Consider the following 144,179-nt stretch of genomic DNA (forward strand, 5'->3'; position numbering starts at 1 on the left):
CTGCAAAGTAACTGCACTGTTGGCAGCTCGTTTAGTAGTAAAATATAGCTTAGCAACATTTAGAATTTGATCATAATCACCAAATACATTAGGTTGAAAAAATCAGCTCGATAATGCCTACAAAGTGCAAAGAAAGGTACTGAGGCATGAAGAGGAAATGCCGCACGTTCTAAGGCGAAAGCATACACTTTACATGATCAAGGTATAAAAAGCAAGCAATCCAGAATACTGTTAGATGCTGTCTGCCTTTTCCACAGGACGAGATCTGATCTTGACAGTGAATGGGGGTTAAACAGTGTGAACAGTTTTAGTAGAAGTATCGTAATGCGTGCAGCCAGGGGAAGTTAACAAAAAAAACGTTGTCCTCATAGGGTATCCACGCCAAAATTGCGTCATATTCTTCCAACATCCTCAGAATTCTAATGGTACCCAGGGTTTGTGAATTCCCCTGAAGGTGACCAAGAAAATAGCCAAAATACAGCTACATTTTGTTGTTTTGGGGAAATATGGGAAACAAGTGCTGCAGAAGGAAGCGTCTGTTTTTTCACCTGCAAATGGTATCAACAAAGGGTTTGTGTTGCTGAAATCACCATCTTCCCAGCTTTCAGGAACAGGCAGATTTTTGTCAGAAAGCCAAGATTTTCTACACAGTTTTGGCATTTTACTGGGACTTAGCCTATTTTTCCTATTTTTTGTGCTTTAACCTCCTTTCAGTTAGTGGTAGAAATGGGTCATTTGTTTAGATCCTTCAAGGTTTTCCTATTGAAAGTAACAGTTGAAATGATAAAATATTGAAATTGAGTGGAAAAAAAACAGCCAATTGTGCTCACATTTTCACCTGTAACTTATTCTAACTATGGCATATTTTTTAAAGCAATACACAGTCTGCTGGACCCTTTTGGTTGCAGGGATCTATCGAGCTTGTAGGTGAAGCACACAATTCCAACCACCCGGCATTTCACCAAGTCTCCCGATATAAATGGTACCTCTCTTGTGTGGGAAGACCTAGTGCCTGCGACACGAAATGGCCCAAAATTGACTGTGGAGACTTCAAATATTGATAACAAAAAGACTTGGGGGCTCATTCATGAGTTCTTGCGTCATTTTTGCGCTGCCGATGCGTGACGTTTTGTGACGCACCATCGGCATGAAAATTGGACCTTGTTGCACCATATTTACAAAGTGACACATCTAGGTAGATGCGTCACTTTGTAAACCCCTGCGCTACATTATGCCTGCGTCAGGTATAATGTATGCAGGGTGGGCGTTACAACGTGAGTAAGCATCGTAGAAGTGATGCAGTGAAATCTATGAGATTTCACTGAGCCACTTCTAGGGTGTAAATGCGTCAATATCTTACACCTGCCTCACAGCAGGCGTAAGACTGACGCCGGCCCTTTCACATGGGGCTTGCCCCATGTGAAAGGACACATTGCTGGAGTTGCGTCACTTTTGTGACACACTCCAGCAATGCGTCATTTTTGCGCCTACAGATACGTCAGAAATATGGACGTATCTGTAACTCCTTGCGACATGATGCGTCATACTGTAAATATGACGCATCATTGGTGTCGCAGGGAGGGCGCAGTGAGAAGTGACGCATCACTGCCTTCACGCAGCGATGTGTCACTTCTCATAAATGAGGCCCTTGGTTTTGCGAGGGAGTCACCTGTGCTTTTGGTCCCGGGATTGGTGGCCATCTATGGAAACCTACCAAACACAGACATTTCTGAAAACTAGATACTCAGGGGAGTCGAGGGAGGTGTGGCTTGCATGGATCCGCCAACGTTTTCTTACCCAGAATCCCCTGCAAACCTCAAATTTTGCTAAAAAGAAATTACATTTTCCTCACATTTCTGTGTGGGAAAGTTGTGGGATCACTGGGCCGACACAAATTCCCTATCATCCAGCGTTCTTCCAGGTCTGCTGATAAACATAGTACCTCACTTGTAGGGGTGGGCCAAATGCCCGCACCAGGGAGGGGCCCAAAACATATTGTGCAGACATCAAAATTATCTATCACAAAAAGACCGGGTTTTAAAAGGAGGGCATCTGCGTTTTTGGTCCCTGGCTCGGCACAATCTAGGTAAACCTACCAAACCCAGACAATTCTGGAAACTAGACATCCGAGGGAGTCGAAGGATGTATGTGTTTATAAATAGGACCACTGCAACTCAAGATTTATGCATTAGCCTAGCAATCTTTTTTGAGGAAAAGATTACCAAATAAATTAATGGTATTGCAGTAGATCAGGAGGACCAGAGTGGTAGTGGATCCAGTGTGGCAATACACTTGCCAGTCCATCAGAAGGAGGAAATGGCAGGCGAGGCCAACTATCAACTTTAGATCATTTTGATACCCCCTCAGTGGAAGATTTTTATTAACTTGCTCTGAGCACTGCATCTGGATTGTCTCTGGACCCCCTCCCTTATAGGCTTTGGAAGGTACAGGTTGAGGAGCTTTTCCCACAGCTCCGCCAGATTTGTTGCCAATCCTTGAGCAGTGGGATAGTCCCGACATGCTGGAAACAGGCAATTGTGTTGCCCCTGTTGAAAAAAGCTTGACCCCCAGTGCCCTAACCACTATCTGCCTATCTTCCTTCTTCCCTACCCTGTGAACATTTTAGAATGCCTGGTTAGCAAAACCCTCTCACAATTTCTGGAAACTAACCATGGCCTGGAAGATGTACAGTTTGGCTTCCGCCCGGGCCACGGCACGGAGACTGCTTTATTGACAGTCTTGGACGAACTTAGAATGCATGCAGACAGTGGCAAGTTGGCGATACTGATCCTACGGGACATGTCTGCGGCGTTCAATACAGTCAACGATATGATTCTCCTTAGACAGCTCGTGGGTATCAGGGTGGAGGGCATGGCACTAAATTGGCATCAATCGTACCTTGAGAATAGGCAGCAAGCAATGGCCCTCCCCCTTTTCTATCTAAATTTAGTCTCATTCAGCATGGTGTACCGCAAGGTTCATCAATCAGTCCGATTCTTTTTAATATCTATATGAGTCCGTTGATTCCGATCATAAAATCGTACAAAATCAATTTGGTGAACTATGCAGATGACACGCAACTCTTTTTTTCTTTAGAGGGATGTCAGTCTATACCACATAATAGTTTCCATGAATGTATGCAAGCAACCGCCAGATGGCTTTCGGACAACTCCCTGCAGTTCAGTGGGGAAAGAAACTGAAATTCTGTACTGCACGGCCAAGAAAGTTCCTCGCCCACTCCCAGCTAATTTTTGGCCACTCCCTTGGACAAGCCCCCTTCACCTTCTGAGGCTGTGCATAATTTGAGAGTTGCTTTTGATGACAAGTCTAGAAAAGAATGTAAATAAAGCGGTTGGTACATGTTTCTCACTCATTAAAGCTCTGCGGAAAATACTTTCTATGTTACCTATGACTGCTAGGGTTCTTGTGGTGAGAAGTTTCATAATGAGTCACCTGGACTACTGTACTGCTTTGTTACTGGGTGCTCCCAAATTTCTGATCATGAAACTACAAAGAATGTAAACAATAGCTGCAAAACTAGCCCTTAAGAAGCCACATGGAGCCTCTGCAGTTTTGTCCCTCAAAGAGCTCCACTGGCTTCTGGTAGCACAGAGAATTCAGTTCAAGTCGCTTTTTATTGTCTGCAAGGCTCTGCATGGACAAGGACCGGCGCCACTGTAGAAAGAATTTGTCAGGTATGCCCCCGCAAGTAGTTTGCTCTCTACTGCAGCTCATCTGGTTAGCACACCTAGAATCAGAACCTCCAGGTTTGGAGATAGAGCTTTTAGCTGTGTGCTGCCCGATCTTGGAAAGATCTCCCACCCAGTGTTAGGCAAATAGAAGAATTCTTACCCTTTAAGAAGAAGCTTAAAACTTGGCTCTTCCCAAGGTTGTAACGGGGTACAGTTATCATCATTGGTAAATACGTGCATACAGGGGAGCTATGATGTACCATCAAAATAAACTAAAGGACTATACTTACCAATAGTCCCAATACCATTACCAAATAATCAGTCAGTTGGCAGTGAAGAAGGTTCAATCGTTTATTAAACAAAACACTCTATAAAGGAGCCTCTCCGACCCTCACCCATCAGGTGCGCCGAGAAGACTGTTGGCTCGTATTCAAACATGAGGTTATATACTTTTCGGTTCAACACACACAATCACTGTAAAAGGAAAACCACCAGTTGGCCCTCGAGCTCCAGGAAAGGACCATATATGGCACACATCAGACCAGTACAATGGCTTGACTATCAATTACTGATGAGGTCAGGAGGGGTGACTCCCTTTTGTCCTGGTGCCTGGGAGTGAAGACACAGCGCCTCCAGGAATGCACTTATCACCCCCAAAGCCAGATGCAACCTTGAGTCTTAGAACAGTCGAGTAAACAGCCTACCTTCAGCTGCTACCAGTAACTCAGATGAACTGGGGCCTGACAACTGCACGTGATCAACCCATGATCACGGCCCGTGCTCGAGCATATGATCAGAAGATGGCATTTGTATGGTTCTCGGCCTACTGTTTTAGCAATAGATATACAGGGAGGAAATAAATGAGTTTCCTCCAAGCAAAAGCATATATATCAAACAGGGAGTGTACGTATAGATGCATCATGCAAACATAATATAGGTCCGAAACTCCTTATATACTGGAAATCTACCTTTTCTGTCCCTCAGAACGGCCCTTTTAGCATGATGTACCTAACTAAAACAGTTTAATCTTCAAATATTCCCTCATCAATCTGCATCAGGTCTTTGAGCTCCTGCTGAACTAGCTGAGCTTTTACCACTGTTGGGGATGGACCAGACACAGAGGAAGTGAGGTTTGTCACGCAATAAGAGCAACATGCAGGTCCACATTGTACACAAACACAACACGTGAATATGATACCGGCTATACATGCCAGCACCATCAAAATTTTCCATCCCCCAAGTAGACAGCAAACCCCAGAACCAACCAGAGAGAGACCATGTACCAGTTTCTACATGTATCTCGGAAGCTAAACGATGTAGCTTCTGTATAGCCAAATGAACGGAGGGGACAGAGTCAGGAATATAAACACAGCAAGAGCTGCCGATCACACGGCATGCTCCTCCTCGATCTGCCAAGATAACGTCCAAAACCATACGGTTTTGAAGCGAAACGAGTCTGGTCGCCTGTTGCTCTACTGTTATATTGGTCAGTATTCCTGCAGTAGTGTTAATAACCCCTTTAACTACTCTAGACAAACATCATACTTCTTGACTAGTAATTATAGGCCCCCCAAAGGGTAACACTCCCTTCATAATGTCAGTGACATGCTGCAGTTGAGTATCGGTTTGATCTATATCAGTGGTATCTATCACTATTTTATTTCTCCTAATAAGCACGCTACGTTTATCTAGTAGGTGATCCTTGTGATAATTAGAAGGGGCAATATAGACTGGAGGGTACAGGAAGGACAGGTAGCAACGTCCAGTCCAACCTCGTGGAAGCCAAGTATAGGCACTTTCTCCACAGACAAAATGTACATTAGGTGGGGTTAACAACGGAGGGCTGCTAAAGGTACGCAACTGATAAGTGTAATTACATCGGCTTTCTCCTATTGATATGTACCCTGCTCCTTGAACACAAAACGTAGAGGTACTGTTTAATACAGGCACTGGAATAACCCTATCTTCAGTAACATTACAGTCCTGAAAGTGTCGATAATATTGAGTGAAATTGAATTCAACAAAGTCCAAAATTTCGTTTTTCAACCAAGTGGTATTTTTGTATGTTATATACATATTCATACAGGCATTCGGATCTAAGGTTCCCTCTCCATTATTCCCATAGGGGTTGAACTCTTGATGAACCTCAATATATGCTAAAATAATTTCATAATCTCTCTCTGTAAACCTTCGAGCGTCCTCAGTGTAATGCATATACATCATAGAAAGCAATTTGAACCAAGCCTCGCAACTTCCCAGATGAGACCAAGGTAGGGATATAAATAAGTCGTGCTTGTGCATAACAGATGGTAAAAGACCACAAACCCAACAATTCGTAGTATTGGTGGCACTGTGTGTTTGATGAAGCATTTCAATAAATGCGTTTTTCACATAGGTCTGACGATGCCTTTCCTTATGAGGGGCTGAAGTATGAAACACATGTTCCGGAGGTGGGGTAGTTGTTCCTAAAACAGTATGCATAGGGTGGCAAAATTCTAAATATATGAATACTCCCAGTAATATAATTAGCAATATTGCTATAGTAGCTATGAATAAAATGTTAACACGATTGGTCCAACTAGAAAAAATAGGCATATATGTAGGAAAATAGCGTGGTACAAAAGTACATTCCTCTTCAGGAACAAAACAAGCAAAGGGATGCATGCTAACTAAAAGTCCGACAATAAGCTAGGGCAATGCAGTCCAACCTGCCAGAGGGTACTTCTTTCCTGTGTCCGTTTAGAGCCTCACATGCAGGCTCCTATCGTTCATCACAGATAATACCAAAACAAACTTCTCACGCTGGAGTTATGTTCTCACACAACCCTTGGAGAAAACACAACCTGGGCCCCTTGGAACATGAAATTGAGTCTTTCTTTCTGAACAGAGCAAACAAATGTTCAAGGCTCTCAGTGCGTTCAGTCCAGTGTCTCGCTTAGTACACCAGAAGCATATCTAACAGACATTCATAGCACAGGTCTGTACCCTATCACTCAAGTCTCTCCCTATCTCCTACCATGTTCACCTGGTGTACCGTGCCGTTTTCTGGGCCGCAGGTTGTATCGAATATGGCCAGGCACTTCTTTATCAGAGAACAAAACAGAGGATGACAAATCCGGTGAAACAGGGGTACTGCGAGCCTCTGGGTTAGCTGTAGGAACAACAGAATCTGGGGCGATCAATTGTGCTGATGACAGAGCCCCTTCCGAGCCTGATGCACCTTCTCCTTGCCCTTCCCCGATTACCTGGGCGTCAGAAACATAATCGAAGAACTCGCTCACTTTCCTGAATCAGAACCCAGTCCTGGATTCGATCATCATATGGAAGCGGGAGGGGTAGCTTTTTCAGATGTGACACATGAATCCAGTGTCGCTTGCCTTTCACTTTTACCACCGTCCGCGTGGCCAACAAGACTTGAAATGGTCCAGCCCAACGCGGATCCAAACTGGATTTTCGCTGATAGTTACCCACTGTCCTGGTTCCAAGCGATGTCCAGGACCCTCCAGCAGGGGCTGCAAAACTGCTGAAACCTGTTGATGAATGGAACGAAGATCTTTAGTCAAAGCATACAAATAGTCTTTCAGCATAGGATACTCTATATCACAAAACGTTCTGGGTCTCGGGACGCCCCAAACATTAGCAGGGCGCCCAAAAATGACCTCATACTGAGACACACCAGAACGAGAATGTGGGGTAACTCGTATTGACATTAATGCCTGCGGCAGAGCATCTGGCCACCTCAATCCAGTACTTTCTTGAATTTTAGCTAATTTGAGCTTTAATATCCCGTTATACTTCTCGACCAACCCAGCGGACTGGGGGGTGTCAAGCCGCATGGAATTTCTGCTTAATCTGTAGTCCATTACACATATGTGTGATGAGTTCTGCATTAAAATGTCTTCCGTTGTCACTCCAGATCACACCAGGAAATCCATAGCGAGGGAAATACTCCATTACCAACGCCTTTGCCGTAGCAGTGTTTTCTTTTGTCAGGTAGGCTTCCACCCATTTACTGAAAGCGCATCCCACGACCGAGACATACACCAAATTGTTAACGCGCTCCAGCTGGATATAATCCATTTGAAGCACCTCGAAAGGTAAAGATGGTGGTGCAAAGTTTCCACTCAGAACAGGCTCCCTGCCCCCTGGATTCTGTCGTAAGCAAACCATGCAATATTGTACTAAATGAGCAGCGGTCCTAGAAATATTGGGATTGTACCATACAGGATCTAATAATGCACAAATACCTTTCACCCCAATATGAGCTGAACCATGTGCCATTGTCACCACCGCATTCACTAATGAATTAGGCAACAGCCACCGATGCTTTTCTGTCAGATCAATCCAACAACCATCTGCATCTAATCTCCCAATTCGCTCTTTTCAGTGTGCCAGTTCAATAGGGGTAGCTTTGTTCTGTATTTCTCGGACACTCTCCATGGTATGATCAAACATCTCTGTTTCACCCACCCACCTAGCAGAGCTAGTCACAAACATTGAGGTTTATTTGGATTTCGCAGTTTCCTTAGCTACTTGATCGGCAAAGGCATTACCCTCCCCACTGCATCAACCACTGCCTTCTGTGCACTACATTTGACTACAGCCACTATTTCTGGTAATGTCAATGCTGTCAATAATCGCAAAAGCAAGGGGCCATACTGGATTCGCTGACCATGAGAAGTAAGAAAACCTCTTTCTGTCCAGAGTCGGCCAAAACTATGAGCCACGCCAAAGGCGTACTGGCTGTCGGTGTAAATATTTACTCTCTGTCCTTCACTTAACTCACAGGCCCGAAATAATGCCACTAATTCATCCACCTGTGCTGACTGATAGGGTACTCGAGAAGCCTCAACGATAGTGTGAAGAGTAGTTATCGCATATGCATCAGTTGTCGTGCCATCTGGTAACTTGAAACAAGAGCCATCGACGTACAACTCCCCTTGAGGGTCAGATAGAGGAGTGTCAGTCAGGTCTACCCGCCCCTTCGTTTTTTCCTCAGTCCGTAATATACAATCATGAACATCATTGTTCATTTCATTCGAAGGGAGGGGTAGTAACGTAGCTGGGTTCAGAGTGGCACATCGTTTAATCGTTTAATGTGTGGAGCAAACAAAGTCAATTCGTATCCGGTAAGACGCGCACTCGTAAGGTGCTGGGTCTTTGTTTTGTTCAATAATGTATCCACAGCGTGCGGTCCATCACTGTGAGGTCAGTGTTCAGAACGAGCCCTTCCGACTCTCGAATAGCCACCACAACCGCAGCAGTAGCTCTTAAACAGCTAGGGAGTGCTCTGGTGACGTTATCCAAAACAGCCGAGAAATAGGCACAAGGTCTCTGCTTACCACCAAATCCTTGTGTTAACACAGAAAGCGAGCAACCATCCACCTTGTGTACGTAAAGCACAAAAGGGTTTCGGTAGTCAGGAGTACCAAGAACAGGTGCAGAACAAAGCACAGATTTCAAAGAGTCAATAGCATCTTGACAAGCATCAGTCCAGGGTAAAGGTTCATGCGCATCTTTAGTGGTTAAGTACAGAAGATGTTTAGTAAGAAGGGAAAATTAGGGATCGATTGGCAACAGTAAGAAGTTATGCCGAGAAATGCACGAACATCACGCTGAGTACGAGGTATAGACATATTAAAAATGGTAGTCACACGCTCAGGGGTTAGTCTCCTCCCCTCCTTTGACAGTAGATGACCGAGATAGGTCACCTCCTGTCGACAATATTGAAATTTAGAATGGATACTTTATTGCCATTAGCAGCCAAATGAGACAAGAATTGAACAGTGGCCTTCTTACAACCTTCCTCGGTATCAGAGGCCACTAATAAATCACCTACGTATTGCAAAAGCACATTACCAGGGGACAAGATCAAATCATCCAACAATGTTTTCAAAGCTTGACTATAAATACTAGGACTCTCTGTGTACCCCTGGGGAGCGCGGCAGAACCGGAAGCTGCGACTAGATAATGAGAAGCCAAAAATATGGCGGCTATCAGGATGAATCAGAATGCTAAAGAAAGCATTTTTTAAATCAATCACAGAGAAATATTTAGCAGTAGGAGGAATCATAGTGAGAATAGTAGTGATGTCTGAAACCACAGGCTATTGGGGCACCACTATTTTATTAATTTCGCGCAAATTAATCACAAAACGATAGGTATCAGCATAGTCAGGATTGCTTCCAACAGGGGCTTTCTTTAAGATAGGCAAAATGGGGCTGTTGCACACATTAGCAGCTGTCTCTTCCACCACACCCCTTTTTACCAAATCTTGTATGATGGAGAGCAAATCCTTATCACCAGCCGGAGAAATTTTGTACTGTGGTATACGAGGAAGCCGAGCATTTTGCTTCAAAGTAATAGAAACAGGCGGAATCTTTAATAATCCTAAATCAACAAATACGCCCTCAAATCTAGTGAAAATATCAGAAACACTTTCATCTTTCTTCTGTTTACATGCGGTCAATTTGTCCCAATCCACCTTAGGAGGCGGAATTAAGGAATGCATGTAAGTGATAATTCGGCCAGGTAATGCCAATAATTCAAGTTTCGGCTTATCTCCAGGTTTACGATCCTTGTCCCACTCTTTTATCTGCTCCCATGTTCCGCCTAATTCTTGAGCATGGTCCTGATCATGCACCTGACGCCATACGTCAACGGGAACTAACAATGCAAAAAATAGCTCTATGTCAGCTAAGATCATGACGGCCGAAGAGGCCGCTTCTGTGAGTTCTTTATAATAAGCCATGGGATTCTTACGGGGGTCGGGTAATTGTGATTTTAGCCAGAGGACTTCACTCCTCTTCCAGGGGGTGTAAACCCATTGCTCCTGCACTCGAGCCTCTACATGAGGTCTAGTCACCACGCCCTGGTCATTCTTTAGTTCCAGTATTTCAGGATGAAAGACAGGATGAACTTCTCGCATAGGATGCTGAGTGTCCCACGAGGGACACGTTTGATGCATCCGTTCTCGATACTTTAATAAAACCTCCACATTTCTATACACTGCATCTGGGCTAAGTTCAGACTTATGAGCCCTGTCCCGGATGTCATACATCACTTGGGGGGCCATCCCTCCTGGAAAACACTGTTCCCAGAGAGTAATAATCCGTGCAGCCATGTATTTCAAGGCATGTTGCTGCATAACAGGCTCATAGTCTCGAAGCATGTTCCATGTATAAGTTATAGTGCAAATAGGCTGTCGCATCCACTGGGATGACTGATTCTCAATCATCTGTTTCTCATTCTGTCCTACAGCTGAACGGGTAAACAACTTCCGTGCATCGAAATCCCCCGGAGCACGAAATGGAGTTGAAACAGCTGGAGATGGAGTTGTGCTCACAGAAAGGGAAGCCCGCACAGGGGTGGGGGGAGAAAAACAGCTGTGGACATAACGGAAGACGGCAGTGTAACAGGCCATAAAGTATCCGTCTCAGACACTGAGGGAGACAAAACAGAGGACGTTCCCGGAGAGACGAGGGAAGAGGAAACAACAGGGGCGGAAGCTGAAGGGGCCTGTACTAGAGTCGGGGAAACAACGGGATATGTACGCTGCGGAGCATAAGGTGGAGGTGGAGGTGGACGAGTATCCAATAATTTCTATATCTCCTGTTCCACTTCAGTCCTAGCCACATAGGTCTTATCCACTTGCAATCTAAATTGGCTGTCTGCACAATCAAGCCCTTGTTCAGTTTGTGCTTTATCATAAGCTATAGCTTTCCGCTTAATCGTCTGATTTCCTTTCATCCTACACACTTTCTCCTCCCGCATACGTCTACGCTTTGCTTCCTTCTGCCACAGGCTTAGGGAGACAAACCTTGACTGTCGACTACATTTAGAAAATAATCGATCCTGCAGAAAATGTATCTTTTTTTCATCAAAAGACCCGGTTAAAGGCCATTGTAATTCCACATTATCTTTAGTATATTTATGCCATAGTGTATTAAACAAGAGAGGTGTAATACCACGCTTTACATACATATCATAACTTGGGCTGCCCTCAGGCGAGGCAGGTTGACTTTCAGCCAAACGCGTATCATTAGGGCAACAACAACATCCAAAACAACTCAATTTGCTAAAACACGGCATGGTTATTGTCGTCACGCTTTCCTCATTCGATCATAAAAATACTTCCAAACATGGCCATGTTCAAACATTCACAAAACATACAACCTCACACTCATTCAAACATACACAAGACAATAATATATATATACATGCAAAGATATTCAAAAATGACGTTTTTTCAAACAAAGAACAGAGCCCGTCGACTCCTGTTCGTGGAGAATCAATCAAATTCAGATTCCAAGACCGACAGATACCAAAACCAAGCAGTCCAAAGACTACCAAGAGACCGTCAGACAGGTATAACCACAGACCGACCTACAGACCATCCCGCAGCCTTCCCGGTTCACTCTTGGGACTATTCTGACTAAGCCCGCTTCATTAGCACCGCTTCAGATATGTTCCCAAGGCTACCCAGGTACCGGCTTTTCCGAGAGCAGTCTGGCCGGGCGCGCACCACACGTGCCACACCGGGCGTCCGATCGGCGACTCTATTATTCACAAAAGGTCCGTGGAGCATCTATACGTGCAGCCACCACAATGCTGCCCCGTCAGACCCCCAAGATTCTCCGTGGTACACTGACCAAATACTTACGCAGTTAACTGCTTCAAAAGCACTGCTCAACAGTGCATGCCAAGAACATCAAAACAATTCCACTCACCTGGTGCACACAGGTATAATAGCGTGTTCTCCACTGCCAACTCCTGAAGACCAACACAGTCAGCTCCTGGGTTACGCCCGTAGGACTCCGGTGAAGGGTCACTAGCAGCTGGGGATACTCTGATTGTGAGAGCGGAGTAAGTACATACCAAAGATGGCTACATTTCAAAGGATCCTTTTTCCGTCCACCCGCTCAACCAGAATTACCCCTTGTCCTTACCACCCGTTTACGGGGAGGACGACCCAGTCACGGAGACCCGGCGGAGTCGCCAACTAATGTACCATAAAAATAAACTAAAGAATTATACCTACCAATAGTCCCAATACAATTACCAAATAATCAGTCAGTTGGCAGTGAAGAAGGTTCAATCGTTTATTCAACAAAATACTCTATAGAGGAGCCTCTCCGACCCTCACACATCAGGTGCGCCGAGAAGACTATTGGCTCGTATTCAAACATGAGGTTATATACTTTTCGGTTCAACATACACAATCACTGTAAAAGGAAAAACACCAGTTGGCCCTCAAGCTCCAGGAAAGGACGATATATGGCACACATCACACCAGTACAAAGGCTTTACTATCTATTACTGATGAGGTCAGGAGGGGTGACTCCCTTTTCTTCTTGGTGCCTGGGAGTGAAGACACGGTGCCTCCAGGAATGCACTTATCACCCCCAAAGACAGATGTGACCTTGAGTCTTAGAACAGTCGAGTAAACAGCCTACCTTTAGCTTTTACCAGTAACTCAGATGAACTGGGGCCTGACAACTGCACGTGATCAACACGTGATCACGGCCCGTGCTCGAGCATATGATCAGAAGATAGCGTCTGTATGGTTCTCGGCCTACTGTTTTAGCAATAGATATACAGGGAGGAAATCAACAAGTTTCCTCCAAGCAAAAGCATATATATCAAACAGGGAGTGTACGTATAAATGCATCATGCTAACATAATATATATCCGATCCTCCTTATATACGGGAAATCTACCTTTTTTGTCCCTCAGCTAACCTCAGTGCCAGGATACCCGTGGGGTGACAGTGCGCTTTATAAATCTGCAATACAATTCAATACAATACAATACAATGTGTGGCTTGGGTGGGTCCCCCATTGTTTTCTTACCCAGAACCCCATGCAAACCTCGAATTTATAGTCTAGGCCATTGCCTCCATCTGCCTCCGAGGGGGCAGAAATACTGTATCTATCTCTTGGTGACGTGGGGGCATTAAAGTGCCCACCCATACATTTACATACAAATGTAATCCCTGGTTCCTAGTGGGCTTTCTGCCTGCCTGGGGGGGGGGGGTGGATCAGGAGTTATTGCCCCCATCCACCCCCTGAGGGGGCAGAAAGACTTTGTTTATTTCTTGGTGGGGGCATCACAATGTCCATTCAGGGCAGCCTCCACCCCTAAATTTACATTAAAAAATCCCTGGTTCCTAGTGGGCTTTCTGCCCCCGGGGGCAGATTGGGGGAGTATTGCCCCATCTGCTCCCCCCAGACAATTAGAGTATGACTATAGGTCCTGCCCTTCCTGTGGGATTCATAGTGCCTCGATGGAAAACTCATTGTAAGCATCTTTACCATCTCACATTGAAACCGATATAATACCGGGCATTTTCACCTTAACGTATATTGCTCAGTACCGTGGACAAGCACCGCATCACATCTTCACGCCATCATTTTCTGCATATTGCCCGGTTTGACAATACCGCAATCAGTCACCTATCACGATGTGCGACAAAAATGATTTAAACTCTCATTCTGGAGTTCCTACATGTTCATGTGTATGTTTGTCCTGGTTTGTCTTTTTTCCTACGGGTTTTAACAAATAGTGGGAGGCATTCTCCCTTTCTTAAATGCGCACCTTATCGTGTGCGACACCGCTCATGGTCCTCTGTAATCTCAATTAACCATCCACCTTAGCATGTATGCACTGCTGCTTAACAACTTGCAGCTTACTATCAACTTTGAAACCAATTCATAGTAAAAATTAACAACTACTCTCTGTACAACAATAATTGACTTTGAACAGACAATGATCAAAACAATACTGAAACTATACCCACACACAGCCATATGAGGCTGCCACTATCACTTCATCTAAAGCATTTGGAAACATCTGTTAAAACCTGCACTAAATGTAGAATATGCAACAGTTTGCTTTTGAAATGCAAACGTTAATAGGTCTGGCATATATATCTCTAACAGCCATAGCTAACAACTACAACATGCTAATAGAAACTTCATTTTACCTAAAACATTAACAATAATTAAGTCCACTAATAGCCTAATTTAAAGACACTTGTGTTGAGAGACTGCACTGCTCTAGACACAAACAGCAATCCAAATTCATTATACATTGATGGAAAGTCGACAACAGCACTATGGCTCAACAAGCCACAGCCAGAAACTCAGGGGAAGGATGCCACAATGTCTACCAAGGCACTTTAAGAAGAACCCAACCAACACTCTACAAATTCAAATCAGCTCTCCAAAAAGAACAAAGCTACCAATAACTAAGGGTAGAACATTCAGTACACCCAAACAAACCTAAAATAACTAAAAAAGCCAGTGAAATGTACAAAATGCCACAATTCAATGCCAGACTATTTGCAAATAACAAAAGAATAGACGACCTAGAAGTGATAGCTAAATCACTACAATAAATCAATTACCTATCAATGTGCTCACAAATAAAATAGAACAAAATCCAACGCAACTAAATTATAAACAATGTAAAATAAATATTAAAATAATTATTTTTATAAATCAGTCTCTAACAAAGATATATTAATAAAGCATAAAATACAGCTATAAATTAAAATGATGCAATATAAAAATAAGGAAAGCAGACCATGTCTTAACCCCTTCGGTGTGCATGACTGCCTGTCATGTGTCACAGTGGGCGTATGCAGAGGACGGCCGGGGGCCGTCCGAACCCCGCCCACTCAATTAATCACCAGCACCGCGGCGAAATTCGCTTCACGGTCAAGGTGTTAAAACACAAATATATAAAAAAACATTTTAATTGCAGTAAAACAAAAATACATCTAGAAATTAAAATATAGCATTTCCAACCAAAACATAAATACAAATATTGGACTTAGAGTTAGGTAGCTGATGCTCTTGAGCTACCTTCTTATCTCAAAAATCCAATACACAAAAAAGTCAAAAATAAAAACTAAGAAACTCCGAACAAATGCAAAAATCAAACATCCTAGTTAAATCCCCCAAAGTAAGGTACAGTACTTTGAAACCATAAAAAAACATGAAATATTCAAACTATAATCTGCTTCAGAAGCCAAGAAACCAAATGAAATTTAGAAAAAATGTTGTTTAAATCAAACCAAATTATTTCCCTCTGAAAAAACGCATCAAAAATAGCTCAAAACATTGCACTTCCACTTTCTAACCTGTAAGAAAACATTTTGTGTGCCCGCCCAGGCAGAAATCAGGAATGCACCATACAAAGTTTAATAGCAGCACATTTATGCCCTCTCCCTTTTATGCAGCGCTGCAGAGCAAGGAGGCTTACTGCATTGCGATGTGTGACATATTGATTAATATTGGCCATTATGTATAAAGATATTTCTCCTCGTTTTACCTCTGGTGGGGAGGCGTATAATTCTGATGCATGCCCAGGACCTTTATAGACTGATCACAATACCCACTTCCGGGACGCTGAGAACACTCTATAGGAGCAGACACGGTACAGGAGACTAATGGACTCACTTGCGTCGACTCTTTGATACTGATTCACAGCAGAAGGCTTCTCACACTACATTTAAGCAAACAATGTCGTTACTCTCAACTGATCGGGTGGGTACTCAACAGGAAATCGAAGAAGAGGACTTGGAATCACTCGGGGACCGTTGAAAGCGTGTGGAAATTATATATCCACTAGCAGTTCATTTATAGTCAATAAAACCCCTCGATGCACATCTCTACTCGATTTCTCATGACCACGTGAAAGTATATTTTTGCCTTGTTGAAGTCACTGCGTGACGAAACACGTGTCGGCTGTTTTCCCTTGCTCTTAATCAACGTTACGATGCACAACCATCGAACTCTAGCGTCTATTTTTTGTGTATTAAGAATCATGTGAATATCTAGCTTTGAAACTACTGTTTAGAACTATTTTTGAGAGTGCTTGGGTATTGCGATCCTATATGTTTACACAGAGGTATGTTACCACTGTGTTTCATGTATCTGTGGTAGTAGGGAACGCCTATACCAATATCGAAACACATAATTACTTTCTGACACCCTCTTACAATTGTTGCACAGGACACTAGATGTGCGGTCATTGAAAACCATTACTACCTGTTCAAAATGATTTGTATAGAATGATAGAATGATTAAGCACATGGATAATAGATTGTCTGAACGTTTTGGAAAAGGGAATGTTAAAATAAACTACAGAGCCCCCTAAAAATGTTTAATTAGATCCTATGGCGGTGTTTATTAAGATTATAATTCGAGGATACCCTGGGGAATTGATGTTCTCTAAGTTCTAATGCGTGTCAACATGTTTCTTGCTTCTAGACGTCCCTCAAGGAATAGTTAAAAATGTGTTGACATACTGTAGGCATCCTGGCACACTAGTGGTCTTGGTATAATAGTGTCCATCAATGGCTTACCACATGCGTCCATGGTGTTATATGATTGTAATACCTGGGCCCTGGAATCTGCATCTGTCCAAGTCAGGCAGTTATACAGGTGAGTACTTTATAAAGGCGAAAACCAAATGTTTGGGAGGAGTGTGTACTTCCTAAAACTGAAAAACAATAGTTTAGAACAAAAAGTTATTTTTGCAGAACAAAACTTACTTCTGGAAAATTGAGTTTGCTGATGTCTGATGAAGACGATAGGCCACATTTCTAAAACAAATTGAAAACTCTCAGATTATTAACTTCTGCTCAGCTCCGGAGATGACACAACTGGTTCATCAACTCATTCAAAGGACAGGTCATATACTGGTCCATGTTCTTGGCAGAGAGATACTGATCACTGTGGAGACTGTGGAAGAGGTCATATGGTCTGACCACAGGCTGATTTATTTCTGCCTGTAGGAGGACGATATCTCTCCCTCCTGGCAATCACCCTTACTTTGTATCAAAAATCTAAGCTTAACATTCAGCCTGATGCTAATATGGCTATATCTATGGAACAGTTCGATTTGTGGATTGAGGGGCACTCGACATAGTATTGCCTATTAAGAAGCAGGACTCCCTGGTATACTCAAGAAATAGCATATGCCAAAAAGAAATGTAAATGATTTGAGAGAATTTGGAGACAGGACAATTCCAAAGCCGGAAGAGAGTCCTATAAAGCAGAAATTAAAACCTCTAAAAGGCTCTGAAAACTTGTAGGGACAATTATTATCATAACAAAATTGTGTAGACGGCTGTAATTAAAAGTACTCATAATTTATTTTAAATCTCACCTTGTCAAAGGTTGAGCTTGGATCTGGCTGATGTTTTCAGACTGTGGGGCCTATTATGACGGCGGGCGGATCGCCACCGCCCGGCCGGCGGTGGTGATCCACCCGCCATCACAATTGCATTTATCCCCCACCATATTGCCATGGCTGGGGGTACCGCGGCGACCGGAATGTCCATCTGCCTCTTTCCCGCCGGTCGGCAATTGTCACGATTGCCGGCTGGGGGGGAAAAGGCACACAATATGGCAGGCTCCGCCATCCATATTATGATGCTTGCGGTGGGCATGCCTTTCCATGGCAGAGACTCCGCCATGGAAAGGCATACAGTAAATCACTTTGGGGGCCCGTGGCGGGCTCCCGGAGGAAGGGGGGTGGATGGCTGCACTTGGGGATACCTCTGGTACCCACTTCATTGCCACACACAAGGTGGCACACACTGCGCAGTGCCTATCACGTTGTGCATGGCAATGCACAACATGCCACTTCAACATTGCGGCGGGTGCTGCTCACAGCACCGCCCGCCGCAATGTTGAAGATGCGGGATGCGACCGCCAGGGTGGCAGTCGCTTCCTAATTGGCCTCGAGGGACCGCCGCACCTCTGGCGATCGGTCCCATTTCCCGTTGTCCGCCCACCATCGCAATGGGGCCCCGAGATTGGTACTTTTCTATCTACATTTGCACCCACAGGGAACCTAAAGGAAGCCTCAGAGCCTGATTCTATTTGGCATTATAATTGGCCTGAGTTCTGTCTTATGATGGAAGAGGAGGTAAGATCTAAAACCTTGTTGCATAGATCCGGTTCTACTCTTACCCATGTCCCACTTTTTTTCTCTCATTGGATGACCATGATGTGCAATAATTCTTTAAAAAGTGGGATTATTCTGGCCTTTTGTAAAACTGCACTAGTAATGCCACTTTTGTAAAAGGAAACACTAGATCCAAATGTTCCTTTTAATTATCATCCTATTTCTAAGCTTACATTTGTTGCTAAAATCTTTTAAAGTTTGGTTAATAAGCTGTTAGCCGTGCATTGCGAGGAAAATGGGGTGTACAATAGGCATCGATCAGGTTTTTGATCTTGCTTTAGCACAGAAACAGTGCTTACAGCTGCAACCAATGATATACAGATGATTATGGATGCAGGCAGCTCAGCGGCTCTGGTGCTTCTTGACTTGTTGGCTGCCTTCAACACTGTTTCACATGCTACTTTATTCAAAGACTCACCACTATTGGTTCGAGAGGTAAGACACTCATATGGTTTGAATCCTTTCTGAAGAAGAGAACACCGGCAGTGCAGATGGCATCCTTTTGTTCAGTCTTCAAAGAAATCACCTGTGGTGTCCCACAGGACTCTTCCCATAGCCCTACACTTTTTAATATAAATGTGGCCCCCTTTGCAGACCTAATTGCCTCTTTCGGATTTCAATTCTATGGGTGCATTGATTATCATAAGTATGGAAAGTGACTTCCCGCAACTCTAGCAGCGATTCAGGAGCTGCATGTTTAAAAGTGGCCATATGGATGCCTTAACAGATTAACAGATGTTTTGATTTTTGGAACTCTCTCCATATGGTCTCATGCGTTGTGGCCTCATTCTTTAGGTGAATGCACATTACCCGCTGACTCGACTAGGAACCTATGAGTTTTATTTGTCATTCGAGTTGCACATTAATAAGTCGAAGTCTACATGCTTCCTGCTTCTGAGAAGATTACTCAGCCGATTTCTCAAGACTCCTGGCAAATGTTTCTGCAAAACCTTGTGCTAAGTAGGCTGGACTGCTGCAATGTCCTATATATTGATCTCCCAGAGTATCTTATTAGGAGGTTACAACTCATACAGAACGCAGCAGCCAGATTGATCTTTTGGAAGAGAACATTTCACAGTTCTTTCCCTCTCCTTAGACAGCTACAGTGGCTATGGATTAAACATAGATGAAAGCTCTCCATCTTACTAGTTGGGGTTCATACATTTATGATATATTTAAGAGATACTGTCCATCTAGACTGCTTCGCTCATCATCTACTGGTCTGATCATAATTCCAAAGCTCCACAGTAGCCCTTCTCCTTGAGCCTGAATTGCTAAAATTTTGTAGAAATTTTGTAAAATTGCTATTTGCGTTGATTTGTAAGACAAACTAATGCAATTCATCACGAAGCACTGCTTTGCATTTCTCTGAGTCAAGGGGATATCCATGGGTGGTAAATGGGTGCTGCCATGCTACCACTCATGTTTTTGATGCAAAAACCTATCTCGTAAAAATAGAAGACTGAGTTTGTGCCAAAAATTAATACCACTTGAAAGCAGGAATTAAAAGTTGGAATGCTTTCATTCCTCCTTTTTTCCAATTTTGCATGTGTGCTGGTCTGTACAGCACTCACACAAAGCACGAAAAGTTGTAAAGTAAGTTTAAGCATAGTATTGTGTACTGGACGGGCACCCTTCCAGTATAAAACCTATGCTAGACTGACAAGGCCACCTCTGCACTATGGTGCAAAGCTGTGTGCGTAGAGCTCTGCAGCATAATTCTGCACAGGCACTAAAGAGAGAGGAGGACAATGCCATATCTCTGTAGATATAGTGCTGTCCTTCTCTCTCGCTCTTACACAGCACAGGACAGCAACTTTGGGTGCTGCACTGCGTTGCATGAGTGTTTTGTAAATATTGGCCTAAGTTTCCATATTCAAAGTATCAGCACATAATTGGCTTCAGCATCAATCAGTAGTTACATACCACTGGGCACATCCTTTGACTATGCCCCAGGTTTTTATGCTAGGGCACAGAATGCAGAGGGCATGGCCACATGCCATGTTATGTATGGACTAAACAGAGGGCAAGGCTGTCATCCAAGCTCTATGCATGGTACCCTTTTGTACATTAACTGCAGATTAGAGTAGTAGAAAAAGGTGGGGCAGAGGGGGGAACTTGTCCGCCAGTTACTGAAGATTTTGGGCCAGATGAGGACTGGCTTCTGATGGCGTATAAGGGCCAGCTAAACTGGTGACTAAGGACCGAGTAGTGGTGTCCAAAAACTGGATGGCATTTTTTAAAAGAAGAGCTTTGATGGTCAACTGAGAATCTCTGTGAGGAAGACACAACACTCCAGTCATAGCCTCCTGGAGATTTCTCTGGGCACGTTGAGGTCTCTCAGGTCTGGCTTAAGAAGGTTGGGGAGAGCTAGATGTGTCTGAAGACTGCACTATTGTCTGTCGAGGGGATGAGGGCATTTCAGCAGTCCCATGGGCCTATGGGGGCATTTAAGCACCAGCTGAAGTTGGGGCAGCCTAAGAGCAGATGAGAATATACTTATTGATTTCTAGGGTTGTCTGTTCTGTGGGTGTCTGATTAACAGATGGTGGCATCTGAGGGCAGGCTAAAGAACGGTTAGTGGTGTTTAAAAACGAAATTTCTGCATCAAAGAGAACAGCTCAGCTTCTTGGGGATGGAAGTTTAGATTAATTGGTCTGCACATAATTATGAGAGCATGAATGTGCAAATCCTCTGTCATCTTCCCAACTGATGATTTCACCATCAGAAAAAAAAAACTATTTATGATGCAGTTTGCATCATTTGCTGTGTCATGAATCTCCATTTTTCAAACATGTTTATCTGTTCATATACTCGATCTCTAGCATCTTCCATCTCACATCTTTTCCTCATATATGTCGTAGTCTCCTCCATTTTACACCAACAATTTGAACCCATCTTTGAGATTATTAGTTCAGAAATTGTATACAAAACAACACAATAATTATAGGATTTAGCATAACCCAAAGCATGCCTCCCCGTAAACCATCAAACCATTGAACAATTTTTCTAAGGGCTGTTTGCATTGTCACAAAACCAAGAACCAACTGATTCCCACAAGCCGCACTCTTCAAACACTTTGACTTCATGAGAAATATTAGTATTAATTTAAAATATGCATTAATAATGCTTAATAATATCTGGGATGAAGGTGCAGCACTCTTGCCTACAAAATCCAACAGAGTCCGCCCTCCTTTGCAAGAACGATATCTAGGGCAAGACTGTTTTGCCTAACCATAGCACGGATAGCGATTAATTCATTATGGATCTTGATTTATGCACCAGCAGTGTTAGAAGAAAGGCGATCTACAAGCGCATATAATCTTAAAATTTTCACTTCATTCATAGCCACTCCAATAGATGAAATGGAATCGTAGCTCCTAACACATCTAACACTATGGACCCGATTTTGATGTCGGCTTGAGTTGCCTCCGACCAACATCATTGCGGAATCGGGGCTGAATTACGATACAAGCGCACATGTTGTGGTCGCATACTCCCATTTCTCAATGCCCGACATGGCAAGCCTGTGGGAAACCGAGCATTGTAATCCCAATGGCAGAAACGCTGTCCATTGGGATTACGTGCTGGTCTCTGACTGGCCAAAGGGCTCCTTGAGTTTCAAAAAGAGAATGGAAATCGAGAGAGAAAATTACTCTCTTTAAAGGATTGCCCTTCCCCTGTAATGCTCGAAAAAAACGGACCGCCTGTGCCAGGGCACAAAACAGAGCCCGATAGAGACCTGTTTCAAGGCCTCCTATAAAAAACTGCAGGTGCTCAGACCCGGTGAGACCAGGCCCACTTAAAGCCCTACCCTGCATCCACCTCTTCCCAGCGCTGCTCATCTCTTCACTGAGCTCCTATTTTTAGGCTGCTCCCATTTTCACTCGGATGCAGTCTGGAATGAGAAGTTTACAAGACACAAAGGAAATCCATTAGCGAGCCTTTTAAAAGCACGCACGCACTCGGTGACGCCATTTGACAGCCGCATACGGAAGGTGGACGAGGTGCTTGGTAGTCAGGTTTCCTCTCCGAGAGCTCGGGCTCCTATCCGGCTAAATCATCTTCTCACTTGACACACCAGCTCGAGTAATGAGGCAGTCAGCAGTTCCTCGTATAGGAGGATGTGCCTTCGCTAATTAGCTGTATGCAAAGGCCGGTTCGGGGAAGGCCCTGGGCCTGGTAATAAAACCTAACCCGCAGTGCGCGGACAGCTCAACCATGAGCTCTGCGGGGCTGGCCAAACTCAGGCTACCTCAGCCAGGCTAGATTGAGAAACGCCAGATTAACGGTTTCAGTGTCAGGGGGCATAGAGTGGGATGGGTGGAAAGAGCATTGATTGACAGCACCGCCTGCTGCACAAGTAATACTGCGCACAGAGGCTCATCTGTGAGCGTGGTCTGCTGCATGGCAGAGTTTTGTAGCCTGCATGCCAACCTCCTCAGGGTACGTTGCCATGCAGAGAGCCCTTGTTCATAGATACAGTCATGAACCTGAAATAAGACACCAATGAGAGGATTAGGAAATGCCGTAGGAGGGTTGGGTCAGGCTAACATGTTATAGGAACGGAGGGTGAAATGCTGACCTTATTGGTGTTTTATGGACTGCACATGCTATGGGAAAGTACCTGCTCTACAGAACTAACATCTACTAAATGCAGGGTGAAATCTGCTGAACGGTTGTGGGAAATGTTTTAATTGGGAGTACATAAGTGCAGGTACTCTCTATTCAGAGAATCTACTTGCTACTGCATCTGCTCCATCGAGGCTGTGGCGCGGACCACGGGCGCGGTGCATTTGTCAACCCTCAGGTGAGATAGACCTCTCCTGACGGCTTTTTTCAAAATGAATGTCCTATCTCCGTCACTCAGTGGTTAGCCATAACAACTCATCACTGGCTTCGGTCTCGAAGTGCGCTGGCCGGGACTTGTCCCAGGTTTCAGGGGCCCCATACCCAGCATATGGGAAGCTCCTAGAAGCACCGGCAATCTGCAGCTGCTCAGCGCGTGCAGAGTCCATTAAGCAGCACAGCTGCCTCATTTAGCCCAAGATGCATCGGTCCTTTTGTGGCGTCTGCCCATCTCATTATTTCAGTCGAGTGCCAAGCAAGCACAAGCCATTTACAAATATATTACTTGGGAAAACAAGCCGGTGTTTTCCGTCCTTGCCTGCAGAGCAGCTGCGTCTCACAAAGTGGGTCTCTCAGCACAGACCCGAAGCTCCACGGCGTTCTCTACCCCGCCTTCTCAGAGCATCCTCCTTCGAGACACGTAGCAACTTCCTTGTGTGGGGCACTTTGGCAGCAGGACACCGACAAACCAATGAGAGAGCTGACTGGCGCATTCTCCAGGCATGAAGCCTTTGTGGTTGCAGGACGCCTGGTGCATGCTCCTTCACGGCTCTCGTGAAGACATTTCTTATCAGCTTGTTAAATAAACAAGCTGATAAGAAATGTCTTCACGACAGACGCAAAGCAGGCGAGCCAGTCCGGCTTGTAGACAAAGGGTGTGAACAGAAAACCCTAATTTTCAATGGCAGGCCACCGTTTACCATAAACGGTGACGCTGGCCAATGGAAATGAGGGGCGGGGCTTAAAGCCCTTTACTGAAAGTCCTCTCCTACAAAATCTTTTGCAGAGGCAGTGCAACGCTTTGCGCTGCAACGCATGCAAGACCTAAAAATGAGGCACTGGACAGTCGCGCAAAGCACATAATGATGTCTGAAATGATGATAACAAGACTGTAGTGAGGACGCTGGAGCCAAGGGAGTGGTAACACGGTTGACAGGTCCATACAGCACTTAGTCCAGCAGTAACTGCCCTGGTCAACAGATCCACACTTGAATCAATACATTCTTAGAACATAACTTCTTCTATGACAACAATAGAACTAAAAGCAGAGAATGCCAAGAATGTAGTTACCAAAACATTCTGCCAGTACTACATATCTTCCATTCTTCTGCAACACAACAAACAAAAGAACATAAAAACAAAAAACAAAAGGAATAAAAGCAAAAACTACAACATTTATATAAACATAATAAACATTATAATTATAATCACTGACAAAACCTCATGGGAGTGACTAAAGCCCTAGAGCTTTTCCTAGGCCTATATATCCTGGGTGAGTCAAACATCTTGTCACCCCTACTAGGACAAGGCAAAATACCAGTGGCGTCCTTGCCATCAACACCATCAACTTTGGTTCTTACCTTGACAATTTTGGACAGATTCTACCAATGTCCCACTTCCACTTGAACATCATTAGCACCAATCTTCACAACCCTAGTAGGTGCACTGTATTTACTCCTCCCTTTCTTTACACTAATGGGAGACTTGACACGAACAAGATCCCCACTTCCAGAGGAACAATTTAGCACCTTTCTTCCTATTTCATACCAACGTCTTTGTTAATTTTAAGTCTGTAACATTTTTTCCTTCACAATGTCCATATGTTTCACCACATTTGATTCTGATTTAAGCCATCTACTCATCCATCCAGGTCTAAAACTAGTGTTCACATTACTTCCTCTTAAAAGATCAAAAGGTGAGACTTTGGTGGCAGAATGTGGTGTCGCCCTATAAAACCACACATGCTGTCCAAAGACTTGACAACATCATGGGCTCTATTTGATGCACTCCCCCACCACACGATTCATCCTTTCCACAAATCCATTTGTTTGAGGGTGATATAAATAACTCTTGAAGTGCTTTACACTAAATGAAACTAGAAATGATTCCATCTTATTGCTTACAAACTGAGTTCCATTGTCCGAGACAAGAACCTCTGGAAACACTTCTCTCATGCAAACTTCCCTCAAAAACACCACCACACTCACAGTATTGGTGCTGGAGCGGGTTTAATTTAGTAAATTTCTATACCCACTCTATTTTGCATGTTTACATTAAAAAAAAAATTGATTAATAGTAATTGAACTAATGGTTTGCTGTGTAGTACTTACCAATCTTATTAACATAAGAGAATACATGTGGGAATTGCTATTGCATGGCTAATTAATACGCAAACTAAACCGTGTACGCATACTGATCATAGGTAATTAGAATATTGCATGGTATATGTTGCTTAAGTGATGTATCTGTGATTTATGCTTTATAAATGAGAGAACAACCTGCATTTAAGTGTCGCAATTGCTAGATAAATACACACACATGGGAACTAGTAGTGGGATAACATTTAATTAGTCATTTTCATGTATTAATTATGTTTTTGCGTTATTTTGCTTAAGTTGACCATACGGTGTGGCCACAAAATGGCCGACATATAAACCAAACTCCATTCCGAAACTCCCTGATTGAAGTGCGCCTTTGCAAGCATCAGTAGCGGTGGCCTTTACATGACCTGTGCCAAACTGTGCCCATCAAGGCCGTCCTGGGCAGAAGGCCAGCTTCCCTGAATAAAGAACAAGTTACAAACCCGGCACCAGAAATAAAGAATTACATCTAATAGAAACATCGAATGTATGGGAATCATCTGAAGTATGAATTAACGGTCCAATCACAGACTTCCTAAAACATTGTTAATACTTTTGGAATGCAATTTTATTAGATAAACGCCTAGATTAGAGAGATTAGGCGCGCTCTTCCTGATTTTCCTGATGTTATGCTGACGGAGAGGACGGTGACACTGCTGTTATCCAGAATATTTGACGGACTAAAGATATTGAATGACTCAAAGACTGATTCTGACTTAGAAGACGACATTTAGTCAGAATAGGTAAATATAATGGTCAACGATTTGATTAATAATGATTCTTTTTGAATAATTTTAGATAACGTATCAATGGATTAATTCAGGACCTATGTATTTAATGTAAAGTATATATATATATATATATATATTACCTACTGGCGGTCGCCAGTAGGTAGTTATAGTTAGGACCCCTTTTCCATAGGAAAACCTCAACATTCTATTTTGAATAACTTTGGCGCCGGTCGATGAATCCTCGCGAATTTCTCAAAATAGGTGGGGCGCTACGCTCCGCTCCTACCCTGAAAGTCTCGGGGGGATTCGTCAAGCGGGGGCTGAGATAAAAGGGGGGTCCCAAAACGCGTTTTTCCCATGCATTTTTCCATAGGACCTTTAGAACGAGCTACAGCCCGAACGGCTGAACAGAATTACTAGAAATTTGGCAGAGAGGTAGTCCCTAGGTCAAGGAAGTGCCTTTTGTAGGTTTGGTGTAAATCTGTTCAGTGGATTCTGAGAAAATAGCCTTTAAATCAATATATATATCTGAGCCCGCTTACGGTACGCTTACCGTACGCTTACCGTAAGCGTACGGTGGCGTGCGCGAGCGCGATTCTGATTGGCTCTTAGATCTTAGTAAACATTCGAATCGGCCGAAACCAGGAAGCGGCGTCCGCCATTTTGTCTCTCGCACTGAGTGTTGTTTATCAAACATGATGGCCAAAAACATGTTACGGGGCTGTTTTGACAACTCCCTCCCACATAGTCATGTTGAGGGAGTCCCCAAACATCCCCCAAGAGCAAAAACGGTTTTATTTTTTTTTCGGCAATTTCGCTGAGTACGCTTTCCGTACGCTTACCGTAAGCGTACGGTAAAAAAGAAAAAAAAAAAAAAAAACACTATCCACACTTACCCCACCCCCTGTGCTTTCGGTGGCCGAAGGCCACCAAATGTACAGCGCTTATTAATAGGTAAAATAAACTAAATTTTGGCAACATGAAATTATAAAATCGAAATAAAAAAACACTATCCACATTGACCCCACCCCCTGTGCTTTTGGTGGCCGAAGGCCACCAAATGTACAGGGCTTATTAAAGTTGATAAAAACCGTGCACGGAACGAACTGCGTTAAGTGGGCGCGCACGCCTCGAATGGCGTAAAGTAACTTAGCATTTAAAAAACCGTACAAATTCACTGAAAAAACCATAGGTTTCACACACGTTATAGTTAGGAATTAGCATTTAAAAAACCTTGCAAATTCACTGAAAAAACCATAGGTTTCACACATGTTATAGTTAGCGGAAATTTTACTGATAAAAAACCAGTGAAATTGCCCCGTTATAGTTAGTGCAGGCAACTATAACTCACGCGACCATGTACGAAAGCGGGTCACTGTACCGCGCTTTGAATTATGGACTGTCTTTTTTCTTTCAGTGTGAAGCAACTGCACGAATACGAGGACCCTTGGTTTAAAAGAAAGGTTTAAAAGAAAGGGGCTAGTACCTACTAGGTGGAACTTTCCCTGTCCCCTTTCTACTGCTACAATCCTCAGCCAATGGGAATCCTCGTAAAGACTGTATAATAAAGCCCCGCGAAAACCTACCTTTTGAATTTTCAGCCCGAACTCCCGGCATTGAAAAAGGCATCCGCCGAAACGCGTCTGCTAGGAGCTGATGGCATGGACATCGCGTTGATTCTTTTTGTGCATCCTGGAGGCAATAAATTTTGTTGACCAGCCCAAGCATGTGTCAGACCCGGTTTTTCTGGTAAAGCGGGATTGGAGGTATATATATATATATATATATATATATATATATATATATATATATATATATATATATATTCATCCAAAACGCCCCAGCGGAGAGAAGCCACAACACTCAGATAAGTCCAAACTAGATTTATTTGGCAGTTTGCAGACCGGATTCAACAGGACATGCACAGCGCAGTGTCAGCCATACGCGTTTCAGGATTCATATTCCCTTCCTCAGTGGCTTGTGATGCGAGTGAAAAGAACAGATTGCCTGCGCTCTCTTTAAACCTGGAACCTGCCTCAGTGGGCGTGGCCAGTCACCTGGCCTTCTGGGTCCTGTAGTGCACGGCATATTGACTACAGTGAGTCCGTTCCTTCAATGCAAATAAAAAACAATGTCTGTTCCCAAGTGGGTCTGGGCATGTGTCTGCCAAATTACCAGTCTCTGCTTTGTGCTGCCAAACGGAACGGTGTTTCCTTCCAGAGCGCCAGCATGGATAGATGCTAGCGCAGGATCCGCTTCATATGCGGCGGGCCCCTCTCCTAAGCGGCTGGGCAACAACCGCTAATTAAATTCATCCAAAACGCCCCAGCGGAGAGAAGCCAGAACACTCAGATAAGTCCAAACTAGATTTATTTGGCAGTTTGCAGACCGGATTCAACAGGACATGCACAGCGCAGTGTCAGCCATACGCGTTTCAGGATTCATATTCCCTTCCTCAGTGGCTTGTGATGCGAGTGAAAAGAACAGATTCAAGTGCAGAAAGAAAAAAGACAGTCCATAATTCAAAGCGCGGTACAGTGACCCGCTTTCGTACATGATAATACGTATTGGTGCCGCCAATCTCCAGTACAAATGTGGGAAGCTCCGTCCTGGAAGACTCCATCATTGCCGCTCAGCCCACTAGCAGTCAATCTGCTCCCTCTCCCCGATACCTCTGCCAAATCCAGGTCGGGGGGGCGCCGCGTTGTGCAGACCATGCACATAAAGTCCAAAGGTTTGCCGGTTCACGCGGAGCACCAGACCGAGGGGCGTGCCAGATAAGCGGAGCCGGCCTCCGCTATAACTATACCTCCAATCCCGCTTTACCAGAAAAACCGGGTCTGACACATGCTTGGGCTGGTCAACAAAAATGTATTGCCTCCAGGATGCACAAAAAGAATCAACGCGATGTCCATGCCATCAGCTCCTGGCAGACGCGTTTCGGCGGATGCCTTTTTCAATGCCGGGCGTTCTGGCTGAAAATTCAAAAGGTAGGTTTTCGCGGGGCGTTTTGGATGAATTTAATTAGCGGTTGTTGCCCAGCCGCTTAGGAGAGGGGCCCGCCGCATATGAAGCGGATCCTGCGCTAGCATCTATCCATGCTGGCGCTCTGGAAGGAAACACCGTTCCGTTTGGCAGCACAAAGCAGAGACTGGTAATTTGGCAGACACATGCCCAGACCCACTTGGGAACAGACATTGTTTTTTATTTGCATTGAAGGAACGGACTCACTGTAGTCAATATGCCGTGCACTACAGGACCCAGAAGGCCAGGTGACTGGCCACGCCCACTGAGGCAGGTTCCAGGTTTAAAGAGAGTGCAGGCAATCTGTTCTTTTCACTCGCATCACAAGCCACTGAGGAAGGGAATATGAATCCTGAAACGCGTATGGCTGACACTGCGCTGTGCATGTCCTGTTGAATCCGGTCTGCAAACTGCCAAATAAATCTATTCTCTCCGCTGGGGCGTTTTGGATGAATATATATATATATATATATATATATATTATATATATATATTACCTACTGGCGGTCGCCAGTAGGTAGTTATAGTTAGGACCCCTTTTCCATAGGAAATCCGCAACATTCTATTTTGAATAACTTTGGCGCCGGTCGACGAATCCTCGCAAATTTTTCAAAATAGGTGGGGCGCTATGCTCCGCTCCTACCCTAAAAGACTTGGGGGGATTCGTCAAGCGGGGGCTGAGATAAAAGGGGGGTCCCAAAGCGCGTTTTTCCCATGCATTTTTCCATAGGACCTTTAGACAGGGCTACAGCCCGAACGGCTGAACAGATTTACTTGAAATTTGGCAGAGAGGTAGTCCTCAGGTCAAGGAAGTGCCTTTTGTAGGTTTGGTGTAAATCTGTTTGGTAGATTCTGAGAAAATAGCCTTTAAATCAATATATATATCTGAGCCAGCTTACGGTGCGCTTACGGTACGCTTACCGTACGCGTACGGTGACGTGCGCGAGCGCAATTCTGATTGGCTCTTAGATCTTAGTAAACATTCGAATCGGGTGAAACCAGGAAGCGGCGTCCGCCATTTTGTCTCTCGCACTGAGAGTGATTTTTAAAATATAAAGCCCAAAAACATGTAAAGGGGCTGTGTAGACAACTCACACACACATAGCCATGTTGAGGGAGTCCCCAAAGATACCCCTAGGCCAAAAACGGAATTTTTATTTTTTCGGTAATTTCGCCGATTACGCTTACGGTACGCGTACGGTTAAAAAATGGAAATAAAACAAACACTATCCACAATCACCCCAGCCCCTATGCTTTTGGTGTCCGAAGGCCACCAAATGTACAGGGCTTATTAGAGGTGACAAAAACTACATATTGTAAACAAAAATAATAAAAGAAAAAATTATCCACACTCTCTCCACCCCGTGTGCAAATGGTGCCCGAAGGGCACCATTTGTGCATGGCTTATAAAACTTACGAAAAATTAAAATATTACCGTGCACGGAACGAACTGCGTTAAGTGGGCGCACACGCCACGAATAACGTAAAGTAACTTAGCATTTAAAAAACCGTACAAATTCACTGAAAAAACCATAGGTTTCACACACGTTATAGTTAGGAATTAGCATTTAAAAAACCTTGCAAATTCACTGAAAAAACCATAGGTTTCACACATGTTATAGTTAGCGCAAATTTTACTGATAAAAAACCAATTAAATTCCCCCGTTATAGTTAGTGCAGGCAACTATAACTCACGCGACCGCAATCTTTTGCTGATGACATATGTGTCTTTATGAAAAAAAAATATTTGTAATATATGTATAGCTAAAATTTAATGGAAGAAGACATGGGCAAATAAGTGTCTAAATACAGTATTAGCATCAGCAGAGGATTGCAGTCGCGTGAGTTATAGTTGCCTGCACTAACTATAACGGGGGAATTTCATTGGTTTTTTACAGCTAAGTATAACATGTGTGAAACCTATGGTTTTTTCAGGGAATATATATATATATATATATATATGTATATATATGTTATTCCTACCACTTTTTGTAGTAATATGAAATTAGTGTGGAGAGATACCACCTAGTCTGTTTTCCAAAATCAAGTATGTGTAAAAATGTCGCAGTCTATTCTCTATGTCTATCAATCATGTGACACTGGGTTTGAAAGAGAAAAAAACATTTAAATTGGAGTTTTCCCGCTATGGCGTTGTTATGTGAACAAGGCCGACGGTACGGCCGAAACGCGTCATGACCAAGAGCAGTGAGAACCGAAAATAAATTTCGTTTTGCCACCTAAGAGGAGTTCGTGTCATTTCCTGATGGAGTGATTGTTGCAACGTTTCTACGTAAGGGAAGTGGGTCTGCTTCCTGTTTGCGAACCCCCTCTTCACAAGCCGGCAGCCGCTTTCAGCCACACGAGCGAGTTAATCCAGGAGGATACGTTTGGCGGCAGCCCCCTGTGCAGCCTTGAGAAAACGGAGCAGCTGAGGAGAAAACACAGTACGGGTCGGAGGACGCGTGTGCGATTTTCCCTTTTCCAGCGGCGTGGTATTATTCTCTGGCAGAAGTGCACAGGTGAGGAGGTGTTTGTGGCATTTAGAGTTTCCCAGACGACATATTAAGTCTATACGGGGGTTCTCAAGAAATACTGCTATGTCAAGGGACGCTGTACGGGAGCGCGAGGCAGCAGCTGATGAACTGTTTAACAATGCGCCCAGTACGTTGTGTGACACTACTACCATACAAGGAAATGATACCCAAACGGATGTTAAATCTCTATTAAGAAAAATGGAAAAATGTATAAAAAATGAAATCACTAAGTGGTGGGAGTATAAATCACTGCAGAAATATGAGGAAGCGGGACGGGTGCCTCGGGGACTCCGTATTTTGCTGGCGCCATCGTTTGAAAATCCCAATCCGGAAATGCTCAAGGAATGGGCTTCCAACAATCTGGCAGCATCAATGAACCTGGTTCGAATTCTTATAAAGTATGCACAAGTAGATCGGGACCAGTTACTGAAAGAAATTGACGATATTGAAGGCCAGCTCAACAAAATGGAACAAACAGATTTTATTGTAAAATTCAAAAAAGATATCGATGTAAGGATGAAGAAGCATGAAGAAAAAATCAAAATACGCAAGGCTTTTAAATATGCACGAGACAAGGCAGACTATGAGATGGGTCAAGTTTTTACTTTCTCTCGCAAATATGATCAAGCTAGGAGAAACCGTTCAGGCAAGGCAATACAAAATGCCACTACTCATGAAAAGGAAAAAGAAACCACGGCAAGTGGACCTACGACTGAAGCGTCAGGCTCTGATACAGGTTCGCTAACCAGCGACAATGAATCTGAAGATGGGATTCCAAGAACTAGTAACCCGGATCTGACTAATGTACTCAGTCCCTCAGAAGAGCTCACTTTTTTAGTAACAGATCGTCTGCAGACCCTAAGACCACGGATCGGGAATGCAGCGAAAACACCCGGCAGAGACGAAATCGGCGCCGGAGAGAAAGGCGCAAACTCAGGAAGAGGGAGAGCAAAAAAACAACAATGGCGCAGGAGATAAAAAATGACCCAAAAACTATTGTTAATCTATCTGACGTAGTCCTTAATGAGGCAGAAACCCAACTACTAGCCCTAGGACTATCCTATTGTCCTGAAAGCAACTTTAACTACGGTAAAACCCGAGTGGATATCTATAAATACATCAGGAAGTTAAAGTTGAAGAAATTCTTCAGGATAAAAAACAGTACTAAAACGACGGATAACACTAGCACTGAAATGACCAGTATGCCAAACCTTTCTGCATCCGATGGCACTACATTGCTTGCTCTACATGAATTGAATGATGAAAATGTTTTATCTGAAGCAGGTCTAAATGTTCATTCATCTACTCAAGAAAAACTGACAGCTCTCAACCTTGTGCAAGCCAGTGCTGGTATCAGCCCTTTCAAAACCAAATCATCATTTTTTCCAATGATGCCTAAGGATGCAATCGACATATTCCACGAAAGAACTGTTGATGAAATCAAAAAACTTTATTACAATACAAACCACAGCAAAACGAGACTTAAATATAGAGATATTGAATACGAGAACCTCATCAAAAAATTAAGAAACAACAAGGATATTATCATCAATAAATCCGACAAGGGCGGAAATGTAGTCATCTGGCCGCGCAAAGAATATATAGAGGAGGCTCATAAGCAATTATCTGACTCGGAATGCTATAGTATCAGTAATATTGGGGAATATAACAAGGCGAAGGAAAATCTGAAAAAAGATTTAATGAATTGGAAGAGAAATGGTCTGATATCAAACCAAGAATTCAAATTCATGATGAACGAATATCCAATAATTCCTACACTATACCTAATCCCGAAAATCCATAAGGGAACTTATGGATTACTTTTTACAGATACATGTGCAGACTCTCCCATCGTATATCAAGGACACTAGTGACTTCCTTGAAAAAATCACAAATATAATATGGGATGAGAGCTTTTCGCTCATTACATTGGACATTGAATCATTGTATACGAGTATTAATCATGAAAGTGGTTTGAATGCTACCAAACATTTTCTTGACACCAGACCTCTCATTTTTCACAACCATAATGAGATGCTTATTCAAATGATTAGATGGTGCCTCTACAACAACTTTTTCTTGTTTGAGAACAAATTGTACTGTCAAAAGCGAGGCGTGGCTATGGGAGCCTGCTTCTCTCCCAGCTACGCGTGTTTACACGTGGGCTGGTGGGAGGAGCAGGTTCTCAGGGGCTCATTGGGTTCCAAATATGAGAACAACATAGTGTATTGGCTAAGATTTATTGATGATGTGTTCCTGGTATGGAGGGGGGACACCGATAGTGCTGTATTATTCATCAATGAGATTAACATCAACAAACTCAATTTGAAATTTACATCTCACATTAGTCAAACACAGGTCTCTTTCCTGGATACTACTATCTATGTATCAGGCAACAAATTGGAATCCACACTATACAGAAAATCTACCGCAGGTAACTCCACCTTACATGCAACTAGCTCCCATCCTGGCCACCTCATTAGGAGTATCCCCTATGGGGAACTATTAAGGCTCAAAAGAATCTGCAGTACAGAAAATGAATTCACAAAATGTAAGGTAGAGGCACTGGCAAGATTTAGAGCTAGAGGCTACAGTGAGTCTGTTCTCAAACAAGCGAGTGATAAAGCAGCACTAAAAGCTAGAGAAGAACTACTAGGTACAAATGCTAGGCCATGTACTATGAGAGAGATTGGAGATGAGGAGAATGCTCCACGTCTCATAATGACTTTCAACAGACAACATAGACAGTTGAGGGCAATTATTAACAAAAATTGGCCCATCTTAAAAACCGATGGTGTACTGGTGCCTTTCTTGTCAGACAAACTGTCTATTACATATAGACGTGCTACATCCATGAGAAGCCAGCTGGTTAAAAGCAGCCCAGAGAATGTATCCAACAGTACCTGGCTACAACCACAGAAAGGTTTTTACAAGTGTACATCCTGTAGAGCTTGTAAATTTGGGACTAACCGTACTACATATAAAACTCCTTTTAGTCCCAAGGAAACACCAATAAAAGGGCATTTTAATTGCCGTACAGAATATGCTGTCTATGTTCTTACTTGTACCTGTGACCTATCGTATATTGGTAGTACCAAACTTCAAGTGCATACTCGTATCCTGCAGCATTTGAGAGCCATTGTTAATAATGACAGCACTTATCCAGTGGCTCGTCATTTCAAAGACAAACACAACAATGACTTAAAATGCCTTAGTTACTATGTAATTGACGCCATCCCTAAATTGCGCCGAGGAGGTAATAGGGAAAGGCTACTAAGGCAATTAGAGACCCGCCTAATACTGGAAATGGATACGAAGGCCCCTTATGGGTTAAACACTACTGAAGATATGCACACCTACCTTTAAATCTGCTTAGAAGTCTGCTTGGAATAACCTCACAACGAGCCTCTTCAACAGGAGCACTCGGGAACTAGTCTCCTTCCATATTGATTGCAATGATGTTGATATTTGCCCACATTACACACTTAGGAAGCAATACTAGTATTAATAGGACATTTCAAATTAAGTTGATCCACTTACTTAGAATGAACATACATCAAGTTTGGGATTTTTATGCCCCTCTGAAGTTTCCATTGATTCAATTTATCTATGGACACTTCTCACTTTAATTTTCTTTTTTATCTTTACACTAGTTGTGATAACAAATAGGTATTTTATTGTACAGTTTTCTAAGTATTCTATTACATGCACTAATATGTACTTGCCAAACATTGACTGTGCATTAAATTAAATTCCTATTAGAAGATCTGCATTAAGCACTTTTCGCAACTTTGCACATTTGAGGGGTCAATCTAATGTTTTTCACACTTTTCCTTATTTTATGGGTGATTTTGATTATGGAATAGAGTCTGTCTTCTGTGACAACTTCATCTCTTTTCACATACACATAGATGAGTTTTGATGTAAATTAAGATCAGGTGGACAACCACTCATCTAAGACTCACTACATTACGCATTTATGCCATTATTTTAAGAAAACGATTTTAACATATAGTGTACTATATTGTATTTATACTGAAATGTATTTATGTATTTATTTATTTATTTATACGTAAATGTGTATTTAAAGGTGTATATATATGTTATTCCTACCACTTTTTGTAGTAATATGAAATTAGTGTGGAGAGATACCACCTAGTCTGTTTTCCAAAATCAAGTATGTGTAAAAATGTCGCAGTCTATTCTCTATGTCTATCAATCATGTGACACTGGGTTTGAAAGAGAAAAAAACATTTAAATTGGAGTTTTCCCGCTATGGCGTTGTTATGTGAACAAGGCCGACGGTACGGCCGAAACGCGTCATGACCAAGAGCAGTGAGAACCGAAAATAAATTTCGTTTTGCCACCTAAGAGGAGTTCGTGTCATTTCCTGATGGAGTGATTGTTGCAACATATATATATATATATATATATATATATATATATATATATATATATATATATATATATATACATATATATATATATATATATATTCACAGAAAAAACCATAGGTTTCAGGCACGTTATAGTTAGGAATTAGCATTTAAAAAACCTCAGAAATTCACTGAAAAAACCATAGGTTTCAGGGGTGTTATAGTTAGCTGGACTTTTCACTTGTACAAAACCATTGAAATTCCCCCGTTATAGTTAGTTCAGCTAACTATAACTCGCGCGCCCGCAATGCACTGCTGATGACGTCACATATTACATCACTCATGACATGGTCAGTGACATCACTCATGACATCACTGATGACATCTCAAATGACATCACTGATGACATCACTGATGACATCATCCAGTGAATGTGTGTTTTTCTGAAAATTAAATATGTTTTATATATGTATATCTCAAGGTCGATGGAAGAATAAATGGGTATATAAGTGTCTAAATGGATGATTTGTTTTTGAAAAATTGATTGTGTAACTGACTGATTAAGTGTATCATAGTGAATACATGGCTTAGTGAGTAATGTTTAAATATGTAAATATCTGTATCAGTCTCTCACTTTGTGTATAAGTAGCTGCATGGGTTGGTGAGTAGCTACATGGGTGTCTATATAGGTTATTAGTTGGTTTTTTGAGTATCAGTCTGAGTGTCTGCATGGTTCGGTGGGGGGTATTACGTAGTGCATAGGTGCATGAATGAGTGACTCACTGTTTGTATGTGTTGAACACAGCATGTGTGCAGGACTGTATGGGTGGATGAGTGCATGTATGGGTGTGTTAGTGAGTGAATGACTGTCTCAATAGTGTCTTTATGAGTAACTACATATGTTTTAAACTAGTATATGTGACTATTGGTGTATATATGTGAGTATATGTGAGAGTGAGAGATTGAAAGAGTTCCTGTATGAATAAGTATGTGTTTCTATAAGTGATTGTTTAAAAGACTAAGTATGTGTAAGTTTCCGTAGAAGTAAGTATGGTGGTGTGTGTATAACTGTATATGCAAGTAAATGTATGTTTGATTCTTTATTAGCATGAGTGACTATGTGTGTGAGTAACTCTATGGATGAGTGGCATTGTGTAACAGGATGTATAGGTGTATGAGTACATATGATGAGTGAGTACATGTATGAGTGACTGTTTAGGACTGTTGGTGAATGAGTGGATGTGTATGTGGATCTTAGAATTACTGAAGAGGTTGTTGTAACTGGTATTGGTATGTCCATTGTTTTGAAAATTGTAGTCTCTATTTTTGAATGTGTGTATCAAAGGTTATATTAGGGTGAGAGGAGGTCTGCCACTCTATCACAAGGATGATGTCAGCAGTGATGTCATCAGTGATGTCATTTGAGATGTCATCAGTGATGTCATGAGTGATGTCACTGACCATGTCATGAGTGATGTAATATGTGACGTCATCAGCAGTGCATTGCGGGCGCGCGAGTTATAGTTAGCTGAACTAACTATAACGGGGGAATTTCAATGGTTTTGTACAAGTGAAAAGTCCAGCTAACTATAACACCCCTGAAACCTATGGTTTTTTCAGTGAATTTCTGAGGTTTTTTAAATGCTAATTCCTAACTATAACGTGCCTGAAACCTATGGTTTTTTCTGTGAATTTCAAAGGTTTTTTAAATGCTAATTTCTAACTATGCCTACAGAGATAGGACATGTGAAGAAAGAAGAAAAAATGCACAGAAAGAAACAAAAGAAGTGCAGAAAGAAGCAACAGAAGTCCTCAAATACGAAGATAAGTGCAGGAAGAAGGATAACGTGCAGAAAGAACAAAAAGAAGAGCAGAAAGAAGCCTTGTTGCAAAATCATCCTGTACCCTCAACTTTTTCAGACGGATACTGGTGGTAACTGAGTCTGACTAACCAGTCCTAGAGCCAGTGCTATGTTAAAAGACACTTAGAATACAGTGAAAACACCTACATACACTAGGGAACATTATGCGTTGGGGTCTCCCTGTGATTAGCATGACCTCCTCTGTAAGCCCCTAGTGTATAATAGGGCATGGGGATTAAAACTACCTCTTAAAACAGGCCACAGGGCGTTTTTGCACACGTTAACTCAGGCCCCGTCCCCTCCCTTCACCACTGTGTAAACACGCCCTGTGTCCATTTTTAGTTGGGAGATTAAGTTCATTTGAATCCTGAGGGTCCCTAGGGTCCAACTAGCCCACTAGGTACCTCCAGTAAGTGCCACAGAGCTGCGTTGCAGGGAGGTGTAAAAAGTGGCACGGCCTGGACCACCTCTCTGCAATGCAGCTCAGTGGCGCTTACTGGAAGCACTTGGTGGGCTAGTTAGCCCCCAGGGGCCCTCAGTATTGAAGGGAAATTATATCCCCAATTTAAAACGTGCCATAGTGCGTGTTTGCACACGTCACCTCAGGCCCCGTGCCCTCCCTTCACCACTGTGTAAACGCGCCCTGTGGCTGTTCTAAGTTGAGAGATTAAGTCCCCCTGAATCCTAAGGGTCCCTAGGGTCAAACTAGACCACTAGGTACCTCCAGTAAGCGCCACAGAGCTGCGTTGCAGAGAGGTGTAAAAAGGGGCTTGGCCTCAGAACACCTGGCTGCAGCGCAGCTCCCTGGCGCATACTGGAGATGCCTGTTGGGGGCGCGTTTGCAGAGTGCTGCACGGAGGGGGCATGGCCTCCGGCACGATGCCAGTCTTTTATTTATTTTAGTTTTTTAAGAAGGGGGGCTGTTTGGTTCCCCTTCTTATTCTAATTTATTGGCCCTGATGACCCCATCCCCCAGGGCCAGTCTCCTAATTATATTTTTTTGACCCCAATCCCCAGGGCCGGCCACTGTTTTTTATTATTTTTAAAAACTATATATTTATAGACACACCTAGGACATGCTGGACAAACCGTACGTACCTATCACCATGACGATTTGCGTGATATTCATTAAAAGGCGACTATGCATGCAATGAATCCACGTGGAATGTATTTACACCACTAGTGAAGCTCTGACATGTCTGATGCCCTACCGTGCCTAATCCTGGTAGACACCCTTGTCGTTTATTTATACAAACATGGGTAGCTATTGACGGGCACATTTAATACACATGCACACCAAGCCATTCAAAGGGGATTCGACAAAAATTCGACCAAAACTATGCAAGAAACCCCCCTCACGGTTAATAAAGCACACATCCACTGCCGGATGTGTAATTCTTTTTATTTTACTCTCTGGAAAGGGGACGAACATCACTTGAGAGTCACAGCGTGCTCCTGACAGAGCCCAATGCTGTGTTACACCCACCATTGCCTGCCGAGTGCCACACACCTCTGTGTTGTATTCCACTAGCTAGTGCATATGCTATGACACTCTCTAGCCCATGTGCACTGTAACACCACCCCGTGAATATGTCATGCCACACTTGTCTTCGCACGGGTTATATTGCCCCATCTAACGTGCCTTTCTCGATGCCTATGTTATAACGCACAGTGCTATGCCATACATATTACAATCTGGAATCCATATCTTTGTCACAGTGCATATGCAACGTTACACTCCCCAGCACATATTTTATATTACAACTTTAGAGACTAGTTAGGTTACACAACACTGCCCTGTGCATATTACACTCCAAGGCGCATATCGCATAGCACGCGCTAGTGCCTGTGCTATCTCGCGCTCTCCAATGAATCTGTCATTGCGCACAATGTATTGCATATTATATTTCACGCCCGGTTCATCTTATATCACACTTTTTGGTGCATAGTTTATACCATACACTATATCTAGTTTTCATTTTCAATCGTGCTCTCAGGACTATGTTCTATATAACACTGTGTTCACCTACCCTTTTCACGGGCATTACATTTTGCGATAGGGGGTGGAGGGTCAGGGGGTGTTTCTGCCAAGTGAGCCCGGAGTCACAGTCACAAACGTCCTCTTCTTCCTGAATAAAAGTGAGATTATGCTGCATACTTGTTCATATTTTAAGTAGTTCGCACAGACACAATGTTTTAAAAACAATAAAGTTCCTAATACCCGCCTTCTCTGAACAGTTAGCTTGCTGCCCCATCCCCTTCCTCCCTATCCTCTGTTGTGTGAATCCATGGGCTAGCCTCCTCCCTCCTGCCATGCATGGTCTGATGTGCTGCCACTGCCCTCAATTTAGTATGATGTACCAGTCCACTCCTCCTGCCCTCCATTGCCCAATTCTATGCCCCATCATTGACCTCCTGCTTAAACTCTGTGCTTAGCTTGCTGCCCCTATTCTCCTTCCCCCTGCCCTCCGATGTCTTTGTGCATGCCCCTGCTCCATCCTTTTTGCCCACCATGTCCCATGGACCTGCCACTCCTATCTACTCTGAGTGTTCTGTTGAGCTGCCACTCCCCTCCTACCTGCCTAGCATTGTCAGATGACTGTAACATGTCCCTGCCACCTCCACCCTGCCTGTCCACATGCCATGCCCCTATCCTCTTCCTCCTGTCCTACATGGTCCATTGTACTGCCACACCCTTCTGCCCTCCCTGGTCTGTTGTGCTGCAACTGCTCCTCCTGCCTGCCCCGTGTGGTCTGTTGTGAGGTCCCTTCCCCTGAACTTTCTTGTCACAGGTCCTGACCCTTCCTTCTATCCTCCATCGTCCTTTGTGCATGCCCCTCCACCCTCCTTCTTGCCCATCATAGCCATTGTGCTGCCACTAACCCTCCCACTTGCCATGCATGGTCTTCTGTGCTGCCATGGCCCCTCCCACCTTCCCTGTGTGGTCAGTTAGCTGCCCCTGACCCCCTCCCACCTTCCCTCCATGGTCTGTGTGTATGCCATCACAGTCTCACTGTTGCTCTTCATGGTGTGTCTTGCTTCTAGTGCCCATCCTGCCTGACCTCCATGGCTATCTTGCTGCTCCTGCCCTGCCCCCTTGCCCCCAGCCCTCCTCCCTCCCTCCTGGCTTGTCTGTTCCATTGTAATGCCCCTGATCCGTCCCTCCTGCCCTTTATGGTCTGTTATACTGCAGCTTTCTCTCCTGTCTGTCCATTATGGTCAGCTAGCTACCATTGCCTCTTGCCCCTCTGTTCTCTGTTGTCCATGTGCATGGTCCTGTCCCCTCCCTCTTGCTTTCTATGGATTGTTGTGCTGCACTCCCGTCCTGCATGCCCTGTGTGGTGTATTGTGCTGCTGCAAACCCTGATGCCTGCCCTGCAGGGTCAGTTTGGTGCACCTCTCCATGTCCCTCCTGTCCTCTGTTATCCAAGTCCATGTCCCTATCCCATTTCCTTCCATGATCCAATGTACCATACTTGCGAACATTTTGAACTTGGTAAGAGGGAGATTTTGAAAAAAAACTGGGGTATTGATTTTCCCCTTTGAGTTACATTGAAAAAGAGGATATTGTGGACAGGAGACAGATCAAATAAAGCCAATTTGAGCTTAAAAACATTGGACGTTTCCTGGCTGAATTGGGTCTGTTGGCATGTATGGTTGTACTACCATTGCCTCTTCCTTCTGCCCACAATGGTCTATTACATTGCCACAGCCTTGAAGGAGGGTAGATTTTGTATCACAGGGGGCCCCTGGCCCGTTCTGTCCACACCTGAAGTATGAGACCCTTGTCCTTGCCCTGCCAGCTGCATTTGTAGGCCGTATTAAATTGACCAGCGGGTCCTGTGTTGCTATATAATTATCCTGAGACATCCTTACCACTCAGCCAGCATAAAACCCCTGTGTAGGCCCTTCTGTTCAATATGTAGGCCTCTTTGTTAAATTGACCATAGCTCTGCAATTTTAGTGTATAGCAGTCTGAAGGCAGGTCTGCGAGGCCTTCTGATCCAAACTAGTAGCCCCCACCCTACCAGAGTGCTCCGTGCTCGGTATCAAAGTTCAACATCCCCCTGAAGCTGTCGACATACAGTAGGCTGCATCCTGGACTGGTACTTGCTTCCTGGGCAGGTTTCCCGCTTTTAAGGAAGTGGCAACCGCAGAGCGTCAAGTTAGGAGAACTGAGGAGATTTTATACATGAATATATTGAATTCCCGTACAATACCCATTATTTTCTGCTTGCTCTATGGAACTTACGATAAGCGATTGGCCTGAGAGACTGACCTTTTCACCCAGTCCATTGTCAGCATTAAGTGGGTAAATGACGAAATGTCTGGTAAAATCTGCAGACGAAGCTTTTGGGTAGCATACGTAGGTAGATGTAGCGTGCAAAGGAGCCCACAAAATGATATAAAAAGGGAGCACCCACTGATGAATACAAGCCCCAGCTAGGCCTGCAAGAGACAAGGGTTCGCTCTTCTGTAACGAAATCTATAAGGAAGTTGGCACGGAAACTGCAAAGTACAAAGACAACGTTTATTAACCCTTAAGGGTGGTCCTACAATCCACACAACACTCTTCAGTATTGCAAGGAGTAGCACAAAGAACTTACATACACAGTCCCCTTATATACACAACAGAGGGGCTCATGAGTGGGTGGATAGCACATGGAGTCAAAGAACATTACCATGTAAGGTCATTCCCAATTCTAAATCGATACATGGGCGGAGCTAACACGCTCCTTGAGCCCGCAAAAACACATGGTCAAGCAGAACTAATTATAACAGACGTGGTCAGTTCTGGGCATGCGCCAGATGGACAAGAGGGTTATTAATAGACTGTTGCTAGGCAGATTCCAAGAGCAACTAACACAGAGGTCGGACTCTCCTCATGGCGAACACGTGGCAGCATGTCAATACAAAATGGAGTCCAGACTTTGGCCAACACACTGGAGAGAACACGACAAAGGGAAACATGAATGTTTTCAGTAAATGCTTAACCACGATCTGCTTTAATTTACAACAGACGACCCTTTCAGCATTTACTGAAGACATCTGGCTTCCAGGAGTAATCATCATATATATCAATTATCATCATCCCTTTAACCTCTTTAGCTAGACCCTTCTGGCGAGCAACCTCAGCAATAGCTTTCTTATCTGGAATGCAGAATGAAATGCATACAGAACAGCATAATGGTCCACATTGGATACACATACAGAGAAAAAACAAAATTGCTATGATGATACAGAGGCCAGTTAAAACCTTCCAACCCCAGGCAGTAACCAACGCCCAAAACCATCCAGAAAAGGACCATGTGCCGTTTTCTGTGTGGATTTCGGCAGCTATCTTATGCAACTTATTGATGGCACTATAAACAGATGGCGTATGATCAGGGATAAACACACAGCAGCTACTTCCGATAATTTTACAAGCTCCTCCTCGATCAGCTAACATCACATCTAGCACCATACGATTCTGCAAGGCAACTATTCTAGTGATTTGCAGTTCTTCTGTAAGATTCCCAAGAGCAGCAGCAGTCTGATTAGTCACAGCTTCTACTACTCTCGTTAATCTTCGGATTTTCCTACTGTTCAAAGCAGCTCCAACAAAGAAGAACAGTCCCAAGTTGAAATCAATATACTGTTGCAAGCTAGTGTCTGTCTGATCTACTTCATTAATCGATAAAGTGCGCTTATATCTATTTATCGTCACATTATTCAGCAATTTCAGATCTTTGTGATACGATGCAGGTGCTAGGAATACAGGGGGTAATAGGAATGATACATAGCATACCCCAGACCACCCAGCTGGCAAACGGTAATAACCTTTATTCCCGCACACAAAGTAGGTATTATGGGATGCTAGAAAGGTGCTGTTGTTCAGCCCATCAATGTTCAACACTTTTATACAATCACTGACACCAACAGGAATAAAACCCACACTCTGGACACACAGGTCCGCTTGGGCTTGTGCTACTTGGATCACAAACTTGTCCATTCCCACAGTGTCTCTTGTGTTTGTGAAGATGTAGGGAATGGATTCATTGTCCGGTCTGTACTCTTCCCATTCCCAAATTGTTCCATTTGCTTGTGGGTATCCATTTCTGTCCTGATGACATTCTTTATTAAGTCTGAACAGCAATCGTCCCACTGTCGGCTTCCGAGTAGCAAACAACAAAGTGTACCATGCCCTACAAGAGCCATTGTGAGAGAAAGGAAGTGGAATGAATGGCGTACCTCCTTTCTTCTGATGAGCTGGCATCATCCCACATATCCAACAGTTCGTAGCGTTCGTAGCAACGTGGGTATGATGCAGCATCTGGATAAAAGTGTTATTTAAATAGGACTGCCGATGCTTCAATTCTTGATACGGCAATGTATAGAAGTAGTGCTCCGCAGGCACTGGAGTTGTCAGCACAAGCGTGTTCCGAGCAGGGGTGACCTCCTCCACAAACCATGTTGTTATGCCAACAATAGCTATTGTTAGCATGAACCCCAACGCACAAAAGATTTTCTTCTTCTCCATGTCAAAAAGGAACAGTACCCTGATGTCTTCCTGAAACTAAAAAGTCTGTCAGAACTCTTTCCCCTTGGGCAGCGGTTGATTTCTTCACCAACGGGCCAAGACGGGTGTCACTACACTAATGCAGGGCTGATCCCCCCCCCTTGCCACAGCGGCTCTCCGTTTCACTAACCCAAGGGCCGTTCTGACAGTATGTCCCGGTACTGGAAATCTCACTTTCTTGGTCGCAGATGATATCGCCTTCCTCCAGACGTCGTGTGGTCCGAAAAGAGCTCCTCAGTGTCGTTTGGCTTTGCAGCACGGCCTGTCTCTGCTGCTAGGACTTCTCGTTGATCGGTCAGCACGGCAGACTCCACCAATCCGGACGGCACCTTCCGACAGTGCAGGGAATGGATCCAGTTCTTCCTGTTCGAGACTCGCACTGCCGTCCTCGTCGCAAGAAGGACTTGCTCAGGGCCGGTCCATCGGGGCTCCAGACTGTTCGACCTGTCGAAGACCTTGACCATCACCTGGTCTCCGGGCCGCAGACCATGTCCTTCGCCAGTAGACCGATCAGGGAGCGCCTCTCGGACCTGTTGATGAATAGAAACCAAGTTATCCGTTAGCTGTGCCAGATAATCACTCATCATCACACAGGGTACATCATACACAGCCTTAGGCCTTGGCGGACCCCAAATGTTCATTGGGCGTCCGAAAACAATTTCGTACGGCGTAAGGCCGGTTCGGGAGTGTGGCACTGATCTAATTGATAATAACGCCAGTGGCAAGGCGTCTGGCCAAGTCAAAGATGTCGAAGCTTGGATTTTAGCAATTTTAAGCTTCAGTGTACCATTGTACTTCTCGACTAGTCCTGCAGACTGGGGGTGGAACACAGCGTGGAACTTCTGGGTGATGCCTAGGCCCTTCAAGACATACTTTATAACATCTGCTACAAAGTGAGGGCCATTATCACTCCACAGAAGTCTACAAACGCCATATCGAGGGAAAAACTCTTTCAGTAATAGCTTCGCTGTAGTCATCGCAGTATTGTCTTTCGCAGGGTACGCCTCAACCCACTTACTAAAGGCGCATACTACTACTAGAACATACTTCAAATTATTACAGCGCTCGAGCTGGATGTAATCCATCTGCAGAACCTCAAAGGGTGCAGTGGGTGTCGCAAATCCTCCTGCTGGAGTTCGTGTGCCTTTCCCTGGATTATACCTCAGGCAGATCATACAGGTCTGCACCACCCTCTTTGCTGTGCTAGCAATCTCTGGATGCTCCCAGACTTGCGTAAGCAATTTCACAATTGCGGAAGCTCCAACATGTGCTAGCCCATGTGCCATTTGAACCATAGGTTGTACGAAAGCCGTGGGTAACTTCCATCTATCCATCTGTTTATTTCTCCAGCAACCCTCGTCATCCAACTCTCCCTCACTAGCCCATTGCTCCCGCTCCTTTTCAGAAGCGGTCCTTTGTATTTCTCGCACTTCTTCCTTTGCATCACGCCATCTCTCCATCTGCGATTTCACTACATACATGGCAGTAGCACCAGGCTGCATCGCAGTCTCCCGTGCCACTCGGTCCGCTAACGCATTCCCTTCTCCAACTTTGTCAACTACTTTCCTATGGGCGCTACATTTAACAATAGCAATTTTCTTTGGGTACGTCAATGCAGTTAAAAGATTGTGAACTAACTCTCCATGCATTATCTGAACCCCATGTGACGTTAGAAACCCTCTCTCCTTCCAGAGTAGACCGAAGTCATGTGCTACTCCGAAGGCATAGCGGCTATCTGTGTACACATTCACACACAATCCTGTACTGAGCTCACATGCTCGTGTTAGCGCGATTAGTTCTGCTGCTTGAGCTGACTTCTGTGGTATGCGTGCTGTCTCCACTACCGTCTGTAACGTAGTAATTGCATACGCTGCTGAAGTCGTACCATCTGGTAGCTTCAGACATGACCCATCTACCCATAGTTCTCCATCTACCTCTGAAAAGGGCGTATCCTGGAGATCGATACAACCCTTTGTCTGTTCCTCAGTCACAAGAATACAATCATGCGCTTTCTGTGCCTCCGGCCGGGTCTCGGGGTATGGCAACAATGTGGCCGGGTTTAATGTCACGCACCTTTTCAACGTAATATGAGGAGCCAAAAGCGTCAACTCATATCCCGTTAAACGGGCACTGGTCAAATGTTGCGTCTTTGTTTGGTTAAGCAGGGCATCAACAGCATGGGGAACTAACACCAACAGTTTATGGGACAACACAATTCCCTCACTCTGCCGTATTGACACAGCTGTCGCCGCAACCGAGCGAAAACACCCCGGCAATGCTCGGGCGACAGGATCAAGTACAGCCGAAAAGTATGCACAAGGGCGTTGCTTATCACCATGCATCTGTACTAAAACTGACAATGCACATCCATCTTTCTCATGCACATACAATGAAAAGGGTTTTGCATAATCAGGGGTCCCTAACACTGGTGCTGAACAAAGGGCCTGTCGTAATTGCTAGAAAGCAGCATCACACTCATCTGACCAAGGGATTGGGATGGGCGTATCTTTTGTCAGGAGAGCTAGTAATGGCTTAGCCGTGTGTGAAAACCCCAATATCCATTGTCTACAAAAAGAAACAAGACCCAAAAATGCACGCACATCCTTCTGCGTGGATGGTCTCGGTGTGTCCAAGATCACTTGGATACGGTCTGGTGTGAGTGCACGCCCCTCCTTAGACAAAAGGTGACCTAAATAAGTCACCTTTGGTCTACAGAATTGCAATTTCTTCCTAGAGACCTTATGATTGTGGGAGGCTAAAAAGGAAAGTAAGGATAGTGTGCTTTTCTCGCACAACTCTAGGGTGTCAGCCGCCAGCAAGATGTCATCGACATATTGAATGAGGGCGACCCCCTCGAGTAAAGCAAAGGAATCCAACTGTCGCTTCAAAGCCTGACTGTAAATACTAGGGCTTTCTGTGTAGCCCTGGGGAATTCTACAAAAGCGATAAGATCTATTGTTTAATGTGAACCCAAAAAGAAATCGGCTATCAGGGTGAATGGGAATAGAAAAGAAGGCATTTTTCAAATCAATCACTGAGAACACGGTCGCCGTAGGCGGGACCAGGGTGAGCAACGTCGTGATATCGGAGACCACCGGGTACTGAGGTATCACGATCTTGTTCACTTCTCTCAAATCAATTATAAACCGATAGACCTTTGCATCCGTGTCCTTTTTTAGAATAGGGAGAATCGGACTGTTACAGATATTATAGGGAACTTCTTCCACTACTCCTACTGCGATCAAATCTTGCACAATCTGTATGAGAGCTTCCTCGCCCTCCTGGGAAATGCGATACTGTGGGAGGCGTGGTAGCACCGCCCCCTCCTGGACACTAATGTGGACCGGAGGAATCACCATTTGTCCCACATCCGTGTCTGAAGTCGCCCATAAAGCGCGGGGGAGGGTAGCCAACAAAGCCTCCTCTGAGATCGTACACATCCGCTCAGATCGGGGGTAATTGTCATTCAGAATCACTCTCACACCCTCAGGGGAACAACGAATCGTAGCCCTGAAGTGTTTCAACATGTCAAGGCCCATAATGTTATCCGGGGTGTACGGGGCAAGCAGGAACGGACAGGGCGCCGAAAAACAATCAACCTTAAATGAAAGGGGCTGTGAAAGAGGGCTTCGAGAGAGTGTACCGTCAAACCCTACTGATGTAACCATTGAGCCGGATGGGGGAGCCCCTGGAGCCAAGTACCTAGACAATGCACTACGTGTCGCTCCTGTATCCACTAGGAACTGATCAGTAGAACCTAAAACCTCAGCCGATACATAAGGACCCGTCTGATCGACCGGCACCTCAACTGCTTCAGACCCCCATCCAACGCGTTCCTATGCATGCTGAGAATCATGATACCCCGAATGATCGGCGTCTGATACATGATACTGGTGCTGACGATCGAACACATTTGAGCTATCCCGCTGCTGCCCCGCAGTGTCGAAGCGGACATTATCATTAGAATTCCCTCTAAAGTTCGAGAAGCCTCCTCTACCTCTCTGGCCACCCGGAGTGTGCCCCTGCCGTGAAGCACGCAACGCTGGGCACTCCCGGGCCCAATGGCCCAACTGCTTACAGTACGCACATTGGTTTCTATTCAAATCCGAGCGGCCCGAAGGGGGACCATAAGATCCGCCCCTGCCCCTATTATTAGTATTACCCCGGCGGGGCGGGCCATATACTTGTGCTAGCATGACCTTTGTTTTAAGATCTTTCGATTTCTTCTCCTCCTGGCCCTTCGCCTCCTGCTCCTGACGCTCATAATACTGGGCGATGGTCAGAAGGGCCGTCGGTGTCGCGGAGGACCAAGAACTCTCACTCGCTTTTAGCCGTGCCGCAACTGCCGGCAGCATATTAGCCACATATTTGTCCGCGAAAAGGTGGCGGCCTGTGTCGTCGGTAAGCGACTGACCACTAAAATCATGAAACGTTTCTTCAAAGCGCGTGAAGAAATCTGCCACTGACTCATCGACCTTTTGCTTACATGCTGCCAACATATTCCAATCAATCTTTTTAGGAGGGATTATTGTTTTTAATTTAGCGACAATAGCAGCCGGAAGATCTAGAATATTCTGGGGTGGCTTCTGTGCGGGCTTCCGCTCCCTATCCTCATCCTCAAGGTCAGACCACCGGGCCTTAAAAGCAACTATATCATCCACTTTTCGGACAGAGCGCCACGTGTCTGGTGGTAGAATAAGGCCAAAGAACAGATCTATATCCGCTAGGGTCATAACGCAAGAATTCAAGGCCCCCTCAACTTCTTCATAGAAGGCCGCTGGATTCTTGCGAGGGTCAGGCAATGCATTTTTTAACGCCATAACATCGGCCCTATGCCACGGGGTATAAACCCAGTTATACACAAAATATCCCTTAGCATCGGCGGAGTTAATATCGGAACTAGTCCCCGCTCCTTTAGGAGGAACGTACAAGGGCGCTGCTTCTCGCATTGGTTTAACATGCACTACAACATCCTTATCTGACTGGGAGGTGGACGAGTGGCCCTCTGCTGCAACCGAATCCGACTGCTTCTCTTCCTCCACTCGTTGGCGTGCCTTCTCTCGAAGGGTCAGCACCTCGTCCCGCAAGGCGAACAGCCGCCGAGCCGCATCCAGAGCCTTAGAGGGAGAAAAAGCACCATTACGTATTGCCCTGTAATCCAAAGCCACGTCGTCAGGCTCTAGAACATCAGAATACTTTCGATAAGCCGAAATCACTTCATCCGCGAGATGTCCCAGAAAATACACTCTATCTCTCTCCTGCCACGGCCCCCAAGTGTGAACTAGGTCCTCCAGAGATACCTTGCCCTTCAGCGCGCGGAAAGAAAGTTTGCGAAGCTCAGCCATTTGCTCGGCCGACAGCATGGACCGTGTGTCTACTTTACCCGAAGCTGGGTCAGAATCCTGCGGCCGTGGAGCAGACGCACCGACATAAGGGGGCGGAGGGCGATCTAGTAAATAAAAATCATCATCAGGATTATTAAGGACAGGATAAAGCGGCTGGCGAACGACATATTGACCCGAAACTTGGAGTCTACGCTCTTTCTCCTGTTTCTCCATCTGCTCTTTGTCCTCCCGACTCTTCGCTTCTTCTGCTCGCACATGATCATTCTTTCGTTGCTCTTTATCAAACAACGCTTTCTCACGTTTCTCTCGCTCACGCACTTCCTTCACCCATAACCGCACACACTCAAACATATCCTGACGAGCACGTCGCTTACACAGACACTGTTCCACATACTCAATTTTACGCATATCAAACGATCCATACAACGGCCATCGCAACTCAGGATCCTTCTTAGTATATTTCCTCCACAATGTGCTGTACATTATGGAAGAAAGACCATGCTTCACATACATATCCCTATTAGGAGTCCCCTCTGGGGGAGCTGGAGCAGATTCCTCGAGGTTCAACCGGTTTCCCAAACAGCAGCACCACTTACGGAGTGCGCTAAAAGCAGGCATGCTAAAAATAGTGCAAAATATGCAATATTATCAAATAAAATGGCACTTAATCGTTGCGCCGTTCCAAGTTTACACAGCTCCGGAGAAATGTCTCCACATTACCTGCCTATATGTGTTGCAACGCATATATTTCACAAAGACAAATTCAAAATATGACTAGTCATCACAAATCAAACTCAAATAGCCAACCCAGGCTTCAAAAACTCGGAGCAAGTACCGTACAACGGTTCTTACCAATCAAGAGTCCAGGTTCCAACTGCCAAGCTCCACAATCGCCCAAACGGCTCTCACGGCAAAACCGACAGAAGAGATCTCAGTCGATGACCGGCGCCACCCAGACGGTCAGCTCGGAAGGGAAGGAAGAAAAACCTCGGGATGCCAGGGCTAAGACGCCGCTGGCAGTGATCACGTCCCCGGCCAAACTCCTCACCTTCGTCGCGACCAGTCCTTCGAGCATCCGAGTCGCCGATGAGCCCCACGTTGGGCGCCAATTGATGAATACAAGCCCCAGCTAGGCCTGCAAGAGACAAGGGTTCGCTCTTCTGTAACGAAATCTATAAGGAAGTTGGCACGGAAACTGCAAAGTACAAAGACAACGTTTATTAACCCTTAAGGGTGGTCCTACAATCCACACAACACTCTTCAGTATTGCAAGGAGTAGCACAAAGAACTTACATACACAGTCCCCTTATATACACAACAGAGGGGCTCATGAGTGGGTGGATAGCACATGGAGTCAAAGAACATTACCATGTAAGGTCATTCCCAATTCTAAATCGATACATGGGCGGAGCTAACACGCTCCTTGAGCCCGCAAAAACACATGGTCAAGCAGAACTAATTATAACAGACGTGGTCAGTTCTGGGCATGCGCCAGATGGACAAGAGGGTTATTAATAGACTGTTGCTAGGCAGATTCCAAGAGCAACTAACACAGAGGTCGGACTCTCCTCATGGCGAACACGTGGCAGCATGTCAATACAAAATGGAGTCCAGACTTTGGCCAACACACTGGAGAGAACACGACAAAGGGAAACATGAATGTTTTCAGTAAATGCTTAACCACGATCTGCTTTAATTTACAACACCACAGATATCGACGGACTACCTCGCCGTCTGTATGTAGGTTAACAGGCAGTGCAGGTTTTCCCCAAGAGCTGGGAGCTCTTGTCTTCCTTTGCTTAAAATGTCTTGCTCTGCTTTGCTTGAAGTATCTTATTCTATTTTACCTATATGAAATGTCATGTTATGTTTAACCATTGTTCTCTTTACTTTTGCATTTAAAAGATTTTGTATTGTAATTGCAGGAATGCTTGCTCTAAGAGTAAACGTGAGTGTTCCTAGGTAACATTTTCCTTGGTGTAACTTGTTTCTCATGATGCATTTATAGATGTGTTTTCTCTCTCTCTCTGTCAGTACATTAATTGAGATACAGAGAATATTATGACAGCTGTATGATTATCTGGATTCTGTATTTTGTACTTTATGTCTCTATTCTGCGGTTTCTTTGAAGTTGCATCTTCTCATTAAACTGCCATTGTATTCTGCCTCCAATTCCATGTCTCATATGTCTGTTTTCTTCATTTTTGGAGCAAGCGTTCCTAGGCACCCCGGCTCAAATTAAGGTGCCCCTTTTGTCCCTGACTCACTCTCCTGCTCAGTTCTGTGGTGGCTCCCGGGGATCTGGGGACCGCCCCTAGCTTCCTTGACCCGTAATAGATCTTCCCTCCAACAGCCTCTCTTGCAAGTCCTGTATTGTTGGTTTGTTGCCCCTGCCCCCCTTTCCACTGCCCTCCATAGTCTGTTGTGCTTGCACGGCCCTTCCTGCCTGCTCAGTGTGGTTGAAGTGTTGCCTTTGCACCCTCCTACCTGCCTTCAATTTTCAGAGTCCCTGCCCCTGGCCTCTGCCTCTCAACAGTATCCTAATGAACAACTAGATTGCTAACATTCTATATTTATTACAAAAGTGTGGAACGCCTGACATCATCTTGATGTAATCAAAACTGTAATACCTAGAGCATTTCCTTTAGAAATTACATATATGAGAGGGTCTTATTGGCATCAAAATTATGGTTAGTGCTCTAAAAGACTAAAATAAGGACATATTTTCTGAGTTTTCAAATAGCGACAAAGCACTTTTAAATTATTTGTTATCTTTATGTTTTTTTATCCAGTTGACCACTTGATTAAATGTTGCACTTAGGGGAGAGGATGTGGTGTTACTTCCAGAACTGCAGACTTTGCAACTGGGGAACCAGGTTGAAGTTTCTGCTTCAGCTCGACATTCTGTGATTCTGGTCAAATCACTTAGTCTCCCCATGTCTACAACCAAAATGAATTTGTTCTTGTGTGATGTAACCAATGCTCATGTAAAGCACTCCAATACCTGACAAGTCTGCACTATATAACACTGCAAAAACACAAAATAATAAGTGTTTTGCACACTTCTGTCATTGGGCTATATTTGGGCTACATCTGGGTGATTTTGGGCTACATTTGGGCTCTTTTGTCTCCGGTGGCCATCTTGGGAGATTTATTTGTTATGAAGTTTCCTAATTTCCTCATGTACTGCAGTCTCCTCAGTAGGAAATGCTTTCAGTTTTTTACTTTGATTCCATCATGAAGGTATTCAGATATGTCACACATTTGCCATAAATTCTGAATGTTAGCACTCTAGTTGCTCATTAGATCACTGTAGTAAAACTACTGCACCATGGAAGTCTGCTCCTGGTATTAAAAGTGCATGTTTCAGTCTGCATGTCAGAATTTTTTAATGAAATAGAAGAGGATTTGAGAAGTCACTCAAAATGTGCCCTCATTTTCTTTCTTCAGCATTAATCATAATTTCTATGGCAAAATGAACCTCCTCATTGTGTTCCTTTTTAAATAAAATGTTTTAAGTGTTACCAGTTTATTCCAATCAAGATGGCTTCAGGTGTGCCTTACTTTTGTCATAATGAAGACAGTAAGCGCTCTAGTTGTTTTTAAGAACATTCTGGGACATTCTGTCATTGGGCTATACTTGGGCTACATCTGGGTGATATTTGGGCTACATTTGGGCTCTTTTGTCTCTGGTGGCCATCTTGGGAGACTTATTTGTTATGAAGTTTCCTAATTTCCTCATTTACTGCAGTCTCCTCAGTAGGAAATACTTTCAGTTTTTTACTTTGATTCCATCAAGAAGGCATTCAGATGTGTCACACATTTGCCATAAATTCAGAATGTTAGCACTCTTTTTGCTCATTAGATCACTGTAGTAAACCTACTGCTCACCAGGGAAAACTGCTGCTGGTATTGAAAGTGCATGTTTCAGTCTGCATGTCAGAATTTTTTAATGAAATAGAAGAGGATTTGAGAAGTCACTCAAAATGTGCCCTAATTTTTCTTTCTGCAGCACTAATCATACTTTTTATGGAAAAATGAACCCCCTCATTTTGTTCCTTTTTAAATTAAATGTTTTAAGAGTTACCACTTTAATCCAAGCAAGATGGCTTCAGGTGTGCCATACGTTTATCATAAGTAGGACTGTTAGCGCTCTAGTAGTTCTTTGGAACACTCTGGGAAGCTGCAGTAGAACACAAAGGAATCAACTGACAGTCTCTGCCCTTGTTGGATGTACATGTTTTACTGAGAATGTCAGACTTCATTCTCACATGACTGAGAAAGATAATGTGAATTTACAGAAAATAAGCTCTCAGTTTAGCCTATAGATCACCTTCCAAACCTCTGTGGTAAAAGCATGAGAAAATATTTTTCTCTCAATCATGATATCCCAGCAGAAGGCTTTTTCACATGGTGAAATCACCTTAGAACATACCACAATTCCTAAAATGAGTATGGTACCATCAACAAATGATTTATAATGTAACTAAAGTCTTAAAACCTTCTATTAACTGCAATGCTTTTTAATGAGGTGCTATCATGTATATTGGTCCCAAGATGGCTGCCAACACTTCTTGGATGAAGTGCTGACAGCCAATCAGATCTCAGGATGAGATGTGTGGTTAGGCTCCGCCCACATATATATATGCTTTTAAATGCTATTTTCTCAGGAAATACTGAACAGATTTACACCAGACCTGCAAAAGGCACTTCCTTGACCTTATGGCTACCTCTCTGCCAAATTTCAAGTAATTCTGTTCAGCCGTTCGGGCTGTAGCTGTGTCTAAAGGTCCTATGGAAAAATGCATGGGGAAAACGCGTTTTGGGACCCCCCTTTTTTCTCGGCCCCTGCTTGACGAATCCCCCCGAGACTTTCAGGGTAGGAGCGGAGCGTAGCGCCCCACCTATTTTGAAAATTTCGCGAGGATTCGTCGACCGGCGCCAAAGTTATTCCAAATAGAATGTTGCGGATTTCCTATGGAAACAGGGTCCTAACTATAACTACCTACTGGCGACCGCCAGTAGGTAATATATATATATATATATAAAGAATTAAAATCACAACCCAGCAGCTAGCAGATCCATGGCCTATCCATGGGAGAAGTATTAAGAGGTAAAAGAGTAGGCCTTAATGAATAGAGGAGGGTAGACAAATGTAATGTTCATTGGGAATCAGAAGGTACTTCTTCCATTACAGCGAATGGGACAATCTCCTCCTAGAAAATAGGTCAATAGAGAATGAGTGTTGGTGTTATGGGCCCCACCAGTGGATGTAGTGAATGAGTGTGTCTGCGTGATCTATGATCTGTGACGAAGGGAGAGAGTTTGGGTTCCGCGCTGCAACATTGGCTTCCCTGACCTTCTTAATTTCCGGCCATTTATATGCATAGTCCATGAGAACTAAACTATACCCACACCCACCCAGCAGAGACTCGAAAGGGCCCATCACATCAATCTCTAACTTGACCCATGGCCCGGAGGGACACTCGATGGGTAATAAGGGAGGTGTCACCACCTTAAAGCTCTTTATGTCAGCTCCACATACACAATTCTCTGCCATTTCATTAATTTGCGCATCCATACTAGGCCATAAAAAGGTTCTCGAATACGAAATTTCATGAGCGCTGCTCCAAAATGCTCATCATGAGCTTTCCTGATGATAATTCGTCTGACTGAATGATGAGGAATACCTTTATCAGAATGTAGTAACATACCATCCTCCAGAGAAATTTAAAACTCAACCTTGCAATATGGTTGCAAAAGAGGAGACAACACCTTCTCCCTTGGACAGCCCTTCCTGACCAGCTCACACACTTGTTGCAGAAGAGTATCCTCAAAGCACTCATTCGGTCTTCCTCAGAACCTACAATAAGTTCAGGCATATCCAAAGCAGCTACAAAACAATCCTCAACATCCTCATCACACAGCTCCTTGAAATCTATCTCTTCACTTTCATTTTTACCCTATAATAAATGGGAAATCAATGGGACACATCAAACTTGTACTGCAACAACCTGCTAACCATCCTCCTACTCCTAGGAGTGCAACACTTGCTGGCACCAGAACCAAGAATAGCAACTAAAGGCTTGTGATCAGTAAAAAGTTTGAAACGCTGTTCCCAAACATATGGACGATACTTCTCTATTGCACCCCAAAAAGCCACAATTGCTTCTCGATAACCAAGTACTGGTGTTTAGCACTCCTGAGCACCCTTGACGCAAATGCCACAGTGTATTCATTATCACTACAACCGTGCGTGAGAATAGCTCCCAATCCCACATGACTAGCATCAACAACGATACATCCAGGCAAGTCCGATGAAAAGATTTAAGCGCCTTGCTGCTACTCAAACTGAACTTGACTAGATCAAAAGCAGTACCACATTCCTCAATCCACTCAAACTTGATACCCTTCTTGAGTACGTTGCTGATGGGGTGCACAATAGTGGCAAAATCAGGAATGAATCTCTAGTAATACTCACATAAACCAAGCAAGGTTTTAACCCCAATTTTGTCTTCTGGGTTAGAAGCATTTACTCTAGCCTCGATAAGACCATGTCTAGGTCTAATTCGTTCTTGTGATATCAAATGGCTGAGATATTCTACTTTTCCACACATAATTTGCACTTCTCAGCCTTGAGAGCCACCCCATGTTTCTCAAATATTCTTAGCACCGTTCGAAGAACAACATCATGAGATTGGGTATCTTTGGCCTGAATTAACACATAATCCTAAAACAACAAAACACCTTCAACCCCACTCAAAAGATTCTGCATCACTCTCTGAAATACAAAGGCACCAGTCGCCAAACCAAACGGTATTTGAATGTCCTGAAAAGAGAAACTAAAGCAGTAAGAGGGTGTGAGTCTGGGAGCAACTCTATCTGGTGATAGGCACTAGCCAAATCAAGTTTGGAGAATACTCAAGCACCTTTGATACAAGCAAATAAGTCATTAATTTTGGGCAATGGGTGTGAGTCAACCCAAATTTCCCTATTGATCGACCTCAAGTTCACACACACACGCACAATTGCCCACACCTCTTATGAGCAACAACTAAGGGAGACAACCACAAAGAAGACTCAGTGGGTTTGAAGGACTGGGTTATTCTTAAGACCCAGCGGTGCCAGGGGACAACACCTGAAACCTTCGTGGGTTACCTGTTCTGGCGTACCAAACACAGAGACACGGGACACTTCCAGCGACGTCAGAGATCAGCGTTTAATTACTGCAGGGATACAGAGGTCACAAGAAGTACACAACGTGTAGGTTCTCGGAGACTGCTTCAAATTCGTAGAAGTGGGTCGCTCCTTTTATACACGTTTTTGCCATAGCACAGTATGGCGAACAAAGGTTACAACTCAGTTCCCACAATAAACTTCAAAAGGGTCGCGTTCATGTTTCAGGAGGCCGGAACATAATTACAACAACCTTGCCAGTTCCCAACTGTAAAAACATATTCCCTCCGCAATAAACACATTTCCTCTCAACCATAAACACATTAAGGAAGGACGAAAAACAGAATGCAAGGGAAGGATGAGGATGCACAACAGGTTAGAAAAGAGTGTTTGGGGCAATAAAGGAAACTCGATAGAGGGTTCAAAGACCTCGTGTCTAATGTATGCGTGACTGAAACAATAGACCGGAGCGGCAAGATGAGCCTTGAGCGGGGCCATCTGCCTCACTCGTGTCATTCCCCTCATCGTAAAAGTCACCTCAAAGAAACACGTGTCCTTCGTACTAGCTTGAAAGTCCCAGGGTCAAGAAGCGGACAAAAAGCCCGTTCGCTGGCTACTTGAGGGCAAGAAACAAAATGGACGCTGTATCTAAAATGGAACCCAAGGGTTCGGATGAACGAACCCAAAAATGAGGCGAACCATACGTGGCTGTATTGCGAAACTTCGTACACCCACTGTACTCGTCATTTGCGGTTCATAGATACCAAACTCGTCCATATTCGTCACCACTCAAAAAGTGCCGTCCCGTCTCACACGGAACCTCAGACGCTCCTTTTGCCCTCATGTAGGCAAGCACTAGTCAAGATCGGAATCTATATCGATATTCATCAGATCGTTCAGATGCTGCTGGAACATCATTCTATTCATCAATGTCTCCTTGGTAACAGATGGCCGCCTTATACACGTCGCAGCACATAGGCCACATAAGGCAGGACCACACTGTACACAAAGACAACACGTGAACAGAAACGCTACAACAGCCCCTACAATCATCAGAATCCTCCAACCCCAAGTTGACATCAGGCCCCAAAACCATCCTAGGAGCGTCCAATTACCTTCGTCCACGTGTATGGACTCGGAAATCTTGTGCAACTTCGAGATGGCTTGATAAACAGTTGGAGCATTATCAGGAATGAAAATGCAACAACTCGAATGGATAATTTTACACACAACCCCTCTATCTGCAAGAACAACGTCTAGAACCATACGGTTCTGCAACGTCATGAGTCTATCCGCCTGTAGTTCCGCTGTTAGATTACCAAGGGCAGTTGCAGTAACACACAAAATAGGTGCCCTTGGCAGTCAGAAAAACAGGGGAGGAGAGCATAGGTAGGACATACGTTTCAGTGCAAGCACTGTTCCCAAGTTGTGCTCTCGGATTTCGACCCAAACCTTGCAAGCAGAAATTTCCAAGGTGCGGCACAATCCATATCGGGGACGAGCTCTTCAACTGTCTGTCTCCCACTGACGTACCATACTCAGCCTCACTCAGATCCTTATAAGCCTGCACTTCTTCATCTGGAATGAGTGATGCATCGAAAACATCTCTGTCCAGATCTGCTATGGCTATCGCCAAAGGCTTGTGGTACGGCCCAGGACCGGATTTGACAGATCTTGGCTCTCGACTGGGGTAGGAGTCTAGTGCACTGCGAAACATAGTTTGGAATGCTCGAGCTGAACCCTGGGAGCTATATGGAAGGACCAAGTACGGGATACCCCTATCCATCGTGTGTGGCATTAACCCACATACCCAACAATTGGTAGTATTCACCACCAACTGATGCTGATGTAGGAGTTGGACAAAGGAATTATTCATTAATTCCGCACGTCTAACCTGCTCGTGTTGAGGCAAAGGATGAAAGGAATGTGGGGAGACAGTAGTGAGGGAACTTAGGTTAGGAGAAAAGGTAGGTGAAACAGAAGGCAAGAATTGCGATACCCCAAAATACACTCCACCCACCAATAACATGGATACAGTTAGGAACAATAGAAACACCTGAAACAGAAAACATTTTGTCCGTACGACCCTCCATAATTCTGATCTCTGTGCCAACACCCTTTCTTCTTCCACCAGCTTAGAGAATGCCATCCTCTACAAACCGTCCGTGACGTACTTGACGCACTTCGTTCTGAGTAGCGATTATCAATCCCCAGGAGTTCCCAGGAATCGACAAAAGTAACCAACCTAGCGTCAGAAACCTGCTAAACAGAAAGAAGTACCCGCACGGCCCTACGGTAACCCGGATGGAGAGGTTTAAATTTATTACAAGTCGCTTAGCAGTGGAAAACACGAAAACTCAAAAAGAAAGGATGTAATTGTCCATAATATTCGTAACGTCAAAACCACTATACTATCAATTTTTATTAGTCCTTGAAGTCCTTGAACGAAGAAAGTATCGACTTCTTCCAGGTCGAGTTTGCTCTACGAACAATTGTTCAGATGGCGCAACAGTGTTCGATGAAGCAGATGACGAGTCGGACCTTGGGTTTCCTGCTACTGATGACTCCACTTGTGGATCTGGCAATAACGAATCCTCCACAAGTTGAGCGTCGCTGAATGGCACAAAACGCGAAGGAGTCTCAGTCTCTTCGGCCGAAATCCCAGTTCTCACCCAACCGTCAGTTGGTAAGGGGATCGGTACCTTCTTTGTGTGACTGGCATGGACCCAATTCTTCCGGCCCTCCAGTCGAACCGCGGTCCTCGTCGTCAACAAGACTAGATGGGGTCCACCGAATCTTGGCTCCAAATTACGCTTCCGACCGAAGTTTCGGGTGACAACCCAGTCACCTGGCCGGAGCTGATGTCCAGGACCCTCTGTCTGCGCTGGTAGAGCTTCAAAGACCTGTTGATGAATTAATCGTAGTTTAGTGGTCAAATCATACAAGTAATCGATCAACATTGGATATTCAAGACTATCAAAAGCCCTAGGTCTCGGGACTCCCCAAATATTTGCAGGGCGACCGAACACAATCTCATATGGGCTAAGCCCTACTCGAGAGTGTACCGTCGCTCTGGTCGATAGGAGAGCCAGAGGCAAGGCATCAGGCCATGACAGGCCAGTCGTAGCTTGAATCTTAGCGAGTTTCAGCTTCAGGGTACCATTGTACCCTTCAACCAAACCCGCTGCCTGAGGATGGTTGGCACTGTGGAATTTCTGTTTTATTCCAAGGCCCTTACACACACTCTGCATTACACTTCCCACAAACTCACTTCCATTATCTGACCACACAATCCGCGGCATCCCGTACCTGGGAAAGTATTCCTTCAGTAAGATTTTTGCTGTGGACAGGGCAGTATTATCCTTGAGAGGATAGGCCTCAATCCATCTGGAGAACGCGCAAACCACAACCAAAACATACTTCAGGTTATTGCATCTCTCCATATGGATGAAGTCTAGCTGGATAACCTCAAAGGGACAGGTAGGAGGAGCGAAATGACCAGGTGGAGTGGGGGTGCCTTTTCCGGGATTGTGCATCAAACACACCATACAATTCTTAACCACTCTTTCAGCACACTTAGCGATACCATCATTCCTCCACACAGGAGACAAGAACTTGCATATTCCTTTCGCACTAATATGTGACAACCCATGAGCCATCGTCACAACAGCTAACACATATGCATCTGGTAACATCCATCTCTGACATTCCGTCAGATCAACCCAACATCCATGCATATCCAATTTCCCTGTACTTTCTTTCCACTTGGTCTTTTCAGCTTCAGTAGCTCCATTCTGAATTTCTTTCACACTTTCGACAGTATTTTCACACATACCAGTCTCCTCCGGCCATCTCACTGAACTCGTAACATACATTCGTGTCGCAAGGTTCTTAGCCGTTTCTTTAGCAATCTCATCCGCAAATGCATTACCACGACCAACATCATCCGTCACTTTCCGGTGCGCACTACATTTCACGATCGCCACTTGTTTAGGCAATGTAAGTGCATCCAAAAGATCATTCACAAGATGCCCGTGTTGAATCTTCGTACCATGCGATGTCATAAATCCTCTTTCTCTCCACAATCTTCCAAAGTTGTGCGCAACACCAAATGCATACTGACTATCGGTAAACACATTCACACGCTTTCCTTTCGACAGAACACACGCTCTCGTTAATGCAATTAATTCTGCCGCTTGTGCTGAATTCTGGTTCAATCTCGCAGTTTCCACAACCGTGCTCAATGTCACCACAGCATACGCAGTCGTCACATCGCCATTCGGCAATTTAAAGCAAGAGCCATCCACATACAAAGTACCATCGGGATCTGACAAGGGAGTGTTTTTCAGGTCCACACGACCTTTTGTTTCTTCCTCAGTCCGTAAATAACAATCATGGGGCAGCACATTATCTGATTCCATATTAATCGGCAACAATGTCGCCGGATTCAGTACATTACAACGCTTAATCTGTATATGACTTGCCAAAAGGGTCAGCTCATACCCAGACAACCGTGCACTCGTTAGATGTTGAGTCTTTGTCCGATTCAAGAGCGTATCAACTGCATGCGGAACCATTACTATGAGCATATTGTCCATGACCAAACCTGCGGACTGCCGAATAGACGCCGCAGCTGCCGCCGTCGCCCTCAAGCAACTTGGCAACGCTCTAGCTACCGGGTCTAAGGTCGAGGAAAAATATGCACACGGACGCTGCTTATCACCAAATTGTTGCGTTAGAACACTCAACGCACAACCGTCCCTCTCATGGACGTATAATGTGAAAGGCTTACTGTAATCAGGAGTGCCTAACACAGGAGCCGAACACAGAGCGTCACGTAGTTCAGAAAAACTTTTCTGACATTCCTCCGTCCAAGGCAAAGGAGTCGAAACGTCCTTGCACGTGAGAGCTACCAATGGTTTCGCTAACAGTGAAAAGTTCGGGATCCACTGTCTGCAGTACGATGTGATACCTAAAAAGGCACGCACATCTCTCTGAGTTGCCGGCACAGTCATTCGAGCAATTGCTGCAATTCTTTCAGGGGTCAACCTTCTTCCCGCCTTTGACAATAAGTGACCGAGGTAGGTTACTTCTTGACAACAATATTGTAGTTTGGAAGGTGACACTTTATGATGTAAGTCGCAAAGGTGCTGTAACAAAGACACTGTAGCAGATTTACAAAGCTGTTCAGTGTCAGCAGCAATTAACAGATCATCAACGTACTGAATCAAGGCTGCACCAGCCGGTAACACGAATGCATCAAGCTGACTTTTAAGAGCTTGACTGTAGATTGATGGACTCTCACAGTAGCCCTGTGGAGCGCGTTTGAACCTGAAACTACGACCACCTAATGAGAAACCGAACAAGTCTCTGCTTTCCACAGCAATCGGAATACTGAAGAACGCATTCTTCAGATCGATGACCGAGAACCATGATGCAGTAGCTGGAATCAGAGTCAGTAAAGCTGTAATGTCTGGCACCACAGGAAACTGCGGCACAACAACTTTGTTTACCTCCCGTAAGTCGATAACTAGGCGATACACGGGAGGCTTGGAGGGATCCGTTCGTTTCAGAATAGGCAACACGGGACTATTGCACACATTACCTCGTGTCTCCTCAATAACATCTTTGCCGATCAGATCGTAAATGATCGCTAACAGTGCCCTTTCACCATCAAGGGAAATACGGTACGAAGGTATACGTGGCAAACGCGCACCCACTTTTAGTTGGACAACATAAGGTGGTATATCCAACAGGCCCACGTCATTGGGACCCGTCGCCCACAAGGAATCTGGAAGAGACCTCAATTCCGATGGGAGCTTGTCGATCGATAAATACATAGGGGAAATCACGCTCTTACCCAACGTAAGCTCCACACCCGTAGGGGAACAGTACAAAGTCGCATGTAACCTTTTCAACAAATCTAAGCCCAAAAGATTCTCACCACAACCAGTAGTCAAAATCAAAGGAGCTTCCAGCTCATGAGACCCAATTGTAAGGGGCAAAGGGCTAGAGACCGGATTGCTAACGGGGGCGCCAGAAAATCCAACGGAAACATTCGTTAAGCCAGACAAAGGCGCGCCAGGGAGTTTCGAATGCATGATGGAACTTTTTGCTGCACCAGTGTCCAACAGAAAAGGCTCAACAACGCCCAAAGTGGCTACTGCAACATAAGGCCCTCTCTGATCAACCGGAACTGTTACTTCTCCCTTCCTTTGTCTATGGCTGTCCTAGTAGATACCATCCGCATCGACATTACATTCAACATAACAATCATCCACATGATACTGTGTAGACCGACCGGACGATGGTTCGCGTCGATCGAAACAATTTTGCGAATCCGAAGACGTCGCAAAGCGTTCGGTCTGATTCTGGGTAACTCCGCGACCTCTACCACGAGAAGCCTGTTGAGGACCACTACGTCCTCCCCGAGCCGACACACCATTGGCCCTATCACGGAGAACCGGACAATCGAACTTCAAATGGCCTTCCCCACGACAATATGCGCACTGATTATATCCCAGCACAAAGCGAGGCGCAGGCGAAGCATTGCGCGACTGTGGTCTAGAGAACTGTGGCTGCGATCTGTTTGGCTGCTGCGTATCACTGTAATTCGAACGCGGTGGATAAGCTTGCTGCAACAAAACCTTAGTTTTGAGATCCTTCGTTTTCTTTTCTGCCCGCTCACTTTCCTCTTTTTCTCTATTCTCGTAATATTGGGCCGTAGCCAATATTTGGGCAGTGGTAGAAACAGCCCACGCACTCTCAGAATTCTTCAACTTGTTGCTCAAGTCGGGCAACAAATTCGATACAAATTTATCAACGAACAACCGCTGACCACCCTCGGAACCCATGTCCTGACCGCTATGATCAAGGAACGCTTCCTCAAATCTCGTAAAGAAGTCAGACACACTTTCATCCCTCTTTTGCCTGCATGCTGATAATTTGTCCCAATTGACGCGCATCGCTGGCATAAGCGTCTTCATGAGGGTAATTATCCTCTGGGGCAAAGCCACAATAACCTGTTCAGGTTTAGCCCCACCGACCTGCCGGGCATCTGCCGCTGTAAGGGCAGCCCAGTCACCGCCTAACTCGGCTATATGATTCTCATGACGGATTTTCGCCCAAACCGGCTGAGGCACAACATTACCGAACAACATATCAATATCGGCTAGGTTCATAACAGTAGCATCCACCAATTGGGACAGCTCCTTATAATAACCCGCAGGATTCTTACGAGGATCGGGTAAGGATTGCTTCACTTGCAAAACTTCCGATCGCTTCCAAGGGAGGTGTATCCACACTCTCTGGAAATGGCCTGGGACAACGGGGACAGCAGTAGGATCACCTGGCATCCACACTGGGGGAACTTCTCGCATTGGATATTGACCAGGTTGTGCCATCCATTCCGCGGTCGCGTCTTTGAACAGTGCACGTGGTTGCACTGTACATCGAAAGGATAACAAGCGTTCTAGAGCCTCTCGAACTTTATCACCTACAATGACACCCGTGGAAAACCGAAGCTGTAGCTCGGAAACCTCAGGTGGTATATCATCAGCTATATCATCGTCCCACTCCTCTTTTAATGACTTACACAATTCTTCGAACACAAATCGTTGCGTGGGCACATTGAACTGAGAAAACGTTTCGAACACTACACGTGGGGTGTATCTAACAGGGTTGCGAATCCATCTGCGCGTCATCTTCACCAACGATTCACGTTCCCTATCATCAGGAAGCTGACTGCGTCTTTGAGCAACATCCGAAAGAGTCGAGCCAAGTATCGGCCCAAAGAACGGAGAATAAAGAGAAGCAACAGCAGTCAAGAGACGACTACGAACAGAAGGAGAAGAGGAAGAGGACGAAGGTGTAGCAGCCATAGGGGCAGAAACGGTAGAGGTAGACGCAGCAGCAGGAGTAGCAGGAACAACAGACTGAGGAGGGACTTGGAAAGGCGCAATAGGGGGAGGAACCGGACCAAGGGGATGTACGATCTGTGGCCCAAGGGGATTCGGGAGTACGGGAGGAACGGCGGGCTGACCAGCAGCCGCCAAAACAGCGGGTTGAGGATGAGGTGGATGAACGGGACCCATAACATCAGGAGCATAAGGAGGTGGCGATTTCATCAGATAAGACAAAAGCGAATCTTCCACCGATTCTTCTCCTGTCTTATCGATCGTAGAAGGTAGCGTCGGATAACATTTGTCCACCGCCATATGGTGAAGCCGAGCACTAACTTCTTGCTCCTTCTCATTTTCGTCTAACTGATACTGTTCTGCATTGCACATCACCGTAATGACACCTTCTCGTTTATTTTTCTTGTTCTGTTTGATTTCTTTCTGCTTGGCCTCTTTCCGCCATAACCGGAAGGAATCAAACATGGCCGGCCTAGCTTTCTTTTTAAATAATTTTGCTTCCAAGTTATCTAAAATGGCAGTCTCAAAACTACCATGAGGTGGCCAACTAAGGACGCCATCCTTTTTAGTATAACGAACCCAATATTCATTATATACGATAGGACCCACGCCATGGCGACTATAGAGCTCGTAAAGCGGAGTTCCAGCCGGAGGTATCGGGCATGAATCCTCCAGCCGGGAATCCATGCTGCAACATTTGAGAAACCCAAACAAAGTACTACGGCCAGGCATCGTGCACACTAGCCAAGTATACAAACTTCAAGGGCTATCGAATTACGATGTCCTCGCAAAAGTGCAAGACCCTCGGTTTTTGGCAATTGCAATCGTCAAATAAAACCCAACAACTAAGAACCACGAATGCTATGGAACCATGCAAACAACAAAGCAACACTGGGAGCGACCCACAAATACTTAACTGAGAGAACAATGGCGTCACCAGGAAGGCCCGTTGATCGTCTCGCCGTACAAAGGACTACGCCAGGCGCCAAACAGGTCGACAGTCAGGGCATCGGTCCGTCGCAGCCGTCAGGAGGCGGGGATCTTCGCGGGAAAAGACGTCGGGCCACTTATTTCGACAACTGGATCGATGAAGCGGGGTGCACCTTCCCTCGGAGATTTCACACGAAGTTCCTCACGATCGTCGGGCTTTGGACCGGTACCGCTGATGTCGCCCTACGTTGGGCGCCAACTGAAGGACTGGGTTATTCTTAAGACCCAGCGGTGCCAGGGGACAACACCTGAAACCTTCGTGGGTTACCTGTTCTGGCGTACCAAACACAGAGACACGGGACACTTCCAGCGACGTCAGAGATCAGCGTTTAATTACTGCAGGGATACAGAGGTCACAAGAAGTACACAACGTGTAGGTTCTCGGAGACTGCTTCAAATTCGTAGAAGTGGGTCGCTCCTTTTATACACGTTTTTGCCATAGCACAGTATGGCGAACAAAGGTTACAACTCAGTTCCCACAATAAACTTCAAAAGGGTCGCGTTCATGTTTCAGGAGGCCGGAACATAATTACAACAACCTTGCCAGTTCCCAACTGTAAAAACATATTCCCTCCGCAATAAACACATTTCCTCTCAACCATAAACACATTAAGGAAGGACGAAAAACAGAATGCAAGGGAAGGATGAGGATGCACAACAGGTTAGAAAAGAGTGTTTGGGGCAATAAAGGAAACTCGATAGAGGGTTCAAAGACCTCGTGTCTAATGTATGCGTGACTGAAACAATAGACCGGAGCGGCAAGATGAGCCTTGAGCGGGGCCATCTGCCTCACTCGTGTCATTCCCCTCATCGTAAAAGTCACCTCAAAGAAACACGTGTCCTTCGTACTAGCTTGAAAGTCCCAGGGTCACGAAGCGGACAAAAAGCCCGTTCGCTGGCTACTTGAGGGCAAGAAACAAAATGGACGCTGTATCTAAAATGGAACCCAAGGGTTCGGATGAACGAACCCAAAAATGAGGCGAACCATACGTGGCTGTATTGCGAAACTTCGTACACCCACTGTACTCGTCATTTGCGGTTCATAGATACCAAACTCGTCCCTATTCGTCACCACTCAAAAAGTGCCGTCCCGTCTCACACGGAACCTCAGGTTCTATAATCCCTTTGTCACCCAGACTCATGAGTTCCTTGTTGAGATCTTTCCTCACACTGAAAGGAACCAACCTAAGTTTGTGCTTAACAGGAACAGGACCTTCCTTCACTAAAAGCTTATATTTGAAACCACACATCTTACCTAGAATATTACCAAAGACAGAAGGAAAACTCTCTTTCCATTTGAACCCCTCCTCCTCACAAGCAACTAACAGAACTTGCTCTCTGGCACCCGGTGTTAGTACCATACCAAATAAACCTTGATGGAACTATCCAAGGATGTTTAGACCCTTGACTGCAATATAAATCTTGCCTTTGATTTTCCTCCCTTTGAACATCAGTACATCCTCAATGAAACCAAGAAGTTCTATCCTGCGCCCTTCGTTAGAGACTGAAGAACGGTCAGGGGGGCATCAATTCTCTGTCACTACACGCCTCTTCAAACAATTTCTGAGTAATCATGGTGATCCTAGCACCAGAATCAACTAACAGTCTGAGAACCTCGTCCCAAACAGTCACCTCAACAATGAGATCAACACAACGAGAAGGATCCCCCACAACAGGTTCATTCACAATGCTTTGGGAGGTAATTTGCTCAACTTGATCATGGAAATAACTTCAGTGTCAGACTCATCTTCTGACTCCACCACATACGTGATGGTTCTTTTCAGATTTTTTTTCAGACAAACTTTAGCAAAATGTCCTTTCTTTTGCAATGTTTGTATGTGACGTTTGCCACAGGACATTTACTCCCCTTGGGTGTGGAGCATTACCACATCGGAAACACATACTATTGTTGTTGGGACTACTATTGTCAACCTTATTCTTGATAGCTGTGAAACTGCTGTTGCGGACAAACTTTTGTTTAGACCTACTTGCCTCTCACCAGGCTTGTTATCCAATTCTTTCAAAGAAACTTGTGAAATCTCAATGCTCTTGGCTAATTTGATGGTCTTGTCTAAAGGCAGGTTCCCCAACTAAGAAGTTACTGTCTTATTTGCTTATGCTTGCATTGACAAACAAACTGGCCTCTGATAAGCTGATCAGTAAAATTTTCAAATACACAAACAGAGGCTAACCTATGTAAAACTGATATAAACGCATCTACATTTTTTCCATCAGCCTATTTCCTCTTGAAGAACTTGTGTCTTAACACCATAAGACTGGGATGTTTGCTGAACCTGATTTTAAGCTTTACATACCATTTTTTGATATTCATGGATATTCTCAGCATCATCATGTGGTGTGTCAGACAAATGTTTTAAAATGGACCTGCCCTCAAAACCTAAAGAATGAAGCAGTAAACATTACTTCCTTTCCGTGCCAAATCTTAGAGCACCAATTCCCCCAAGATAGGTTTCAAATGCATTAACATATAGTTTACCAGGAGAATCACTGATAGAATATCGACAACACAAATGTCAACCTACAAAAATATTGTGACAAAAATATAGTTGTCAAAAATATCGACATCCTATCTTTATAATGGTAAGTTCTAAAATATCGAAATAATATATAGTCAAAAATATCGTTGTTAAAAATATCTTTTTTTCAAATGTATATAAAATAATGTAAAATAAATTAAATAATACATAAGCGATGGCGGTGTACGCACCGTACCTAGCAATGGCGGTGTATGCACCGTACATAAGCGATGGCGGTGTACGCACCGTACATAAGCGATGGCGGTGTAAGCACTGTACATAAGCGATGGCGGTGTACGCACCGTACCTAGCAATGGCGGTGTACGCACCATACATAAGCGATGGCGGTGTACGCACCATACCTAGCAATGGCGGTGTACGCACCGAACATAGCAATGGCGCTGTACGCACCGTACATAGCAATGGCGGTGTAAGCACCGTACATAAGCGATGGCGGTGTAAGCACCGTACATAAGTGATGGCGGTGTACGCACCGCACCTAGAAATGGTGGTGTACGCACCGTACATAGCAATGGCGGTGTAAGCAGCACCGTACATAAGCGATGGCGGTGTACGCACCGTACATACACACCGCATGGGGGTGTGTGCCTGTACGACTTATACCCCTGTACCGTACTGAACCACGGACACTGTAAAACAGCACAAGGAGGGTCTATTCGACTCGCACAACACCACAGAACACGTCCACTCTACTAAAAATATAGAGGACTGACCTGGACTCATCCAAACAGGCAAACAGAGGGGCAAACTCACAACCACCCCTTATAACACACCCGCCAAAAATTCAAACTGAGCCCCACCCGCAAATTGACCAATAAAAAGGGACCACACACACAAACCATGAGCCTTTGCAACAGACTCACTGCAGCTAGAGAGCACACACCAACAACTGCACCCATCCACCTTAACATATACACCTTCACAAAACTTCCTTCACACATACCCCCTCTTCACATTCAGACCCACACCGTAACATTCGGACCCACACACCCACAACCATCCACACCCTCACCCCACACCATGCCCACAGACAAGAATCCAAAGTTCACAAGGGAGGAGCTGGAGATCCTTGTCAATGAAGTCATCAGAGTCGAGCCACAGCTGTTTGGAACATTGGTCAGACAGACCAGCATAGCTGAAAAATCACGCCTGTGGCAGAGGATCGTCGATAGGGTGAATGCTGTTGCACCCATCAGAAGGACCAGGACCGAATGCCAAACAAGGTGGTACGATCTGCGGAGGGCGGTCAAGAGAAAAATGACTGAGGACTACGCCCAGAGCAATATCACTGGAGGTGGTGCGCCCCGCAGACCAGTACATTACCATCCCTAGGAGGAGAAGGTGATGGGCATGCTTCCGCCGGTGGGAGTACATGGACTCAAATGAGTTCCAGAGCCTGGTGAGTACACAAACAACTTAAGTAACATGGGGGTAATGGCATTCACACCACAACTACACCAAATGCACGCAACTACCCCAAGCCATCACCGGCCAGAACCACAGTCAATAACAACGCTAATGCCAATAACATGTGTATGCCCCATTGAGAAAGCAAGGCCATGATATGTCCCATGCTACACGAAGCACCAACCCAAGAATGGATGTCGGGTATGCTGGGAGGGTGGGTGTCACAAAACGCTTTTTTGAATTCCAAATCAGACACAATTGCCCTCATCCCATATGGCCCAGCTACATACCCATGCACCATGCGCAAAGCACAGGGATTGGGAAAGTACTGACAAGATAGCGCATACTTAGCACTGGTGTAGGCAGCACAAGGCCCTCCTGTGACCAGTGCAAACACAAACACCAAGACAACAAGGTCAGATATCTAGGACAGGAACTTACACTCACTGTCATGGCAGCATGCTCCATGGGGGGACAGCTACATCACCTGGAAGCCCCAGTGCCAAATCACACTACACCCACTAGCAGGCCCTGTCACACACACCCCTTACACAAGCAGACACCACCAGGACAGGCAATGGATTTACCCACTGTCACAATGGACATGCAACACAACAAGACCAATACATAGCCGAAGAAGCACCCAAGCCGCAATTCGACAAGTCAAAGACTCAGGAGAACATATCAATCTGACCCCCGCAAGATACCCATCCACAAGTGAACATTGAGGATAATGCTAGGCACCTGGAGGAACAGTGCCAACTTGAATGTGTATGAAACATGGATGTTGCATGAAACAGCATTAACATTGTCTGTCTCTCACACACAGGGCAACATGATGAATATCCCCCCAACAATGGGGGTGAAGAATCACAGTCACAGGCTCGGGAGGAACCTGATCCCACCGGCAGTGACGCCTCTCAACACTCCGCGGATGACACCGACCGACCTGGACCCTCTGCTGTCCAAGCCCCTGCAGCACCTGGTTCAGGGACATCTGTGCCATCCACCACCCCCATGACTGCCACATCCCAGGAGACCCCGAGGAGCCCTGCCCACACTGAACAACTGAGCCTGTCTGACCAGGAGGGACAAGGTGCAACGGGCACCCAGGTGGAGGCAGACAACACCGCCACTGCCATCCCTCAGGGGTCCCGTAGACCCGATGTTCCCACAACGGCAGCCCAGGCTTGTGTGGGCAGGGGTGGTGGGAGTGGAGGACGGCGGAGGCGAGAACCTAACCAGCCAGCTGAAGGGACCGGTATGTCACACATACAGGACATCATGGACGCATACCGGCGGGACAGCAGGGAGTTGAGCCAGGTAGTGGTGACCCTCACAGAGATTAAGAACCAGCAGGCCAAGCTATACGCCAGTCAACAGGAACACAAAGGACGGATGGAGGCAAGACAGGCTGAGCTCCTGGCGGTGCAAAGGGACATTAGCCATTCACTCCGTCGGATTGCCGACAACATGGGCAACCCTCCCTGTGCCACCAGGCGAAGACCAGCACCAGCCACAGGGAGGGAGGAGGAGGAGGATTCGTCTGACGGAGCGTCCCCTGCATCGTTAAGGCCTGAATATGAGGGTCCCACAAGAAAAGGTGGGTCGTCCACGGAAAAGACCATGAGAGGCATCCGCCCATTGACATCTCCCAGGTCACCTGGCCTGGCACCTGGCCTTCATGTGCGACAGCATCACCTCATTGACTGACATCATCTGCCACATGGACTTGCTGGTCACAGTCTGAACAATGATGCCAAACACTGTGGCCTGGACTCTGATGACTTCAATTGCCAAGGATCCCATTTCCCCCTGTGAACTTTGGACTCTGTGGTCCCTGTATTGCACTTTTATGTTTCCGTCATTTAGCATGAGTCCACAACATACGTGTGGGGATATGTCAAAGTATGCCTGATTGCGGAACTAACTCCAGCCCTCCATACACTGGGATCTGAGTCCGGTCGAGGACACACATGGGTCACAATGTAACAGCAAATACAGACATGGAGCCCAATACTCACCAGTGATGGCCCCAAGCTGCTGAGGGGGGGCTTGCAATACTGAGTATCATGAAGGTGACGGGGTCATGGGTCATGTTGAGGTGCCCGGGGATGGAGTCCCAGGTCTGTTTGGCGAGTTGGGACGGTGCCGCAGGTGAGGCAGCAGCAGGTGGAAGGGGTGAGAAATTACGCAAGAAGTAGCACACAAAGACAAGGAGGTCAGAAAGGCACAATGCAACAGGTGTATGTAAAGGAAGGAGTGTCAGGTAACTCATGGATAATGACGAGAAAATGTATGAACAATCACCAAAAATTAAGGCCACAGGATCAGGCAACAGAATGCGGAGCTGTGCACAGGAGACACACCATCATCATGCATTCACGTCCCGTTGTGGGGAGCAACCTGCAGAAATACATACACAACCAGGTACTACATGCACAATAGAGATCATTAGCCATGAAGCACTGCATGCATGTTGCCGAAGTACACATACACACAGACGCTCATTCTTTGACAATTATGCCATAGATGACGCATTCAAACTGGCAAAACAGCTGCAGTGACAGAGATGAGGCACTTTGGATTGTGCTGAACACCTTTATTCCACATACACACACAAAGGGATATGCATCCATATGAACAGACTCACAGGTCAGTTGACAGAACATGTGGGACATACGCTGGACACCACCTTCACAACACGGATGATGTAATCCCAATGAACTGGCACACGAGTTAAGGGGATGACCCAAACATATCCTGCTGCACACAGAGCGGATGCAATTCCCCATAGAGCCTGTTGTTGTGAGGTCCCACACTATGTCCACCCGTAGCATCCCCAATGTTTCAGAGGCAAGGTTTACACACATTGATGCCTTCATCAGACGCCACACTCCACTACAGATGACTGTCAAGAAGGGTGACTATCATGTCATGGGAGTGATGCTACATGTGATTTGCTCCATGTTAAGAATACATGTATGCATGGTACCACAACATGCACAGAAGCAGGCCCACACATTCCCAACCCGTACCACTACCAAAAAGCCTTGCTGCAATCCTTACCCAAACTGACATTTCCACATGTCCGTGCATGGAACGCTGATTCAGCACACGTTGAAATACTCAAGAGGAATAGCAGGAGGACAACGATGACACGAGCAGACAACAGGCGCAAAACCCTGTGAATGACAGACACACAAGAAGTCACCTAAAACAATTCTCGCCGCACACATGGACATTTATAAAACATGAACAATGTTGGACACATGTAACGTTTAAAGAAAGTCTGTCTGCAAAACTGTGTGGCATGACATCATCACTCGAGTGACACATCTGAACACACATCAAAGTCAATTTGCATTCAGTCAGCGGGACACACACATTGCAACACATGCCACTCAATGCTACAAGCTTACACACCCATACCCAGTCACCCACCATCATGAGAAGAAGTTGCGTATGAGCTGACTCCGGATATCATCCTCCTCCTCCTCATCACTAGCCTCGTGACCAAGCCCTTGATCCTCCACGGGTGGATGTTCCTGCTTATATGGATCGAGGATGAGTGGCACTGCCTTGTCAATTGCCATGTTGTGCAGCATGCAGCACACGAGAAAGATTTGGCAGACCTTCTCGGGGCATAAGGGAGGGACCCGCCTGTCTTGTCCAGGCACCGGAATCGGCTCTTCAGGAGTCCAAACGTCCTCTCAATCACACCCCTGGTCTGCCCTTGTGCATTGTTGTACCGGTGATCTGCAGCTGTTCTTGGGTTGCGGAGAGGTGTCATCAGCCATGGCATGTTGGGATAGCCTGAGTCTCCTACATGGAAACATCATGTAAAGAAGCGGGTCATGAGATGCCGTAAGAGACAAAGATACCACAACACACAGTACAAAAAGAATATACCCACCAACAAGACATGCTCGTTCGTTGTGCAGCCGCAGCATCATTTGTGGCACCCTGCTACGCCTCATGATGTAGGCATTTTGTGCTGATCCTGGAAAACGTGCAGACATGGGAAATCAGCATGTTAGCAAGACACACCACAAGGGCATTTATTGAGTGGTAATGTTTGTGGTTTCAATAGGCTTGCTCCTGTGCCTGTGGTGGTATTAAACGGTGCAAAAGGGGGTGGTGATGGACGGAGTATCAGAACCAATCAAACACTCACACCCAGTCAACAGATCTGGGTTTGATCCATCACCGTTCTTTAGCCCACTCTGCCACCCCAGTTCAGACATGGCCATATGCAAATCAGTCTGACCCTGTGCCTCATGGGAACAGTCCAGCCCGAACTGCCAAGCCATGCCTTTCCTGGACCGGAAACAAGCTTCCTAGGACCGGTTTCTGGCATTTCAGCCGTCTTCAGCCAGGCTTGCTTGAATCCAGTGGCAAAGTGAGCAAGGGACTCACGTCTGAGCATACCCTGCCAACTTATGGCGAACAAAGCGGTACAAAAGGGGGTGGTGATGGACGGAGTATCAGAACCAATCAAACACTCACACCCAGTCAACAGATCTGGGTGTGATCCATCACCGTTCTTTAGCCCACTCTGCCACCCCAGTTCAGACATGGCCATATGCAAATCAGTCTGACCCTGTGCCTCATGGGAACAGTCCAGCCCGAACTGCCAAGCCATGCCTTTCCTGGACCGGAAACAAGCTTCCTAGGACCGGTTTCTGGCATTTCAGCCGTCTTCAGCCAGGCTTGCTTGAATCCAGTGGCAAAGTGAGCAAGGGACTCACGTCTGAGCATACCCTGCCAACTTATGGCGAACAAAGCGGTACAAAAGGGGGTGGTGATGGACGGAGTATCAGAACCAATCAAACACTCACACCCAGTCAACAGATCTGGGTTTGATCCATCACCGTTCTTTAGCCCACTCTGCCACCCCAGTTCAGACATGGCCATATGCAAATCAGTCTGACCCTGTGCCTCATGGGAACAGTCCAGCCCGAACTGCCAAGCCATGCCTTTCCTGGACCGGAAACAAGCTTCCTAGGACCGGTTTCTGGCATTTCAGCCGTCTTCAGCCAGGCTTGCTTGAATCCAGTGGCAAAGTGAGCAAGGGACTCACGTCTGAGCATACCCTGCCAACTTATGGCGAACAAAGCGGTACAAAAGGGGGTGGTGATGGACGGAGTATCAGAACCAATCAAACACTCACACCCAGTCAACAGATCTGGGTTTGATCCATCACCGTTCTTTAGCCCACTCTGCCACCCCAGTTCAGACATGGCCATATGCAAATCAGTCTGACCCTGTGCCTCATGGGAACAGTCCAGCCCGAACTGCCAAGCCATGCCTTTCCTGGACCGGAAACAAGCTTCCTAGGACCGGTTTCTGGCATTTCAGCCGTCTTCAGCCAGGCTTGCTTGAATCCAGTGGCAAAGTGAGCAAGGGACTCACGTCTGAGCATACCCTGCCAACTTATGGCGAACAAAGCGGTACAAAAGGGGGTGGTGATGGACGGAGTATCAGAACCAATCAAACACTCACACCCAGTCAACAGATCTGGGTTTGATCCATCACCGTTCTTTAGCCCACTCTGCCACCCCAGTTCAGACATGGCCATATGCAAATCAGTCTGACCCTGTGCCTCATGGGAACAGTCCAGCCCGAACTGCCAAGCCATGCCTTTCCTGGACCGGAAACAAGCTTCCTAGGACCGGTTTCTGGCATTTCAGCCGTCTTCAGCCAGGCTTGCTTGAATCCAGTGGCAAAGTGAGCAAGGGACTCACGTCTGAGCATACCCTGCCAACTTATGGCGAACAAAGCGGTACAAAAGGGGGTGGTGATGGACGGAGTATCAGAACCAATCAAACACTCACACCCAGTCAACAGATCTGGGTTTGATCCATCACCGTTCTTTAGCCCACTCTGCCACCCCAGTTCAGACATGGCCATATGCAAATCAGTCTGACCCTGTGCCTCATGGGAACAGTCCAGCCCGAACTGCCAAGCCATGCCTTTCCTGGACCGGAAACAAGCTTCCTAGGACCGGTTTCTGGCATTTCAGCCGTCTTCAGCCAGGCTTGCTTGAATCCAGTGGCAAAGTGAGCAAGGGACTCACGTCTGAGCATACCCTGCCAACTTATGGCGAACAAAGCGGTACAAAAGGGGGTGGTGATGGACGGAGTATCAGAACCAATCAAACACTCACACCCAGTCAACAGATCTGGGTTTGATCCATCACCGTTCTTTAGCCCACTCTGCCACCCCAGTTCAGACATGGCCATATGCAAATCAGTCTGACCCTGTGCCTCATGGGAACAGTCCAGCCCGAACTGCCAAGCCATGCCTTTCCTGGACCGGAAACAAGCTTCCTAGGACCGGTTTCTGGCATTTCAGCCGTCTTCAGCCAGGCTTGCTTGAATCCAGTGGCAAAGTGAGCAAGGGACTCACGTCTGAGCATACCCTGCCAACTTATGGCGAACAAAGCGGTACAAAAGGGGGTGGTGATGGACGGAGTATCAGAACCAATCAAACACTCACACCCAGTCAACAGATCTGGGTTTGATCCATCACCGTTCTTTAGCCCACTCTGCCACCCCAGTTCAGACATGGCCATATGCAAATCAGTCTGACCCTGTGCCTCATGGGAACAGTCCAGCCCGAACTGCCAAGCCATGCCTTTCCTGGACCGGAAACAAGCTTCCTAGGACCGGTTTCTGGCATTTCAGCCGTCTTCAGCCAGGCTTGCTTGAATCCAGTGGCAAAGTGAGCCACTGGATTCAAGCAAGCCTGGCTGAAGCTTGTTTCCGGTCCAGGGAAGGCATGGCTTGGCAGTTCGGGCTGGACTGTTCCCATGAGGCACAGGGTCAGACTGATTTGCATATGGCCATGTCTGAACTGGGGTGGCAGAGTGGGCTAAAGAACGGTGATGGATCAAACCCAGATCTGTTGACTGGGTGTGAGTGTTTGATTGGTTCTGATGCTCCGTCCATCACCACTTCCTTTTGTACCGCTTTGTTCACCATAAGTTGGCAGGGTATGCTCAGACGTGAGTCCCTTGCTCACTTTGCCACTGGATTCAAGCAAGCCTGGCTGAAGACGGCTGACATGCCAGAAACCGGTCCTAGGAAGCTTGTTTCCGGTCCAGGGAAGGCATGGCTTGGCAGTTCGGGCTGGACTGTTCCCATGAGGCACAGGGTCAGACTGATTTGCATATGGCCATGTCTGAACTGGGGTGGCAGAGTGGGCTAAAGAACGGTGATGGATCAAACCCAGATCTGTTGACTGGGTGTGAGTGTTTGATTGGTTCTGATGCTCCGTCCATCACCACTTCCTTTTGTACCGCTTTGTTCACCATAAGTTGGCAGGGTATGCTCAGACGTGAGTCCCTTGCTCACTTTGCCACTGGATTCAAGCAAGCCTGGCTGAAGACGGCTGAAATGCCAGAAACCGGTCCTAGGAAGCTTGTTTCCGGTCCAGGGAAGGCATGGCTTGGCAGTTCGGGCTGGACTGTTCCCATGAGGCACAGGGTCAGACTGATTTGCATATGGCCATGTCTGAACTGGGGTGGCAGAGTGGGCTAAAGAACGGTGATGGATCAAACCCAGATCTGTTGACTGGGTGTGAGTGTTTGATTGGTTCTGATGCTCCGTCCATCACCACTTCCTTTTGTACCGCTGTGGTGGTACTAAAGCCACATATGTGTACCATCAATGGACCCAATTACATGGGGCATCCCTCCCAGGGCATAGAAATCACCCTTGACATCTGTCAACTCCTCTGGAGTAGGACATTTGATGAATTCATCAAGGTGTCCCAACATGGCTGCTAAAACATCACGCAGGACATGGCTGAACATGGTCTGTGACATCCCACCCACATCACCTATGGTCAATTGAAACGTACCTGTGGCAAAAAAATGCAAGGATGCCATCACCTTCATCTTGGGGGTCAGCGCAGTAGGATACCTGTGTCGCGGTTGGAGGTCTGGTGCCAGCTTGTCTGTCAAGTCCTCAATCAACTGCCGAGTGAATCTGTAACGGCGTATGCAGGCACGTTCCCTCGTGGTACCCTAGTCTGGCATTGGTCTTGGGACAGGTGGTGCCCTGCAAAACATTTTTTTGAAGAAGGAAGATTGAGAGTCGGGAAACGTCAATGTCAATGAACATAGCACATGCTACACGGCTAATACACATCAGGTAACTATGGAGTCGGGTGGGTGCAATACATACAGGACACATATGCCAGCTTGCTGGCACCCCTACAAAAACCAAGATACACCTGTTGATTGTCAAGTCTACATGACATGCCTTGAAATGAGCTGGGGGCCAGTCTGAGTGAAAAGCCACAGTTATCACCGGAGTGACACACAACCACATAGCTGCATTGGAAGGATGTCATCTCATCCAGACAGCTGATTGCAAGGCACACGCACAGGTCACATGGATTGTCAAATGTACATATCAAACACATTGCGATGAAGGGGAACACATGACAACACAAACACACAGCCATTGAGACAACAAAGACATGTATGCCTGGGAAAATACGATGTCTGATGCACACTGACACTACAGCCGTGGGAATCCACATGTGGCATGGTGTGAGTAGATGTGTTCCATGCCCATATCCACACAGTGAGGTTCTGTAGCGATCCGAACCCGTGAATTCGGTATCATAGTACTGACACGATTTTGGTACCAATGAACCGCAAATGATCCATTGTATACGTGACAGTGTTTTCGCTGCGCAACTAGCATGAATTCACTGGAAAATAGGGCATTCTCTCGTAAACGTCACGGCATCCATTTTAGTTACGGCATCCATCTTGTTTCTTGCCCTCACATAGTCAATGAACGGACGATGACCCCGGCAAGATCACCTTGTTAAGGACACGTAAGCTCGAGCCCGAGAAAGGCTGACGCTGCATGACTCGGCAGAATCAAGCTGCCTCCCTTGCCTGAGGCCAGTCCTGCTATACTGGTTCTCGTGTCCGTTGTCCTGACTGAAAGGCCGAAGACGATTGCCCTGCCCGTTTATGATCCATAAACACCTCTTATCCTACATTTCAATCCTTTGCACCTGGCACTGCTCCTTTCCTTCTGGGCTTTTACAATGGGGAGGTTACGATTTTTATGATGGGGAGGATCGGGCGAAGAATGAAAAACTGTCGAGAGGACCTGATTGAATACCGAAAAACCCACAACTAATCATTGTTTGATATTTATTTATTATCTGTTTGGGATACCGGGTTGGGCATGAGAAATATTCGTGTAATGTTGCCCCGAGACATTTTTCTTGTATTTAAGAAGCGACCCACTTAATGCAATTTGAACAGTCTCCTAGATTCTGCCTCTGTGTGGTTCCTATGATTTCTGTGTCCCTGCAGTAATAAACTTTGGTTTTTGACGCCGCCATCGAGAAGCCCGTGTCTCTGTTTATTTGTGCACCGAGACAGGAGGAACTCAGGGGTCTTCGGGTGTTGTTTCCCTGACACCTCTGGACTCTTAAAAGTCCAGAACCTCAAATTGGCGCCCAACTTGGGGCGACGTCATCCGGTACCGGTCCAAAGCCTGAAAAGTTCGAGAAGTTTCGTGTGAAGATTCCGGAGGGAGGTACCCCGCTTCATCGATCCCTGCATGTCGTAAAAGTGGCCCGACGATCTCTTCCACGAGGGTTCCCGTTCCCAGACGGCTACAGAGGACCACTGCCTTGACTGTCGCCCTGTCTTGGACCCGAGGTGCAGACCTTAGTACGGCGAGACGCAGACGGGTTCTCCTTGGTGATGTCTTCCACATTTCAGTTAAGTATTAAGTGGGTCGTGCTCAGTCTGGTTATTTGGATACGTTTGTTTTGGATTTGTAGATTATCATTGGTTGCTCTTGTTAAGATAATCTTTGTATTTGGTATTGGTTCATTTTGGTAGGCCTAAGTCCTCTGCGCATTTTTGGTTGGAATTTGTCTTTGTAGTCATGATTAAGGGTAAAAATTGTTTCTTGTCCTTATTACGTTGCAACGGGGATTCCCGGTTGGAGGATTCGTGTTCGGTTCCTCCGATTGGAACTCCTACATATGAGCTCTATTGTAAACATGGTGTGGGTCCTATTACGTATAATGAAGTATGGGTCCGTTATACCAAGAAAGATGGTGTCCTTAGTTGGCCACCGCATGGTAGTTTCGAAAGTGAAATCCTAGACAATCTAGAAATTAAGTTGTTCAAGAAAAAAGCCCGGCCGGCAATGTTTGATTCTTTTCGCATATGGCGCAAAGAAGCCAAACAGAGAGAAATTAGGAAAACGAAGAAAGAACAGAAAGAGAAAGGGTTGACCTTAATGGAGTCTGCTAGGCAGCTGCACGTCAACGAGACCGAGAAAGCAATGGAGATAGCGAATAGAAAACATAATTTGGCGATCGATAAATGCTACCCTGTCTTGCCATCTTGTCCTGCTAAGCCGATAGAGGACCCTGAAAAGGATCCTCTGTTGTCTTACCTCTTGAGTTCACCTCCACCATATGCACAGGGTATTACAGCACCACAGTTACTACCTGTTGTACAGCCAGCTGCTGGTCAGCATGGAATAGGTGCTCCACTTCCTTTGAATCCAGCTCCTGTCTTTCCCGTGATCAATGATCCTACGGCACCCCCTCTCCCTGGGTCGCCTGTTCCGCCTTTGCCTGTCGTTTCGCAAACTGCTTTACCTGCTACACCCACCCTCACTATATCATCTGCTCCAGCTGCTCTGTTCCCGAACCCTGTAAACATTCTGACTCCGCTTTCCGTTCGTCGGAAGATAACCGACTCTGTAACTAATATCTTAACTCCTCTCTACAGGTCTTTAATTGGGACCCCCGTTTCTGACTCTATACAGAGACGTAGCCAGCTTCCTGGTCCCGAGGAACGAGACACGTTAGATTCGACAGCTCTTAGGTGGATGTCGAAAGCTGCGAAGTATGATGCACGAAGAGTGTTAGACACATTTATGCAGTGGAATGAACCAACTCAACGTTATGTTTTTGACGTGATGTGTACTCTTGTGCGTGAAGAATGGGAAGATGATGACTTAGATACAGTCCCCTCTGATTTAATCAATATTCAGCAGAAATTCGCCGCAGGAATGGTGATAGGTTCAGAAGTAGGGAGAGCGATAGAATTGATTTTAGCTTATAGGGATGAGTCCCCTTTTCGGGCAACAAGAGACCCTGATGGTACACCGGTAACTAGAAAAATACGAGGTCAGTATCCAATGAGGGAAGTTCCGCCCATATGGCGCGAAGCAGTTGCCGCTGATGGGGCTAATAATATTGTAGCTGCTCCAGCACAATTCCAGAGAGTGTGGATACACATCCCTTGGAAGCGAGCTGAAGTACTAGCGGTAAAACAAGCATTGCCAGACCCGCATAAAAATCCTGCTGGTTATTACAAAGAATTAACGCAGACAGTCCAAGCATGTATCATGAATTTGGCAGACATTGAAATGCTATTTGGTAATGTAGTGCCACAGCCTATATGGGCCAAGATTCGGCAAGAGAACCACCCAGTCGCCTTAGGAGGTGATTGGCCAGCTATCGTAGCGGCAGACGCACAGCAGGTTGGCGGAGCTAAACCTGAACCTCTGATTGCTGACTTACCTGGCAGAATAATTAATCTGATGAAAACGCTGATGCCAGCGTTGCGAGTAAATTGGGATAAACTATCAGCATGCAAGCAAAAGAAGGACGAAAGCGTCTCTGACTTCTTCACTAGATTTGAAGAGACTTTCGTAGACCACAGTGGGCAAGATATGAGTTCCGAGGGAGGTCAGAGGTTGTTTGTTGATAAGTTCGTGTTTAATTTATTACCTGAGCTTAGTAACAAGTTAAAGGATTCAGAAAGTGCATGGGCAGTGTCGACGACAGCACAGATACTTGCAACTGCACAGTACTACGAGAATAGAGAGAAAGAAGAGAAGGAAAAATCAGAAAAGAAAACGAAAGATTTAAAAACCAAAGTTCTTTTGCAACAAGCATATCCGCCTCGTTCGAATCAGTCAGATTCACAGCAGCGACTCCAGTTTCAACAGCAACCACAATTCCAGCAAGGGACGACCCAAAGATTTAATTATAATTTTCCCCGACAACAGTTAGCATGGAATCAGTGTGCCTATTGTAAAAAGGAGGGTCATTATAAGAATGAGTGTCCAGTACTACACCCACAAACTAGTGGTATCCCACCTCAGAGAGGTGATGTTGGGTTTACGCAAGCTACTAGAGGTAGAGGGCGTGGTACGATGACACCACAGGCTGATCGCCAATCGAATTATTTCGACCAGCGAAATATACAACCTACGCAACCAGGTAGATCTCCACAGTATCATGTTGAAGATTACTACGATCATAATGAAGAGATCCATAGAAGCGAGCAATAGGGCAGCCGCAGGCAGAGAGAGGGAGTAGAATCAGTTCCAGTTGATCAGAGTGGACCTTATGTCGCAGTAGTTACCTCAGGCGTGGTCGAACCGTTTCTGCTGGATACTGGTGCGGCAAAAAGTTCAATCATGCGTGCAAAACTCCCTGGCGCACCTTTGTCCGGCTTAACGAACACTTCAGTAGGTTTCTCAGGCGCCCCTGTTCACAATCCTGTGTCTAGTCCTTTATCTATCTCTGTTGGGCCATGCGAGCTAGAAGCACCCCTTATCCTAACAACCGGTTGTAATGAGAATCTGCTTGGTTTAGACCTGTTGAAACGGCTGCATGCAACACTGTACTGTTCTCCTTCGGGAGTACAGCTCACATTAGGCAAAAGAGTCATCTCTCCGATGTACATGTCGATGGATAAGCTCCCACCGGAGCTGCGTTCTCTCCCTGATACTCTTTGGGCGACTGGTCCTAACGATGTAGGTCTCTTGGAAATTCCCCCTTACGTGGTAAGTCTAAAAGCGAATGTTAAATTTCCACGAATCCCACAGTATCGGATTTCAAATGAAGGTGAACAAGCACTTTTACTGATTGTAAAAGACTTGATACAAAAGGATGTGATAGAAGAAACGAGAGGAAATGTCTGCAATAGTCCTGTCCTGCCGATTTTGAAACGCACTGATCATTCCAAACCTCCAATCTACAGATTTGTGATTGACCTCAGAGAGGTTAACAAAAATGTGATTCCACAGTTTCCAGTGGTACCAGATATCACTGCATTACTGACGTTGATTCCTGCATCGGCATCATGGTTCACGGTGATCGACTTGAAAAATGCATTTTTCAGCATTCCGATAGCAGAAGAAAGTAGAGACATTTTTGGTTTCTCCTTAGGAGGACGCAGTTTCAGATTCAAACGCGCTCCACAAGGTTATTGTGAAAGCCCTTCAATTTACAGCCAAGCATTAAAAAGTCAATTAGATGCCCTTGTACTTCCTCATGGTGTTGCTCTGATCCAATACGTAGATGATTTTTTTTTGCTAGCCGCTGACGACAAGGAAACTTGCAAAGCAGCTACTATTTCTTTATTACGTCATTTGTCCGACTTACATCACAAGGTGTCACCTTCTAAACTGCAATATTGTTGCCAAGAAGTGACCTACTTAGGTCATCTTTTGTCAAAGGAGGGAAGAAGGTTGACCCCAGAGAGAATCAAAGCAATCTCGCAGATGACTGTACCAAGCACACAGAGAGAAGTGCGTGCGTTTTTGGGTATTACGTCATACTGCAGGCAATGGATTCCAAATTTTTCTCTCATGGCGAAACCATTGGTAGCCCTGACTGGAAAAGGTGTTCCGAGCCCTTTGCCATGGTCTGATGAATGTCAACAGAGTTTCTCTGACTTACGTGATGCGCTGTGTTCAGCTCCTGTGTTGGGTACTCCTGACTACAGTAAGCCGTTTACACTATATGTCCATGAAAGAGAAGGTTGTGCATTGAGCGTATTAACGCAACAATTTGGCGACAAACAGCGGCCTTGTGCATATTTTTCATCCACGTTAGATCCGGTAGCCAGAGCATTGCCAAGTTGTTTGAGAGCCACGGCAGCAGCCGCAATGTCTATTCGACAGTCTGCTGGACTAGTCATGAACAACATGCTAGTAGTCATGGTTCCACATGCTGTGGATACACTCATGAATCGAACGAAAACTCAGCACCTCACCAGTGCTAGACTATCAGGCTATGAGCTGACACTTTTGGCAAGTCACATTCAGATCAAGCGATGCAACATATTGAATCCAGCAACGCTGTTGCCGACTGCTCAGGAGTCGAGTGATTCAGAGCCCCATGATTGTTGTTTCAGAACTGAGGAAGAGACAAAAGGTAGAATTGATTTAAAAGATACTCCGTTATGAGACCCAGACGGCACGTTATATGTCGATGGGTCCTGCTTTAAACTCCAGAATGGTGATGTGACGGCCGCGTATGCAGTTACGACTTTGAGTACGATTGTTGAGGCTGCAAGAGTGAGTCAGAATTCTGCCCAAGCAGCAGAATTAATTGCATTGACAAGAGCGTGTGTTTTAGCTGAGGGAAAGAGAGTGAATGTGTTTACTGACAGCCAGTACGCCTTTGGCGTTGCACATAGTTTTGGACGTCTCTGGAAAGAAAGAGGTTTTCTCACGTCCCATGGAACTAAGATCCAACATGGACAGCTAGTCAGCAATCTATTAGAATCCCTGACCCTACCGAATGAAGTTGCGATTGTGAAGTGCAGTGCACATCGAAAAATCACGGATGATGTTGGCCGAGGGAATGCATTTGCTGATGAGGTCGCCAAAGAGACGGCCAAGAACATGACGAGCCGAATGTACGTTGCAACGTCTGCAAGATGGATTGCTGAATCAGGAATGTGTGAGAATACGATTGACAGTGTGAAAGCAATCCAAAATGAGGCAACTGAAAATGAGAAGAATGAATGGAAGGAGAAAACGGGTAAAATAGATTCGAGTGGATGTTGGATTGATCTGTCTGAGCAGCAACGTTGGATGTTATCCAATGCGTATGTACTTGCAGTAGTCACGATGGCGCATGGAGCGGCGAACATCAGTTCGAAAGGGATCTGTAAAATGTTAGCTCCAGTATGGAAGAATGATGGAATTACTAAGTGTGCGGAGAGAGTGGTGAAAAACTGCATGGTATGCCTGATGCATAATCCTGGCAAGGGAACCCCAACCCCAATTGGTCATTTTGCTCCCCCTTCTTGTCCCTTTGAAGTGATTCAGTTGGATTATATCCACATGGACAGGTGTAACAATCTTAAGTATGTCCTAGTGGTAGTATGTGCCTTTTCGAGATGGATTGAGGCATACCCATTAAAGGATAACACTGCCATGTCCACTGCCAAAATCCTCCTCAAAGAATACTTCCCTAGGTATGGTATGCCACGGATTGTTTGGTCAGAAAACGGAAGTGAGTTTGTAGGGAAAGTTATGAAGAGTGTGTGTGCAGGCCTAGGAATTGTACAAAAATTCCACAGTGCGAATCATCCACAGTCAGCAGGTTTGGTGGAAGGGTACAATGGCACCCTGAAGCTGAAACTTGCGAAAATTCAAGCTTCCACTGGTCTCTCTTGGCCAGACGCACTGCCTCTAGCTTTACTGTCCACCAGAGCGACTGTACACTCTCGAGTAGGGCTTAGCCCATATGAGATTGTGTTCGGCCGCCCTGCTAATGTTTGGGGAGTCCCTAGGCCAAAGGAATTCAAACAAATAGAATACCCAATGTTGATTGATTACCTTCATGATCTGACTGCTAAATTGAGCCTTATTCATCAACAGGTATTCGAATCTTTGCCTAAACTGCCGGAGAGTCCAGGCCATACGTTGAAACCCGGTGACCAGGTAGTGGTGCGGAACTTTGAACGCACCCGAAACCTTCAGCCAAGATTCATGGGCCCGTTCCAGGTCCTCCTTGTAACCAGAACTGCAGTACGCCTGGCTGGCAGGAAAAATTGGGTGCATGCCAGCCACACAAAGCGTGTCCCTCTTCCACTTCCCTATGACAACTGGGTTAGACGAGGAATTGGTGTACCCGAGACAGAACCTGTTCCTAGGCACATCCCTTTCAGTGATGCAGAGTACCTAACGGACCATCCACGAACTGAAACGCAGAACTTTGACACCTCAGCAGAAACTGTTCCTTTGAATCCTGAACCAAGTATTGCACAAAGTGAACACTTGTCACCTGTGGAGTCGAACATTTCTACACCTGTGGACCAGCTATTTCAAGACCAAACAAGACCTGGAAAGTACAGATACAATCTACGTTCTCATGTGATGAACTGATGACATTGCATTATTACATTTTTTGTTTGAAAACTGTAAAACTGTTTTGATCGCATTGCATCCCGTACAGTCAGGAAGTTTGCTTTTATTTTTACTATCCTCTTACCTTGCCGTCTGGGTTACCGTAGGGTCGTAACGTGTGCCTTGTTTTAATTTACAGGGAATCAGACATTAGGTCGGTTTCTTCTGTTTGTCTTGGGAACTCCCAGGATAGACAGAGGTAAGTTTCTAACAGGTACAAACCATCCGTTGCGAACGGTTGTAGAAGATGGAGCTTCCTGAATTACGACGGGTTAAAGTCATAAATGTGCACAAGACAAAATTATATGACATATTGTACAGTAAATGTTTCCTAATGCAATGTGCTCTGACACTTCTGATTGTTTTTATAACTTTAGTAGGCGGAATTATTTTTGGTATTCAATTGATCTTTGCACCTGTTACGTCTACAGTATCTCCTCCTATTTCTGTTTCCCCAACTATTGGTACTATTCACTCTTTCCACCCTTTTCCTGCTCACGAGCAAGCTCGACGCTCTGAGTTTATAAATAACACTTTCATTCAGCTCTTGCACCAACATCAACTAGTGGTTAACACAACAAACTGCTGGGTATGTGGCTTGATACCACATACCATGGACAAGGGCATCCCTTATTTGGTTCTGCCTTTCAGTTATAATGGATCATTCTGGGCATTTCAGACCATGTTCGCCTATGCTCTAGAGACCTACCCTCCACGACCTCCGCGTTCCACCCGGTATAACTCTGCTAATAGAGCCTTGGTAAAAGGAATCACTGACATGGTGAGAGATGTCAATAATACTCCGTACATTCCCAAGGATGAGTTGCGAATTTACATGGGGTGGAACATTACAGAATATGGCATTACTCTGGGCGAGAACAAACGTAAGAGCTCAACTCCGATCTGGGTCGTACCCCACCAAGGTCAGGTCTGTTTGCAAGGGAATGGGAGGAGTCCGAAAGCTCGACTGGGGAAGAGTGACTGTATTGAAACATACGTGTTCCCGTCACAATCTTCCCCTGCATTCTTAGCCGCTAAGGGTACCTATTTTGTTTGTCAAGACAGAGCATATACATGGCTGCCCGCTGACTTCTCAGGCTCATGTTATATCGCTCGACTGTTACCTCCGACATACACTGCTGCACCGGACTATCACAAAACGAGAGTTGTGAGAGGTGTATTCAGTAAAGAAGATACTGCTGGCCAAGAAGCAGGAGACTTTTTCAAAGGTTACCTTCCGTTCTGGGGGCCTATGGTCAACAGTAGAAACCTGCGTCAACTAACACGAGTAGTTGAATCCACCATTACCGAAACTGCGGGTGCCCTTAGTAACCTAACGGCTGAGCTTCAAGCGGATCGCCTCATGACGTTACAGAACCGTATGGTTCTTGACGTGTTACTTGCAGATCGAGGTGGGGTATGCAAAATGATCCAATCAAGTTGCTGCGTTTTTATCCCAGATAATGCGCCAACAGTATACAAGGCCATCTCTAAGTTACACAAAATCTCCGACTCCATTCATGTAGAGGAAGGTGACTGGTCACTTATGGGATGGTTCTGGAATCTGTTATCTGCATGGGGGTGGAAGGTTCTAATGGTCATTGGTGTTACGTTAGTATTTTTATTCTCGTGCTGTCTTATTATTCAGTGTGGCCCTGCCTTATGTAGCGTTTGTGTTTCATCATGCGTAAGAAGACCACCTGTTTTCAGAGATACGCCACGGGATAGAGTAATGCTACAACAACATATCAGTGACCTGATGAACATAGAACTGGACTCTGACATAGAGTGAGTTATTGCCTATGTAAGGGCAAAAGGACGGTCTGAGGTTCTGTAGCGATCCGAACCCGTGAATTCGGTATCATAGTACTGACACGATTTTGGTACCAATGAGCCGCAAATGATCCATTGTATACGTGACAGTGTTTTCGCTGCGCAACTAGCATGAATTCACTGGAAAATAGGGCATTCTCTCGTAAACGTCACGGCATCCATTTTAGTTACGGCATCCATCTTGTTTCTTGCCCTCACATAGTCAATGAACGGACGATGACCCCGGCAAGATCACCTTGTTAAGGACACGTAAGCTCGAGCCCGAGAAAGGCTGACGCTGCATGACTCGGCAGAATCAAGCTGCCTCCCTTGCCTGAGGCCAGTCCTGCTATACTGGTTCTCGTGTCCGTTGTCCTGACTGAAAGGCCGAAGACGATTGCCCTGCCCGTTTATGATCCATAAACACCTCTTATCCTACATTTCAATCCTTTGCACCTGGCACTGCTCCTTTCCTTCTGGGCTTTTACAATGGGGAGGTTACGATTTTTATGATGGGGAGGATCGGGCGAAGAATGAAAAACTGTCGAGAGGACCTGATTGAATACCGAAAAACCCACAACTAATCATTGTTTGATATTTATTTATTATCTGTTTGGGATACCGGGTTGGGCATGAGAAATATTCGTGTAATGTTGCCCCGAGACATTTTTCTTGTATTTAAGAAGCGACCCACTTAATGCAATTTGAACAGTCTCCTAGATTCTGCCTCTGTGTGGTTCCTATGATTTCTGTGTCCCTGCAGTAATAAACCTTGGTTTTTGACGCCGCCATCGAGAAGCCCGTGTCTCTGTTTATTTGTGCACCGAGACAGGAGGAACTCAGGGGTCTTTGGGTGTTGTTTCCCTGACACCTCTGGACTCTTAAAAGTCCAGAACCTCAACAGACCCATGTTGGACGCACCAACAGCAGATGCAGTTGACGGAACACTGACAGCAAGCTCATGGGAACACATGACACACACCTGATCGTGACATGTCAGTTGTTAGAGTGTCCCTGTCCCTGGCATCAGGAGACAGGTGCGGGTGTTGATGACTATGCCATCCCACTGCTGCTGTGCATGACACAGTTGGACTACAGACACACATGTGGCAAGTGTCAAGGTGATGTGTGCCACATATTGCACCATCACACATGGCATGTGTCCACAGGTCATCACACATCAATTGTGCAACTAGATGAGTTGACCTGTGCAATATCACTGGCTAACACACCTAGGGCCTGCACATGAATGTATGCAATGACAAGTACTTGATGGACATCTGTGTGTGACTCATAGCCCTCCATTCCTGGCATGTTACGCCTGTATTACCATTGTAAGCGTGTGAAATGCATACCCGTATGTGTACTACTAGTGCATACACATACATGTACTACTAGTGCGATCCCCTTACATGTACGCACTAGTAGTACACGTACGTGTACTACTAGTGCGTACACATACGTGTACTACTAGTGCGTACACATACGTGTACTACTAGTGCGTACACGTATGGGTACTACTAGTGCGTAGACGTAAGGGGGTTGCACTAGTAGTACACGTACGTGTACGCACTAGTAGTACCCGTACAAATACTACTAGTGCGTACACGTACGTGTACTACTAGTGCGATCCCCTTACGTCTACACACTAGTAGTACCCATACGTGTACTACTAGTGCGTACCCGTAAGGGGATCGCACTAGTAGTACAAGTACGTGTACTACTAGTGCGATCCCCTTACGTGTACGCACTAGTAGTACACGTACGTGTACTACTAGTGCGTACATGTAAGGGGATCGCACTAGTAGTACACGTACGTATACGCACTAGTAGTACACCTACGTGTACTACTAGTGCGATCCGCTTACGTCTATGCACTAGTAGTACCCGTACGTGTACTACTAGTGCGTACATGTGCGTGTACTACTAGTGCGTACATGTATGTGTACTACTAGTGTGTACACGTAAGGGGATCGCACTAGTAGTACATGTATGCACTAGTAGTACCCGTACGGGTACTACTAGTGCGTACACGTAAGGGGATCAAACTTGTAGTACACATACGTGTATGCACTAGTAGTACACGTACGTGTACTACTAGTGCGATCCCCTTACATTTATGCACTAGTAGTACACATACGTGTACGCACTAGTAGTAGCATGAAGTAGTTCCTGTGTGCACTCCTCACTTGCATAGTGCTGACAGTGACTTTCACTGCATTGTGCATGACATATTCAGCCTGGCAAATCCTTGGTGTTTTTTTTCCTGTTGTCCTGAGGTGATTCAGTGGTCCCCCCAGTGTGACAGGTGACTGTACCCACAGATGTGTATGAGTTGAATGGACCTGTGGTGAGAGTGTCCAAATGATGTGTACGACCTCATGGACATTGATGTGTGTGAATGTTCCTTGTCATGTGGGTGAGTGTCTATGTGAAGTGTTGCACCACAGCTGCATGGTGGAGGCAACAGATCTACCAATCTGATGTGACAAGTGAGCCGTGCTTTGTGTCTGACTTGCAGAGCTAGCACGACACCTGTGACTCCCCACTGGCAAATGGCACATGTGCAGAGTGAGGGTTGTATCCGCTGTTGTCAATGACAGGTGAGTGATCTGTGCCTGGGTGTGTCTGTCTAGTCTGCTGAGGGTGCGTCAGTGGAGTGGGACATGTGAGTGCTTGGCACGTGCTGGCCATCAGCCTGCTGTTGCATGTGCTGCACAGTGTGTGGCATGATCAGTGAGTGCGTAGCACCCCTCATGCCACCTGTTGTCTTTCTATGCCATGCAGTGCATTGGCGCTTGCACACAGTCCAATTTCTTGTTGTGAATGAGGCTATTCATGTCAGCATCCTATGCCCTGTTCAACATTTCAAAGATGTTCTAATGTGTGTCTCTGGGACATGGAGCAGGTGAATTGATGTTGTGTCACTTTGTCATCCTGACAGGTAACTGCCTATGAGAAGGGGGTGATATGGAACAATTTCATCAGGGCCGTGAGAACTGCGGGGGAGCGTAGTCAGCAGATGCCACAGGTCCGCAAGAGGTGGCAGGACATCCGGTGCTGGACCCGGCGGATCGCCCGGGTCCAGCTGGGGCTCGACCCTCCTCGCCCCCACGGCAGCCGCTGACGCCTGACCCCCCACATGAAATGTGTCCTGGCGGTGGTCTTCCCAGACCTCGATAGGCAGTTACAGGAGAGACTGCAGCAAGGAGGGTGTAGGTACATAGCTTTTTGTCGTGTTATGTGTTGCCAGCTTTAGGAAGTGCTAGTTAGCATAAATACAGTCCCAGAGTTTATATGTGTAGTGCATTTTCTGTTCCCCAATGTCACCTGGTGCTCTTTTTCATCCCTTCCCCACCTTGACATGTGTCCCCTGGTCTGTGTGTAATCACATTTGCACATGTTCATCTAGGGTGCCAGTAAATCTCAGGGCACATAGCTTTCTGCATCATGTGGGAGGGTGGTCTGTGACTTGTGTTGGTACCTTGCCTGTGCCATGACCTGTTCAGTATGTTGGGGGTCCATATTTGTTGTCACTGATGATGATTCTCAACATAGGAGTGTGAGCTTTCAACTGAACACCCTTGCAGCATGCATGACCAATGTTGTGGCCTCAGACATAATATGCATGAGTGGGAGATATGCATAGTGCCATGACGGTTGAACATGGTACAGTCAGCTCATTGCAGGGCCACGGAGCAGTGTGCCCACTACAGTCCCCTGAGACACCCTGGCCTCATAATCATGTGTGTCATCCAACACTGTGCACATTCACTGTGGGTTCAGCATAGTTCTGCCTCTGTGACATTGTTCCCTGGCCTAGTTTGTATTTTTCAAATGTGTGCTACATGTGTCCACTGGACAGGGATACACCATTTTGCTTGTGCATACTCACACTGGGCAGTGCCTGTGTGGCTATTCACAACAATCGGTACATGGTTGTTTGTCACAAATATGTGTTTCCAGACCCACGAGGTGATGTTCTGTAAATGAAGCAAGTTTTGAAGCACAGTTATTGTAACCCTGAATAAGAGGTGTCACTTCTTGATCGGTATCAGTCACATTGACTCAGGTATGGGGGGGGGGGTGTGCGGGAGGGGCATACATGTGCAACCCTGAATTTTCATTGCCAGGTCTGACTTGTGTGTGAGAATTCGCTGTATAGGAAATCACCGTGCAGTGCCCCCGTAATGGTGGCCAGTGCTTAAAGTTCGTGCTTTGCAGCCTGTGTCAGTTTTTTAAACACATGATTCCTGCTCATACATTTTTTGCACCTGTGTGTGGTTCAGATGCTACACAGTTTGGACTTTGTGTGCTGACATCTGTGTTTACATTCTGGCTTGCCATGAGGGTGTCCCCACAGTACAGCTAGGCTTTTTTTCACAGCAATTGCAGGCCCATTAGTTTATGCATTGTCCTGGGTGTGGACATGTGTGCCACTCCAGATGACAGGTATTAGGTCATATGTGTAGGCAACTGTGTAATCAGGTGACGGATAGCCATGTGACAAATGACATTATTCAAGTTGTTACTCCAAGAAATTGTACCTTGGCACTCACAACACTTGTCAACAGTTCTTCATGTTTTAAATGTGGTAATTTGATGATTTGTGTTTAGTACACTAATGTGCCTGCATGGAAGATATCTCCAAAGGAAGTGCACCCCAAACATCATTTCCACTTTCATTGAACACACTGGCACCTTTTCAAAGGAGCCACTGTTCGAATTAATTGGTGTTGCAGATTCTCCATATTCATGTTATCACAGTGGTCTTGATTTTGTGAGACTCCTTTGTTGTTGGTGATACAAACTAAACAGTCTCAAGACATCAAGACTTCCGTGGGCACATGTATATGTACTGTCTGCTACACCATTTGTTTCTAACTGTGGCTTCTTAGAAAAGGTACCAGCTTCTTCAATGGCAGGGTAAATGTACTTTTGTGTGCACTGCCTTGTGCGACATATTTCATCCAGGCAAATGAGTGTTCTTTTCACAAGATGGCAAATTGGCACATTCAAAACATGTCGATTGAGTAAAGTATTGTGAGTCCCAAGGTAGCAACATTTTTTGGTTTTGTGTTCCAAAGTACTTACAGGTGTCTGAGTGTGGTGACACCTTGAGTATTGAGGTGTGTTAGTTTACCTTGGCTGCACCACTACGTTTACTTTCAGGGTAAACAAGAGGTGGCATGACTTCATTGTATTGCTGTGCTCACCGGTTCACAGCCACTAGCTTCTCAGTGTATTTCTCATCCAAGTTGTGGCCTGGTGTGTTATTTCTTTCCTGATGTCCAAGTGGCATAGTGGGTCTACCAACTGGGCAGTACAGGGCTTACACATGTGCGGAGTGATCTAGCTGTTACTCATGATGCATTGCCGGATATGCGCTGTGACCAATTGTTTTGTGCTCATGTGTCAGATGTATACAGGTGACTGATGCATTTTGGTGTCTTCTCCTTACCCACAGCATCATCACCCGAAACCGAGGGAGACACCTGCATGGACCCGGAGGAGGGACCCAGCGACAGTGCCGCCAGTGTCGTTGAGTCAGCAGGAGCCAGTGGCACGGAGGGCAAGGGGAGTCAGTTTGAGGACCTGTCTGGAGGCGAGAGTAACTAAGACGCCGACGGGTCTGAGTCTGAACTCCCTGAGGAGGCAGAGGCTGCAACACCAACCGGCAGCATCCCCACATCTGTCCCTACCTCCTCCATTCCCATCTCCGCCCTCCCAGTTGCTCCCGTCCCTCCTGTCCATGCAGCGTCCCACCATGTCTCCTTCGTCCCAGGCACCGCACCCCCTGCCCCTGTCACCCCTGGTGCCCTCAGTGAAGAGTCTGTGGACATACTGTGGCAGTTGCAGGTTGGGCAAGCATTGGTGCTGAATGTCCTCCATGACCACACTAGACTGCTGACACAGGTGGTGTCGTTCATGGAGGGCATGTCAGCAACGATGTCTGACCTGTGCAGGATTCTGCGGTCCGTGTACTCTTCACTGATGGCAACAGTTACTGTCCTGCAGCGCTCTGTCCCCCCCATCCCGGACCCATCCACAATGCCCTCTCCCATGCCTGCCCAACGCACAACCAGACAGTCACGGGCACGCACCCCAACAGACACATCCAGCACACCCCCAAGTAAGGCACAGCGCACACATCCTGGCACGCACACTCAGGGGGATGTAGGCACACCCACAGGGTCTGGGGGAAAACGACAAACACGCAGCCACAGTCAGAGTCCGCAGTCCTCACAACCCAGTTCCTCCAAAACCACGCCCCTTAGCTCCCCTGCCAAACTGTCACCCAAAGAGGTCTACATGGCTGATCTGGCCCTCAACTCCACTGTCACACTACCCCACAAGCGGCCAAGGAAGTCACCGGGCAGGGGAGTTGAGTCCCCCCATGTCCACCCCCTCCCCCAAGAGCGTTGCATCCCATCCCTCGACCACCACATCCTCCGTTGGCCCTGGGGTATCTCCAGGTGCAGGGGTTACTCTGGATGCTCTGGCAGCAGTGTGCAGTGACATGCTCACATCCACCTTTGACGCTGACCCACCCTCTGTGGTGGAGACAACCAGCCCTGCACCCACCACACCTACCCAACCCCCTCCTGTCCCTGCGGTGCCTGTTACTCCCACAGATGATGCCCCCCCTGGTCGACAAACCTTGAGGTTACTTTGTGCAGGCAAGGTAGGGGTGGACGCGGTCCCCTACGTCCACCCTTGGACTTCAGAAAAGGACTGGCCATTGGCCTTTGTACATAGTGTCTTATTAATTTATTAATTTTGTGTGCTGAATAAAGCCTTTTCTTTTACTTTGAACACTATTGCATTCCAGGTACTTGATATTGGTGATGAGGCTCATGAAGTTGGTGTTCTGGTAATGTGTTAGGCTAATGAGATATGTTTTTGTATGAAGGTCATGAGGTGGACCTTGGTATCTGTGTGCCATCACAATGTCTGTGCAAAGAATCATTGTTAGTGTGTGTTAATTTTCTTTTGAGACATTGTCCCAAGGAGTGTTCCTTCCTCTGTGGCACCTGACATCGTCCCTGCAAACAGTTGCACAATTGTTGTGCTGACCTGTGTCAACATATCCTTTGTTGGTGACGGATCCCTTCAACAATGGCCATGCCTGCTCATCGATGTCTCCTGCTGAATCGTCTGTGCCATCCTTGCTAGTCACTGTACTTGGGTTTTGGGTATGTAGGAATGCCTTCAGGGACCAATTACCCCTTTTCAGCACTATGCATGTGTGTAATCACGGCCTACCACACAAATGGTAATTGTTATGCAGGGTATTTGGGCACCTGACTCACAATTGTGAGCATTGAATCTAGCGGCATTGAACCCTATTCCTTCCATGAGAGATGTTAGAAAAGGTAGACGGACCGGGAGGGTCGGCCGGGGTCAGGAGGAGAGGTCTCCGGGGAGAGCCGTCTCCAGCGATCGTACAGACAAGTAACTTCCCCCCCACAGACAGATACCACACACGGATAAGGTTCAGTGTTCTTTATAAGCACTTATTTAAGGTACGGTTGAATGGTACAAGGAGGTCTGGACTCAGGGGTCCCCTCGATTAGAGTCTCGCAAGGTAGGGAAGGGGGTAGCGGGACAGTCTCTTTACCAATCAGGTAGTTCGGATGAGATGATGATGAGCTCACAATCCTCGAGCTTGGTGGTTAGGTGGTACGGGCCGCGGCAGCGCCAGCAGGTCCCAGAAAGATGGACGATGTACGGTCCGCGGCAGCGCCAGCAGGTCCCGGTGAGGATGGTCGGTACAACGGGCCGCGGCAGCGCCAGCAGGTCCCAGGAAGATGTACGGTCCGCGGCAGCGCCAGCAGGTCCCGGTGAGGATGGTCGTTACAACGGGCCGCGGCAGCGCCAGCAGGTCCCAGGAAGGTGGTCGATGTTCGGTCCGCGGCAGCGCCAGCAGGTCCCGGTGAGGATGAAGGTTGCAGAAGGCCGCGGCAGCGCCAGCAGGCAGGACGATGGTTCACAAGAGCGGGCTACGGCAGCGCCAGTAGACCGTCAAGGTTGAGTTCACTCGGTGTCTCTCGACTCCAGGATACAACTGCCTTCCTGCTCCGGAGCTGCCCCAGTTATAGGGCTGGTGCCCTTTGATGTCCGGACCCTCGCACTTGGAGGTCGGAGGGTCCGGGATGAAGGTGTCCAGACACCCAGCAGGGGGTGGAGCCAGTGCCTGGGGGAGCTGGGGGCGATCGGCACCTGGCGGGGGAGAGCCCTTGACACTTCGTTCTCCCATTGACCTGCCAAGTGGTCCGCTCACCTCCTGGGTGGATGGTGGTGCCGGGATGTCGGGGCCGGCCAGGCCCGGGGTTAGGGTCGAGGTGAGGCCACGCGGCCGCGTGGTGCAGGGCCCAAGATGGCGGCTTGACCCGGCCGGGGAAGCCGGTGGGGCTGGACCCCGTGAGGAGTAGAGGTCCGAGGGCAGAAGATCCGTCGGGAGACGGGGTACAGGTGCTTGTCGCGGGGATATGCCAGGTGGGCCGGAGCTCGGGCCCTGTCGTGCGGGGAGGGAGCAAGCCGTCTGTGTGGCCTGTCCAACATGTGTCCCCCCCAGCTGAAGGCGGGGAGAGTCACCCATCTCCTTGGGGACTCTCTTCGTCGAGGCGGAAAAAGCGGGACAGGCCGTCCGCGTTGGCGTGGTCTTGGCCTGGTCGGTGCTCCACGGTGAAGTCCATTCCCTGCAGGGAAATGGACCAGCGCAAGAGTTTTGGGTTCTCCCCCCGCATCTGCATCAGCCATTGCAGGGGTCGATGGTCGGTTTGTACCCGGAAGTGGGTACCGAAGAGATAGGGTCGGAGCTTTTTGAGGGCCCACACTACTGCAAATGCCTCCCTCTCGATGGTGCTCCAACGCTGTTCTCGGGCCAGGAGACGTCGACTGATGAAGGCCACCAGCTGGTCATGACCTTCGGGGTTCAACTGAGAGAGGACGGCTCCGATGCCGTGGTCGGAGGCGTCGGTCTGCACCACAAATTCCCGACTGTAATCGGGGGCCTGGAGCACAGGGGCGGTGCACAGGGCGGCCTTCAGCTTCTCGAAGGCCGCTTGACAATCAGGAGTCCAGTTGATCCGCTTCGGTTGGTTCTTGGACGTGAGACCCGTGAGGGGCCCCACGATGCTGCCGTAGTCCTTCACGAACCGCCGGTAGTAGCCGGTGAGCCCCAAGAAGGCTCGGACCTCGGTCTGGGTGACGGGGGGCTGCCAGGACTGGATGGCAGCAATCTTAAGTTGTAGTGGGGCCACCAGCCCGCTTCCCACTTGGTGCCCAAGGTAGGTCACAGACCCTTGGCCAATTTGGCATTTGCCGGCCTTAATGGTGAGGCCGGCCCGCTGGAGGGCTTGTAGGACCTCTTGGAGGTGACGGAGGTGGTCGGACCAGTGGCGGCTGTATACAGCGATATCGTCCAGGTAGGCAGCGCTGAACTCTTCGAGCCCCGCCAAGACCTGGTTCACAAGGCGTTGGAACGCGGCGGGGGCATTCTTCATGCCAAAGGGCATGACCTTGAATTGATAGTGGCCATCGGGGGTAGAGAAGGCTGACCGTTCCTGAGCCCTGGGTGTGAGGCCGATCTGCCAGTAGCCCGCCTTTAGGTCGACGATACTAAGGTAGCGGGCGGCCCCCAGCCGGTCGATCGGCTCGTCTGCTCGGGGGATGGGATGAGCGTCGGTCCGGGTGACAGCGTTCAAGCCCCGGTAGTCGACGCAGAATCTCAGTTCAGGTGCGGTGCCGGGGGCAGCGGCCTTGGGAACTAATACAACCGGACTGGCCCAGGGACTGTCCGAGGGCTCGATGACCCCGATCGTGAGCATCTTGGCCACTTCCTCCTGTATGCAGGCCTGTACCCGATCTGGTACGCGGTAGGCCCGGTGCCGGACAGGGGGACTGTCCCCGGTGTCTACGTCGTGCAAACACCAAGGGGTGACCCCGGGGGTGAGGGAGAACAGGGCAGGGAACTGCAGCAGGAGGTTCCGGCAGTCCTGGCGTTGCTCCGAAGTGAGGGCGTCAGAGAGCCGGACCCCGTCCACGGAGCCGTCCTTCTCCTGAGTCTTCAGGAGATCCGGGAGGGGCTCGGAGTCTTCTTCTGCACCACTGTCCGTAGCCATCAAGAGGCTAAGTTCTGAGCGCACAAAGTGTGGTTTGAGCCGGTTGGTGTGGAGGACCCGAAGGGGGTTCCGGGAGGACCCCATGTCGATGAGGTAAGTGACGGGGCTTTTGCGCTCGACCACTTTGAAGGGCCCCGTCCACTTATCTTGCAGGGCACATGGTTCGGTGGGGGACATCACCCATACTTGCTGCCCAGGCTCGAATTCAACGGAGGAGGCATTGTGATCATACCACCTCTTCATGTCCTCCTGGCTGGCCTCGAGGTTCGCCTTGGCCATCTCCCTGAAGCGCCGGGTCTGGTTTCGTAAGGCCAGGATGTATTTGAAGACGTCTGGAGGGGTCGTTAGGGGGGCCATCTCCCAACCTTCCTTGACTAGGCTGAGGGGCCCTCGCACAGGGTGCCCGTACAGGAGTTCGAAGGGGCTAAAGCCGAGGGACTTCTGGGGAACTTCCCGGTAGGCGAAGAGGAGGCACGGGAGTAGTACATCCCACTGGCGACGGAGAGGCTCTTCCAATCCCCCAATCATCCCCTTGAGAGTGCGGTTAAAACGCTCCACTAGTCCGTTCCCTTGGGGGTGATAGGGGGTTGTGAATCTGTAGGTGACCCCGCATTGTTGCCAGAGGGACTTCATGTATTTGGATATGAAATTCGTGCCTCGGTCGCTGACGACTTCTCGGGGGAAGCCTACCCGGGAGAAGATCCCCATCAGGGCCCGGCCAACCACCGGAGCTGTCACTGTCCGTAGGGGCACCGCCTCGGGGTAGCGGGTGGCATGGTCCACTAGTACCAATATGAACCTGTGTCCTTGTGCCGTGCGGGGGTCCAGAGGCCCCACAATGTCTATCCCCACCCTCTCGAACGGGGTGGTGACCACAGGGAAGGGTTGCAGAGGGGCCTTCAGCTTCCGACCACTCTTCCCGCTGGCTTGGCATGTGGGGCAAGATCGGCAGTGGTTCAGGACGTCATTCCTCATTTTTGGCCAGAAAAAGTGGGTCACCAGGCGACTGTACGTTTTGTCCTGACCCAGGTGTCCAGCCAGGGGGACATCGTGGGCCAGGTTGAGCAGAAAGTCTCGGAAGCGGAGCGGTACCACCAGAACTCGACCGGCCCCCAGCTCGGCGATTCTTTGCTCGCTGTAGAGCAGGTCGTTATCCCAGTAGACCCAGTGAGTTCCGGTGGTGTCCCCTGCGTTTTGGGTGCTGGCTTGTTGGCGGAGTCCCTCGAGGGAGGGACAGGTCTTTTGTTCCTGGCGGAACTGTTCTTGGGTGGGCCCCCCTTCTTGACGCCACTGAGCCAGATCCGGAAGGTCCTGGTGTTGCGCGTCCTCTTCGGTAGTCGGGTCCGGGAGGTCGGCCTCGCCGTTGTCCTCTACGGGGGCAACCGGGGGCGGAGGTGCTGGCCATTCGGGTTCTTCTGATCGGGGGGCGGCACGGGCGGCCATGGACCGGGTGGTTATGCAGGCCCAGTCCGGGAGGCCCAGCATCCCCAGGTGCTCTCTTCTCTCGACGGTGGCCCACGGGGAACTCTCGAGGTCATTCCCCAGGAGGCAGTCCACGGGGGCATCGTCCCGGACCGTCACCTTCAGCAGGCCGGAGACCCCTCCCCATTCAAACGGGACGCAGGCCATCTTACACATACTCTCAGAGTTATCTGCCGAGCGGACGGGGCAGAGAATGTTCGGCAGGATCTGCTCGGGCTTCACCAGGTGACAGCGGACGGCCGTCACGCTGGCGCCGGTGTCACGCAAGGCCTCGGCTCTCTGTCCATTAATGGTCACCCACTGACCGTATTTTCTGGTGTTGGCGGGTAGGGGAGCCCGCGGGACCATGTCTCTTCCCCCTAAGCACGCCAGGACCATGGCGGCCGGTTCCCACCCTTGCTGGGCCGGCTCATACTCTTCGGGTTCCTCCGATGATTGCTCTTCCCCTAGGGCAGCGGCAGCTACCTGGCGGGGCTTGGGTGTTTGGTTTAGCGGGCAGCTCGGGTCATTGGCGTAGTGGCCTAGTCGCTGGCACCGGTGGCACGTGACGTTGGCTCGGTACCCAGGCCGCAACGGGGGGTTGCCCCGGCCGGCCGGAGGCGGGGTGCTGGCCATGGGTGTTGCTGGCAAGGCGTCTCTCCCACGCCCCTGGCCCCCTCCTCCTCCCCGAGGACGGTGCTGGCCTTGGTTGCTTCTATTCTGGTCGTGTGGCCCTTTCCGGCCCACTCGGGTGCTTTCCCACCGGTCAGCTTCGGCGGCGAGCTGCCGGGGGTCAGTCAGCTTACTGTCGAGGAGGTGCTGCCTGAGCTCGACGAAAGAGTTGTTTGACAGGTGCTCCCATACCACAAGGTTGAAGAGTTGTTCGTAGGTGGTGACCTGACTTCCCTTGATCCAACCCTCGAAGGCCCGGCTGAAATAGTTCACGTATTCTACCCAAGTTGTACCTGGGATCCGGGTGCAATCTCTGAACCTCTGGCGGTACATCTCGGGCGTGAGGCCGTAGCGGGTGAGGAGGGCAACCTTCATGTGGTCGTAGGACGACATTTGGTGATCGGGGAGCTGCAGCAGGGCATCGCGACCCTCGTTGATAAATCTCCCCCAAAGTCCGGCTCCCCAATCACTCCGGTCGATCCGGTGGGAGGTCATTGCGATCTCATAGGCTTTAAACCACTGTTGTATGTCGTCTTCTCGGACATACTCGCGGACAACATCCTTGGGGATATGAACTTTTTTCTCAATTGGCCCCGGGGTTTGTGGTCGCTCAGGCACCCCCAGTTCCTTATTCTGTTTGCGCAGTTCTATTTCCGCTAGTCGGCGCTCGTGCTCGAGCGTTATTTTTTTCTCTTCCAGCTCTCTCTGTCTCTGCTTTTCTTCTCGTTCCTCTCGAAGCCGCATATGCTCGAGGTTGAGTTTCTGTTCAGCTAACTTGAGTTCCCCATCCATCTTGAGTCGTGCCATCTCCAACTCGTGTAATCTGACTCTGTCTCTTTCTTGGATCTCCTCCTGCGAGAGGCCCGTTCCCCGCTCCTCGGGAGCCGTGGCGTTCCCCTCTGGTGTGATGCTGTTTTGGTCTGGTGTGACGCTGCTTTGGTCGGAGGGTCCTGCGACCCCAGTTTCTGTCCATGACTCAAGAGCGCGCTTTAGATCATCCTTGGTACTCAGGCCGGAGGTAGCAATGCCAAGTTCTATGCAAAATTGTCTCAGTTCGCGGTGGTTGTATTCTTCTAATTTCTCCATTTGGAATTTCTCGGTGGGGCTGCTATCTTTGGTCGACATCGTGCTTATGTCGTGGGGTGAGCTACTCTCTGTACGATTACGCGTTGATTCGGATCGCGCCGCTGGCCACCAATGTTAGAAAAGGTAGACGGACCGGGAGGGTCGGCCGGGGTCAGGAGGAGAGGTCTCCGGGGAGAGCCGTCTCCAGCGATCGTACAGACAAGTAACTTCCCCCCCACAGACAGATACCACACACGGATAAGGTTCAGTGTTCTTTATAAGCACTTATTTAAGGTACGGTTGAATGGTACAAGGAGGTCTGGACTCAGGGGTCCCCTCGATTAGAGTCTCGCAAGGTAGGGAAGGGAGTAGCGGGACAGTCTCTTTACCAATCAGGTAGTTCGGATGAGATGATGATGAGCTCACAATCCTCGAGCTTGGTGGTTAGGTGGTACGGGCCGCGGCAGCGCCAGCAGGTCCCAGAAAGATGGACGATGTACGGTCCGCGGCAGCGCCAGCAGGTCCCGGTGAGGATGGTCGGTACAACGGGCCGCGGCAGCGCCAGCAGGTCCCAGGAAGATGTACGGTCTGCGGCAGCGCCAGCAGGTCCCGGTGAGGATGGTCGTTACAACGGGCCGCGGCAGCGCCAGCAGGTCCCAGGAAGGTGGTCGATGTTCGGTCCGCGGCAGCGCCAGCAGGTCCCGGTGAGGATGAAGGTTGCAGAAGGCCGCGGCAGCGCCAGCAGGCAGGACGATGGTTCACAAGAGCGGGCTACGGCAGCGCCAGTAGACCGTCAAGGTTGAGTTCACTCGGTGTCTCTCGACTCCAGGATACAACTGCCTTCCTGCTCCGGAGCTGCCCCAGTTATAGGGCTGGTGCCCTTTGATGTCCGGACCCTCGCACTTGGAGGTCGGAGGGTCCGGGATGAAGGTGTCCAGACACCCAGCAGGGGGTGGAGCCAGTGCCTGGGGGAGCTGGGGGCGATCGGCACCTGGCGGGGGAGAGCCCTTGACACTTCGTTCTCCCATTGACCTGCCAAGTGGTCCGCTCACCTCCTGGGTGGATGGTGGTGCCGGGATGTCGGGGCCGGCCAGGCCCGGGGTTAGGGTCGAGGTGAGGCCACGCGGCCGCGTGGTGCAGGGCCCAAGATGGCGGCTTGACCCGGCCGGGGAAGCCGGTGGGGCTGGACCCCGTGAGGAGTAGAGGTCCGAGGGCAGAAGATCCGTCGGGAGACGGGGTACAGGTGCATGTTGCGGGGATATGCCAGGTGGGCCGGAGCTCGGGCCCTGTCGTGCGGGGAGGGAGCAAGCCGTCTGTGTGGCCTGTCCAACAAGAGACAACATCTTGGTGGCTGGACCAGCACCTGGACATTCCTATCACTCATGGGATGTGCGTGACAGTGTGTGTTCCCTTTGGCTATCTTAGTTTTGTAGGCAGTTACATGACTATCGAGTCTGTTGGCATGACATCAGGGTGTGTATTGTGCTGTATCCGCCATGGGTGGGTATGCATGTGTTATATGCCCTCACACCCACATGTGGTGTGTCGTGCAGTGTTTGTCATACATCCATCCTCCTGGGAGTGGGACACTGCTGGGAGTCCTCTGCACCCACCCCTCATATGCCTGGACACTGCTGGGGGTCCTCTGCACCCACCCCTCATATGTCTGGACACTGCTGGTAGTGATGTGCACCCACCCCTCATATGCCTGGACACTGCTGGGGGTCCTCTGCACCCACCCTTCATATGCCTGGACACTGCTGGGAGTCCTCTGCACCCACCTCTCATATGCCTGGACACTGCTGGGAGTCCTCTGTACCCACCCCTCATATGCCTGAACACTGCTGGGAGTCCTCTGCACCCACCCCTCATATGTCTGGACACTGCTGGTAGTGAGGTGCACCCACCCCTCATATGCTTGGACACTGCTGGGAGTCCTCTGCACCCACCCCTCAAATGCCTGGACACTGGTGGGAGTCCTCTGCACCCACCCCTCATATGCCTGGACACTGCTGGGAGTCCTCTGCACCCACCCCTCATATGCCTGGACACTGCTGGGAGTCCTCTGAACCCACACCTCATATGTCTGGACACTGCTGGTACTGATGTGCACCCACCCCTCATATGCTGGACACTGCTGGAAGTCCTCTGCACCCTCCCCTCATATGCCTGTCCACTGCTGGGAGTCCTCTGCACCCACCCCTCATATGCCTGGACACTGCTGGGAGTCCTCTGCGCCCACCCCTAATATGCCTGGACACTGCTGGGAGTCCTCTGCACCCACCCCTCATGTGCCTGGACACTGCTGGTAGTGATGTGCACCCACCCCTCATATGCCTGGACACTGCTGGGGGTCCTCTACACCCATCCCTCATATGTCTGGACACTGCTGGTAGTGATGTGCACCCACCCCTCATATGCCTGGACACTGCTGGGAGTCCTCTGCACCCACCCCTCATATGCCTGGACACTGCTGGGAGTCCTCTGCACCCCCCCATATGTCTGGACACTGCTGGGAGTCCTCTGCACCCACCCCTCAGATACCTGGACACTGCTGGGAGTCCTCTGCACCCACCCCTCATATGCCTGGACACTGCTGGTAGTGATGTGCACCCACCCCTCATATGCCTGGACACTGCTGGGAGTCCTCTGCACCCACCCCTCGTATGCCTGGACACTGCTGGGAGTCCTCTGCACCCACTCCTCATATGCCTGGACACTGCTGGGAGTCCTCTGCACCCACACCTCATATGCCTGGACACTGCTGGGAGTGATGTGCACCCATCCCTCATATGCCTGGACACTGCTGAGAGTCCTCTGCACCCACCCCTCATATGTCTGGACACTGCTGCGAGTCCTCTGCACCCACCGCTCATATGTCTGGACACTGCTCGGAGTCCCCTGCACCCACCCCTCATATGCCTGGACACTGCTGGGAGTCCTCTGCGCCCACCCCTCATATGCCTGGACACTGCTGGGAGTCCTCTGCAGTCACCCCTCATATGCCTGGACACTGCTGGAAGTGATGTGCACCCACCCCTCATATGCCTGGACACTGCTGGGAGTCCTCTGCACCCACCCCTCATATGCCTGGACACTGGTAGTGATGTGCACCCACCCCTCATATGCCTGGACACTGCTGGTAGTGATGTGCACCCACCCCTCATATGCCTGGACACTGCTGGGGGTCCTCTGCACCCACCCCTCATATGTCTGGACACTGCTGGTAGTGATGTGCACCCACCCCTCATATGCCTGGACACTGCTGGGAGTCCTCTGCACCCACCCCTCATATGCCTGGACACTGCTGAGAGTCCTCTGCACCCACCCCTCATATGCCTGGACACTGCTGGGAGTCCTCTGCACCCACCTCTCATATGTCTGGACACTGCTGGTAGTGATGTGCACCCACCCCTCATATGCCTGGACACTGCTGGGAGTCCTCTGCACCCACACCTCATATGCCTGGACACTGCTGGGAGTCCTCTGCACCCACCCCTCATATGCCTGGACACTGCTGGGAGTCCTCTGCACCCACCCCTCATATGCCTGGACACTGCTGGTAGTGATGTGCACCCACCCCTCATATGCCTGGACACTGCTGGGAGTCCTCTGCACCCACCCCTCATATGCCTGGACACTGCTGAGAGTCCTCTGCACCCACCCCTCATATGCCTGGACACTGCTGGGAGTCCTCTGCACCCACCCCTCATATGTCTGGACACTGCTGGTAGTGATGTGCACCCACCCCTCATATGCCTGGACACTGCTGGGAGTCCTCTGCACCCACACCTCATATGCCTGGACACTGCTGGGAGTCCTCTGCACCCACCCCTCATATGCCTGGACACTGCTGGGAGTCCTCTGCACCCACCCCTCATATGCCTGGACACTGCTGGGGGTGATGTGCACCCACCCCTCATATGCCTGGACACTGCTGGGAGTCCTCTGCACCCACCCCTCATATGCCTGGACACTGCTGGGAGTCCTCTACACCCACCCCTCATATGCCTGGCAACTGCTGGGAGTCCTCTGCACCCACCCCTCATATGTCTGGACACTGCTGGGAGTCCGCTGCACCCACCCCTCATATGCCTGGACATTGCTGGGAGTCCTCTGCACCCACCCCTCATATGCCTGGACACTGCTGGTAGTGATGTGCACCCACCCCTCATATGCCTGGACACTGCTGGGAGTCCTCTGCACCCACCCCTCCTATGCCTGGACACTGCTGGGAGTCCTCTGCACCCACCCCTCACATGTCTGGACACTGCTCGGAGTCCTATGCACCCAGCCCTCATATGTCTGGACACTGCTGGGAGTCCTCTGCACCCAGCCCTCATATGCCTGGACACTGCTGGGAGTCCTCTGCACCCACCCCTCATATGCCTGGACACTGCTGGGAGTCCTCTGCACCCACCCCTCATATGCCTGGACACTGCTGATAGTGATGTGCACCCACCCCTCATATGCCTGGACACTGCTGGGGGTCCTCTGTACCCACCCCTCATATGTCTGGACACTGCTGGTAGTGATGTGCACCCACCCCTCATATGCCTGGACACTGCTGGGAGTCCTCTGCACCCACACCTCATATGCCTGGACACTGCTGGGAGTCCTCTTCACCCACCCGTCATATGCCTGGACACTGCTGGGAGTCCTCTGCACCCACCCCTCATATGTCTGGACACTGCTGGGAGTCTTCTGAACCAACCCCTCATATAACTGGGCACTGCTGGGAGTCCTCTGCACCCAACCCTCATATGCCTGGACACTACTGGGAGTCCTCTGCTCCCACCCCTCGTATGCCTGGACACTGCTGAGAGTCCTCTGCACCCACCCCTCATATGCATGGACACTGCTGTTAGTGATGTGCATCCACCCCTCATATGCCTGGACACTGCTGGGAGTCCTCTGCACCCACCCCTCATATGCCTGGACACTGCTGGTAGTGATGTGCACCCATCCCTCATATGCCTGGAAACTGCTGGTACTGATGTGCACCCACCCCTTATATGCCTGGACACTGCTGGGGGTCCTCTGCACCCACCCCTCATATGTCTGGACACTGCTGGTAGTGATGTGCACCCACCCCTCATATGCCTGGACACTGCTGGGAGTCCTCTGCACCCACCCGTCATATGCCTGGACACTGCTGGGAGTCCTCTGCACCCACCCCTCATATGTCTGGACACTGCTGGTAGTGATGCGCACCCACCCCTCATATCCCTGGACACCGCTGGTAGTGATTTGCACCCACCCCTCATATGCCTGGACACTGCTGGGAGTCCTCTGTACCCACACCTCATATGCCTGGACACTGCTGGGAGTCCTCTGCACCCACCCCTCATATGCCTGGGCACTGCTGGGAGTGATGTGCACCCACCCCTCATATGCCTGGACACTACTGGGAGTCCTCTGCATCCACCCCTCATATGCCTGGACACTGCTCGTAGTGATGTGCACCCACCCCTTATATGCCTGGACACTGCTGGGGTCCTCTGCACCCACCCCTCATATGCCTGGACACTGCTGGGGGTCCTCTGCACCCACCCCTCATATGCCTGGACACTGCTGGGAGTCATATGCACCCACCTACACACCCCCTTGGAGCTGTACACTGCTGGCCAGGACCTACACACACACCAATATGAAGGTAACATGCTGGGCCAGTCCTCTACGCCCATATTCATGGCGTGTGTACGCCTCGTATCCAAAATTTACTGCTGCCGTAACGGGGTACTTGTGCTACGCACCGCAGCCACGCATTCATGCGTGGGTACGGTGCGTACTTAAGTTGTCATTGTGCCGTTCGTGTACGCACCATACCCACGTGGGTACCGCGCGTACCCCTATGGCACCATGTCAACTTAGGTACCACCGTACCCACGATGCGTGGGTACGGTGCGTACCCCTACGGCACCATGTCAACTTAGGTACGCACCATACCCAGACATGTATGCGTGGGTACGGTGCGTACCTGAGTTGTCATGGTGCCGTAGGGGTATGCACCGTACCCACGCATGAATGCGTGGGTTCTGTGCGTACCTGAGTTGTCATGGTGCCGTAGGGGTACGTGTGGTGCGCACCGTACAAGTCCACTTCCGTTGTTGCGGTACGCAGGGGTTGCTGGACATGCCCCCCAAGTGACCAGTCCCAGGTGGTAATGTATGGCCTCCGTATTATAGGTTTGGGTTTGAGTATGGGGTATGTTTCCTTCCCCTCACCCCACCCTGGCCCCTGGGTGTTGTTCTCACCTTCTGCAGTGTGTGCGTCGGGTGCGGTGCACCAGATCGTAGGCCAAGAGGACCGGGATGACACGTATTGATGGGGTTCATGGATGTATGTCACGTACCGGGGTTCCGTGGCATAGGGTTCTGCTTTCCCGGCAGTTTTTCGCTCCTGTAATCAAAGCGTGGTACGTAGTGACGTCGGGACGAATCGTACTTGCTGGGCCAGAAAACGCTGCTCAAATACATGCAGACGTCGCGTACAAGCAGTTCCGGATCAGAATCGTTTGTATTTTTTAGCTGTATGGTATTTTGTACGATTCGTACAGAAAAAGGCTTTCTGTACGAATCGTACTTCCTAGGTTGTAAGATGAGTTTACCTGGTACGAGTTGTACGGAGAAACGCTCCATACGACAATTCGTACTGCCTTTTTACAGGATCTGAATCGGCCCCATAATGTAAAAATAAATTAAACATACATATAAAAAATATAAGATACATATTTACTAATAAATAATTATTTTAAAAAATAGAAAATCTTAGAAACATATTAAAAATTATAAATACATATATATATATACACCTGTAACGTAAAAATTAAAATAAAATATATATGTAATAAATTAAAATACAAAAACATTTTTTTTAACTACATTTTACACTACATTAACTGCAACAGTAGGGAAAATGTTGGATAGCGGAGGGCATAAAATTACTATTCCCACTCCAGGGAGTGCAACAGTAGGGAAAGTGTTGGATAGCAGAGGGGAATAATTTATTATTCACACTCCAACGAGTGCAACAGTAGGGAAAGTGTTGGATAGCAGAGGGGAATAATTTACTATTCCCACACTAGCAAGTACAACAGCAGGGAAAGTGTTGGGTAGCGGAAGGTAATAATTTACTATTCCCACTCCAGAGAGTGCAACAGTAGAAAAACTGTTGGATAGGGTAGGGGTATAAATTACTATTCCCACTCTAAGGATAGCAACAGTAGGTAAAGTGTTGGATAGGGAAGGGGAATAATTTACTATTCCTATTCCAGCAAGTGCAACAGTAGGGAAACTGTCGGATAGCGGAGAGGATAAAATTACTATTTACACTCCAAGTAGTACAACAGTAGGGAAAGTGTTGGGTAGCGGAGGGATAACAATTACTATACCCACTCAAGCAAGTGCAACAGTAGGGAAAGGAGGGGATAAAATTACTATTGCACCCCAGCGAGTGCAACAGTAGGGAAAGTGTTGGATAGCGGAGAGAATAAAATTACTATTCCCACTCCAGCGAGTGCAACAGTAGGGAAACTGTCGGATAGCGGAGAGGATAAAATTACTATTTACACTCCAAGTAGTACAACAGTAGGGAAAGTGTTGGGTAGCGGAGGGATAACAATTACTATACCCACTCAAGCAAGTGCAACAGTAGGATAAGTGTTGCATGGCTGAGGGGATAAAATTACTATGCCCACTCTAGCGAGTGTAACAGTAGGGAAAGTGTTGGATAGCGGAGGGGATAAAATTACAATTCCCACTCCAGATAGTGAAACAGTCGGGAAAGTGTTGGATAGAAGGGGGGTAAAAATTACTATTTCCACTCCAGCAAGTGCAACAGTAGAGAAAGTGTTTATAGCAACGGGGAATAATTTACTATTCCCACTCCAGTAAAATAATTAACATTATGGTACCGATTCCGATCCTGTAAAACTCGGGTACGAATGGTCGTATGGAGCGTATTCTCCGTACGACTCGTACCCGGGAAATCCACCTTACAAACCAGCAAGTACGAATCGTACAGAAATTCCATTTCCGTACGATTCATAAAACTCTACATGCGGCTAAAAAATACCCACAATTCCGACCTGGGACATCGCGTATGTGACATTCGGACGGAGTCAGGCAGGGTTTTACGGACCAGCAAGTACGATTCGTGCCTACGTCACTCCGCACAGCTCATTTTTTACGGCAGCCAAAAACGGTAAATTGAGGATGACGCGAAGATGGAGCACCAGTACGCGACGGACAGCCATGGACCCCATCCTACGTGTCATCCCGGCCCTCCTAGCCTACGACCTGGTGCACCGAAACCGCCACGCCCGCCGTAGAAGGTTAGAACAACACCCAGGGGCAAAGGGGGGGTGAGGGGCAGGAAACATAACCTCTACCTAATTTTAAGAATACCATATACTGTACATACATTACCTCCAGGGTCTGGTCACTTCGGGGGGGGGGTGTGTCCAGCAATCGCTGCGTCCCGCTACAACGGCAGTGGGCGTGTACGCGTTCCCGTCACCACTACAATGGTGGTACGGGCCGTACACACGCTCTGAGGGCGTGGGTATGGCACGTACCCCTACTTCACTACTACAATGTTGGTACGGGCCGTACCCACGCTCTGAGGGCGTGGGTACGGCCCGTACCCCTACATCACCACTACAATGGTGGTACGGGCCGTACCCACGCTCTGAGGGCGTGGGTACGGCACGTACCCCTACATCACCACTACAATGGTGGTACGGGCTGTACCCACGCTCTGAGGGCGTGGGTACGGCACGTACACCTACATCACCACTACAATGGTGGTACAGGCCGTACCCAACCTATAAATGCGGGGGTACGGACCGCATCACCCGTACCCCTAGGGCACAAGTACATGTGTGATACAAGGCATACACACGCCACAAATGTTGGCTTAGGGCCTGGTGCAGCATATAACCAGTATATTGGGGTGTGTTCATGGCCAGGATAGCAGTGTACTGCACCAAGGATGCGGGTGGGTGGGTGGGTGTCTGCCTGGGACTCCCAGCAGTGGACAGGGACATGTGAGGGGTGGGTGCCTATCACTACCAGCAGTGGACAGAGACATGGGGGTGGGTGCCTATCACTCCCAGCAGTGAACAGAGACATGTGCGGGGTGGGTGCCTAACACTCCCAGCAGTGGACAGAGACACGGGGTGGGTGCCTATCACTCCCAGCAGTGGACAGAGACATGTGCCGGGTGTGTGCCTAACACTCCCAGCAGTGGACAGAGACATGGGGGTGGGTGCCTATCACTCTCAGCAGTGGACAGAGACATGTGAGGGGTGGGTGCCTAACACTCCCAGCAGTGGACAGAGACATGGGGGTGGGTGCCAATCACTCCCAGCAGTGGACAGAGACATGTGAGGGGTGGGTGCCTATCACTCCCAGCAGTGGACAGAGACATGGGGGTGGGTGCCTATCACTCCCAGCAGTGGACAGAGACATGTGAGCGGTGGGTGCCTACCACTCCCAGCAGTGGACAGAGACATGTGAGGGGTGGGTGCCTATCACTCCCAGCAGTGGACAGAGACATGGGGGTGGGTGCATATCACTCCCACCAGTGGACAGAGACATGGGGTGGGTGGCTATCACTCCCAGCACTGGACAGAGACATGGGGGTGGGTGCCTATCACTCCCAGCAGTGGACAGAGACATGGGGGTGTTTACATCATTATCAGATGACCCCAACCCCATGGGTGTATGCACGCATCCCTAATTTTCGACTAAGTTGATAGTGCCATAACAACACATCACTGACAGCAGTGTCCCGCTCCCATGAGGATGGATATCTTTCTCCCACTGCATGACACACCACATGTGGGTGTGAGGACAAATGACACATGTATACCCACCCCTGGCGGATGCAGCACAATACACACACAGAGATCATGCCACAAGACTGTATAGTCATGTCAATGCCTACTAAACTAAGAGAGCCAAAGGGAACACACACTGTCACGCACATCCCAGGACTGATAGGAATGTACAGGTGCTGGGACACCCACAAAGATGTTGTCTCTCATGGAAGGAATAGGGTGGAGTTCCCACAGATACAATGCCCACAATTGTGAGTCAGGTGCCCAAATACCCTGCAGAACAAGTACCACATGTGTGCTAGGGTGGGATTACACACATGCATAGTGCGGAAAAGGGACAGTTTCTCCATGAATGCATGGCAACATACTCAATACACAAGTACAGTGACTAGCAAGGATGGCACAGACGATGCAGCCGGAGACATTGCTGAGCAGGCATGGCCATAGTTGAAGGGATCCGTCAACAACAAAGGGAATGTAGACACAGGTCAGCACAACAATTGGGCAACTCCCTGCAGGGAAGATGTCATGTGCCACAGAGGAAGGAACACTGCTTGGGACAATATCTCCAAACACCAATAGCACACACAACCAAAGATTCTTTGCAGAGACCTTGTGATGGTACGCAGATACCATGGTCCACCCCATGAGCATCAGACTACAAATTTCCCTGAAACCTAACACATTACCTCAACCCCAACTCCTGGAGCATCAGCACCCACATCAATACCTGAAATGCAACCGTGTTCAAAGGAAAAAGAAAATGCTTTATTTAGCATTAAAATAAAAGAAATTAAAGGACACTATTTACAAAGGCCAATGGCCAGTCCGGATCATAAGTCCATGGGGGGGGGCACATGGCCACGCGTCGCCCCTAGCTTGCCTGCACATCAGAACCCTCAGGTTCGTCGACTGGGGAGGGGGCATCATGTGGGGAAGGACCAGGCACCGCAGGGACAGGAGGTGTAAGGGTAGGTGTGGTGGGTGCAGGGACGGACGCCTCCACCACAGGGGGTGGGGCAGCGCCAAAGGTGGAGATTAGCTCGGCGCTGCACACATCCACCAGGTCGTCCAGCGTATCCCCTGCACCCGAAGAACCCACAGGCTCAAAGGAGGGGGGGTCGGAGGGATGGGGTGCAGCGCTACTGGGGGAGGGGGTGGACAGGGGGGTGGACTTAACTCCCCTACCCGTGGAGTGTCGTGCCCGTTTGCGGGCTGGTGAGACAGTGGGGCTGAGGCCCAGCACATTCAAGTAGCCCTCCTTGTCAGATTGTGTGGCAGGGGAGCTGAGGGGAGTGCCATTGGAGGGACTGGGTAGTGAGGCATGCAGACTCGGACTGTGGCTGCGTGTATGCCTGTGTGCCCCAGACCCAGTGGGTGTGCCTTCCTCCCCCTGAGTGTGCATGCGAGGAGGTGTGCACTTGCCCTTACGTGTTGGTGTGCTGCCTGTGTCTGGTGGGGTGCGTGCGTGGGAATGTCTGGGTGTGCTTGGGACAGGCATGGGAGTGGGAAGTGTGGATGGCGCAGGGGTAGGGGGGAGACGAAGCGCTGCAGGAGACTCACTACTGCTGTCAGTGAAGAGTCCATGGACCTCAGCAACATCCGTTGGTCAGACATCACTGCTGACATGTCCTCCATGAAAGACACCATCTGTGTCAGCAGTCTGGTGTGGCCATGGAGGACATTCAGCATCGATGTCTGGCCAACCTGCAACTGCCGCTGAATGTCCACAGACTCTGCAGTGAGGGCAGCAGGGGGGACAGGGGCAGGGGGTGCCGTGCCTGGCACGAAGGAGACATGGTGGTGCCCTGCACGGACAGAAGGGACCGGAGCAACTGGGAGGGCGGTGATGGGAATGGAGGGGCGGTGACAGATGTAGTGCTGCTGCCAGGTGTCGTAGCAGCCTCCGCCCCCTAGAGGAGTTCAGCCTCGGAGCAGTCAGCGTCGTAGTCAGTGTTGCCACTAGACAGGTCCTCCGCCTGACTCCCCTCGCCCTCCGTGTCACTTGCTCCCGCAGACTCACCAGCAGTGGTGGCACCGGTGCTGGAAACCTCCTCCAGGTCCGTGCAGGTGTCTCCCTCAGTGTCCTCCGATGATGCTGTGGGCAAGGTGAAGATACAGAAAATAATCAGTCACCTGTATACATCTGACACATGAGTTCAAAATAAATATGTCACAGAGCATATCAGGGAATGCATCATGAGTAACAGCTAGAATACTCCGCACATATGTAACCCTGCACTCCCCAGTTGGTTGACCCACCATGCCACTTGGAAACAATGGAGATTAGGACACAACAGCAAATAACTTGATATCGAATTATACTGAGAAGCTAGTGTCTGGGAACAGTTGTGCGCAGCAAGACTATGAAGGCATGCCACCTCTTGTTCACTGTGAACGAAACAGTATTGGTGCACACAAGGCAAAATAACAGACCTCAATGCTGAAGGTGTCCCCACACTCAGAGATCTGTGAGTACTTAGGAAACCCAAATGTAAAACATTGTGATCCCTTGGAAATCACAACACTTTACACAATCTACATGTTTATAACGTGTGAATGTGTAACTTTGTGAACAGAACACACATGTGCCTGTATAACAGAAGTCACACAAGGAGGTGCACTCAAAACTACTTTTCCACAGTCATTGTATGAGCTGCCAGCCCAATTCAAATAAGCCACTGTTAGGAAGAAATGGGGTATCATTAAGTACATATACATGGCACCACGGTGGTCTGGGTGACTTGACACACGTGAGTTGGTATCAGCAACAACCAAGGACTTACCCAAATGCAAACACACTGTGGGAACATGGATATGTATAATCTGAAAACAAGTGTTAATCGAACTGTGCCTTACTTTAAAATGTGCCAGCGTGTCCCCGGAAAGTGTAAAGGTACTTTCTTTTGCACTTTTTTGGGAGACATCTGTCATGCAGGCACATTATTGTCCGTCACAACAAAACATCAAAGTCAAGCATATAAGCAATTAAGACATGTTGACAAGTGTAGTGAGTGTCAAGGTACAAGACTTCTTCACTAACAACTTGAATCATGCCACCTGTCACATGGCCATCCGTAACATGATGACACAGTTGGCAACACATCTGACCTGCTGCCTGTCATGTGGAGTGGCACACATGTCCAAACACAGGACAATGCATTAGCTAATGGTCCTGCAATTGTGTCGGGATAAGGAGCACCTGCACTGAGGAGACACCCTCATGGGAAACAAGAATGTCCACACAGATGTCAGCACACACAGACCAAACTACGTAGCATCTCTACCACACACTGGTGGCAAAAAAGGATGAGAATGAACAATGTATTTTTACTTTGGACACATGCTGAAAAGCACAAACATTGAACCCTGCACAACATGACTGGGTCATTGCATGTTGAGTGTCTGTCCAGAAAATTATCACACACAGGTCACACCTGGCAAGGAGACATAAGGATTGGACATGTAGGCCTCGCCCGCACAAACCCCCCATACCTGAGGCAATGTGATTGAGACAGATCAAGAAGTTACACCTCTTAATCTGGGTTTACTAAAATGTGCATCAAGAATTCCTAAATTTACTTCACATCACCTCTAGAGGCTGCCAACAAATTAGTGACCAACAACCATCAACAGATAGTTGTACATAGACACACAGGCACTGCCCAGTGTGAGGATGCACAAGCCAAATGGAGTCCGCCTGTACAATGGGCACATGTAGCACACTTCACATAAATACAAATTAGGGCAGGGAACAATGCCACAGAGGCCAACCTATGCTGAACACACAGAGAATGGGCACAGTGTTGGATGACACACATGATTACGAGGCAAGGGTGTCTTAGGGGAATGTAGTGGGCACACTGCTCCATGTTCCTGGAATGATCTGACTGTAACATGAGCAACCGTCCCGGCACCATGCATATCTCCCACTCATGCACATCATGTCTGAGGTCACAACCTCGGTCATGCATGCTGCAAGTCTGTTCTTTGCAAACCTCACACTCCTATGTTGAGACTCAGCATCAGTGCCAACATATATGGACCCCCAAATGACTGAACAGGACAGGGCACAGGCAAGCTGACAACACATGTCTCAGACCCCCCCACATGATGCAGAAAGCAATGTGCACTTGGATTAACTGGCAGGCTAAATGACCATGTGCAATAGTGATTACACACAGACCAGGGAACACATGTCAAGGAGGGGAAGGGAGGAAGAACAGCACCGGTTGACTTGGGGGAACAGGATATGCACTGCACATATGAACCCTGGCAGTGTATCCAGGTGACTGAAAACTTCAAAAAGCTGGTGACACACAACCAACACACATGTACCTACCCCCTCATTGCTGCTGTCCCTCCTGTAACCGCCTATCCATTTCAAGGAAGACCACCGCCAGGACACGCTTCATCTGGTGGGTCAGTCGTCGGCGCCCGCCGTGCTTGCGTGGAGGTGAGTCCCTCAGCATGACCCGGGCATTTCTCCAGGTCCAGCACCGGATATCCTGCCAGCGCTTCCTCACTTGGGCTAGGCACCGACTGCGACCCTTCACCGATATCACAGCCCTGACGGCCCGCTTCCATATCTTCCCCTTCTCGTAGGCAGTTACCTGTGAGGATGACAAAGTGAGACAACATCACTACATCTGCTCCATGTCACAGAGACACACATTTGAACATTTTGATATGTTGAACAGGGCATAGGATGCTGGCAACGAATAGCACCTTTGTCATAGGAACAATAGCCTCTGTGGAAGCCCCAATGCACTACATGGCATTGGAAGTCCACAGGTGGCATGAGGGGTGCCACACACTCCCTGATCATGGCACACACTGTGCATCACAAGCAACACCAGGCTGATGGACAGCACCTCCAAGCAGTCACATGCCCCAGGCCACTGACGCAACCTCAGCAGAGTACACAGACACAAACAGGCACAGATCACTCACCTGCCATTGGCAACAGCAGATACAAACCTCACTCTGCACATGTGCCACTTGCCTGTGGGGTGTCACAAGTGTGGGGCTAGCTCAGCAAGTCAGACACACAGCACGGCTTACTTCTCACATCAGATGGGTGGAGCTGTTGCCTCCTCCATGCAGCTGTGGTGCAACACTCCACATAGACACTCACCCATATGACATGGAACATTCACACACATCATTGTCCAGGGGGCGTACACATCACTTGGACACTCTCACCACTCTCACCATAGCTCCTCTCAACTCACACACATCTGTGGGTACAGTCATCTGTCACACGGGGGGGGGGCATTGAATCACCTCAGGACTATAGAACATAAATGGCAGAAAGGATTGGCCATGCTGAATGTGCCATGCACTATGCAGTGAATGTCACAGTAAGCACAATGCAAGTGAGGAGTGCACACATGAACTACATCATGCTCTGCATGAGAGACAGAAGCCATGCCCACCCCTGGGACCCACTGTAAACAACATTGCATGTCTGTCACACCTGGACACAATGCCAGAAGTGACAGTCACAAAAAAGGCGCACAGTCAAAGGTAGTGGAGTCAGCACTCACCTGCTCCCCTGGTCTCCCATACAGGCTGGGGTATTGTGGGAGGATGACATCTAGCAATGCCTCATTCTCCTCTTGTGTGAAAGGCTGGGCCCTCTCCACAGACCTTGACATGGTGCCAGAGGAAGTACAGACAGCAGCAGTGGTGTCGACTTAAAGGTTGTGCAGGCAAGTGCCCTCTCATGGGTTCTGGCTGACTTATATCTGCCTTGCTGGGCTGTTTCATTTACTGGACTACAGAGTGATTGGTCAGACTCATTTGCATCCTACGTTTCCTCCAATCCCTTCAAACATACACCAGTGAGTGCCTTTGCATGGTTCAAAATTAGAGCATCATGTCAAGTCAACAACCAGTTTGCAACATTGTATTTTGTTGCCAACTGACTTTTCCAGGCCACCTGATGGAAACATTTGAACTGGAAACTCGGTATCCATGACAGCCAGCATGCATTTAGGCCATAATACTTGTCCCTCATGTGTCCCTATGTAATTTTGAAATACGCACACAGGTATGGTGCGTTTCAAACGTACTCCTACGGCACCAGTTGCACAGTGCGTTTGACACGTACGTGTACGACCAGTGTCTTCACGTACATGTACTACGGTAGTACACGTACGTGTACGACCAGTGTGTAGACGTACGTGTAGACACTGGTGGTACACGTACGTGTACTACCGTAGTACACGAACATGTACACACTGGTCGTACACATACGTGTAGGCACTGGTGGTACACTACCGTAGTACACGAACGTGTGGACACTGGTCGTACACGTACTTGTACGACCAGTGTGTACACGTTTGTGTACTACGGTAGTACACGTACATGTACCACCGGTGCCTACACGTACGTGTATGACCAGTGTCTACACGTTTGTTTACTACGGTAGTACATGTAGTACGTGTACCACCAGTGTCTACACGTACGTGTACGACCAGTGTGTAGACGTACGTGTTTGACCAGTGCCTACACGTACGTGTACTACGGTAGTACACGTATGTGTACGACAAGTGTGTAGACGTACGTGTACGACCAGTGCCTACACGTATGTGTACTACGGTAGTACACGTATGTGTGCAACCAGTGTGTAGACACTGATCGTACATGTACGTGTACTACCGTAGTACACATACGTGTAGGCACTGGTCATACACGTATGTCTACACACTGGTCGTACACGTACGTGCAGACACTGGTGGTACACGTACGTGTACTACCATCGTACACAAACGTGTAGACACTGGTTGTACACGTACGTGTGTACGGTCCGTACACACATGCGTACTCCGACGGCAACACTAATAGAGTGATATGGAGCGTACACACACCCTCAGAGCGTGTGTACGGTGAGTTTCACAGCTTACACTGGTTATAGGAGGCACACACGAAAGGAATGGAGGTGTCAGACTCGCACAAGGCTGTACATCAAGTCATTGTCATTGCAGTCGTTCATGTGCAGGGCCTAGGTGTGTCAGGCAGTGATATGGCACATGTCTCCTCATGTTTTAGCACAATGGATGTGTGATGACCTGTGTACACATGTCATGTGTGATGGGGCACTATGTGACCCACTTCCCCTTCACACTTTGCACATGTGTGCATGTATTACAAACGTGTCAAGCACTGCATCACTGGTATGGCACAGTCACCACCACCCGCAACTGTCCCCTGATGCCAGGGACAGGGACACTAACAACTGACATCTAACTTCCAGCGTGCCCCGATGTGACTATGTCATGTGTGTGTCATGTGTTCCCTTGACCTTGCTGTTGGTGTTCCGTCAACTGCATCTGCTGTTAATGCATCCAACATGTGTCTGTGTGTAGATGGGCATGGCACACATATACGCACACCATGCCACATGTGGATTCGCACGTTACGTGTGTCTGGATGCTTCAAAGATGATTTGTTGACATGAGGACATATCTGCGTCGTATCCATGTCTGTGTTTTAGTTTTTCACGTGTACCCCTTCATGGCAATGTGTGTGATTTTACATTTTCAGTGACATGTGACCTGTGCATCTAGCTTGCCGCCAGCTGTCTGTATGAGATGACATCCTTCAAATGCAGATATGTGGATGTATGTCACTCCTGTCATGTCTCTGACTGTTCACTTACACTGGCCCACAGCTAGTCTCGCGGCATGTCATGTAGAACTTGACCATCAACGGGTGTAGCTGGCTTTTCGTAGGAGTATCACCTGGCTGGCATACGTGTCCTGGAAGAATTGCACAGACCAGACTCTGTATTTTGCAGATGTGTAGTAGCAGTTGAGCATGTGCTCAGTTCATTGACATTGATGTTGTTATGTACTCACTCTTCGTTATTCCTTCCAATTTTCTGCAGGGCACCGCCTCTCCCCTGACCAATGCCAGACTTGGGTGCCATGAGGGAACGTGACTGCATAAGACGTTACCGTTTCTCGCAACAGTTGATTGAGAACTTGACCGCAAAGCTTGAACCACACCTCCAACCGCGACACAGGTATCCTACTGCACTGACCCCCAAGATAAAGGTGATGGCAGCCCTACATTTTTTTGCCACCGGTACGTTTCAATTCACCATAGCTGATGTTGGTGGCATGTCCCAGACCATGTTCAGCCGTGTCCTGCATGATGTTTTAGAAGCCATGTTGGAGCACATGGATGAATTCATCCATTTTCCAACTCGTGAGCAGTTGACAGGTATCAAGGGTGAGTTCTATGCCCTGGGAGGGATGCCCCATGTAATTGGGTCCATTGATGGGACACATGTGGCTTTGGTACCACCACAGGCAGGGAGGTAGCCTTTCGTAACCGTAAACATTACCACTCCATTAATGCCCTTGTGGTGTGTCTTGCTAACATGGTGATGTCCCATGTCTGTGCACGTTTTTCAGGGTCAGCACACGATGCCTACATCATGAGGCGTAGCAGGGTGCCAGAAATGATGCTGCAGCTGCACAACGAACGAGCATGTCTTGTTGGTGGGTAGACTCTGTTTGTCCAGTATTCAGCGGTAGCAGTTGACAGGTGTCAAGGGTGAGTTCTATGCCCTGGGAGGGATGCCCCATGTAATTGGGTCCATTGATGGGACACATGTGGCTTTGGTACCACCACAGGCACAGGAGGTAGCCTATCGCAACCGTAAACATTATCACTCTATTAATGCCCTTGTGGAGTGCCTACCTAACATGCTGATTTCCCATGTCTGTGCACGTTTTCCAGGGTCAGCACACGATGCAATGATGCTGCGGCTGCACAACGAACGAGCATGTCTTGTTGGTGGGTATACTCTGTTTGCCCTTTGTTCAGCGCTATCTTTGTATCTTACGGAATCTCCTGACCCACTTATTAACATGATGTTTCCATGTAGGGGACTCTGGCTATCCCAACATGCCATGGCTGATGACGCCTCTCCGTAACCCCAGGACAGCTACAGATCACCGTTACAACAACGCACATGGGCAGACCAGGCGAGTGATTGAGAGGACGTTTGGCCTCCTGAAGAGCCGAGTCCGGTGCCTTCACAAGACAGGCGGGTCCCTCCCATATGCACCTGTGAAGGTCTGCAAAATCTTCCTCGTGTGCTGCATGCTGCACAACATGGCAGTGGAGAAGGCTGTGCCACTCATCCTGGATCCGGATGAGCAGGAACATCCACCCTTGGAGGATGAATTGCTTGGTCACGAGGCAAGTGAGGAGGAGGAGGAGGAGGACGACGACATCCGGAGTCAGCTCATACGCAACTTCTTCTCATAATGGTGAGTCCCTGGGTCTGAGTGTGCACGCTTGGAGCCTTGTGTGGCATGTGTTGCAATGTGTGTGTCCAGCTGACTGTATGCTAAGTGACTTAGAGGTGTGTTCAGATGTGTCATTCAAGCGATGATGTCATTCCACACATTTTAGCTGGGACACTCAATTTTAAATAGCATGGTGATACACTTATACCTGTAGAGTAAATGACCATGCATGCGGATGACAATCTTTTTGCTGACTTCTTGTGTGTCTGTCATCCCCAGGTAGTTGCGCATGCTGTCTGCTTGTGCCATCGTTGGCCTCCCGCTATTCCACATGAGTATTGCAACGTGTGCTGAATCAGCGTCCCATGCACGGACATGGTGAACAGTCTTTTTGGTGAAGGATTGCTGCAAGGCATTTTGGTGTTGGTAGGTGTTTGGAATGTGTGGGCACTGCTCCTGTGCATGTTGTGTTACTATGCATACATGTCGAATCACCATGGGGCACATGACATGTTGCATGACTCCCATGAATTGATAGTCACCCTTCGTGACAGTCATCTGTAATGGGACTGTGGATTCTGGTGAAGGCATCAATGTGTGTACAACTTCCCTCTGAAACATACAGGATGCTACGGGTGGACATAGTGTGGGACATCCCCATAGGAGGCTTACTGGGGAATTGCAGCCTCTCCGTGAGCAACAGGGGGTGTTTGGCTCATCCCCTTCACTTGTGTGCCAGTTCATTTGGATTTACAACATCTGTGTTGTGAAGGGGGTGTCCAGTGTAGGTCCCACATGTGCAGCCAAATGACCTGTGAGTCTGTTCATATTGATGCATTTCCCTAGGTGTGAGCCTGAGTAATAAAGGTGTTCCTCACTCTCCAAGGTGCATCATCTCTGTCAATGCAGGTCTCTTGCCACTGTGCATGCGGCATCTCTGGCATAGTCGTCAAAGATTGTGCATATGAGTCTATGTGTAGTTTAGCTACATGCATGCAGGTCATCATGTATTATAATCTCTATTGTGCATGATGTCCATGGTTGTGTATGTATTTGGGCATGTTGGTCGCCACAACGGGCCGTCAACACCTGCTGAGGGTGTGTATCCTGTGCGCAGCTCGGCCTTCAGTTTCCTGATCCTGTGTCAGTCATCTTTGGTGATTGTGCATCCATGGTCTCTGGGTGTGCCATGGGGCACTGGACACTCCTTCCTTTACATACGCCTGTTGCAGTTGTCCTTTCAGACCTCCTTGTCTTTGTGTGCAACTTGTGGCATAGTTTCCAGGACATGCCGCCTGCTGCTGTTTTCTCAATTTAGTAGTACTAAAGTTAGGACTCCTAACTTTAGGACTCCTAAATGCCTTCTGTGAATACCGAAAGCCTTAAAATTAGGATTTTTCTCAGTTTAGTAGTAGTATAGTTAGGACTCCTAACTTTAGGACTCCTAAATGCCTTCTGTGAATACCGAAAGCCTTAAAATTAGGATTTTTCTCAGTTTAGTAGTAGTATAGTTAGGACTCCTAACTTTAGGACTCCTAAATGCCTTCTGTGAATACCGAAAGTCTTAAAATTAGGATTTTTCTCAATTTAGTAGTAGTAAAGTTAGGACTCCTAACTTTAGGACTCCTAAATGCCTTCTGTGAATACCGAGAGCCTTAAAATTAGGATTTTTCTCAGTTTAGTAGTAGTAAAGATAGGAGTCCTAACTTTAGGACTCCTAAACTGAGAAAAATCCTAATTTTAAGACTTTCGGTATTCACAGAAGGCATTTAGGAGCCCTAAAGTTAGGACTCCTAACTTCTGTGAATACCGAAGTGAGTAAGTGTCTTCTGTGAATACCAAAATGAGTAAGTGCCTTCTGTGAATACGAAAATGGTAGTAAGTTTAGGATTTTGTCTTAAGTTAGTTCTGTGAATCAAGCCCTCAGATTCCAGGGTATGGATGGCTGGAGTTAGTTCAACACTCAGGCATAGTTTGACATTTCCCCGCACGTAGGTTGTGTACTCATGCTAAATTAATGCAACATCAAATTGAAGGAATTAAGATTTATTCTAGGGGGGGCCTGTTTATTGAGGACAAATAGGTGCTATACAGTGTGCATGGAATCCAAAGTTCACAGGGGGAGATGGGATCCTTATCATTTGGAGTCATCAGAGTCCAGACCACAGTGTTGGTCATCATTGGTCAGACTGTAACAAGCAAGTCCATGTGGCAGAGAATGTCATTGGATGAGGTGCTGCTGTTGCGTATGAGGGCCAGGTGCCAGGCCAGGTGACCTGGGAGATGTGGATGGTCCTCTGCCTCTCACGGTCTTTTCCGTGGATGACCCACCTTCCTCGGGGGACCCTCAGATGCAGGCCTTGACGATGTTTGTGACGCCCCGTCGGACGATCCTCCTCCTCCTCCCTCCCTGTGGCTGGTGGTGGTCTTTGCCTGGGGGCACAGGGAGGGTTGCCCATGTTGTCGGCGATCCGACGGAGTGAACGGCTTATGTCCGTTTGCACCGCCAGGAGCTCAGCCAGTCTTGCCTCCATCCGTCCTTGGTGTTGTTGTTGACTGGCGTGTTGCTCGGCCTGCTGGTTCTTAATGTCGTTGAGGGTCGCCACTACCTGGCTGATGCCCCTGGTGTCACGCCAGTATGTGTCCAAGATGTGGCGTATGTGTGACATACCGGTTCCCTCAGCTGGCTGGTCAGGTTCTCGCCTCCGCCTGCCTCCATTCCCACCACCCCTGCCCACACGAGCCTGGCCTGCCATTGTGGGCACATCGGGTCTACGGGACCCCTGAGGGAAGGCATTTGCAGGGTTGTCTGCCTCCTCCTGGGTGGCCGGAGAACCTTGTCCCTCCAGGTCAGACTGGCTCAGTTGTTCTGTGCGGGCAGGGCTCCTGGGTGTCTCCTGGGATGTGGCAAGAATGGGGGTGGTGGTTGGCACAGATGTACCTGAAGCAGGTGCTGCAGGGGCTTGGGCACCAGAGGGTCCAGGTTGGTTGGGGTCATCCACAGAGTGCTGAGAGTCGTCGCTGCCGGTGGGATCATCTTCCTGCCGAGCCTGGGACTGTGATTGTTCCCCCCCAGTGTTGGGGGGAGATCCATGAAGTTGCCCTGTGTGTGTGAGAGAGACAATGTTAATGGTGTTTCATGCGACATCCATGTTTCATACATATTCTAGTTGCCACAGTTCCTCCAGGTAGTTGTATGTGCCTAGCATTCACATCAATGTTCACTTGTGGATGGGTATATTGCAGGGGACTGCTTGAAATGTTCTCCCGGGTGTTTGACATGTTGCATTTGGGCTTGGATGCTTTTTTGGCTGTGGCTTGATCTTGCTATGTCACATGTCCATTGTGAGAGTGTGAGACTCCATTAGCTGCCCCGGGGGTGTGTGCTTGTGTTAGGGGTGAGTGATCATCCCTCAGCCCGACGCTGTTCAACATCCACCTGGCCCCCCTCACACAAGTGGCCCGCCACCACACCCTCAATAACATCTCCTATGCAGACGACACCCAGCTCATCCTCTCCCTCACCAAGGACCCTCACACCACCAATACAAACATCCACGAGGGTCTGAGGACTAGCGCCGACTGGATGCAGAGCGGCCATCTGAAACAGAACTCGGACAAGACGGAGGTCCTCACCCTCTGACCCACACCCTCAGCCAGGGACGGCTCCTGGTGGCCGATCACTCTGGGGACATCACCGACACCCACCAAACATGCACGCAACCTAGGATTGATCCTCGCATCCTCCCTCTCCATGTCCAAGCAGGTCAACGCCGTCTCCTCCTCCTGCTACGACACCCTACGCACGCTCCGCAGGATCTACTGGTGGATCCTGACCTAAACAAGTAGCACAGTGATACAGGCCCTCGTCAGCAGCTGACTGGACTACGCCAATGCACTCTATGCAGGACTCCCATCCAAACACCAACGGTGGCTACAACGCTTCGGAGATGCCTCAGCACAACTGATCGTCAACGCCCCCCGCCACAGCCACATCACAACCCTCCTGAGTGACCTGCACTGGCTCCACATCGACAAGAGGATCACCTGTAAGCTCCTCACCCACGCACAGAGGGCACTCCACACCGCCAGACAAGCCTACCTGCACATCAGACTCAGCTTCTACACCCCCACCCGCCAGCTCCGCTCCGGCAGCCTGGCCCTCGCAGCTGTCCCCCGCATCCAACGTACGCCCGCCTGCAGCAGATCCTTCTCCTACCTCGCCGCCAAGACCTGGAAGACCCTACCAACCCACCTACGATTGACCCTAGACCTACTTGCCTTTAGAAGACTCCTCAAGACCTGGCTCTTCGAGCAATGGTGGAACCCCCCCCCCCTCAGCCCCTTGAGACCCTCACAGGTAAGTAGCGCGCCTTACAAGTACCCTGATCGATTGTTGATTGCTTGACAGTGCCTGCTGGTGGGTGTGGTGTGATTTGGCAGTGGGTCTCCCAGGTGATGTATCTGTCCCACCATGGCTCATGCTGCCATGTCAGTGAGTGTGAGTTTGTGTCCTAGATTTCTGAGCTTGTTGTGTTTGTGTTAGAGTTTGCTGTTGTCACAGGAGGGCCTTGTGCTGCCAACAGCAGGGCCAAGTGTCAGCTACCTTGTCTGTACTTTGCCAGGCTCTGTGCATTGCGCATGGTGCATGGGTATGTACCTGGGCCATATGTGCTGCGGGTAATGGTGTCTGTTTCTGAGTTGTACAATATGTTTAGTGATCCCCACCCTCCCAGCATCCCGGACATCCTGTCTTGTGTTTGTGGTTTGTGTAGGCTGGGACATGGCATGGCCTTGCTTTGTGAATGGGGCATACTCATGTTAGTGGCATGAGCGTTGTTTTGAGTGTGGTTGTGTCCGGTGAGGGCTTGGGGGTAGGTGAGTGCATTTGTTGTAGTTTGGGTGTGGATGCCATTCCCCCATGTTACGTAAGTTGTTTGTGTACTCACCAGGCTCTCGAACTCCTTCGACTCCGTGTACTCCCACCGGCAGAAGCAGGGCCATCACCTTCTCCTCCCAGGGATGGTAATGTACCGGTCTGCGGGGCAGCCCACCTCCTGTGATGTTACTCTGGGCGTATTCCTCGTTCATTTTGTGCTTGACTGCCCTCCGCAGATCGTTCCACCTGGCTTGGCATTCATTCCTGGTCCTTCTGATGGGCGCAACAGCATTCACCCGATCGACGATCCTCTGCCACAGGCGTGTTTTTTCGGCTATGCTGGTCTGTCTGACCAATGTTCCAAAGAGCTGTGGCTCGACTCTGATGACTTTGTTGACAAGGATGTCCAGCTCCTCCCTTGTGAACTTTGGATTCTTGTCTGTGGGCATGGTGTGGGGTTTGGGTGTGGATGGTTGTGGGTGTAGGGGTGTGAATGTGTAGGTGTGTGTGTATGTGTGGAAGGGGTATGTATGAAGGAGGTTGTGTGAAGGTGTGTAAGTTGAGGTGTATGGGTGCAGTTGTTTGTGTGTGATGTCTGTCAGCAGTGGGTCTATTGCAAAGGCTCATGGTTTGTGCGTGTGGGCCCTTTTTATTGGTCCATTTGTGGGTGTGGCTGTGTTTGAACTTTTGGTGGGTGTGTTATAAGAGGTGGTGTGAGTTTGGGCCTCTGTTTGCCTGTTTGGATATGGCAGGTCAGTCTTTTAGATGTTTTTTGTTCTGTAGACGTGTTTTGTGGTGTTGTGCGAGTCAAATTGACCCTCCTTGTGCTGTTTGACAGTGTCCTTGTTCAGTACAAGTCGTTTTCGCGTATGTAAGGTGCGTCCATACGCTATGTTGTTGTACAGTGATCACATATGCAATGGTGTTGTACGATTCGTACATACGCGATGCTGGGGTACGGTGTTGGGGTACGGTGCGTCCAAGTAGGGGGCTGGGGTGGGGGGTACGGCACGTACATACGCGGGTGCTGGGGTGGGGGGTACAGCATGTACATGCGCGGGTACTGGGGTGCGGGGTACGGCGTGTACATACGTGGGTGCTGGGGTGGGGGGTACGGCGCAGACATACGCGGGTGCTGGGGTTTGGGGTACGGCGCGGACATACGCGGGTGCTGGGGTGGGGAGTACGGCGCGTACATGCACAGGTGCTGGGTGGGGGTACGGCGCGGACATACGCGGATGGGGTGGGGGGGCCATACGACTCGTGCCCCGGGCCAAAGTGTACCCGGGTAGGGGTCGTACAAAGTTCGCTCGTACGGAACATTTTCCATACGCTTGTGTATTCGGGACGCCGGTACGGATCGGACTTGTGCGCTCGGAGTTCAGTTTTACGACTCGTACGTAAAACTGTTCGGGGACGTCTCGTAGACTTTTCCCGATACGATTCGTATGTATTTTTCCAGTACGAATCGTACTTCGCCGTTTGTACGTGACTTGTACGATTCGTACATAAAAAAATACGGATACGAGTCGTACGGGAAAAAAAATAGAGGATCGGAATCGGCACCTATATTTACCAATTCATTAAAATTAATTTACCTCCCACCATATTCCCCTATGACACCACCAATGTTGTATTACATGACACAATTATCATAATTAATTAACACTTATTTAATTAAATATTAACAATTAACAAACAAATTAAAAACAAGTATTAGTGAATTAATTCACACAATTAACACTATAAAATAACATAAAATAAATATTATATAAAAATACATATACATATATTAAAATTAAAGCACTTCCCACCTTACTCCCCTATCAACACACATCCCACTCTTAAAAATGCCACAATGAAAATAATTAAAAATTCATTAATAATTATTAAGAACCAAATAACAAATAATTATTAATACATGTATTCCCACAATTAACAATATAAAATATTAAAGACATAAATATTATTTCATAAAAAATAATAATTAATTAATTATAATCAAATTACTTCCCACAATACTCCCCTAAAACCCACAACCTGCTTCTAAAAAATACATAATTAACATAATTACCAATTAAAAATTAATATTTAACAACACATTATTAACTAATTAATGTTACATTAATCACCGCAATTAACAATATAAAATATTAAATACATACACATTAATTAATGAAAAATAATAATTCATTAATTATATTTAAATAACTTGCTGTGCCTGATGACCCCCTGAGTGGACTCTCTTCCCCACTCTCACCAGTAATGGAGGAAGAATCGTCCAATGACCTTGGTGCCACGCGGGTTGGGGAGAAAGGGCAGTTCCATCGATAAGGAGAAGTAAAGACACTGTCCCCTGAGCGGCCGTCACTTGCTCCGCCTGGGGTTTAGCAATGGCTGCACCATTTCCTGGAGTGGACTCAGCAGGATCCATGTCTGATGCAGGCCTGGCAGACTGGACTTCAATGAGAGCAACACGTGCCAGTGGACCAGTGCTCTCTCCTGGATGTGAGGACTGAGCTCTGTAAGTGTGATAAAGATGTAGAGCTCAGTGAGTGAACATAATGAAAAGATGTCGTTTCAGTGGAGACCTGAGGCAGGCCAACCAGAAGTTTCCCTGTATCCTAGAAAAGCTAGCAGGTTGTGACTGCAGGATCCCAGCCATGCTCCCCAGGACACTGAGGAATCCGAGACCACAGTGAACTTAAAGGCCACAAAGGGAAACAAGGAAAGGGCATGAGAGGGAACCGGGAAAGAAAATAGACAACCAAAGTGCAGGACACCAAACCAGAGACTAATGAAGCAAAGAGTCAATGTAACTACGAGCTGGTGCCAGGCACATAGGCACAGAGGCACACAAGCATGGAAGCACACAGGCACGGAGGCACATAGTCACGGGGGCACAGAGGCACCCATGCAGGGAGGCACATAGGCATGGAGGCACATAGAAATGGAGGCACATAGAAACGGAGGCACATAGGAACAGAGACACACAGACATGGAGGCACATAGTCATGGAGGCTATTGGAATGGAGGCACACAGGCACGGAGGCACACAGGCGATCTCCAGTCCCTTCCCCTTTGGAGTTTAGTGTCTCTGAGATTGTTAGGAAGGGCCCTTCTCTCGGTTCTCTAAACTTACACTTCTGACAATGTGATGTGATCCTGGAGAAGATGTGAGTGGGGCAGTGAAATTTTAATAAATGAGGTGCTCGTGGTCCTTCAGGACACAAGTCAATCCAGTGCCGTAGCAAGGAGGGTGGGGAGACCGTCTGCCCTGGGCCATGGCCTCCCTCAAGCTCTCACCTGCCGTCTCGAGGCTGCAATCGCCAGCACCCCCTGCTCTTCAATGCAGCCACCACGGGTTGGCAAACGCAGGGACCGCCCAAGGCAGACTCAGGTCTATCAACACCACTGAGTCAATCAGCCTCTCTCTTCCCACAGGGTCTTTAGTAAGCGCTGTTTCCCCAGGCGCTCTATCCTCCCAGGATCTCTCTCCTGAGGTTCTCTAAGCCCAGGCTCTCTCTCCCCAGGCTCTCTCTCGCCCCAGGCTCTATCTCTACCCAGGCTCTATCTCTTCCCTGGGTCTCTATCCCCAAGCTCTCTCTCTCTCTCTCTCCACAGGCTCTCTCTCCCCAGGCTTTCTCTCTCCCCAGGCTCTCACTCCTCAGGCTCTCTCTCTCTCCAGGGTCTCTATACCCAGGTTCTCTCTCTCCACAGGCTTTCTCTCTTGCCAAGCTCTCTCTCCCTAGGCTCTCTCGATCACCAGGCTCTCTCTCTCCCCAGAACTTCCTTCCCCAGGCTCTCTCTCTACCCAGGCTCTCTTTCTTCCAAGGCTCTCTCTCCCCAGGTTCTCTCTCTCACCAGGCTCCCTCTCCATGGCCTCTCTATATTCCCAGGCTCTCTCTTTGCAGGCTCTCTCTCCCCAGGCTCTCTCTCCCCCAGGTTCTCTCCTCCCAGGTACTCTCTCCCAGGCAATCTCCTCCCAGGCTCTCTTTCCCCAGGCTCTCTCTCCCCAGGCTCTCTCTTCCCAGGCTCTCTCTTTCTCCAGGCTCTCTCTTCCCAGGGTCTCCCTCTCTACCCGGACTCTCTCTCCCCTGACACTCTCTCTCTCCAAGTTTTTTCCTCCCAGGCTCTCTCTTTCCTTAGGCTCACCCTCTCTCCCCAGACTCTCTCTCCCTGGCTCTCTATCCCGAGGTGCTCTCTCTCAGGCTCTCTCTTCCCAGGCTCTCTCTTCCCAGGCTCTCCCTCTTCCCAGGCTCTCTCTCTTCCCAGGCTATCTCTCCCCAACCGCTCTCCACCCCAGGCTCTCTCCTCCCAGGTACTCTCTCCCCAGGCTCTCGCTCCACAGGCTCTCTCTCCCCAGGTGCTCTCTTCCAAGGCTCTCTCCTTAAGCTCTCCCTCTCTCCCCGGGCTCTTTCTCCCCGGGCTCTCTTTCCCCTGGCTCTCTTTCCCCGGGCTCTCTCTCCCCGGGCTCTCTCTCCAGGTTCTCTCTCCCCTAGGCTCTCTCTCTCCCAAGGCTGTCTGTCCCCAGGCTTTCCCTCAATCACCAAGGTCTTTCTCCCCAGGTTCTCTTTCTACCCAGGCTCTCTCTCCCCAAGATCTCACTCTCCCAAGACTCTCTCCCCAGCCTCTTTCTCCCCAGGGCTCTTTCTCTCTGCCCAAGACTCTCTCTTTCTCTCCCTAGGCACCCTCTCTTGCCAGGCTCTCTCTCTCCCCAAGCTCTCTCTCTCCCCAGGCTCTCTGTCTCCAGGCTCTCTATCACCCCAGGCTCTCCCTCACACCCCAGGGTCTCTCTCCCCAGGATTCTCTCTCCCTCCCCCCAAGACTCTCTCTCTCTTCCTAGGCACTCCCTCCCCCAGGTGCTCTCTTCAAAGGCTCTATCTTCCCAGGCTCTCTCTCCAGGCTCTCTCCCTAAGGTCTCCCTCTCTCCCTGAGATCTCTTTCACCGGGCTTTCTCTTCCCAGACTCTCTCTCTCTCTCTCCAGGCTCTCTCTCCCCCCAGGCTCTCTCTCCCCCCAGGCTCTCTCTCTCCCCAGGCTCTCTCTCTCCCCAGGCTCTCCCTCACTCCCTAGGGTTTTTCTCCCCCGATTCTCTTTCTACCCAGGCTCTCTCTCCCCAAGATCTCACTCTCCCAAGACTCTCTCCCCAGCGCTCTCTCTCTCTGCCCAAGACTCTCTCTCTCTCCCTAGGCACTCCCTCCCCCAGGCTCTCTCTTGCCAGGCTCTCCCTCTCCCCAAGCTCTCTCTCTCCCCAGGCTCACTCTCCTCAGGCTCTCACTCCCCAGGCTCTCTCTGTCCCCAGGCTCTCTGTCTCCTCAGGCTCTCTGTCTCCCCAGGCTCTCTATCACTCCAGGCTTTCCCTCACTCCCCAGGGTCTCTCTCCCTAGGTTCTCTCTCTACCCAGGCTCTCTCTCCCCAAGATCTCTCTCTCTCCCCAGACTCTCTCCCCAGGCCCTCCCTCCCCAGGATTCTCTCTCCCTTCCCCCAAGACTCTCTCTCTCTTCCTAGGCACTGCCTCCCCCAGGCTCTCTCTTGCCATGCTCTCTCTCTTCCCCAGGCTCTCTCCCACCCTAGGCTCACTCTCCTCAGGCTCTCTCTCCCCAGGCTCACTCTCTCTCCCCAGGCTCTTCTCCCCAGACACTCTTTCGAGCCAGGTTCTCTTCCCCAGGACCTCTCTCTCCCCAGGACCTCTCTCTCCCTAGGTTCTCTCTCCCCAGGCTCTCTCTCCCCAGGCTCTCTCTCCCTGGGCTCTATCATCCCAGGCCCTCCCTCACTTCCCTGGCTCTCTCTTCCCAGGCTCTCTCTCAACACGCTCTCTCTCAACACGCTCTCTCTCCCCACGTGTTTACTACCCAGGCTCTCTCTCTCCGCGGGCTCTCTCTCAATCTCCAGGCTCTCTCTCTCTCCAGACTCTCTCTCCCCAGGGTCTCTGCCCCCAGGTTCTCTCTCCCCAGGCTTTCCAAGATCTCTCTTCCCAGGATCTCCCCAGGCTCTCTCCCCAAGGTTCTCTCTCCCCAGGCTCCCCCTAGGCTCTCTCACCCGAGGCTCTCTATTCCCAGGCGCTCTTTTCACAGTGGTAAGTATCAATGAGAACCAGCTTGTTAGTGGAAGCTAGATGTCCATGTCTGGAAGAAAAACCATTTGTTTTTTATGAAGACCCTCACCCACCAACCTAGTTGGTGGCATGCTTCTTCATCGGGTCCCACCCAAGGCACCGAGTGCACCCTGGGTGTGCTTCTACGCCTGACTACAGCGGATCTGGTTTTGTGTTGTGAGCGTGAAGTGATGTTATTGAGTGTGAATTTAAAAACTGTCTAATGGGTCCTGCATGACTAAGGGATTTTAATGATGGACCCTTGGCAGTATTAAAAACAACAAGGCGGATAAATGAGGAGATGCAATTATCTCTCCAATATCCTGTAAAACACTTATAAGGTCCCAAAGGCAAGACCTGTTGGCTATGCCAATGCTTGTTATCCTCATGGTTAAGGGATTGTGATGCACGTAGAAGATGGAGGCTAAGCGCGAGAAGACACCGCTCGCGATGTGGCAGTTGAACAGGTGAGCCTCGCTTGTGCCATAAAACAGCCTAACGATTATCCAAGAAGATTATGGAAGAAAAAAAAATGAATTTAACTTACAGATCTTTTAGGAGTTAATGTCACTGTCTCTTTTTGAATAACAATGAGAGGCGACCAGTGAAGATGGCACAGTCCTTTTAGGGTAAAGTTGGCAGACAGGGGAGTCGGTGCTGAAGGTGCCTGTCCCCAATTAGGCAAAAGCTACTTGTCGCCAGTGTTGAATTAAAGATCTCCTGACGCTGATTTGAAGTCAAGGGTTTATTCACGAACACAGAATAACAGAACAGCACCAACTGTACAGCAGGATACCCAGCTCTGCAATGAGTGGGGCACGGCCTGGCACCATCCGAGGCCTCCGACGGCCGGAGATACAGCCAACCCGGGAAGCAGTTATCCGAGCAGACTCCAGGAAAAGACGTTGAGGTCGAGACAACAGTGCTGGGGGGGAAAGACACTGAGCACAGCCGGGTAGCGCCCCCTGTTCCCACTCGGTCTCCTGTGAGGTGAGAGCGAGATAATAGTGCCGGGGGGAAAGACACTGAGCACAGCTGGGTAGCTCCCCCTGTTCCCAATGGGTCTCCTGTGAAGCGTGAGCGGCCCAATAGAGGGCTGAAATAGGAGCTTTACTGGCAAATGTGGCTGGCAGGACAGGGGTACTGATGAAAAATAAAGTTAAACAGACAAGCGCGGCCACTCTAATTAAAACCAGAGGGCCCCTGCACGCCGCTGCTGGCTCCCGAGAGCACTCTGGGAGTAAACATTTCCCAAGAAGCTGGGTCATCTGCACGCCTTTGGCCAATTGCGCACTAAAGCCAGACACAAAGGCCAGTAGCGTGTGAGCACCCCACACATGATCTTCTACTGAAGCAATTCCAAGTAGCGCTCGACCTAAAAACTATATAGTGTACAAACAATGTTTGGAAAATAGAGTTTTTGCAAATGTGTCATTTACACATAACCAACTAAAGCGTTCTGGATTTTCTTTTTCGGTCCTATCAAACTTCTTAATTAACAAAAAAATTTGCTTTTATAATTCCTTATATATTTGGAAATAGTTTGTAATATCTCTACTCTACGGAGTCAGTTATTCTCACTGTCATGGACGTACTCAGAGGAGGGGCAGCTAAGGGCACTACCCAGGTCCTGATTCTCCTGGATCTGTCAGCAGCATTTGACATGGTCGATCACGACATCTTGATCGACCATGTCAGTAATGCCGGAATTCAGGGTCTGGCATTAAAGTGGCTCTCCTCCTTTCTCAGCAACCGGTCTCAAGCGGTACACCTCGCCAACGTCTCATCCAACAAATGGGAAATTACCTGTGGGGTCCCTCAGGGCTCATCTCTCTCTCTGCTTCTTCTTAACCTGTACCTTCTTCCTCTAATTTGCTCTCGGAGAGAAAGAAATGTTGGAATTTTTAATTATGCCGATGATCTTCAATTGGTGTTTGACATTAACTCATCCTTATCGTCCGCGTCTTATGTTCAAACCACTATGGTTTTTATAAGTGACTGGATGAACAACAACCAATTGAAGCTGAATCATGACAAAACTGAGCTGATTCTTACGGGTGGGTCAGCAAATCCATAGCACTCCAACTTTTGCCCCCCCCCAGCTGGACAATCCCCTGCAACAGCTGTCTCCGGCAAAAGCCTGTGGATTATCATCAGTAATGATTTGTCTATGAAAGCCCAGATCAGTTCAGTTGTCTCTGCCGGTTTCTTTCAATTGTGGAAAATATAGAAGATCAGCAGATTCCAGAGTAGGGAAACCATGATTCAGGTCACTTTAGCCTTGGTAATCTCCAGCTTGGATTTTGCCAACTCATTGTATGTTTGCATCCCCGCGTACCAACTGAGACGCCTCCAATTGGTTCAGAACCAAGCTGCTAGGTTGATCTTTCACCAACCACAGTGGCATCACGTTAATCCACTTATGAAAAGCCTACACTGGCTTCCAGTGATCAAGCGCTGTGCATTTAAGATGGGTTGTACCATTTTCATAGGACTTCATGGCAGCAGTCCGGCTTTTATTTCCGCTCTAATTCATCGCTATACTCCTTCTCGAGACCTTAGATCCTCCCACTTGAACCTGTTGGTAATTCCCTCGTCTAAACGTAAGAAGTATGGCAGTCTAAGATTTGCAGTTTTGGCCCCTTAATTCTGGAACTCCCTCCCGGTCAAGATAAGGTCTTTGACCTCTCTTGCTCAGTATAGAAAACAGCTGAAGACCTGGCTGTTCACCCAAGCATATGAAGATTAAGCGATCTCCTTGCCACTGCCTCAACCGTAAGCTGAGCGCCGTGAAACCGTTTGGTGTACGTGCGCTTAACAAATGCTTTTAACATAACATAACAATATTAATTTACAGGGTATTTATTTAAATGTTGTGTTCAAGAAAAATAACTGACCTCTTCAGACAACTCATTGACAAAAACCTTCAGCTCAACCTTCAGCAAGAAAAAAATTAACCTTTTGCAAGCAGCCACAAAATGGACACAAAATTTCCCACAGACATGCAGTTTTACAGATAAAGCTATATAGTGTACAATGTTCTCTATACATTTGTCATTTGCACATCACAAAGTAAAGTGTTCCGATTTGTTTTGCTCATATTTAAATCTTTGTTTTAATCACAATTGTAAATTACAAAAATAAAATTCTTTCATAATGCCAGATATGTTTTGGAATGGGAAACATCCTTTAGCACAACACAGGAATCATGTTGTGCCTTTACAGTGCCGGCAATAGAACAAAGTGTCATTAGCACGCATTTGTTTAATACGCAAGTCTTAAAAGATATGCGGGGGGAGTGGGGTGGGGGGTTGGTCTGGTGGTGTTGGATTTAAAGTACAACATCTTCCCAACTGTTGCGCAGACTGGAGTAGGAATAGTAAATGATGCTAATCCAAAGTCCAGTGCCACCCTAAGACAAGTCGTAACGACTTGTGCACAAAAGGAAAAACTCGTAACAACGAGTTTGTTCTAAAGCTGGCGTTAAAAAGGCATGAGTGCTTAACACATGCATGATACAATCTTTTGGAATATTTGTACTATTCATTTGCAAGCTATTTAAAATCTGATTTTGAAAAAAAAAATGCCATTTTCACAGGGATTGTCAGACCGCAAACTTAACGGAAACATCTAATTGTAGTAAGAGAAAGAAAAATAACCTCCATTTCCAAGCAGCAATTAGTAAAGAAACTGACATTTAAGCTCTTTCCTTGAACAGACAGCAAATGTGTCAAGATAAAAACAAGGATTCAAAGGCATCTTTATTGCTCATTCACCTTCTGAACGAAAAGTACACAGGTCCTTTTCCAGATGATGTTCACTTGCCAGAACGGAACAGTGCTAAAAATAGCTCTACCTGATCAAATCTGACTTGCCATTGCAAGTGGGAGACTCCATTTTTCAAGGCCCGGGTATAGTGGCCTAGAGTTCAGTGGTGCACAGTAGTTGGCGTAGCGTACAGTAGATTGTTGCAGAGTGAAAAGGCATAGAGTGGAGTAGTAGCGCAGAGGACCGTGGCAAAGAGTAGTAGCAGTCTAGAGTGCTGTGGTGCATAGTGAAGTGGGGTAGAGAGCACTGGCAAATTAGAGTGGTGCAGAGTAGAAAGGTATAGAGGGGAAGTGGCATAAAGTGCCGCAACATGCCGGCAGTGCTAAAGTCAACCCTGGCGGTAGGTCATTGTTGTTTCAGTGGAAAATGTTCACCTATTTCATTGTTGACAACACGTGCATCTACCAAATATTATAAGAAATATGTTTTGACACAGGCAGCATGTGTAAAGCTGTAGTGTAAATAATGTTTTGGGTTTCTGGGCTCCTGTTTGTAGTTTTCAGGAAAGCAGTAAACCATGTTTTCTAGGTACAGAGCCCATACTGAGGCTCAGTGTCGTTTGTGTAAGATGCTTTTTGGCTTGACAGTGCGCGTTATCAAAAGGTTTTGCTACTCAGACCCAATGACTAACAGGAAAGATCACAAGACATTCACTCAAGGAAATCCATTTAGTTAACTATGCCATTTACAGTTCATCAATTTTGTTTCCTGAAAATAGATTTTGTAAGATGTGTTATGTTACATAGCAAGTGATCCTTTACCAGTGCATCAGCCATGCCTACATGGAGTGGTCAACTCTGCTCAATCCTAAAACTAAGACAACGACTAGAACAAGTGATTCATCTTTTCTTCAGCACAAAAATTTGCAAAAATAAAATCACGATGACCTCCTGACAGCGGATTGACATGTCAGTCCGGGTCAAGTTAAGCGCTCCTTTGCCTATGCAAGAACTTCCCTCATTAGCTGCAACTCATTTTATCCAAGTGAAACAATTTTCTCAAAGGCAAATAGTCGGCTTTTGTAGTGTAATGCTTCTCCAGTTTTTACAAACGCAGACAGATACAGCATTGTAGCACCAATGCAAACTTCATTCAACAGAGAAAACGTCCAGCACATAGGTCAAGTTGAGACATACCACAACATTCTGAGCCTTGCAGCTGCCACGGCATGATGGCAAAAGTTTACAGTACATCAGAAAAAATAAACACCAGCGCGAGATATACTTCAAATGAAATAAGGCTAGTAGCTGTAAACTGTTTGGAGGGCTGTGGGTGTACATTTAACTCTTTCTGTATAGAGGAACACGCTTGGGAGGGAGAAGGCCAGTTACGGAAACAAAATAAACATAGGTCAGTCTACTGAGCGCATGTAGCAAACTGTCAATAGGAAGACCAATGGAAATTTAGATTTATCATTTTAGATTTTGAAAAATATGGAAATTTAACATTGAAAGTTAACAGGCACTAACGACATCCTTTTTAGGTGAGAATACATATGAGCTTAGTAAATGTGTAACACAAAGAAATGTAAGGCTCAATGGAACGGGCTAGGCTTCAGCATTTTCATGACAGCATACATTACCCACAACTGAAAGGCTCTAGAATAAAGCTATGGGGGCCAAAGTTGTGCTGCTTTGATTTTCACCAACCATGCCGAGCAATGCCTGTTCAGAATCGATGATAGTATCCTACTCCTTTAAATCATAATATTGTGATGAAACAAGGTGCAGCAGAAGGTTAAAGCTCAGCAACTTAAAAAAGCATTACAGTGGGCGAGAAATCGGGAACCATTCAGAAACTGAATACCGAACTCCGCCACCTGCATTAACCCACGCCACGCTCGTCCCCTACGCCGAAAAAATACCAGCAGGAAGACTAAAGTACCCTTTTAACACTGGGCTGCATACAATACTTAATTTACATCTTATGCATTAGCGGAAGGTTTCAAGAAAGAAGCTTAGAGAACACTTGCTTAGTTTTTACTCAACCATAAAATACGTGCAACCCTACTGCCAAGCTTCAAATTATACCAATGCATTATACGGGAAAGCTCGCAACTGGCTAATGTTTTCGTAACAAAGTACCGTCGCTGAGATTTTAAAGTAGGGATCAACACTGCTTTATCTAACACAAGGATGTGCTTTGTCCCAATATACTTTCGTCCACAGAAATATGATCTTTACGGCAACACAAATAAAACAAGAGGGCCTTTCTCTGCTGTATTTGCCATGTATACTGCATGACAATTCTTATCAGGTTCTGCAATCATCCTGTGGGACTCTAGGACATGGCTCCATTAGGTCTGCAGTGTTTATCACCCTATTCTTACAGACCGTTCTAAACTGCAGTGTTGATTACCTCGGGGGGATCCCGCTGCTTCGGTGGTCTATACTATTACCCGTCGAGGCAGCGCCGGGTGCCACTCACCGCCACGGTGGCAGAATAACTCCCACCAGGCTCACACAAACTCCCCAAGCCGTCGTACCCGCTCAAAGACCGAGTACAGACGCACAGTGAGAAGGGTTGGACCAATCATGCCACAAGCTGTCACCACGCTAGAGGCGAAACGTGATGCATCTAAAAGCGCTATAGTATATTTTCATTTTGCAGCAAATAAAATCATTGCGAATACATGCACTTCTTGATTCCGCAGATCAACTATTTTTAAAGCGTAACCAACTGTGTACAAGAGTTCTTCAAATAAATGTAGTTGTTCCCCTGCGTCAGCAGCAAAGATTTCAGCACCCGGTGGAAACCGGAGTAATGGATTCTCCGTAAACAACCTTTTAACAAGCACGCACGCCTCGCGCTAAAAGTAAAAAAAGAAAAGACGAGGAGAGGAGAGGAGGAGGCAGCAGGGGGATGGGAGATAGGAGGGGGCCTGCGCCTGTTTCCCTTGCGGGAGCGAGTTATGAAAGCTTGGTCCTGCAAGGGAATCACCAAACATGCACGCATTGCCATTGAAAGCAATGCAACGCGTGCACGTTTTTGGGCGAAAAAGCGAACCAATTACTAAAGGTCTCTCCTAAGCAGCGAATACGCGCTGCGTAGGCGAGACCTAAAAATATATAAGGTCTACATGTTTCAGCCAGGCTACTATGTATGCTGGCTTTCGTCAGGACCTATGTGTAAGGTGAAAAAGTGATGGTAAGGTGTGGTTTGCTTGACCATAAGTGTTGTTGCACATGCTAAGGTGTGTTTAATGTGGGAGGACTTGTTCCTCTATTTGCTCAAAACCTTTTGAAAAAAAGTGACAGACAAAACAAACAAACACAGACATTTAATATTGAAGGTTTCTCATATTTGCACACTGATCATGTGACTGGCAGAGCGCTGTGTCCGGACACTATGCGGTAAATAACGGAATTGAAACGCGTGGTGGCGCCTGTGAGAGAGTGGCTTGTATTTAAGGCCAATTCATATGCGCTACTGTGTCTTTAAAAATAGCATAGAAGCATCGATATGCTCATGGTTTAAATAACATTAAAACAGTAAAGAAAAGAAGATCAATCATTACGATGAGATTTTCATAGTGAGCAACATGAATCCCAGGAGTGGGCTGGACCTGTAGTCACACACTAAGTGTGAGAGGGAAAAGAGAAACGACAATTGTTTAAGGGGGAGTTCCCTCTGAGCGTGGGGGAGCTCCACCCACAGTCTGGAAGCAAAACCCAAAACCCCTACTTACTTTGTCAAGATCACTGGCCCGCTCCTCATACCTGCTATGGCCTGCTATCGGGATTCAGTTGGTGCAGGCTGGTATCTAAGGGCCGGTTTAAGTACTCCCTTTCTCCCGACAGGTGCCGTGAATGATTGGGAACGTGCGCGTCATGGCCTCGGGTGTCCTGGTGTAGTAGGGAATGAAGACACACTTGAACATATCAGTCGATGTCTGTTTCAATAATGTTAGTATTGTGAAAGGTTATGTTTCAATAAAGTTACTTTATGTTTGGAATGTGCTCAGAAAATCCAAATAATTAAATGAGAATCTGTGGGAAATTATTTAGCGTAGCACCACATGTTCGTAAGAGCGGTTGTGTAGATCCAATGTATCGTAGGGCAAGGCATAAAGTCCCTGTGTCAGGCATTATGTGACGGAATTGACTGGCGCGTACTGTGTATTAATTATAGTGACTCAAGTGTGTTAGCAGTAACTTGGGCACTTAAGTACGACTGACAGTCTGGTGTGACCCTTGGGGATGGTCCAGTATGCTTATGTCACTCAAGGGTGGTGTCAAGAGAGATGTGGGGGTACAGGCAGAAGAGTAGAACAAGTCTGCCTATGAGCATTGTCCTAGGTGAAATCCTGGCTGTCCTCATGTGCACAAGGGACACGACTTCTAGCCTCAGTGTAGTGCCTGTCTGTGGGGTCTGAGATTACCCATTTGTGTGGATTGCGGGTGTAAGTTTAGCGTATGTCTCGGTGGTGATCCAAAACCGAGTGTGTCACTCTGAGGATGAAGCCGGTGGCACTCACTTCAGGGTAAGGTGCTATGTGTGCCTCTGAGGTATTCTGTACAGACCCCCCTCAATTGGGGATTTAGTTTTCCCATTAACATGGGCTACAGGTGTCGGCGACACTGAGATTAAAGACTCTCCTATCCCCACACCAGGTCAGTGTTGTGTATTGAGTTGGGGTATGTTCATTTGCCATTTATCACCCTATCTCAGGTAATGGGTGAGCTGGATACATGTGTGGATAGAAGAATGCTGCATTAATTCAGTGATTGCTCATGGCATTCCAGGGAATGTTGCCAGTGAGCCCTGATATGTAGGTAGACAGCCGATAAATCCAGCGTTGTTCTTTCTGGAGTAAGAGGTTGTCATCTGTCATGTTGGTAACTCCAATTTACTCAATCGCGGTCCATCTAATGTCTTTGAGTGTGTGTCCCCTCTGGATGTATTGTTCCGTCATCCTTGTGGTATTCCTCTTCCAGCATATATTGCTCCGAAGTTCACCAATTCTGATCTTGATTTTTCTGCTGGTCATTCCGATGTAGCGAAGGTTACGGGGGCATTCAATTAGGTACACTACAAGTTTCAAGTATACTTTATTGTTCAATTAAATAAAATCATTACAATATACTATCATTTAAAAAGCTATTAAAAAAGGAGAAACTACATGTGTCGAGTTACAGTTTGTGTGTTTCCTTAGGTGCTATTTTTTTCCCTCCTCAAGGTCAAGTGTTTTTGTGGCTCTGGTTAAATGGCAGATGCAACAATTCCCGCATGGGTAATGACCAACTATGTTGGGTAAACCCCATGCATTAAGGACAGTGTTGTCCTCAGGGGTATGGGGTTTTCTTGGGCAGGTGGATACTAGTCGGTCCTTCAGGTTGTCTGCTCTTCTGTACAAGAACAGAGGCTGTTCCCATTTGAGTGAGACTGTGTTGAGAATGCGCCAATTCTTGCGGATTATTTTGGCTACTCTGTTTGAGACTGGATTGTATGTGGTCACACATGTGAGGGGGATGGTGTTGTCCTCGTTGTCCTCCAGTAGTGACTCCCGGTTTTGGTTCTGTGCTCTCTTTTTCGTGGTGCGGATGATTTTCTCAGGGTAACCTCTTTGGCTGAGTTTAGTTGCCAGGTCGGTAGATAGTTTCTGGTAGTCCTCAATTCTGCTGCAATCCCTTCTGATTCAGAGAAACTGTCCGTAGGGGAGACTTTCCCTAAGCAGGTGAGGGTGAAAACTCTTGAAATTTAAAAGAGAGTTTCTAGCCGTGGGTTTATAAAATGTGGAGGTCTGTAGTGTTCCCTCTTTGGCTTCAATCGTGAGATCCAGGAAAGCCAGCCTGGTAGCACTCACAGAGCTTATGAAACTCAGGTAGGGATACCGGCTGTTTAGCCATGTCATGAAGGTGGCTATGAGTCCTCCTCCCCGGTCCAAATCATCAGGATATCGTCGATGTAACTGTGAGAAGGTGGTCTGATATATGCTGTCCACTAGTTCTAGTGGGCACCTTGTATCAGTCCAAACAACCCCTTATGGTGATAGGTTAAAGACAACCTTTATTGAAAGCTATCCTAGTGGTAGCTATGGAGAGCAGCCTTCAGGCTAAGTCTTCAAGCAATGTAAAGCAGCTCGTTTTACCAGTCTATAATCTCTTGATTGATCAAATGAAAAGACAACCACAGGTATATATTCAAAATATATGTATTTAAGATAAAACACACCCCTCTAGTCTCTTTATGAGATTGGAGTTTGAAGTTCTTAGTTTACAAGATAGCAATCATAAGTAATAGCACAAATACATGTTTGGGCCCAAGGGGCGTACCAAACCATATACCAAAAAAGTGGGATAAGAACCACGACTGGAATAGACACTAGGCCAATAGCCTCTAGAACCGCTGGGACCCCAAGGAACCACCCATGGTAGTGACACAGGGGACCCACGAGGACTGTTTGCAGTGTGTAAACACAACCGCGGGTTCCCGTTATCTTCTATGGGCAATGTCGCGGTTGAAAATTTAAAGATTAGAGACACATTTAATCAAGACAGGACCAAACCCTTTTGGATTTAAGAAGTTCTACATGAGCACCGGAGTACTCGAGTTACCTCACCCAGGGAAGCCGGGTGCATAGGTTTCTTTTAGTGTCGGGTCGCGTCGTCGATTTCAATAGGAGCCTGCAAAGAACTGCTGCTGCCGTGAAGAGGAGATGTGTCCGCAGAGATCCAAGCCTGGATCTAGGATGTAAGGAACCTGAAAGCAGAGGGGACAGAGTCTGGGTCACTTGCCAGTGACCTAGGGCAGGATGGACCAATGCCCACAGATGTCGAGTGCTTCAGGTGAGTTGATGGGGGTCTTGACTCTTCAGCCACGAGGTCCAGGAAGCGTCGGCAAAGTCCATGAGCCGGATTCAAACTGTCCCACAAAGTCTGGTGAGTGCTTCGGTGTTGGCGACCAGAATGGATCCAACAAGCCTTGGCAACGGCAAGTCACCAGAGAAAGGACTGCAGTGCAGACCAGCAAGGCCTGAGGGACTCACACAGCAAGGGTATGTTAGGGCACGTCTGGAGCAACCAGGAAAGCCCAAGCAGAAAAGGAGTTGCCTTTGTGGAGACCTGCTAGCCAACGGGCTAGTGATCCTGAAGGAGCCTCGAACTATCACACTTGAAGCTGGCCCACGGGTCACTTGTGGAGTGGAGGCTCAACAATCTTTGGTGCAGAAGATGCTCAAGGCTGGGGCTACTCGGAGCCCAAATCACAACTTCGAGGAGGTCCAGGAAGATAGTTTTGCTGCAAAAGTTCACTGTGGCCAGGGTCACGGTTTCATGCCATCCACGATAGCCACGGGCCTCAGCTTTGCTGTGGATTCAGGGTAGCATCGGAAAAGTCTGGAAATCCACCTCTGGTGATGCAAAGACTTTGGGGTCCGGCAGGAGCTTCAGCGATGCAGGCCGGTCAGTTGCTTCTTTGGTGCCTACTAAGCAGGGGAGTCACTCCTTGACCCCAAGGGAGATTTCATCAGTCTTCTAGTTAAAGTAGAACATCGAAGGTCCAGGATATATGTTGCAGAGTTTCGTCCAGGGTAATCTAAAGTCCTAGGAACTGGATTCCTATACTTATAGTAATTTTAGGGGATGGACTAACTCTAAGGCCCCACCTATGGGTGGGCTTGGAAAGAGGGGTGGTTACACCCATTTCCTTTGTCCAGTTTCGCGCCAGAGCAGGGGCAGGTAGCCCTTGCAACCGGTTTGAACTGGTCTATGCACAGGGACAGCAAACGTGCCCCCAGTGCACGTCATCAAAGCACCAGAGAGTGCTCCCGCCCAGCCCCAATACACATCAGCCTGTCTGGGGAGGTGGTCACACCTCCCTTCAACAGGAAACCTATTGTACAGGCCTCCCCTGCCGCAGTTTTGGTCAGCAGCAGGAGGCCAGACCTGTGTCTGTGGCAGAGGCATCCATTTTGTGATGCCAGGGTTCAGGAAAGTCCCACCGGGTTTAGCCAGTGTGAACATGTCTATCCCTCTAGAAGTGTGGAATGCTACCCCCGCCGCCAGAATTGGCAGGGGGGGTAGTATTCCAAAGCGTTTGACACCAAACACAACATTTTTTGATGCAGCCATTCCAAAGTTAGCATTCACCTCGAGGTTATAATGCACTTAAGAGTATATGGTATGGCTGTATCGCAGAACAGCCATAAGGAAGTATTTCCGAAAGCTGCAGAGGGGCTCAGTGCATGATTGGGCACCCTCTCACATAAAACCAAGCATTCTGCCTTCAGGATTGTCAAGGCCTGCCATAGGAGTGGCATATAGGTTTATATGTGTATGTATAGGGTAGTGATATAGGGAGCCTATACCACAGTAAGGGGTACAAGCACACCCTTACCCAGGCAGCAGTAGCAGACCTGTGGTGTCATTTTGGAGTGCTTCCCAGGGGTGGCTTAATACATGCTGCAGCCCCTGGTAGGCCTCTGAGGTACCTATACCCTAGGTACATAGTATACCATATACTAGGGGCTTATAAGGCACTCCAGAATCCAATTAGATATGTACCTAACGTACATGGAAACCATTTTAGAGAGGAAGCAGCTAGCCTGTGGTTCTGATTAGCAGGGCCACAGCCAGACTGAGGTAGAAAAACAGTGAAACACCAGCAAGAAGTGGGGGTACCCATGTGAAGCAGATCCTACTCTCCTACAGTAACGACGCCAGAACTTGATCTTGGAACTGAATGGATTTTGGGGGGGCAGGATGTGGGTTGTCTCAAAGTGGTACACATACAGTTCTGCCACACTGGGGGCGAAAGTACTG

Source organism: Triturus cristatus, chromosome 8 (genome assembly GCF_964204655.1).
Source record: "Triturus cristatus chromosome 8, aTriCri1.1, whole genome shotgun sequence".
NCBI lineage: Eukaryota > Metazoa > Chordata > Amphibia > Caudata > Salamandridae > Triturus > Triturus cristatus.